The sequence below is a fragment of the Sus scrofa genome, chromosome 3 (genome assembly GCF_054392235.1).
Source record: "Sus scrofa isolate SSC_HxYL_T2T_F1_AM1 chromosome 3, Sscrofa_HxYL_maternal_Yorkshire_Landrace_v2.0, whole genome shotgun sequence".
Taxonomy (NCBI): domain Eukaryota; kingdom Metazoa; phylum Chordata; class Mammalia; order Artiodactyla; family Suidae; genus Sus; species Sus scrofa.
In genome coordinates this window covers 57,607,426-57,751,604 of record NC_139385.1, presented here as the reverse complement: position 1 = coordinate 57,751,604, position 144,179 = coordinate 57,607,426, and the positions used below count along the sequence as shown (strand labels likewise).

General features: G+C 46.6%; 1 protein-coding gene and 1 pseudogene across 7 annotated transcripts; one reads left to right on the top strand and one right to left on the bottom strand.

Moving 5' to 3' along the window:
* Positions 1-71,813: 71,813 nt before the first annotated feature.
* ADRA2B (adrenoceptor alpha 2B) lies at positions 71,814-143,680 on the bottom strand. 7 transcript variants are annotated; one of them, XR_014839584.1, is made up of 7 exons: positions 143,612-143,680; positions 122,551-122,771; positions 122,171-122,234; positions 90,527-90,585; positions 89,546-89,638; positions 84,851-88,379; positions 82,785-83,258 (listed from the first exon to the last, which is right to left on the bottom strand). XR_014839584.1 is itself a non-coding variant. In XM_085015963.1 (5 exons), exon 5 carries the CDS (start codon positions 75,027-75,029, stop codon positions 73,689-73,691), a length of 1,341 nt encoding a protein of 446 aa, XP_084872089.1. In that variant the 5' UTR covers positions 75,030-77,918; positions 81,846-81,940; positions 122,171-122,234; positions 122,551-122,771; positions 143,612-143,680; the 3' UTR covers positions 71,814-73,688. The 7 variants fall into 7 exon arrangements, 3 of the variants coding, with proteins under 3 accessions (XP_084872089.1, XP_084872090.1, NP_001032225.1); XM_085015963.1 differs by lacking the exons at positions 82,785-83,258; positions 84,851-88,379; positions 89,546-89,638; positions 90,527-90,585 and adding exons at positions 71,814-77,918; positions 81,846-81,940; XM_085015964.1 differs by lacking the exons at positions 82,785-83,258; positions 84,851-88,379; positions 89,546-89,638; positions 90,527-90,585 and adding exons at positions 71,814-76,425; positions 81,846-81,940.
* On the top strand, positions 98,117-104,226 carry LOC146404645 (spermatogenesis-associated protein 31A6-like; annotated as a pseudogene).
* Positions 143,681-144,179: the final 499 nt, after the last annotated feature.

Here is a 144,179-nt window from a genome sequence, read left to right as displayed (position 1 = left end):
CCTGCTGAGCTGTGGCTGTAAGACAGCTGAGAGTCAAGTTCTCTCCCAATCAGGGATCCTCCCTGGACAAAAGGCTATCTTGACTGCGTTTATGCATCTTAGAGTCCAGAGCTGGGGGCTCTGTCCTGGTGGGCAGGAAGGCTCTAGAGAAGAGGGGTTGTGGCCGCTTTAGGGGGGGATAGCAGCTTCTTGGGTTGAGGGGGGAAGCGTCCCAAAAGAACATGTGAAGACTACGAAGGAAATTTTAAAAGCCTGTGCCCAGAGAACATTCTGCCTCTAAAGAATCAGGTGAGCTCAGACCAGGGAGCCAACTATGGACAGAGCGGGAAGAAGGCTCCATATTTGGAAAATGAATAGAAATGGTTGCTCAGGCTTTGGACACAGAGCATCAGAAACTCCAGGAGGAATGAAATCAGCTAAAAAAAAAAAAATTTGGTTTGATCTTATAGACCAAACATAAGCAGTGGGGAACAAGCCAAAAACAGACTGCAGAACAGTCAGCTGCTTCCATGGCTGCTCCTCCTTTTGGGAGGGGGCGCACCCACAGCATATGCAAGTCCCCAGGCTAGGGGTCAAACTGGGGCTACAGCCTACACCACAGTCATAGCAACACAGGATCCAAGTCACATCTGCCACCTACTTCACAGCTTACGACGGCACTGGATCCTTAACCCACTGAGTAGGGCCAGGGATCAAACCCACATCCTCATGGATACTGGTCTACTTCATTGCCGCCGAGCCCAATAGGAACTCTAACTCTGTACCTCTTCTATGGGGAAAGTGGGACCAGCTCAGGAACCACTGAAGGTGAGGACAGAGAGGTGGTAGGGTAAGGGGTGGCCAGGAGAGGAAGCAAGCCTGGGGTTGCTATAGGAGAGGGGGGGCAGAGGGAAAGCCTGTGTTGCTGATAGGTCACAAGGGACATGTATGGCTTGAGGCCTTCAAAGACTAAGGGAAGCCTGTCTGGTCCCAGCAGCTCAGGGAGAAGCACTTACAGGTCCAGCCTGCTCTCCCCAGGCGTGGCTGAGGGACAGCATCCCTCAGCCTCTCCCCCAACACTGCAGACCAAAGAGTGCTAGAGAAGGCAGAGAGGGAGGGAGCTGGCCTGGTACCCCCCTCAACCCCCCCAGGAGGGTCAGCCCAGGCCTCCAGCATTCCATGGACCTTACCCATCCCCAGGTGGGCTCAGCCTTTAAACTCCTTGTTCAGCACTGTAAAAATTCCAACCATTAGTATTGGCCAAGCAAATGCCTCTGGCTTTGACCTTTGCACATGGCAACATTCCTCTCCTTTCGAGGAGGCATGGGATCCAGGAGCCAAGACCCCCAGACAGCTTATCTATCATCTTACTTACCACCAATTATCATTAAAGATGAGTATCATTCTTACTTTATGGATGAGGAAACAGAGGCTCAGGGAAGTGTCACTCTGTGTAATAGCCAGGATAGGCTTTGTGCTGCTGCTGTGACAAACAGCTCTGAAATCTCTTACCTTAACACACAATACTCCTCCTTCCCGCTGCAGGTCTCCTGGAGTCTGGCAGGGGAATCTGTTCCATGCAGGCCAGGGATTCAGGCTGATTAAGTCTCCACTCCCTGGAGCAGTGTCCTTCTCAAACTCCCCAGCAAGGGAAGACACAGCCAGAAGGTCCACACACTGGCTCTTCTATGCTTTGGTTGACCTTGCCTGATTCAAAAGGAGCTGAGGAGCCTGGGAGAGCAGCTGAGATGCCTGATGAGCCACACCCAGTCAAGATGTGGGAGCAAGATGAACTCAGGAGTGTCACATGGCAGTCTTGACTCTCACCCCCGAAGGAGGCAGCTCCACATGAGCTGATGTGAGCTGTATGGTGATGTGCAAAGTCAAGGTGTGTCAACACAATGAGCCTCAGAGAGTCTCACCAACTCCCTCCTTAGCCCGTTCCCAGGCAGAAGCAGCTCTGCAAACCACAGCCCTTTCGGGCCAGGGGATAGTCGCATGACACTACCCCTGCCCTTCTGGGCCTGCTCTCCCACCTTCCAGCCCGCACACTACATCCCTGCAGCATCCCATGGCCCTCTGCTTCCTGAGCCTAAAGATGGCTGTGGAATCTGGAACCCCAGCCCCCGCCCCCCACGCCCAGGCACCTGCCCCGCTCCTTTCTGGCAGCAGCCCTGCTAACAGCCTTGCTAATCCGTTAATTATCTACTGCTGGCAGAGATGCCTGTTAATTGAAAACTCAGCCCCCTCCTTTAATTGCTTGCCTGCCTTCTGGCTGTCTCTGTTTCTGTCTGCGTTTACTCAGGGGTTCTCTCCAGGCCCCCTGGGCCGTGGGTTCTCAGGCTTCGGGCTCCTGATTTCTTCCTGGTCCATACTGGTGTTTGTTACCAGTGTCTGCAGAGCTGGTGGCTGGGGCTGCTCAGGCCCCAGTGTGAGAGGCAGAAGTTACATGTGCAGCCAGCAGGAGCTGCCTCACTCTTGCCGGATCTACCGTGGGAGGCTGGGAGGCAGTTAAAGCAATTTGCCCCAGGAATTAATGGAGAGGCACCAGGCTAGTGGGAGGACTCCAGCGGGGGAGTGGGTTTCAACTTAAACAAAAGGCCAAACTCCTCCTGTGCAGAGCTGGTCAGAGGAGCTGCTGCTTGGAGGACTGTGGGGAGACTGGAAAGGGGCTGAGCCAGGTGCCAGGAAAGTTCTGCCCTGACTCTCACCCCTTTTCCTCTCCCCACCCCCAGGGTTTTCTGATCTGCTTCCTTTGAGTCTGTCCCCTGACCTCATTCACCACTTCTCTTCCTGGGATATCACCAGGTGGGCCAGGTACCAAGAGAACTTGGAAGTATCAAGAGGCTGATGAATGCTGGAGTTCCCGTTGTGGCTCAGTGGTTAACAAATCTGACTAGTGAACCATGAGGTTGTGGGTTAAATCCCTGACCTTGCTCAGTAGGTTAAGGATCTGACATTGCTGTGAGCTGTGGTGTAGGTCACAGATGCAGCTTGGGTCTGACATGGTTGTGGTGTAAGCCGGAGGCTACAGCTCAGATTAGACCCCTAGCCTGGGAACCTCCATATGCTGCAGGTGCAGCCCTAGAAAATACAAAAAAAAAAAAAAAAGAGTCTGATGAATGAAAAAAGCAAATTTCAGAAAAAAATAGGCATATTATCCCATTTTTCTAGTAAAATGTGGTACACATCTATGTTTGTAAATATACATATGTATTTTTAAGGTTTGGTAAAATGACCACCAAACTGATGAGCAGTTAATTTTTTTTTTTTTTTTTTAACATCTACACCTGTGGCATTTGGAAGTTCCCAGGCCAGGGGTCGAATCAGAGCTGCAGCTGAGGCCACCACCATAGCAACACCAGATCTGAGCTGTGTCTGCCACCTATGACACAGCTTGAGGCAACACTGGATCCTTAACCCATTGATCAAGACCAGGGAAAGAACCGACATCCTCACAGACACTATGTCGGGTTCTTAACCCACTGAGCCACACTGAGAACTCCTAATTTTGGAGAATGGGATTAGGAGGGTGAGATAGGAAGACTAGCATTGTATCTTTATTGCTTGAATTATTTTCCCAAGAAAGGAAGCAAATGTGTCCTCAATGGCTCTATGACTTTGGCCAAGTCACTTCCCCCCTCGAACCCTCAGCACCTCATCTGGAAAATGGAGGCTTGTCCCGAATCCCCTTTCACTCTGCGTTAGGACTCTTGATTGAGATCCAACTAAATCAACCCAGGCTTGTATAATATAGGGAGAAAAGGTTCATAAAAGGACCCAGGGGATTTTTATGCATCTGGATCTGAGGCAGGAAATGGAATGCTGGGGATGTAGCTATCGCCTCCTCGCTGAGTGCCTGCTTTCTTTTCTCTCTTTAAAAAATTATGTTCTGGCTTACACATTCCTATGGTGGAAAACACAGCAGCAAGGTTTACATACGATGGGTCCAGCTCACTAGAAAGGCCCAGATCCTAACCGAAAAGTCCTGGGCAAGGTTCTCATTGGCCAGCTTGGTGACTGTATCAGCCCAAGAGGCTAGGTTAAGCTGTAGTAAAAAACAGTCCCCATATCTCAATGGCTCCAACAGTAGATCAATTTCTTGCATGCAACATGTCCATTGTAGGTGAGCAGGGAGGTGCTCTATGTCAGCCACTCAGTGACCCAGTGTGACGGAGGCTTCATCTCAACAGGTGTGTCTGGGATCTCAGAGACAAGGTGGACCACTTAATGCTTCTGCCTGGAAGTCACACCCACATTGCTTTTTATTGGTCACAATTTTACTCATTGGTCAAAGCAAGTGAGATGGTCAGACCTGAATTGAAGTGGATGGGGAGTCATCTCCTACAATGCCCTGGAATAAAAGAGATTTGAATGTTTGTGAACAGTGCCAGTGACTATCACAAGGACCTTTCACCAAGACCCCCTACCCGATCTCCTCTTACCTGGCCTGTTACCACCAATATATATATTCCCATTATATAAAGCAAATGCCTCCAGGAAAGAAGCTAGAGATTCCTGGAGAGGGTTTCGTTTCTAGCCATCATTAGCTGGTTCCTTTTCCATGGTGGGAAAAAAAATCACCATGGCAGAGAACTAGGAGTCCAACAGATTCCTAGAGTCCCCCTGAATCCAGAGAGTTGTCAAGCCTTCCCCTGGGACTTGGGGTCCAGTAGGACAACCTTCTTCCCAATCCAATCTTTCTCCTCCTCCAGCAGGAAAGACACACTTCTGAAGGTAGATGCTGGGGGCAGGGGTGGGGGGATCTTTGGCAAATCCTGCCTGAGGATTCAGAAGATAAACCACAGCTGCACTTTGCTTCCATGGTCCCCTCCTGGCTTCATCTTCAGAACCATCATCTCCATGTGGTGTTTTAGGAGGAGATTCCAGGTAGATGGGAACTTTAGAATCCACCCAGCCCTGGCTCTTCCACTAACAGGCTCTGTGACCTGAGCAAGTCAGTTAACCACTCAGCGCCTCAGTTTCCTCATCTGTCAACTGGGTTAATTACTATGTCTGTCCACCTAATGGTCCCTCCGGATTCTTGTGAGGACTGGCTGTGATGGTGGGTGCCATGGCTTTTTATAAGGGGTGACATCTGGGCAAACATAAAAGGTTATCTAGGAGAGTTCCCACTGTGGCACAGCGGGTTAAGAATTCGCCTACTGGAATTACTGTTGTGGTTCGGTGGTAACACGAGTGGTAACCCGAGTAGTATCCATGAGGACGTGGATTTGATTCCCTGGCTCCACTCAGTGGGTTAAGGATCCAGCATTGTAATGACCTGCGGTGTAGGTCGCAGATGTGGCTCAGATCCTGCGTTGCTGTGGCTGTGGTGCAGGCTGGCAGCTGCAGCTCTGATATGACCCCTAGCCTAGGAACTTCCACATGCTGCGGGGGAAAAAGAATTTGCCTGCAGAGGCTCAGGTTGCTGAGGAGATGTGGGTTTGATCCCTGGCCCAGGGCAGTGGTTAAAAGCTCCTGTGTCAGTCATAGCTATGGCTGAGATTCAATCCCTGGCCCAGGAATGTCCATGTGCTGCAGCTGTGGCCATTAGAAAAAAAAGAAAAGTTCTCTTGGTGGCTGTGGCCTCCAAGGGTCATTCCCACCTCGCTCCTGCCCCTGAAACCCATCCTATCTCATACCTCCCCAGCCAGACATACAGCAGTCATTCTGCCAGCTCTGGAGATGAGCTCGTCTCTGAGATTTTAGACAGAATAATTTCTTCTCTCTCTCACGTATGCCTGTCCGGGAAAATCACACAGCCCACACAGCCCCCCAATTGCTCCCACATGCTCCAGCAGCCACTGTTCCCCTCATCAGCTGGCAAAAAGCTCCCCATCTCCTCGAAGCAGAGTGACGCTTGGGAAAAGGAGGGTGAAGATGAAGAAATGGGGCTGATGGCCCTAACCCCAGAGGGGACTCGTGCCAGGCCAAGGCCAAGGGCTGCCATTGGGAGGCAGGGATCAGCTTCCTTCCAGATTCCCACCCCATTTGGGTGCCAGCCACATGGCAAGCTGTGTGGAGGTCAGCCACCTGAAAAGCTCACCCCACCGGGGCCTTGATAGAAGCTACCACAGGAGCCACAAGGCAGGAGTGAGAGTCAGCGCCTGGTGTGACAGCTGAGGACAGAGAGGGCAGGGGCCTGGATCATGCAGCCAGGTAGTGGCAGAGACGGGGCGAGAACTCTCAAGTCCTGTGTTCTTTCTGCACTGTCTCCCAGAACCTGCCACCAGAAGCTTGGAGGCCAGAAGGACCAAGGGAAGAAGGTACAGAGACAGCTGGCTCCTGGCCTGGAGGGAAGGGCCCAGGGACTTGGCCCGACTCCTCCCTCCCAGCCTTGGCCATGCCCAAGCCGCCACTGTCAACCACGATGTGCTGAGCGAGGGGCTGAGCTCTTAGGAAGAGCAGACCCCTCCTCCCACCACGCTACACGTTCTAATGCATGAGGCCATCAGTGGAGTGAAACCTCAGCGGTCCCCTTAAATGCCAAGCAAGCCAACTCCCCAAACTGTGAGTGAGTCTCCCCAGGACAGGGAAGGCATGCCTGGGAGGGGGGCATCCTGGGCATCCTGAGGTTCTGGGGCAGGGCCCAGAGGGGCTGGTGTGGGGATCCCTTCCCTTCCACCATCTAGGCCCCCGGATCTGGGCACTGATGATAGTTTACTGGGGGTGGTGGTGGCGGGAGCTCAGGGAGCTGAGGAAGTGAGGGCTGGAGGCAGGTGACTGGGAAGAAGGCAGACAGAGCACGTTCAGGGGGAGATGGAATCCCAAACCCATTTTTTACAATAATGCAGACTTTTTTTTTTTTGTTTGTTTGTTTTGCTTTTTAGGGCTTCACCCATAGCATAAAGAGATTCCCAGGCTAGGGGTCAAATCAGACCTACAGCTGCCAGCCTACACCACAGCCACAGCCATGCAGGATCCAAGACGTGTCTACAAACTACATCACAGTTTGCAGCAATGTCAGATCCTAAAGCCACTGAGAGAGGCCAGGGATTGAACTCGCATCCTCATGGGTCTAGTCAGGTTTGTAATCTGCTGAGCCGTGACAGGAACTCCACAGAAGTTTGCTCAAAACCAGTTTACACACCTCCTGTTTCTCCCTGGCCTGGTCCTCTGCCTTGGGGAGGGAGGTCAGGAAGAGCAGATGCACCAGAGCCCCCTCTCTGCTCTCTGTGGGCCCCAGGGAGATGATGGTCCCCTCTTAGACTCAGAGGTGGGGGCTCTGGGACAGGAGAGAAATGATCCAAGAGAAGGAAGGGGCCCGGGAGAGGACTTCCTGTGCCCCCAAACAGGGCTCCTGGCCCCAGAAACTGGGGGCCATGCCTCATCTCCACTGTCCCCACAGCCAACTCCTTCTAACCCCTCCAACAGCCCCTACCCCAGCTCCCCTGCACTGCACCTGGCCCCCAGTCCCCAGGAGCCAGAGGGAGCACCTCTATGCACTGGGGTAGCTTCAGGCACCAATGGGAAGGGACTTTCATGGGCATCACTCAGAGAAAAACCTTGGGGACAGTAGGGTCGGGCTGGGGTCTGAGAATGAGCCAGTCCCACCATATCCAGGGCCATAAATATGCTGTGCTATTTGACCCAGTAATCCCACTGTTTGGAATTCCTCCCAAAGACATAATTGCAAAGGGAAAAATAGCTATATGTGCACAGCTGTTTATAGCAACATTATTTATAACAGTACAAAACCCCAGTTCCTGTCATGGCTCAGTGGTAACTAACCCAACTAGTATCCATGAGGATGCAGATTCAATCTCTGGTCTTGCTCAGTGGGTTAAGGATCCGGCATTGTGGTGAGCTGTGGTGTAGACCACAGATGTGGCTCGGATCTGGTGTTGCTGTGGCTGTGGTGTAGGCCCTCAACTGCAGCCCTATTTGACCCCTAGCCTAGGAACTTCCATGTGCTGCAGGTGCGGCCCTAAAAAGCAAAAACAAACAAACAACCCTCCCCCCCCCCAAAAAAAAAGAATTAGCCAAATGCTTTGCAAGTTGTGGAGGAGAGGAGAATACGAGTCAATGAGGCAGAATATTTATCAAGCAGCCAAAAAAAAAAGGCAAACTTGGAAAAGTCTTTGCAAAATAATGTTAAGGGGTGGGAGAACACAGATGTTACATATTTACTGTCAGTGAAAGGTGACTGAGCAGCCTGTCTGGAGAGACCACTGTGTATGGACCAGGCCCCTGAATTCCTAGAAGAAGAGTCCAGCACTGAGCCGCATGGCAGACAGCGAATCACAGCCTCAGGAGGTGACTGCCTCCCGAAGACAGAAGATGGACAGGCTGAGAAGGCTCTTCACCCCGGCTGCCTTCTGCTGCCCATTGTAGGGTCCCTCCCATCTGGCTGGTGGGTCACCAATGAGGGGCCCAGCAGTGAGCCATGGACGCCTAAGGGAGATGCCTCTCCTCAGACAAAGCTGAGCCCAGGAGCAAGAAAGCCAAGGCCACAGTTGAAGGCCCCAGGCCAAGGGCAGGCGGTACAGCCAGACCAAAGGGTCTTCTCCCCATGAGAGGGGGATCTAGCAGGCTGCTTTGGGGAGGCCCATGAACCCTTCAGTTCTGTGCACAGGCCAGGGGAGGAGCAGCCCCTGAGAGTGGGAGCTGGGTTTTCTACTAACCTGGTATGTGGGGGCTCAGGAGCGATCGAGCCTGAGGGGCTGGGGGTTCTTCCTACTCCCAGTAAGAGATGTGTCCCATGGTGGCCTGGGGGCAGTAATAGGGTTGGAGGGAGGATGGAATCTGAACATGGGCTGGCCCCAGGCCTGCTGGCCCACCAGGCCCACTCTGTGCATTAGGACTCAGAACCTGCTCACACTCAGTCCCATGAGGGGACTAGAGATTCGGGGAGCACTGGGAGCTCAGAGGGCTGGGCATCCAGGTCTCCTTGAGCAGGAGGTGCCTGCCACTCTCCCAGAGGGGAAGAGCTGAGGCCCAGAATGGGGGGGGGGTCCCCCCGCACCCAGGTCCAGGGTCCTGGGTAGACCGGGGCTGAGAAGCTGGGAGGCCGTCTCTTCCACAGCTGTCCCACCGCAAACAGAAGCTAAAAGACTCCCAGCTCTGGGCCCGTGGGAGGCACCAGGCAAACAGTGGAGTCAGCAAGCTAAACATGCTATTAGCAGCGATGGAGAAGTGCCGATTATCAGCAAAGCTGTCAGCAGCATCTCTCTGCCCCCTCGAGCCTGCACGTGGGGAAGGGCCACTGCTCATCTGCCTTCCCAGATGCTGACCTGGGAGAGAAAGGCGAGGCCAGCTGCCACTCTTTGTGCTGAGCCCAGTCCCTTCCCCGGGGACCTGGCCTTTCATCTGGACACAGGGCATCTGGAGGCAGGACCCACCCCTGTGCTTGTGCCCCCTGTAGCTGGGCCTTTGTTTTTTAAACTGTAAGTGTGTGTCTCCAGGATGGGTGGTGTGTGAAAGTAACACCAGCTGACAGGGTCCCTGGGAGGCCCATGTGGTATTTTGTAGTAAAGGGCCTCAAGGCCACTGGTGTTATGAATCTTCCGTCAGAAATCTCCTCTTGGAGTTCCCATTGTGGCTCAGCAGGTTACGAACCTGACTAGTACCCATGAGGTCGTGAGTTCGATCCCTGGCCTCACTCTGTGGGTTAAGGATCTGGCGTTGCCTTGATCTGTGGTGTAGGTTACAGACATGGCTCAGATCCGGCCTTGCCATGGCTGTGGTGTACACCAGCAGCTACAGCTCCAATTAGACCCCTAGCCTGGGAACCTCCATATGCCATGAGTGCAGCTCTAAAAAGAAATTTTTAAGGAGTTTCCATCATGGCTCAGTGGTTAACGAATCCGACTAAGAACCATGAGGTTGCGGGTTCAATCCCTGGCCTCGCTCAGTGGGTTAAGGATCCGGCATTGCCATGAGCTGTGGTATAGGTTGTAGACATGGCTCGGATCTGGCGTGGCTGTGGCTGTGGTGTAGGCTGGTGGCTACAGCTCCGATTCAACCCCTAGCCTGGGAACCTCCACATGCCATGGGTGCGGCCATAGAAAAGAGAGAAAGACCCCCCCCCCCCAAAAAAAAGAAATTAAAAAAAACTCATCTTTGAGGACTCTCACTATCTGTGTCCTCTGTACAGAATGACGCTGAAGATGAGGAAGGTCAAGTGATTTGACCAAAGTCACAGCTGCAAACAGAAATGGGTCTTGGGCTCTGATGTTGAGCCAGGAGGAAACTCAAAGAACATTCCCTGGCTCCCCCCATTGCTGTAAGGGACCCAAGGTCCAGAAAGGTGGCCACAGAGCAGGATGGGGGGCAGACCACAGGAAGACCAGCTCTGCTTGCTTAGCCAGGCATGCCTCCCAGGCCTCCGTCCAGCTGGACCTTGACTTCAGTGGGGAGCAGGTGGCTGGAGCACCTGAGGGGTGAAGTCATGATTGAAAACTGAGGCAGCCCTGCCAGGGTTCCTCCATATTGGGGGGTGCAGGGCAGGGGTGCTCTCTTGGAGATCTGGGGCATGGCCTGAAGAAATACACCCCACATGATGGAAATGTGGGCTCTGTACCAGCAAAAGAGAGGGTGGGTCTGCAGTCAAGAAGCCTGCCCAGGCGCCATGGAAGTGGCACCTTCTGAAACCTCATGCCATTGGAGGCCCTTGGGTACCCAGTGCCTTCCCTGAACCCTGGTCCTGCCCCCACCCCTCCAACTCAGTCAGTCTCCCCACCTGACAGGAGACAGCACCCAGAGGCCAAGGAGAAGGCCTGGGAGGTGAGTGGAGGGGCGAGGCAGAGGGAGGGTTCTGCCCACCTGATCACCCCTGCCTCCTGTCAGTCTTTTGAAAGCGCAAGGAGAGCGGGCTGGGGAGGCAGGGATGACGAGTGCAGCGTGTGGGAGGGATGCTGAGGGGGGAGGTGACTCACAGGACAGTGGGGGACAGGAAGCATCTCAGGGAACCAAGTGGAAGGGAAGGGTGCTGCTGACTCAGGGACGATGGGGGCGGGGGAGGGCACTCATCCCTGAAGCCTCTATATCTGCCCCCAGGACCATGCACAGAGTCTTCTGCCCCCATCTGAGGGCAGGTTTTGCCCTGGCTTTTCGGAGCCTCAGGCACAGTGAGCAGAAACCCACCCTCGAAGCTCCCGCTGTGACTGGCTGGGAGGCTGAGGGGTTGCTGAGCCCAACCTGCTAGGCATCCCCTTGAGGCCCCCCTCTCCAGACAGTAAATGCCTCACACCTTCCCCTGGTGCCATCTTCACCCCTGCCCTGGGCTGGGCTCTGGGACCAGTTGCCTGCCTCATCCTCGAAACACCCCATATTCCCAATGCTACAGTGCTTGGCCCTGGTGGGGCACAGGGACAGCCCAGGTTTGACTGTAGGACCTCACACCCCGAGGAGGGGCTCCCACCCAGATGGAGGTCGGAGAGAGGCAGGCTGATGAGGTTGAACCTCGGTCTCAGCCTGTGGTCTCTCTACCCTCATCTCCAGCCACAGGTTCGGCCCCCTCCTCCACACCCTCCTCCAGGCCACCTTCCCTGACACCCAGCCCATCACCAAATAGACCACTGGCTTTCAGGGGATCACTCTCAGCAAGTTGGGTCACTCCTCGGTGGGAACTGGGTGACCCCCTGCCAACTACCCTTCCTTCCCTTCTGGACAATAATGTGAGAACTCGGGTGTGTGTGTGTGTGCGTGTGCGCACATGCTTGTGTGTGCTCCCCAGCATTCAGCTGACACCACCACTACCTGGCCACAGGCTTCTGACTATAGCCGACAATAGCTGCCCTATTGCTCCATGTCAGTGTGCTTACTCATAAGCTTGGCATTCAAGACCCTGGCAGACACCGCTGGTTGTCTAACAGTGGCCATTCCCAGACCCTTTACTTCCACCCTTCTTCTTTACTGGCCTACTTAGCCTTCCATTAGAGAGAGAGAATGCCTGGTGCTTTTTTTCCAGCCCCCCTTTACAGCTAAGGCCTTGTCATGTGTCCCAATCCTAGATAAGGGAACCTGGTGGGAAGTCTGCTGAGACTTCTGGGAAAACTACCCTTGTGCTGTCTTTGGATACATGAGAGTATCTGTTTTGTGCTATGGCAACCATTTCGTGACCATGAGGAGATAAGTCCAAGGTGGAAAAACATGTTCCTGAACCACACCATTGAGTTGTTAAATTTGAGTTGTTAAATGAACCAGCCCTGGCAATGCCCTATCTCTGTTTGTTATGTGACATTACATGTGTTCACATGCTTTAAGTGGGCAATTTGTTTACTTGCAGCCAAAAAGCATTCTAACAGATAAAAAGGCCCAATGCTACCTAGGAGCTGCCTGCCCTTTCGGCCTCATCTTCCACCACTGCCCTTCTGAGGCATCTCTAGGAGAAACATTTTTTTGCTTTCTCTTTGTTTTGCCTGCTGCCTACATGGCCCTTCTGGTCTCTTCTAATTGGTGAACTCCTAGACATCCCTAAAAGCCCAGATCAAATGGCTCCTCTTCTGCAAAGCTTCTGAACAACTCCAGGCAGAACTCAAGCACTATTTAATTACTTCAAACATCTTCACTGTGGAATTTTCACATAGTTCCCTGTCCCCTTGTCAGCTGGTCACCCCATTGCACTGTGTGAGCTCCTCAGCAGTAAAGACCCTTTCTTTTCTTTTCTTTTTTGTCTTTTTGCCATTTCTTGGGCCACTCCCACAGCATATGGGAGTACCCAGGCTAGGGGTCTAATCAGAGCTGTAGATGCCAGCCTACGCCAGAGCCACAGCAATGCAGGATCCAAGCTGCATCTGCAACCTACACCACAGCTCACAGCAATGCCGGATCCTTAACCCACTGAGCAAGGCCAGGGATCGAACCCACAACCTCATGGTTCCTGGTTGGATTCGTTAGCCACGGAGCCACGATGGGAACTCCCAAGACCCTTTCCTGGATATCTGAATCTCCCCTACCATTGCTCCTGGTACACCAGAGGTGCTTCATAAATGCTGAGTATTGATGAATGAAAACACTTCTTCCTCTGCTCCCTCCAGCTCACTGCTCTCCTAATGTTCTTGCCCGCATGGGGCAGCAAGATGGCATATTTCTCTCACTCTCCAAGGAAAAGGATGCCCGAGGTCACCAGACTGGTTGGGGCAGAGTGAGGATGCCAAGCTGGTTTCCTGGCTCCTGTCCAGGGCCCTTTCCAGAACCAAGTAGGGGGGGAATGGGTGTGTTTCAGAGCTGGCAAGACAGCTGTCCAAAGGGCCAGGACAATGCGGGAGTGGGGGGCAGGAGCTGGGGGAGCAGTGGGAACTAACTGTCAGGCGCTGCACAGGCCACCTGCCAGCCACTGAGGAGCAGAGGGGGTGAGGAGGGGAAGGGAGCTTGGTCCTGGGAAGGGGCCTGGGACCTCCTCTCCCAAGTATCCAGCCCCTCCCCCAGCCTATGCTGGGTCAAGACTCACACTGGGAAAAGCTGTGGCCCCTAAGGCTGATGGTCTCAGGGATCACCAGGCCCCCTTGGGGAACCCAGTCACAGGGGCTTGGAGGGCTTTGGGGACTAGAATAGTGCTTTCCTCATGTACCAAGGCAGGGATCAGTATCAAGAGCACCATCCGTCTCTGGGGAACTCTGCTGGGCTCCGGGGTCCAGCCCTGCTCCTCTGAAGCTGACTGTATGATTGGATAAGTGCTGTGACCTTTGAACCCCCTAGAGCCCCATGGATCTGGGATCCTAAGGGCTGAGCTGCCCTGGCCAGAGGTCACACCCTCTCTGGGCCTGGCCCCTGCTGGAGCCCCGCCAGTGAGGCCTCTGCAGGCCTTCTGCCAGCAGCAAAGATTTGCCTTCTCAAGACCTGAGCCTCCCAATCAGGGTGGAAGTGGAGGAGGTGTGTGGGGGAGGGGGAGCTCAGAAGCCACAGCCAGGAGTTTTATTTTTTATTTATTTAATAGGTTTTTAAAATTTTTAAAAAATTGCTCAAGAATATCTCTTCGGAAAAAAAAAAAAAAAAAAGAAAAGAAAAAAGCACTTAAATATTCCAGAAATTCTGATGTGTCTCTCAACTACCTCGCCCTCCCCAAAACATGTCTCTGTTTTCAGAGGTAATGACTTCAGCTGAGTTGTTGTTGTTTTTTTTTTTTTTTTAAACAAAAGTAATACATAAAAAAATATATGCATGTTCATGGTAACAATTCAAGCAAATACCAAATGTCTGAGATGAAATGTCTCCCTCGCCCAAATAATCACTATTAACAATTTTTTGGCTACTCTTCTGAATCTTTTAAAACTCATATACTGGCCTAAGAAGTTTGTTGTTTCCTCATAAAATATACATTCATTATTTTTCTGCACAAATAGGTTCATATTTTGCATACGATCCTGCCTCTGGGTGTTATGAACGCCCTTGGAGGCTTTTCCTGGCACATCCAGCATTGACACCTGCACTTTGTTTAACCCTGTCCCTGAGGGGGACCACTGGGATGTTTCCAGCTTCCCAGGCAGCCTGAGCAGGAGCACGGGGATCCTGGCCCAGGGCTCCTCGATGGGCGTGGAGAGGGGCCCCAACAGCCAGGAGAACCAGCTGCCTTTGTGGGGACGTAGGGCAGACCCAGGTGGGTCCTGTCACCTCCTGGCTGCTTGATTCCAGACCAGCCACGGGTCTCAAGTTCCCACACTAGAACTAGGGATGAGGGTAAGGAGTAGAGTCCACCTGTCCCTTCCAGCCTCCCCAGGGATGGACAAGGTGTCACAGATGCTTCACTGTGCCTTTCCTAGCAGATGGCCACTCCCCCCAGAAACCCACCAGCTAGAACCCTGGTCAGGGCACCACTGTGCCTGCTCCCCTTTCTCTGTCCTTCTCTATTCATTCTAAGGGCGCAAGTGCCATAGGAGGGTCACACACAGACAGGGAGTGTGTGTGCCCTGTGTGCCCTGCGAGGTCCAACAAAGCGGGCTCAGGAGCCACCCACATGCCACCCCCAGCCAGGGTGGACACCTCTAGGCAGCTTCGCAGCTCCCCCCCATTTCTCTTCTACTGCTGCTGCTGCTACCGATTCAACAAAAAAACACCCTCTCCACCCCCCAAAAAAAAATAAAAAATAAAGAGGAACAATAAAAAATTTAATACTCCTAGGATGTAGGTCTTCTCAAACAGGAGGCAGCAGCTGCTAGAGCCGAGTTTGGCAGAGGCAGGGGCGGGCTTTTCTTCTTATTAGTATTTGCAATGTTTCCCCAAGAGGGGCCTCTAGTTAAGATACATTTCTGGAATGTGATCTCCATGTGCTTTGCTGGTAATTAAAGTTGTCCTTTGTGAGTATTGCCTTTTCCTATTTGCCTTGTTTGTAATGGTTGCTGAGGGTTTCTGAGTGATGGGATGTGACAGTGGAGGTCAGGAAAGGGACATGTCCACAAGGTCAGGGACACTGCCCTTGCAGCTGGGAGATAAAAGGGTCAACCAGCCAGGAAGGTCAAATCCGCTCCGGAGCCAGCCGTCTGCTGCAAGAACCTGAATGAATACACTAGCCAAATGTTAAATGGGATGGAGCATGAAGTCATTTTCACAGCTACCTTCCTCTCCTGTGCCTTTTCTCAGGAACCTTTTGGAAGAGATATTCCATCAAAACCAGGAACTATAAAGAGTCAGCCTACTCGTAGTACCCAGACTTGCCACTGTCCAGTTTCCTGAAAGTGGTGACTTTTCTTGCATCCTTTCCCCACCAGCTGTGCCAAGCTGGGCTGGGGGTGGGTGAGGGGGGGCATCAAGAAGAAGCTGGAGTAGCGAACAGGGTACAAACCAGACAGGCCAGCCTGGTGGTCCATAGGGAGAGGAAGAGCATAAACATGAAATCAGGATTCACGTTCCTAAGACCCCTTGACTGTGTCCTGTGTTGGCACATGGCAAGGGTCCTGTGGTACAGGTCGGCCACTGCTCAATCAAAGATGGCAGCCTGCAGAGCCTGGCCTCACATGCATGGAGTCTCCACACCCCAACACACTGCTGTTGTGGAATGAACGCATAGCCCAGGTATTGCCCCAGGCCCTTGACGGCAAGAGCTCAGTGACACTGCCTAAAGCCCCTCCCTGTGCCCCTCTCTTCAGCCTGGGGTGGGGAGACCAGGGTCCTTCCCCAAAGGCAGCTTGAGACAGCCTCCTCCTGGCCAACCCTGCTTCCCAGGCTCAGGGAACATCAGCTGAGTTTCAGTCACACAACTGAAGACCCAGGAAGCCTCAGGGAAGGCCCCCCAGGTGGTGCATGCAGTCCCTCCCTCCCCACCTCCCATCATCCTCTCTCTGACCCTCTGTTCTGCTGTGCCTCCTTGGGAGCTCCAGCCTGGCCTCCCCACCTGCCACCCCCATGCAGGCATCTTCACCCCACGTGTGACCTGTGTTATACCCCTGGGGATGTTAGCACTTCCACCCTGTTCAGCTCTATACAGAGTGGCCAGCTTCCATTCATGGGACCAAAATGGAACAAACCCCATCCTTTCAATGCCTCAGGTCAATGAGGAAAGACAACAGGGAAAGAGAAAAGGCGCATAGCACCCTGACTTCCCCAGAGCATAGGACCAGAGCTCCAGCTCACTCTGACATGGGCTTGCCTGGAGTTTCGGCGACATGAGGACTCAATGTGTCTCCTGGCCTGAGCCAGAGGAAACAGGGCTCAGGACAAAGACAGTAAGCAGCTGTCCAGGTCCCTCGGCCAGGTCACCGCTTCCTCCCCCCGCTCAACAAGCTGAGGAATGGATGCAACCTTGGGGGCGGGGGGTGGGGGGATGTTGCCAGGGGCCTGGGGGTCTGGCTGTGGCTCTTGTGGCCTCCACACTCAGGCCAGAGGGAGTGGTGGGCAGTCTAGAGAGTCATTTTAAGAGCATCCCAAGCTGTCCTGATGTGCATCAGGCACAGATGTGTGCTGGGCACAGGAATGGTTATGAGGGGCCAAGGATTTCCAAAACCTAGTCCAGATAGCCTCTAACATCCTGTCCTGGCCCATGTTCCTTGCTTTTCTGATCAGGCAGCAAGCACTACAGACATGGCCACAAGCCACCTGAGATGACTCTGAGGGGCCAGATAAGGAACGGGTGGCCCCAGGGTTCTGTTCCTGAGCCTTCTTTCCTGGGAACCCCATTTCCTGGAGGGAAATCTTCAGTCCAGGGGAAGGCACCTGAGCAGGCATATATTTCAGGCTATCCCCCACAGTCCCCTCTCCTCCCCTCCTCCCTGTCCCTTATCAAGTGGCACTGTGATTCTGTGACAGTAGGCACTGGCAGCTGTCAGAGCTGTTGTCTGGCTCCCTGAGCGCACCTCTTAATGAGAGCCCATTAAGCCTCCTTTTATTACCGCATAATTATTGCCATTACAGGAGCTTTGTTCTCTTTATTTTGGAAATAAAGCAGCTTTCAACCCCCAAAGCAAGAGAGGAGCACAGCAACTTGAGGGTCTCACTGGGGAAGGGGCAGCGGTGGGCAAAGGCTCCTGGGGTGGGGCTCCAGGTTCCCAGGCTCCTGTTGGACCTTGTCAGTGAGCAAATGCAGCCCAGAGCCCAGAGCTGGTAGAACAGCAATTAGAAGAGCTCATCTCCTGGCTCAGAGTGAGCATGTGAAGCTTCCACAGGGCCCCATCCGCTCTTCCTGACTCCTTCTGGCCCCTGGACCACCTTCATCACCTGAGCTTCCTCGAAGCCACAGGCAGGCAGTGCTGGGGTTGTGGTTCCCTTTACAGTGAGAAAACAGGATGGCAAAGGTCTCGCAGATGGGAATAGGAGCACTAACAATAAGAATCAGAATAGTCATTTCTTGAGGCTTTTCCTTCATAGACTCCATCTTGCTCATCCATCACCACAGCCTGTGAAGGAGGCACTTGTCTCTTATTTTACAATGAGGCTCAGAGGCATCAGACAATGCATCCTGGTTCACTACTTATACGTGACAAGCTGGAATACAACCCTGGATTTCTCTGCCTCTGTAGCTTCTCAGCCTGTCCTCCCCTCAGGCTCCTCAAGAATGTGCCTGCATGTGGCCAGGACCTCAAGGGTGCTCAGGGTCCCTGTGTTGCACCAGTGCATTGAGATGATCAGAACGCCTGTCCTGAACCCTGACTGCATGCCAGCTGTGCACTGGGGACCGGGAGGGACAGTCCCAGTCCTCTCCCCAGGGAGTCCCTGAGAGCAAGGGAGATGCTTGAGTAGGCTCAAAATGACTGTCCCTGTGGTCCTTGTGCAGTGCACCCTGCCATGGGGAGCCACCACAGTGAGAGTGTGGCAAAAGAATGAGAGAAGGGAGGCGGAGGCAGAGGACACCTGGGAGAAGGCACGGAAGAGCCTAGGGTGAGAGGCATTTGGGACAGCAAGGGTGTTGGAGGTGGCTGTGATGTCTGATGTTGGAGAGGTGCTGAGAGGGAAAAGCCCTCTGGCAGGGGTCCCCTACTTCTGTCTGGCGCCTCAAGTGGGGCTGGCTCCCCTCCCCCTCCCCCTGTCCAGGGAGGGTGCTGCTGCCCTGGGCTGGCCAGAGAGGCGGCCAGGGTGCAGGTGTGAAAAGAAGGCTCTTCCAGCTCCTTTCGTGAGGCAGCAAGGAACGCAAGAGTCCACCCCATGGAGTGGCTTTCCTTCTCTGCCCCACAGATCCCCACACCCAAGGCTCTAATCTTCTTTTTTCTTTTTTAAATCTATGTGGCCACACCTGTGGCTTATAGAAGTTTAAGGCTAGGGGTCAAATTGGAGCTGCAGCTGAGGCCCACGCCACAGCTGTGGCAACACCTAATTCTTAACCCACTGGTCGAGGCCAGGGATTGAACCTACATCCTCATGGGTGTAATCCATGTCTTAATCCACTGAGCCACAAGGGGAATGCCTCTGATCTTCTATGGTGGTCATAAAAGCCAAAGATGATAACAAGTCCACCCCTATAAAGTGAATGCAGTGATGAAAGTGAAAGGGCCTGGGACATCAGAGAGGAGAGGCTTCTGGGCTATTCTAGTGTCTAGCCTTCATTTTATGAGAAAGAAACAGGTTCAGGGAAACCATATCATGTGCCCAAGGTGAGTTAGGCTGGAGATGGAACTCTGCCTTCTCGCCTTCCTTTTGCTGCCTCCAGACTGGTAACTCTTCTCATTTTCTTTGCTTGCTCTTGCTTCCAAATATTTCTCCTCAGCCTGCCATGCAGGAAACTATTAGGATGGCTTCTTGGAGATGGTTAATATACATGCCATTTAGGCAGGCTTTCCATGGGTATCAGCCACTCATACCTTAGGATGAATGAGTTTCCATCAGCTGCCTTTCCAAAATGAACACAGCAAGGGCATGGGTGGATTGACGATTTTTTTTTCTTTTTTGTCTTTTTGCCTTTTCTAGGGCCACACCCACAGCATATGGAGGTTCCCAGGCTAGGGGTCTAATCGGAACTGTAGCTGCTGGCCTACACCAGAGCCACAGCAACACAGGATCCAAGCTGTGTCTGTAACCTACACCACAGCTCAAGGCAATGCCGGATCCTTAACCCACTGAGCAAGTCCAGGGATGAAACCCATGACCTCGTGGTTCCTAGTTGGATTCATTAACCACTGAGCCACAACAGGAACGATTGATGATTTTTAAGAAAGAATCTTCAGAGAATGGGATCATTGTGGATCCTCTAGCTTTGTTCAGGGAGGACCAGCTTAAATGGGCCCAAGGCAGCTGTTTCAGTACCAAGAAGAGGCCTGATTTCACATTTAGTTTCTTGACTATATCTACTTGGATCCCCAAGACCCATCTCTGTAAAATGGTAGTAGGGAACTTCTGGATAGAAGTCTCTTCTGGGCCGGCATTCTCATTTTCCCACCACAAGGAGAGGGACCCAGAAAGCGAGTGGACTGGCTTCCAGACACCCCCTCCACCCCTGCCTGAATCCCAGGACAGAAAAGCCAGGCCTCAGGACCCTTCATGTCACAGGCCAAGTCCTGTGGTATCTCTCCATGAAGACAGGAAGACAGGCTCCAGCAGGAATCAGTCAGAGAAGGAAATTCCTGCCTTGTCAGCATGGCAGGAAGCAGACAGAACCTCAGCCCAACCCCATCTTTGGTTTGTAATGGTCCAGGGCCCAGGACCTGACACCATCACTGCCCCCCCATCCCCCCTCATGACAAACATAAACGTCTGTTCTATTTGTGAGTCCTGTGCAGCTTACTGAGCTCCGCCATGTCCATTATTACTCTGTGTTGACTGCAGTACAGTATAATTAGCCTGTAATGAAGGACACAAACTTTACTGTAAAGCTTCATGAATCTTTACAAATATACACACGCCGGTAGCCATCTCTCACATCAAGATCATAAACAAGCCTTGCAACAGCGTAATTTATTTACCTTCTCTGTCCTTTGTGCTCATGTTACCATATATTTCACGTCTATGCTTTTTATGATTTTTGCTTCAAACAGCCAAAAGTCTTTTATTTTAAGTGAAAAAAAATTAATCTCTTCTATTTGTCTACATGTTTAGAACTCCTGGTGCTTTCCATCTCTTTCTGGTTGTCTGGACTTCCATCTGGCATTCTTTCCCTTGGCCTGAAGAACTTCCTCTAATATTTCTTCTAGAGGGGGTCTCCTAGCAATGAATTCTTCAAGCTTTTATTTGCCGTAAAATATCTTAATTTGGCCTTTAAAAAAATGTTTTTAAATACGGCAGCACCATGGTATATGGAATTTCCCAGGCCAGGGACTGAATTCAAGCCACTGCTTGTGACAGCTGTGGCAACACCATATCCTTTAACCTACTCCACTGGGCCAGGAGTCAAACCATCAACTCTGCAGTGACCTGAGCCACTGCAGTCAGATTCTTAACCCACTGGGTCACAGTGGGAACGCCACATGGTCTTTATTTTTGAAGATGATTATTGGCTCTAGGCTTCTAAGTTCACAGGTTTTATTCCTTTAAGCCCTTTCAAATTGTGCTTCAGTGGTCTTCTGGCTTCCTTAGTTTCTAAGGAGAGTCAGTTATAGTTCTTAGTGTTTTTTTTCTCTGAATGTAATAGGACTATATTTTCTTGATTATATTAAGTTTTTCTCTTTATCTGTCTCCTAATTTGATTATAATGTACCTAGGTATAACCTTCTTTGTATTTGTCCTGCTGTTTTACTGAGATTCTTAAATCTGTGGGTTGACGTGTTTCATCAGTTTTGAAAAATGTTTAGTCATTCTTTCCTCAAATGTTTATTCATTCTCTCTCTCACCTTTTCTTCTAGGACTCCAGGTAAACTTATATTGTACTATTTAATACTGTTTCATAGGTTCTTGTTGCTCTATTCCTAGGGTCGGAAAAGTTTTTCTTTAAAACACCAGAGTGTAGATATTTTAGGCTTTGCAGGCCATGTGGTCTCTGTTACTTACAACTACTCAGCTATGCCATTGTGGCACTAAATCAGCCAAGGACAATACTTAAGCAAATATATTTAAGAAAGGGTTTAAGAATTCCCGTGTTTCTTTTTTTAAAAGATTTTTTTTCTGTTATAGTTGATTTACAAGGTTCTGTCAATTTCTGCTGTAAGAAATGCCTGCGTTTCAATAAAACTTTATTTACAATAATAACCAGCAGGCCGGAATTAGCCCATGAGCCCACAGGTTGCTGATTCTTACTCTATTCCACTGGTGGTGGAGATTTCTTTATGTACTACAGTTTGGATATTTTATTTTGACCTGCTTTTAAGTTTTAACTGATCCTTTCTTCTGTTTTATCCAATCTGTTATTAAGCCTATTTTTAAAAATGTCATTTCAGATATTGTATTTTTCAGTTCTAGAATTTCAATCTGCTTGTTTTTAATCGACTTTTTTTTTTTCTTTTTACATCCACACCTGCAGCATATGGAGGTTCCCAAGCTAGGGGATGAATTAGAGCTGCAGCTGCTGGCTTACGCCACAGCCACAGCAACTCAGGATTTGAGAGGCATCTGTGACCTACCCTGCAGCTTGCAGCAATGCCAAATCCTTAACCCACTAAGGAAGGCCAGGTATCTAACCTGCATCCTCAGAGAATATGTTGGGTTCTTAACCCACTGAGCCACAGTGGAAACTCTGACTTTATTTTTACAGCAAAATTGAGCAGAAAGTGCAGAGTTCCCATATCCTCCCTGTCCCCCATTATCAACATCCTTGACTAAAGTGGTAGGGTTTTTTTTTTCTTTTTCTTTTTGAAAGTTTTATTGAAGTATAGTTGATCGACTAGGTTGTGACAGTATCTGCTATACAGCAAAGTGACTCAGTTATACATGTACACACATGCATTCTCTTTCAAATTCTTTTCCCATTTAGATTATAGCAGAATACTGGGTAGTATTCTCTGCACTATACAGCAGGTCCCTGTTAGCCAATCATTTCTTATACCTCTGTGTGCATATGCCAGTCCCAAACCCCCAGTCTATATTTCCCCCAACACACCTGTCCTTTGATAACCATAAGTTTTTCAAAGTCTGTGAGTCTGTTTCTGTTCTATAAGTAAGTTCATTTGTATCCTTTTTTTAGATTCCACATGTAAGTGACATCATAGCATGTTTGTCTTTCATTAATTAATTTCCAAAGTGATACATTTTTAAAAATCAATAAACCCACACAGACACACCACTGTCACCCAAAGTCTATAGTTTACATTAGGCATCACCCTTGATGTTGTACATTCTACGGATTTGGACAAATGTAAAATGACATGTATCCACAACTGTAGCATCATTGTAGTGATAAGAGTATCACTGAGTAATTTCACTACCCTAAAAATCTTCTGTTCTCTGTTAATTATCCACCCCCAAGCCCTGGCAACTGCTGATCTTTCTACTGTCTTCAGAGTTTTGCCTTTTCCAGAATATCATATAGTTGGAATCATACAGTGTGTAGCCGTTGGCTTCTTTCACTTAATGTGTTTGAGATTTTTCCATGTCTTTTGAAAGCTGGATAGCTCATTTCTCTTTAGCACTGAATAATATTCCACTGTCTGGGTGTAGCAGTTTATTTATCCATTCACCTACTGAATGACATCTGGTTTGCTTCCAAGTCTCAGCAATCTTAATAGAGCTGCTATAAACATTCATGTGCAAGTTTTTATGTGCACATAATTTTTCAGCTCATTTGGGTAAAAGCCAAGGGGTACAGTGGCTGGATTTTATGGTAAGAATATGTTTAATTTTGTGAGAAACTGCCAAAGGGTCTTCCAAAGTGGCTGTGCCATTTTGCATTTCCACCAAGAATGAATGATGGTTCCTATTTTCCAACATTCTCACCAGCATTTGGTGTTGTCAGCATTTTGAATTTTGGCCATTCTAATAGGTATGTGGTAGTATCTTGCTGTTGTTTCAATTTACAGTACCTTAATGACATGATGTTGAGAATATTTTCATATGCTTATTTGTCACATGTATATCTCCTTTGATGAGGTATCTGTTTAGGTTTATTTTGCCCATTTTATTAAATTGAGTTGTTCATTTTCTTATTGGATTTCAAGAGTACTTTGCATATTTTGGATAACAATCCTTTATCAGACATGTCTTTGCAAATATTTTCTCCCAATGTGTGGCTTGTCTCATTCTCTTGTCAGTGTCTTTCACCAAGCAGATGTTTTTAATTTTAATTGCCTTGGATTTCCCACTGTGGTGCAGCGGAGGAGAATCTGATTAGGAACCATGAGTTGCGGGTTGGATCCCTGGCTTCACTCAGTGGGTTAGGGATCCAGTGTTGCTGTGAGTTGTGATGTAGTTCGAAGACATGGCTTGGACCCTGCATTGCTGTGGCTCTGGTGTAGTCCAGAAGCTATAGCTCCGATTCAACCCCTAGCCTGGGAACCTCCATGTGCCACAGGTGCAGCCCTAAAAGACAAAAAGACAAAAAAAATTTTTTTTAATTGTCTAGTTTATCAAATAGTTCTTTCATAGAAGCATGTCTTTGTGTTATATCTAAAAAGCCATTGCTACACCCAAGGTTATCTAGAATTTCTACTATATTATCTTCAAGGAATGTTATCATTTTGCATTTTATATTTAGGTCTTTGATCCATTCTAATTTTTATGGAAGATGTAAGATCTGTGTCTTAAACACAGATTCATTCTCTTCCATGCAGCTGTCCAATTGATCCAGCACCATTTGTTGAAAAGACTGTCTTTTCTCCATTATCATTAACTTTGCTCCTTTTGTCACATATCAGTTGGGTATAACTGTGTGGGCTTATTTCTGGGTTTTCTATTTTATTCCATTGATCTATTTTTTCTATTCCTTCACCAACATCATACCATGTTGATTGTGGTGGCTTTATAGTAAGTCTTGAAGTCAGGTCCTTGTCAGTCTTCCAACTGTGTTCTTCTTCTTTGGTGTTGTATTGGCCATTCTAGGTCTTTTGCTTCTCCACATAAACTTTAGAATCAGTTGGTTAATAGCCACAAAATAATTTGCTGGGATTTTAATTGGGATTGCATTGAATCTACAGATCACATTGGGAAGAACTGACATCTTGACAGTATCCTCTTAGTCATGAACATGGAACATCTCTCCATTTATTTACTTTTTGACATCTTTCATTAGCGTTTTGTATTTTTCCTTGTATATATCTTGTACATACTTTTTAGTTTATACCTAAATATTTCCTTTGGTGGGGTATTAATATAAGTGGTATTGTATTTTATTTTTTCTCCTTTTTTGGCCACATGAATAGAAATTCCTGGGCCAGCGAGCCAATCCCAGACTCCTCTGTGACCTATGCCACACCTGTGGCAACGTCGAATCCTTAACTCATTGCACCAGGCTGGGAATTGAACCTGGGCTGCCACACAGACAACACAGGATCCTTAGCCTGCTGCATTACAGTGGGAACTCCAGTATTTTATATTTAATTTAAATTCCCCTTGTTCATTGCTGATATACAGGAAATCAATTGATTTTTGCACATTAACCTTCTATCCTACAACTTTTCTATAATAATTAATTAGTTTTAGGAGTTTTCTGTTTTTGTTAATTCTTTCAGATTTTTTTTACATACAATTATGTCACCTGTGAACAAAGTTTTATTTCTCCCTTTCTACTCAGTATACGTTTTCTTTTTCTTGTCCTATTACATTAGCTAGGACTTCCAGCATGATGTTGAAAAGAAGTGGTGAAGGGGCAGTAATCAAGAGAGTGTGGTACTGGTACCAAAACAGACATACAGACCGATGGAACAGAATAGAGAACCCAGGAATAAACCCAGACACCTATGGTAAATTAATCTTGACCATAGGTGTCTGGGTCAAGATTAATTACACCTATGGTCTGGGTCAATATAAAGATATTGAATATAAAGTGGGATATTTATATATAAAATATATAAAATGGGAAAAAGACAGTCTTTTCAGAAAATGGTGCTGGGAAAACTGGACAGCCACATGTGAGTCAATGAAACACACCATGCACAAAAATAAACTCAAATTGACTTAAAGACTTAAACATAAGTCAAGACACCATAAAACTCTAAGAAGAGAACATAGGAAAAACATTCTCTGACATCAACCTTACAAATGTATTCTCAGATCAGTCTCCCAAAGCAACAGAAATAAAAGTAAAAATAAACCAATGGAACCTAATCAAACTGACAAGCTTTTGCATGCAAAGGGAACAATAAAAAAAGGAAGACAACCTATGGAATGGGAGAAAAGAGTTTCAAATAATTCAACTAATAAGGGCTTAATCTCTAAAATATACAAACAACTTATACAACTCAACAGCAAAAAAACCAACAACCCAATTGAAAAATGGGCAGAAGACCTGAATAGATATTTCTCCAAAGATATACAGATGGCCAACAAGCACATGAAAAAATCCTCCACATCCCTGATTATTAGAGAAATGCAAATCAAAACTACCATGAGACACCACCTCACACCAGTCAGAATGGCCATCATTAATAAGTCCACAAATAACAAATGCTGGAGAGAGTGTGGAGAAAGAGGGACCCTCCTGCACTCTTGGTGGGAATGTAAATTGGTACAACCACTATGGCAAACAGTATGGAGGGACCTTAGAAAACTAAATATAGAACTACCATATGACCCAGTAATCCCACTCTTGGGCATATATCCAGACAAAACTTTCCTTGAAAAAGAAACATGCACCTATATGTTCATTGCAGCACTATTCACAATAGCCAAGACAAGCTTATCAATTTTATTTACAATTTTCAAAGGACCAGCTTTTGATTTTTTTTTATACACAAAATTTTTTATTCCATAAATGTAATCATATTATATTATTCAGATGAGGACAATTGTTTTTCTTAACATTGTAGCAGGTGCTATCAGTTGTCTCTCAGCATCTTCTCTCTTTTATGGTAATATTTATATTACCACATTTATAACTTCATGAATAAAAAAGAATGAAATAATGCCATTTGCAGCAACATGGATGGACCTAGAGTTTATCATACTGAGTGAAGTAAGTCAAAGACAAATATATCATATGATATCACTTACATGTAGAGTCAAATAAAAAAGATATAAAATAGCTTATTTATAACCTCATGAGTTCTCTTTTTTACTTTTTTTATTACTCAGATGAATTTATCACATCTGTAGTTGTATAATGATCATAACAATCTGATTTCACAGGATTTCCATCCCACAGCCCAAGCACATCCCCTCACCCCCCAAACTGTCTCCTCTGGAGACCATAAGTCTTTCAATGTCTGTGCGTCAGCATCTGTTCTGCAAAGAAGTTCAATCTGTCCTTCTTTCAGATTCCACATGTCCGTGAAAGCATTTGATGTTGGCATCTCATTGTACAGCTGACTTCACTCAGCATGACAGTTTCTAGGTCCATTCATGTTGCTAAGAATGCCGGTACTTAGTTCTTTTTAATGGCTGAGTAATATTCCATTGTGTATATGTACCACATCTTCTGGATCCACTCCTCTGTCAATGGACATTTAGGTTGTTTCCATGTCTTGGCTATTGTAAATAGTGCTGCAATGAACATCGGAGTACATGTGTCTTTGCGAGTTGTGGTTTTCTCTGGATAGATGCCCAGGAGTGGGATTGCTGGATCACATGGTAGTTCTATGTTTAGTTTTCTGAGGAATCTTGATACTGCTTCCCACAGTGGTTGCACCAATGTACAATACCACCAGATTTTGATTTTTTAAAATTTATTTATTTCTTCATTACAATTTCATTATTTCTCTTCTAATTTTTATTATTTTTTCCTTCAGCTTACTTTGGATTTAATTTACTCTTTTTTTTCCCCTACTTTCCTACAGTTTGATATAAATGATTGATTTTACATCTTCTTTTCTAATATATACATTCAATGCTATAAATTTCCTCCAAACTCTGCTTTCACTGCATCACACAAATTCTGATATGTTTATTTTAATTTTTATTTAGTTCAAAATATTTTAAAATTTGTCTTGAGATTTTTTTCTTTGACCTACGTATTGTTTAGAAGGCTTTGATTTTATTTTAATCTTTTTTTTTTTTTTTACAAAATTTTTTTTTTTTTTTTTGTCTTTTTGCCTTTTCTAGGGCTGCTCCCGTGGCACATGGAGGTTCCCAGGCTAGGGGTCTAATCGGAGCTGTAGCCACCAGCCTACGCCAGAGCCACAGCAATGCGGGATCCGAGCTGAGTCTATGACCTACACCACAGCTCATGGCAACGCCAGATCCTTAACCCACTGAGCAAGGCCAGGGATCAAACCCGCAAACTCATGGTTCCTAGTCGGATTTGTTAACCACTGAGCCATGACAGGAACTCCTGTTTTATTCTTTTTGGGGCTGCACCTGCAGCACGTGGGGTCAAATCAGAGTTGCAGCTGCTGGCGGAGCTGCAGCTGCTGGCCTACACCACAGCCACAGCAACACCATATCTGAGCCGTGTCTGTGACCTACACCACAGCTCGCAGCAATGCCGGATTCTTAACCCACTGCACGAGGCCAGGGATTGAACCCACGTCCTCATGGATACTGGTCAGATTCGTTTCTATTGAGCCACTACAAGAACTCCTAGAAGTGTGTTGTTTATTCTCCAAGTGTTTGGGGATTTTTCCAGTTGGCTTTTTGTTATTGATTTCCAGTTTAATTCAATTTTGATCTGAGAGCAGATATTTGCAAGATTTCTATTTTTTAAATTTGTTAAGGTAAGTTTATGGCCCAGAATGTGATTTGTCTCTGTGAATATTCCATGTGAGCTCTTTTTTTTTTTTCTTTTTTTGGCTACCTGGCAGCATATGGAGTTCCCAGGCCAGGCATCAGATCCAAGGCACAGTTGTGACCTATGTATGCTGTAGCTGTGGCAACACTGGGTCCTTTAACCCACTATGCCAGGTCAGGGTTGCCACTGATCCCATTGTGCCACAGCGAGAACACCCCCATGTGAGCTTGACAAGAGTTATGTATTCTTCTGTTATTTAAGGAAGCCGTCTATATAGTTTCTGCCTGATGGGTGTGTCCATTTCTGACAGAGGCGTGTTGAAGCCTCTGACTTTAATAGGGTATTCACCTATTCCTTCTTGCAGTTCTATCAGATTTTGCCTCACATAATTCTGATTCTCTGTTGTTAAGACATATATATTCATACATATTAAGGATTGTTCTTTCATTTTTGTTTTGTTTTTGTTTTGCTTTTTTAGGGCCGCATGTGTGGTGTATGGAAATTCCCAGGCTAGGGGTGGAATTGGAGCTGAAGCTGCTGACCCAAGCCACAGCCACAGCAATGAGGGATCCGAACCTTGTCTGTGACCTATACTGCAGCTCACAGCAATGCCAGATCCTCAATTCATTGAGCAGGGCCAGGGATCAAACCCGCATCCTCATGGATACTGGTTGGGTTTCTTACCACTGAGCCCAGTGGTAACTCCAAGGATTACTGTTTCTTGGAGGATTGACTGATTTGTCATTATGCCCCCCTTTATCCTTAATAACTTTCCTTGCTCTGAAATCTGCTATCTTAAAATTGATATGGCTAAACCATTTTCTCTTAGTATAAGCATGGTATATCTTTCTCCATGTATTTACTTTTCATCTATATGTGTCGTTATACTTAAAGTGGATTTAGGAGCTCCCCCTGTGGTGCAACAGGATTGGTGGTGATTGGGAGCCATGGAACACAGGTTTGATCCCTGACCCAGCACAGTGGGTTAAGGATCCAGCATTGCTGCAGTTGTGGCTTAGGTTGCAACTGCTGCTCAGATCTGATCCTGGGCCTGGGAACTGCATATGTCCCTGGTGGCCAAAAAAAAAAAAAAAAAAAAGTGAATTTGTTGTAGACAATATATAGTTAAGTCCTGGTTTTTAATCCACTCTGACAATTGTTGTCTTTTACTTGATATTTAAAGTGATCAATGGTATAGTTGGATCAATATTTACCATATTTGGAGTTCCTGTCATGGCTCAGTGGTTAACAAATCTGACTAGGAACCATGAGGTTGCAGGTTCAATCCCTGGCCTCGCTCAGTGGGTTAAGGATCTGGCGTTGCCATGAGCTGTGGTGTAGGTGGCAGACATGGCTCGGATCCTGCATTGCTGTGGCTCTGGTGTAGGCTAGCAGCTATAGCTCTGACTAGACCCCCTAGCCTGGGAACCTCCATATGCCATGGGTGCAGCCCTAGAAAAAAAAATTTACCATATTTTTTATTGTTTTCTATTTGTTGCCTTGTTCTTGGTAATTCTTTTTTTTCCACACTTTTTTGCCTTTTGTGGTTTTGAGTATTTTTTTGATTCCTCTTCTCTTTCTTAGCATATCAGTTATATATATATATATATATATTTTTTTTTTACCTTTTTTAGTGGTTGTTTTAGAGTTTGCAATATACATTTACACCTAATCCAAGTCCACTTTCAAATACTACTATACCACTTCATGGGCAGTGTGAGTACTTCATAATAATAAAAATAATCCTAATTCCTCCCTCCCTTCCGTGTATCATTGCTGCCATTCATTTCACTTATACATAAATATATATACACACATATAATGTGTATGTTACATATGTACATAATTGAATGCTTTGTTTTTGTTATTATTTTGAACAAACTTATCTGTTAGATCATTTAAGAAAAAGAGAAATATTTTATTTTACCTTCATTAGTCCTTCTTTTCTTTATGTAGATCCAAGTTTCCAACCTATATTGTTTTTCTTCTCTCTAAAGGATTTTCTTTTAACATTTCTTACAAGACAATCTCCTGGCAACAAATTCCTTCAATTTTTGTTTGTCTGAGAAAGTCTCTCTTTCTCCTTCACATTTGAAGGATAATTTCACAGAGCACAGAATTCCAGGTTGATGGGTTTTTTTCCTCTCAACACTTTAAAAATACTTCACTCTGCTTTCTTTGCTTGTCTGATTTCTGAGGAGACTTCAGACATAATTTTTATCTTTTTTTTTTTTTTTTTTTTTTTTGGTGTTTTTTTTGCCTTTTCTAGGGCTGCTCCCGTGGCCATGTGGAGAATCCCAGGCTAGGGGTCTAATCGGAGCTGTGGCTGCTGACCTACTCCAGAGCTACAGCAACATGGGATCCGAGCCACGTCTGCGACCTCCACCACAGCTCACGGCAAAGCCAGATCCTTAACCCACTGAGCGAGGCCAGGGATCGAACCCACAACCTCATGGTTCCTAGTCTGATTCATTAACCACTGAGCCATGACAGGAACTCCCATAGTTTTTATCTTTACTCTTCTATAGGTAAGCTTTTTTCCCCCTCTGGCTTCTTTCCAGAATTTTTTTTATCTTTGATTTTCTACATCTGAATATGATGTGCCCAGGTGTGGTTTTTTGTGGGTTTTTTTGGGACATTTATTCTATTTGTTGTTATCTGGGTGCTATGGTCTGAATGTTTGTATTTCCCCAGAATTCATATGTTGAAATCTAATGCCCAATGTGGTGGGGTCTGTCAGAGGTGATTATCATGAGGGCAGAGCTCTCGTGAATGGGATTAGTGTCCTGATAAAAGGAAAAGAGTTCCCACTGCAGCTAGTGGTTTAAGGACTTGACATTGTCTCTGTGAGGACGCAGGTTTGATCTCTGGCCTAGCTCAGTGGGTTGCCATGAGTTGCGTGCAGTGTAGGTCACAGATGTGGCTTGGGTCTGGTGTTGCCAAGGCTGTGGCATAGACCCCAGCTGCAGCTCTGATTCAAGTCCTGGCCTGGAAAATTCCACATGCCACAGGTGTGGCCATAAAAGAAAAAAAGAAAAACATCCTTACTCTTCTCACTATGTGAGATTACAAGTGAGAATGTAGCCATTTATGAGTTGGAAAGCAGGCTCTCACCAGGCACAGTACCTGATCATGCTAACACCCTGATCTCAGACTTCCAGCCTCCAGAGCTATGAGAAATAAATTTGCATTGCTATAACCCCCAGTCCTGTCTGCGGTATTTTGTTATAGCAGCCTAAATCAAGACGAGTTTCCTGCCTCTGTGGTTTGGTGTCTGATAGTAATTTTGAGAAATTCTCAATCATTTTTGCTTCAAACATTTCTTCTTTTTCCTTTCCTTTCCTTTCTTTTCCTTCTGGTATGCCCATTACATGTATATTACACCTTTTGTCCTTGTCCTGGAGTTCTTAGGTATTCTGTACCATTTTTTAGTCTTTTTGCTCTTTGGTTTTCTATTTTGGAAATTTCTCTTGACATACCCTCAAGCTCAGAGATTCTCAGCTATGTCTATGAATGAGTCCATAAAGGCATTCTTCGTTCCTGTTATGGTGTTTTTTTTGTTTGTTTGTTTGTTTGTTTTTTTATCTCTAGCATTTCTTTTTGACTTTTTCTTAGAATTTATATCTATCTGCTTATATTGCCCATTGTTCTTGTATGCTGTCTACTTTATCCATTAGAGCCCTTGGTATTTTAATTATTGTTGTTTTAAATTTCTGATCCAATAATTCAAACATCCCTCCTGTATCTGAGTCTGGTTCTGATACTTGCTCTGTTTCTTCAAAACTGTTTTTTTCTCCTGGCATATATCCAAAGAAAACTCTAATGCAAAAAGGTACCTGTACCCCAATGTTCATAGCAGCACAGTTTATAATAGCCAAGACACGGAAGCAACCTAAGTGTACACTGACAGAAGAGTGGATAAAGAAGATGTGGTATATTTCTATAACGGAATACTTTTCAGCCATAAAAAAAAGAATGAAATAATGCCATTTGCAGCAACATGGATGGACCTGAGATTACTGTATTAAGTGAAATAAGCCAAAGACAAATATCACATGATATCACTTATATGTCGAATTCTAAAAAAATAATACAAATGAACTTATTTACAAAACAAATAGACTCACAGACATAGAAAACAAATTTCTGAGTACCAAAGGGAAGAGGAGAAGGAGAGGGAGGGATAAATGAGGAGTTTGGGAAAAACACATACACATAACTATATATAAAATAGCTAAACAACAAGGACCTACTTATAGCATCGGGCACTATATTCAATATCTTATAATAACCTATAATGGAAAAGAGTCAGGAAAAGAGCATGTGTACATATGTATGTGTACATATGCGTATATACAAAACTCTTTTTCAGACTCTTAATCACTTTGCTTTACCCTTGAAACTATCACAACATTGAAAATTAACTATACTTCAGTTTTTTATTTTTATTTAAAAATTTTTTCCCACTGTACAGCATGAGGACCAACTTACACATACATGTATACATAATTTTTCCTCCCATTGTCGTGTTGCGATGTAAGTATCTGGACATAGTTCTCAGTGCTACATAGCAGGATCTCATTGTTAATCCATTCCAAAAGCAATAGTTTGCATCCGTTAACCCCAAGCTCCCAATCCATCCCACTCCCTCCCCCTCTCCCTCCCCCAGGGCAACCACAAGTCTATTCTGCAAGTCCGTGATTTTCTTTTCTGTGGAAAGTTTCACTTGTGCTGTATATTAGATTCCAATTATAAGTGATATCATATGATATTTGTCTTTCTACTTCAATTTGTGTGTGTGTGTGTGTCTTTTTGCCTTTTCTAGGGCCGCTCCCACGGCATATGGAGGTTCCCAGGCTAGGGGTCAAATTGGAGCTGTAGCCACCAGCCTACGCCACAGCCACAGCAATGTGGGATCCGAGCCGAGTCTGTGACCTACACCACAGCTCATGGCAACGCCGGATCCTTAACCCACTGAGCAAGGCCAGGGATCGAACCCGCAACCTCAAGATACCTAGTCGGATTCATTAACCACTGAGCCACGACAGGAACTCCTCTACTTCAATTTTTTAAAACTGTGTTTTTTGCCTTTTGGTAGGCCTTATAATTTTTTTTTTCTTGAGAGCCAGACATGATGTATTGAGGGAAAGGCCCTATATTAAATAAAACTTTAGTTATGTGGTGGTGAGGTGTCCAAGGAGGAAGAGTATCCTGTCGTCCTATGATTAGATCCCAGGGCTTTGGATCTAAGTGCTCTCTTCCTCTCTCTCTCCTTCCTTCTCTCTCTTTCTGCTTCCCAGCCCTGCCCTCAATTGATGCTTCTTTAGCCAAACCCCCATGGGGGAACAGTGGCAGGCCAGCTAGGTGGGGGTAGCTCTCTACTGTGGGCTCCTTCAGATGCTAATCTACTACACAAGTTCAGCTGGTTGTTGGTACTTTCGCCATTTTCTCCTTTCCCAGGGGAGTCCCTCTACCTGTGTCAGGCCCGCCCCTCCTCTAGCCTCTTTGGGCAGCCACCCCTACTAGGCGGCACCAAAGCAGCTGCCAGTCTCCTCTCTCCTGGGAGGGTTTGATCCTCTCTGTAACTGAACTCATTTCTTTAAAACCATAGGACAGCTATGGATACACACCCAGAATCTAAATGAATTCAGACTTTGGGTGTGTATCCATAGCTTTCATATAGTTTTAAAGAAAACACTTAAAATTTTTATCCGCCATGCTTTTCAGTTTGGATAATTTATTTCAATCTGCCTTTGCGTTCACCAATCCTTGTTGCTATGGAAAGGGAACAATGATCTTTTATAGCCTTCTACATCCAACCAGAGCTGTATCTATTATCTCTCTTCACCCTCCCACTAGCACTGTGAATGGGGCTGGTCAGGGATTGGCTTCCTCATCCCCATCTCACAGCTGAGGTCCCAAAGGACCAGAAGGGTCTGTGAATGCTCAGAAGGCACAATGAAGCCTGGACTAGAACCCCAGTGCCCAGGCCCAGTGTGCATGCCCAAACCACTCTGCCTCTGGGCTCCTGCTCATGGGACCAGGCGCCTGTCCTTCCAGCTCTGGGGGGCTATCAGGCATCACACAGAACTGGGCTCTAGGGTTTGGGTCCCCCTGGCCTTGCTCAGTCCATGTGCCCATGGCTATCTCTCAGATTGGAAGACGGGCTCAAGCATCCTCAGTGAGGCTCATGTGCCCCAAAATTGAAGGAGCCTACAGGACCTTCCTGGAAGCCAGAGGGACAGGCTATACTCTTTGTGCCAAACCCTGCTCATCCTTCAAGACACATGCACCACATGTCCTCCGTTTCCATCAAGGCTCCAAATAGGCCTGCTCTTTCATCCCCAGTCTCTTAAGTTAAACCCTCTAAACCCATTTCTCAGGGCCAATAGCTTCACTAACAGCTAATTCCACAAAGGCATCATAGCCGGACCACAGGACCTTCTCTGGTGACTGGATCCTCATGTGCTGCACCTTTCCTTCCAAGAAATATAATAAATGAATGTGATAAATAAATAATAAACATCTCGGTCTTGTCTTACACAATTGTGTTTTATTAAGCGCCTGTTATATGCCAGGCTTTGACCACTAAAGCCACAGTTCTCCACCTGAATAGGCAATCTGGCCAAACTCTTCAAACATCTGTCCCCAAATGCGTATAAACCTTCTTCCTTCCTGTCCCAGGCCCTTGGCCATGCTACCTACAAAGGCCATTTGTCCTCCTGGGTACCTGGGGGCCTGTCCTTCTGGATGTGCAAGGTCACTTTCCCAAAATCAATGCTCATCATGGTTCAATCCTACCTTCCCAAGCTCCACCTCTCCTCAGAAATTTGGAAGTGAAGAGGCCTCAGTCAGCCCTGTTTGCAGGGTGGTGGTGACTGACAAGCTTGAGCAAGCTTATCTTCCAGAACCGGGTCATCCCCTCCGCCCCTTCCCCAAAGCATCTCAGGTAAGCCCATCATATTCACAATGAGGCTGATTACAGGGCCAGTTGTCAGACAGCTGGGCTTGCCATGACCCTAAAGAACTCACATCAAGGGTAGAACACCTGGCCAAAATGAGTTCAATGGGTGCTTTGGAGTAGAGAGAATGGGTTTGGATCCCATTTGCCCCACTTATTGACTGGCAAGCTTAGGCATTTGTTTCCACTTTCCTGCCCCCCTGCCCGCCTCCCCCCTGCCCCCCGCTGTGAGGGCACAGGCAATAGATGCATCAGCAACAAAGAGAAAGCTCACTTCCAAGCCTCACATCCCCTGCTGACCTCGGTCAGGTCGGGGCCCACCCAGGCACTGCTCCTCATGGTGCAAAAGCTTTCTTGCTGCTCCTCTGGGACAGGGCCTCCTCTCCAGAAACACAGGTTTGAAGTTCACAACTGGTACGCAAAGCCACCAAAGGACTCTTAAGCATATATAGGAAATAAATGCTGGAGAGGGTATGGAGAAAAGGGAACACTTGTACGCTAAAAACAGAGTTGCCCTATGATCCAGCAGTCCCATTCCTGGGCATGTATCCAGACAAAACTCTAATTCAAAAAAATACATGCACCCCAATATTCATAGCAGCACTATTCACAGTAGCCGAGACAAGAAAATAACCTAAACATCCATCGATAGATGAAAGGATAAGCATGTGTTATATACTCACAATGGACTAGTGCTCAGCCATAAAAAATAAAAGTAATGCCATCTGCAGCCACATGGATTGACCTAGAGATTATCATACTAAGTGAAGTAGTTTAGAAAGAAAACAACAAATACCATATGAATCACTTATATGTGGAATCTAAAATACGGCCCCAATGAACCTATCTACAGAACAGAAACAGACTCTCAAACATAGAGAACAGACTTGTAGTTGCCAAAGGGGTTGGGGGTGGGGGAGGCATGGAGTGGGAGTTTGGGGTTAGCAGATACAAATTACATACAGCATGCACAAACAACAAGGTCCTACTATAAAGCACAGAGAAATATATTCAATATCCTGTGATAAACCATAATGGAAAAGAATAGAAAAAATAATAACGGAAAAGAATAGGAAAAAAAGACAATAGATATTTTAACTGAATCACTTTGCTGTACAGCAGAAATTAACACAACATTGTACATCAACTACACCCCAATTTATTTATTTACTTATTTTTGTCTTTTGTCTTTTTAGGGCCGCACCTGCAGCATATGGATGTTCCCAGGCTAGGGGTCTAATCAGAGCTACAGCTGCTGGTCTACGCCAGAGCCACAGCAATGCAGGATCTGAGCCGCATCTGAGACCTACACCATAGCTCACGGCAATGCCAGATCCTTAACCCACTGAACAAGGCCAGGGATCAAACCCACAACCTCATGGTTCCCAGTCGGATTCATTTTCGCTATGTCACGATGGGAACTCCTAATTCAATTTAAAAATAAAAGAGTATGTAGGAAAACGCTGGGGTCATACAGTCCTTCAAATCCCAGGCCTGCCACTTATTAGCCCTATGACCTTAGACAATTACTTGACCTCTGTGGAGCTCAGTTTCCTTACTGAAGAGGAAGATGTTAATGACCACTTGAGATGAGATGGTTGATGTATAAGACAGACAGGGAGTGCAAACACGTTCAATAGCGTCCATGGTTAGCCTCCCTCTTCTCTGTCCCTCCACCAGGCCTTAGGAGCTACAGAAACCTGCAGACATGATCAAGCACTCACTGCCAGTGACCTCTGAAAAGTCAGGGAGATGTGAAAGGTGCCAGCAGATAAGTGATGGGAAAATTTGTACCTGTTTTCAAAGATGGGACTCTGGAACCTGAATACAAGATAAGCTTAAATTTTATCTCTAGCAAGATCCTTAAATTATTCAACAGCTTTATTTATAAGAGCTGAAAACAGCATCTGCAGGCTCTTCTAGAAGGAAGCAGTGGTCCCCTTTCCCACTTTAATATCTGACCGGCATCGGAAGAAGGATGTTAGAAGCACAGCATGTCTCAATTAGACAAACTCTCTAGATTTCCTGGAGGTGATAAACACAGGTTATAGCACCTGTGTTATAGCATAGTAGAATGTCAGGCCTGATAAGTGGCAGGCCTGGGATTTGAAAGACTGTATGAATGGTGTGTTTTCATAGATGACTGAACAATGAATTATTCACAGAGTGCATCTCTGATACTCAGCCATGGGGGTCCATCCTGCCCAAAAATCTAGGCAGTGAGTTGGATGGGCCATAGTATGCATATTAACCAACATCAAAGATCACACTGGTTGGAAAGGATGGTGAGCTCACTGAATCATGGGATCCAGATTCAAAATTAACTCAAGAGTGTGGAATAGTGGGTCCACTCAAACATTGCCACCTTGGGAAAAGATTTCTTAGTTTCTCATCAAATCAAATTAAATGTATACCTCCCTATGAGCCAGCAATTCTAATATTAAATATTTACTCAAAAGAAATGAAGATGTATGTCCACAGAAAGCCTCATTACACAAAGATTCCTAGCAGGTTCGTGTAGAATAGCCAACACCTGGAAACAGCCCAGGTAGCCATCAAGAGGACAAAAGCTAAACACACTGTGTTCTAATCATACAACCGAACACTATTCAAGGACAAAAAGAAACAAATGAGAGATATAGGCACCAATGTGGGTGAATCTCAAAAATGTGATGCTGATTTTTTTTTAAAGTCTGACTCTGTAAGATTCAATTGATTTGAACAGTGTTTGCCTCTAGAGGACTGAGATGGACATTGTCTGGGAAAGTGCGTGGTGGAGCTTTCCGGGGTAATGAAGTTGTTCTCTGTCTCGAAAGCAGGTTGGGTTACACAGGTGTTTGTATTTCTGAAAATGTGTGGCTTGTGCATCTCATTGTATGCATCTTAAAAAAATAAATAAATATTGAACCCTAGTCAATGTATGCAGGCTGAAATGGGAGGGTGGGAGGTGAGGGGGACATGGGAGATGCTTACTGATGCCTACAACTTCCTTTGAAAGTCCTCAAAAGATGGATTGACAGCTAGGTAGAATGATGCATGGAGAGATAAGTGATACAGCAAGCATAGTAAAATGTCAATTGTAGAATCCAGGTGGTGAGTATATAGGTGTTTACTGTACAATTCATTCAACTTTGTGGCATGTTTGAAAGTTTCATAATAGAATGTTCAAAAAATTAACCCAGCAGGAGAGGGAGATGGCTGAGAGTTAGTACGGTGAAAGCGAATGCCAAGTGAAGGGCAAGGGATCCCTGCAGGTGCAGGTGCTCCTTTGCTTACACAGGGAATGAGAAAGTCCCGGTTCCCTAGCTGTTCATGTTCACGAGGAATGGGTTTCATTCAAGGCCATTAGGAGCACACCTGCGGCTGCTGCAAGTGAGGTGAAATTAACAGATGTTTCCATCATCCCTCCTCAGGGAGGGCATCCCATCCTGCTCCACACTGCTCATGCCCCCTTGAGCCTGGAGATCCCACTTTCTAGAAGACATTAGCAAATGAGTGGCTATCAGTCAGGATAGGCAGCCTTTGATTGCAGTAGCAAAAGATCCCCAAATCTCCAGAGCTCCGCATCCACTGTGGGTGAGCTGTGGTTCTGACTCATGTCATCTTTGCCCTGGGACTCTATCTGACCAAGTAGCCTTCATGTAGAACATTCTCCGTCTCTGGTAGCAGCGGGAAAAGATACATCCAAACCATAGTCTGGCCCTTAAAGCTTCTGCTGAAAGGAATATATGTTTCTGTTCACGTATCGTTGGCCAAAGCAAGTAACATGGCTATACCTTGATTCAGCCAGATTCAGAGGCCCCATCCAGGGGCAGGTACAGCCAACTGTGACCAACAGTGATTCACTCTTCCCCGAGGACTCTACCAGGGGTGGGGAGATATGTTTCTACAATCTGTTCTTAGCTTCATTGCTTCTATTTTCTATGCTGAAAACTCCATCGTGTCCTGCTTTGCTTTACCCCATATTCCTGCTTGAAAAACAGTTGCAGTGCTGGTAAATGACTTAAGCTTAAGAACAAAGACCTAAAGGCATAAGTTATTCATGTGGTCAGCTGAATGAGGACATAATGCATTGGTCTAGGCATGCCCGACCTGTGCAGATTGGCACGCCGTTTGCACAGCATGATATGTCCTATTAAAATAAGAGAAAGAGGAACCTCATGGCCCCAGGGGGTTTATGAGAGGTTGTTAGCAGAATATGCATCAGCAAGGAGAACGAGGTGCAAACCTAGGCTGGGTTACAAAAGAAAGGCACATCGTTTGTAGAAGCACAAGGATGATTCTCTGGAAGCTATGCCTAGACAGCTAATGCCAAGCTTCCTCAAGTGCTAATGATTGTTAAATGCCTAAAGGTCAGAATAAAAGCTTAACCATCTACCAGCTATGTGACTTTTAAAATAATAAAAGAACTATAACTATATCCTGCACCTACAACCCCCTCCTCACTTGATGTTATCCTAAAGAGCACAATAAAAGCAGTGTGGTTTCTTGAGGCAGCGCTCTTGGTTCCTGAGATCTTGAGTCCCCCAGTTCTCACCTTTAATTAAGATAAATGTCTCTGTGTCTTGTTTTATGTTAACTTTTTCTTTTCTTTTCTTTTCTTTTTTTGTCTTTTCTATGGCCGCACCCACAGCATATGGAGATTCCCAGGCTAGGGGTCTAGTCACAGCTATAACTGCTGGCCTACACCAGAGCCACAGCAACGTGGGATCCAAGCCACATCTGAGACCTACACCATAGCTCATGGTAACTCTGGAACCTTAACCCACTGAGCAAGGCCAGGAATCAAACCTGCAGCCTCATGGTTCCTAGTTGGATTCATTAATCTCTGAGCCATGACGGGAACTCCAGTGCTAACTTTTTCTTAAGTTTCACAGCACCCGTTCTTCAGCCCTCACCTGCTGAGCTGGTCTCAGCAACCAGGATGGTGGGAGGTCTGGGAGAGATGAGGGGACTGGGAAGAGGAGGCTGAAGGACAACGTGATGGTTTTCTTGATACTTTTTTTCCACTCCAACGGCATGCAGAAATTCCCAGGCCAGGGAATCGAACCCATGCCACATCAGCAACAATACTGAATCCTTAACCGCTAGGCCACCAGGGAACTCCCTCTTTAGATACTTTCAAAGACACAGGACAAGACTTGCTCTGCACAGCTCCAGGGGGCAGCCTGAAGACATTTCCAAAGCCTGGGAGTCTCTGGCTTTGAGTCACAACCATGCACTTTCTAATGAGAAGGACTGTCCACAATGGGGGGCAAGGAGGGCAACATGACCTGGGCCCCTCCATGGCCCAGCACTTGCCCAGCACTGAAGATCCAATTGCATCTTCTCCAGATCCACCTGGAAATACTGGGATCAGCTGCTCCATAAACAGTGAGTTCCCTGTCCCCGGAAGGATCGTAAGCAGACCCTGGATGGCCATGTGACATTCTGTGGATGGGACTCCTGCATGGAGAGGGTGAGGTCAGACCAGAGTGGGGCCCCCCTGGAGAGCACCCCTGCGAAGGACGTCATGCTCCCTCCCTCCATTGCCTGCCCCTCACAGAGCTGCCAGCTGGGCTGCTGCACAACCAGGGCACCAAACAAGCATGCTATCTGGGAGGGGCCGCAAAGCAGAAACCCCCCAGTGTTGGGCAGCCTCCCAGGGCTCCGAGACCTTGACTGCTGGCCAGGAATGTTATCGACCATCACTATGACCTTGACCAAGGGGCCTCGCTGCAGGGGAGGCAGCGCTGAAGTAGGGCCCTTGTGAGGAATTCAAGTGGCCACGCCTCTCTGAGCCTCTGTCTCACAGCCAAGCAGTGAGAGCACTGGCCGGTTGGCCACTGCAGATCCCACAACCCACTCAGGGCCTCACCACTGAGCAGGCGTTTCTGGGGCGCTCATGCTCCTCCCTCGGGCCTGCGATACACTCTCTCCTTCCTTCCTCATTGATTTGCTTCCCAAAGTCATCAGACCCGTCTGGTCTTCGCAATAACCCTTCTTAAAATGCAAACTGAAAGAGCCTCCGCGGGCTCCAAACCTGCGTCCTGGCCAGGGCAAGGATCCTGGGTGGACTCACACTCAGCCCAGCCTGGGTGCTGGGCTTGGAAGGGGATACAAATGATAAGGGCCCAGCCTGCAGCCCCGATGCCAGCCTCCCCCGCAGGACCACCCTGCTTGTCCAACCAAGGTCATCATTGGCTGGAAGGCCAGCTCCCCATGCCACCTCCCACTCAGGCAGCACTTAGCAGTTTACAAAGGAAGTTTACCTACCTCACAACTTCCTGAGAGAGGAGGGAAGCAGCTTGTCCAAGGCCACAGGGCTGGTAAAGGAAGGCGGAGTCAAGGACTCACATCTCCCATCTCCTTGAGCCCAGTAAACCACAGCTCCCTCCCTCCCTCCTACCCCCTGGGCTGGCTCTCAGGCTGCGCATGTGTGGGTCGCATGTGTGGGTGGGAAGCCCACCTGCCTCTTCCCCCAGCCCTCGTGCATCTGCACATGCCCCGCACAGTTGCTTTAATTAAGAGGCAGATGAGATCAAGCTGCTGAGTTTTCCCAGTGCTTCTCCCTCCCTTCTGCCTTGGGGGTCCCTCTGGCTCCAGCCCCACCAGAAGCCTTTGGCCTCTAGGGTGGTAGATTTGGAAGGTGGGGAAGGGCAGGCCTGGCTCCATGCTGGCCAGCCAGAGGCCGGGGCCGCAGAGCTGCTCACGTCCGCACATTTCCGGGCTTCCACATGCTTGGCCTGCTTCCAGGGGCCAAGGCTCCCACCCCTCCAGCGGTGACAGCTGCTTTCTGCGCTCAGCCAGAGGTGGCTCGAGAATTCTGGCTGGCTTGCCCTGTGCCCCAACCTCAGCAGAGAGGAACACGGAAGGCCATGTCTCCAAGCCCTCCCACCCCTGCCCCCTCCTGGGTGCAGAGTCAGAGGCTGCTGGGGTCCCATCCCCTGCAGGTCCTCGTGCAGCTGTTTCATACCCCCAGCCACTGCTCACCTTCTCTCTGCAGCCACAGTGCCCTACCTCTGGCATATGGAGGTTCCCAGGCTAGGGGTCGAATTGGAACTGCAGCTGCCAGGCTACACCACAGCCACTGCAATGCGGTATCCTAGCCTCGTCTGTGACCTATACCACAGCTCATGGCAACACCAGATCCTTAACCACTGAGTGAGGCTAGGGACCGAACCCACATTCTCATGGAGTCTAGTCAGGTTCATTATCTCTGAGCCCCAATGAAGAAAGGAAGAGCTCCCACCTCTTCCTTTCTTTTTTTTTTTTTTTTTGTCTTGTCTTTTTACGGCCACACCCGCGGCATATGGAGGTTCCTAGGCTAGGGGTCTAAACAGAGCTGTTGCTACTGGCCTACACCACAGCCAGTGCAACACCAGATCCGAGCCATGTCTGCGAGCTGCACCACAGCTCACGGCAACTCCAGATCCTTAACTTGCTAAGCGAGGCCAGGGATTGAACCCACAACCTCATGGTTCCTAGTTGGATTCATTTCTGTTGCACCGACACCTCTTCCTTTCTGACCCGCCCTCTCCTGCAGGCTTTGGGAGGCACTACTCATAGGATTTATTCCAGCTTTCCCCTCCATCCCCCTTCCACCTCTGATCCTCCCACAGATGTCCTTAGATACCCACATATCCTTAGAAAGATCTAGTATCATTGCCGTGTGCTTGTATATTCAGTTCACGGAGTGATCTCATGGTATAACCTCCCTCCATCACAGTTTTTTACTCAGCACTATTTTTAGGATCTCTCAGTAACGGCATGTCACCTTGTTTCTAATGGCTGTGTGGCCCACACCTGTCTGTTCTCCTAATATTGGACCACTAATTAAAAAAAAAAAAAGGAATTGAAGAATAGTTGATTTATAATGTTGTGTGCATTTCTTGTGTACAGCAAACTGATCCATATATATATATATTTATATACACTATATATGTGTGTATACACACACACACACACACACACACAAACACACATATATTCTTTTTCAGGTTCTTTCCTATTATAGTTTATTACATGATATGAAATATAGTTGCCTGTGCTGTATAGTAGGACCTTGTTGTTAACCTATTTGGACCACCAATTTAATCCCATTCTTCACTGGGAGCCTCCTGATGGCTCATGGACTTACAGCCCAGGGGCTGTCAGGTGCTCCCAGGGTGACCACACAGGCTACACTCCACCAGCTGGCGTGATGAGAAGAAGGAAGGATGTACCTGTTTGACAAAGTCTTTGCAACCTGCCAAGGCAGGAGCCAGTGTTTCAAAGAAGGCAGGCTTAGGTGGCAGGAGATAAGAGAGGTGGTGTCCTCACAGACAAGGTGGGAAAATGAGGGAGAAGGAGGGAAGAGTGGGAGGGTGGGGTGGGAGGGATGTGAGCTGAGCTGCTTTGGAGGGGGTAATTGAGGAGCCCCCAAGGGCACATCTGGTGTTGTCCAAAGCATCATTTTATTTACTTATTTATTTATTTATTTATTTATTTATTTATTTATATGTTTTCTTTTTCGGCCACGCCCACAGCCCATGGAAGTTGGTAATCCAAGGACAGAATCCAAGCCAGAGCTGTGAACGATGCCAGACTCTTAATCTGCTACACCCAGCAGGAGATTTAAAGGGCACCTCCACAGAGAAGAGCCAGATGGTTAAACCATTGCACCACAGCAGGAATTCCCAAAACATCATTTTAAAGTTATTTGCTCTGAAGGACCTGGATGACCAGCTGTTCAGAAGCATCCACTGCTCCCATGATGCTTCATGTGAGGGGGGCTTCTTAAGGACCTGTGATATGGACCAAATACCAGCCTAATTGGGAAGTGTGGTGGACAGACCATGGATTGGGGTTCACGGCCCTCTTATCCTGATCCTCAGGGCCGGGGGTGCTCCTGACACCTGGCTGATGCTACATGGCAGGTGTAAGCATTGTTGAGGATGTCCCTTCCCACAGCACAGAGTGCCCTGCTGAAGACCCTTGCCTACAGCAGCCCTCTGCCCCATGATCGCCTGCCCTGTGTCTGAGCCTCACTCTGTTTTGAACTAATGAAATGGAAATCATATCACTAGTCAGGTTTTCATGGCCACCCTCAGGGCCATCACTCACAAGTGTGCAGGACATCACAGGGGGCCTCTGGGGATCCGCCACTCCCTGGGTTCTTAGGTTGTCTTTTCCCCTTATAATATCCTTTGAAGCACAGGGTGTTTTTTTTTTTTAATTTATTAAAAAATAAATTTATTTTATCAATACTTTCTTTGGTTGCTTTTACTCTTGGGGTCATATCTAAGAAACAACTGCCTACTCCAATGTCATGAGGTTTATGTCTATGTTTTCTCTATGGGTTTTGTTGTTTTGACTTACATTTAAATCTTTGATCTATTTTGAATCAATATTTACATATGATATGAGGTAGGGATCCAAATTCATTCTTTACATAGGAATATCCAGTCCCAATACCAATTGTCGAAAAGACTCTTCTTTCCCCCATTGAACTGGCTCAATATCTTTGTCAAAAATTAATTCCTATAAACGGGAGAGATTATTTCTAAATTCTATTCTATTGATTGGAATGTAAGCTTATGCTGGTGCCACCCAATCTTAGTTTATGTAACTTTGTAGTAAGTTTTGCAATCAGAAACCCTCCAATTTTTTCAATACTTTGTTCGCTATTCTGGGTCCTTTGCATTTCCATATAAACATCAGGATCAGCTCTTCAATTTTTCGGAAAAGCCAACTGGAATTTTGATAGAGATTGCATTGAATTTGTAGTCCAATTTGGGGAATATTGCCACATTAACAATATTAAACATTCTGATCTATGAATAAGGATGTCTTTTCATTTATTTAGATCTTCTTTCATTTCTTTCAACCATGCTTTCTAGTTTTCAGTATTTCGTTACATTTATTCTTGTGTTTTATTCTTTGAGGCAATTGTAATAAATGGAAGGGTTTTTCTTAATTCCATTGCCAGATTATTCATTCCAAGTATATAAATAGCCAAGGAGTTTCTGACATCCTCCTCCTCTCCCATTTTTTGGTTTCCCTTCTCTCTGGGTTGTGACCCTGAGTGACCCTGGATTCCAGAAGTATTACCCTATGTCACCAGGGTTTGGTTACAGGCCATGTCCCCAGCAGACTATGGTTTTCCAAGGGCCTCATTCCAGCACAGGGCTCAGTGCACAGGGCTTGCTCATCTAGGAAAGAAAGGAAGAAAGAAAGGAAGAAAGAAAGAAAGAAAGAAAGAAAGAAAGAAAGAAAGAAAGAAAGAAAGAAAGAAAGAAAGAAAGAAAGAAAGAAAGAAATGAGACTGATAAATAAACCTGTGCTGGGTGCTAGATTCAGCTTGTTGTAGGGCAGCAGCTCTCAGAGCTCCGACCTTGGATCCTCCAGCTGAATTCCAGCCTTCCCCGGAAGTACTTCATTTCATGCCCTCACCCACACTCTAGGGACATGGAGCCATGAGAGGCAGGTTCCTGGCACTGCCCTGCAGGCTGTGAGGCAAAGGCTCTTTGGAACCAGAGCTGGTGGGTCAGCACCCCGGGAGAAGCCCTGCCAGTGGCTTGAGGCCTCCCCCAAGGGCCAGGCAGGCTCCAGGCTGCCAAAAAGTTGAAACAACCCAAATGTTTATCAACTGATGGGTAGATAAACAAAGCATTATATATTTATATAAGGAAGTATTACTGGGCCATAAATGAGAGTGAAGTAGTGACAACTACAACTTGGAGGAATCTTGAAATCATTATGCTAAGTGAAAGAAGGCAATCACAAAAGGTCACATATTGTATGATACCATTTCTACAAAATGTCCAGAATAGGCAAATCCATAGAGACACAAAGTAAATTAGTGGTTGCCAGGGGCTGGGAGTAGGAAGTGGAGTAGGAGGTTGGGGGTATGACAGATAAAGGGTTTTTTTCAGGGTGATGGAAACCATTTAATATTGATTGTGGTGATGATTGTATAACTCTGTGAACATACTAAAAGCCATTAAAGTGTGCCCTTTAAGTGGGTGAATTATATAGTATAGTATGGATTATATCTCAGTAAAGAGATATGACAATATGTGAACTATATCTTAATAAAGATTAAAAAAAGCACACACACAAAACTCCTTGAAGGAGCATTTGCAGCAGCTTGGTCCTCTTTTCCAGACCACAAATCTTCAAGGAGAGGAAGTAGCAGCAGATTCTGGGCCCAGCAGCCCTCAAATCTGCCAGTCACCTTGACCAGGCCACCTCCCCTCTCTGGAGCTCATCTTGTCTCAAGGATGGAAGGACCAGGTCATTTATGAGGGCCGCCCCACTCGAGGTGTTCTGACTCAAAACACTGCAGCCCTTTGAGCCCACAGCTCCCGTTCTGGAAATCTCGCCCAGAGAGCCATGTTCATGCAGCAGAAAGCATTCTGCTCAAAAATGTTCCATGCAGCACTTTCTGTAGTGCTGGAAAACCAGAAGCCACCTAAGTTTCCCCAAATAATAGAACAGTTACATAAATGGTAGTTGTTTAAAACAGAGCCTGAAAACAATCACAAACATGGAGAAGTGCTGCAGCTGTGACAATTGGTGGAATGCAGGACCCAGAACGGAGTGAAGTGGCTGTGGGCCATGCCAACATCACCAGAGAGGCGCAGGCCAGATGCTGAGGGACAGAGCTCTCTTGGGGACAGGAGCCACAGGCCGTCGCTGGCTCAGGTGGCTGATTCCTGCCCACACACCCTGCAGAGCATCATCGCCCAGCTGGATCGGTCCCCCAGGGGAAACTGGGGCTCCATCTGGAGTAAACTGCCACCCCACAGCAAACTGGAACCACCTTGTGGACAAAGACCTTGGGGCTCACTGTCCTCTCCTCTCAGGCTCTACCTGGCAGCTGAAGCATCCACGAAGGAGACGGAGGGGATGCTGGAGGGAATCGTAGCTTCGAGGCCCAGCCCACACCCCACGGCCCCAGGAAGGGTCTCTCCCCGCTCCCCGGACCCCCCCCCCCCGCCACTTCCTCAAAACACTGGAGGCGGTGGTAGCAGGTGGAGGGGGTGGGGGGCACTGACTCGCCTCCTGTTGTTTCACAGGCTTAGGTCACAACTGAACCTGAAAGCACAGGCCTTCCTGAGTGCAGCATTCTCAGTGCCCTTCCCACCCTGCCCTATTCTTCCAGGGACCAAGGAGGCGGCCACACCCCCTCACCTGTTCGGAGAGAAGTAGGAGGAGATACAGGAAATGAGGGAGGGCCAAGTGGGGCTGCAGCCAGTAGGCGCCCCCAGCTGGCTTGAATCTAAGGTTACAGGCCTCACCTGGGTTCTGCTTGGGGCTAGTGGCCTTGGCAGCTGCCATCCTGAATCCACAGAGACAAAGAGAGCCGAGGTTGGCAGAGAGCTTCAGTGGACAAGCCTGGGAGTCAGGGTGCAAGGGCGGGAGATGGGGGTCCTCTGGATCAGGGAACTGACCCGAGAGTCTTGGAGATGGTTGTCCATTTTTTCAAAAGTTGTTCCCCACGTAGGCCACAACCACCTTCACGACTCAAGCCTAGCCTGAGAGACAGTCCAGGCAAGCCTCGTTTTACAAACCAAAGAGCCACTTGTGGGTCCTGCTTGGTGTCAGGCTCCACGCAGGCTGCTGGCAATGCCCAGTCTAGGAAAGAAAGACTGGCAAACAACTGAAAATGGTGCAGTGAAGAGAGTGCCTGCAGAATGTGTCTGAGGGCTTCAGAGCCCAGGCAGGGCAGCCCTTAATCTGAGCTTCTTTCTGAGCCATGAGGCCTGGAGTGGAGAAGGTGAGGGAGAAAGGCCAAGCAGAAGGAACTGCACCTGCCCAGGCTGAGCTCGGATGTCCAATAGCTTCAAATAGAGCTTACAATGTGCCACGCGCCTGACGCTACCTCATTCTGTAATTCTGTGAGGGTGGTATTGTTGTCCTATTTCACAGATGAGAAAATTGAGTTTTACGGTACAAGACTTGCCCACAGTTTCTCCTAAGATTTTTATAAGTCAAGGTGGGCTCCCTGCTATAACAAGAACCCCCAAATCTCTGTGGCTTAGCTCAAATAGCTCACATCACAGGCTTGTGTGAGTCAGGTAGCTCTCTCCCGTGGGGTAACTCAGGGATCCAGGCTCTATTCAGTCCTGACCTTTAGTTCGAGGTTGCTGAAGAAGGGAAACTGAGTAGAGGGTTGCAGGGGGGACTTTTGTGGGCCAAATAGAAGTGGCATGTGTCTCTCCTGTCCCCTTTCCACTGGCCTGACTCCTCCCTAGTCAAGGGGGCTGGGAAATGTGGCCTAATGGGTGCTCCAGAGGACGAGGAGCCCAAGGATGTCAGGAGCATGGATGGCTCACCCCTGAGCAATTGACCTTGAACCCAGTCCTTAACCAGAGGCTTCCGCCTCCCACTCACCTGGCAGAAGTGGGCATCTTGGGGGCATGGCAATAGCTGGGAAGGCTCAGACCCAGGGGTGAGGGAGAACTAACCCTGGAGGGCTGCAGGCTGAAGGTGAGGCCCCAGCACCAGCCAAGATCTGGACTTTGTCCTGGGCAGTGAGAAGCCACTGACAAGCTCTAAGCAGTGAAGTGCCATGGGCAAGTCTGGGCTCCAAAGAGATAAGGCCACCAAGAAGGAGGTGGGGGAAGAGGGGGAAGGAAGCTCAGCCAGGAGGTCAAGAGAGCAGCCCAGGGTCCTTGGTGACCCAGAGCTGAGTCTCTGGCCCCTGCTTTGCTGCTCATCCTCCTTTACCCCAGCCCATCACAAAAGCCTCAGCCACACAGTCCCCATGGGGACCCTGGACAGGACGCCCATCCCATCCCGAGGGCAGCTGAAGGCCGCCTTGGCTCCGGGAGGGCGGCTATGAGGCTGTAATTCTATTGTGAGCATCTGGGAGCTGCAGGGGCAAAGGGACCAATAGCCACATTTGCTTCATTGCAGGCACCCAGGACATCACTCGGGGCCAGCAAGTAGCCATTAACCCAGGCTGAGTGTGCCCTGCAGGAAACCACCACCCAGCAGCCTCATTAGGCCAGGGCCTTGCAGTGGAGATGGGGTGGGTGTGGTGAGGCCGCTGGAGAGGTTGGGGGCTCCCCAGGGAAGAGTGGGTGGGGCAGGTGGGGAGTCGGCTTTTCAGAGACTGGGGAGAACGACACATGTTTCCTGATGCAGAGGGGCCACCTGATGCCCAGGTGCCAGGTCCCGTAAAGCTCCTTGCACCCCTTCCTGCCCCTATGCTACCTGGTGACAACCTCTCCTTCCTCTGTCCCCTAGACTCACTCCTCCCCGCGGCCCCCTCCAGACTCCTCAAGAGGATGTGGGAGGGCCCCCGTGGAGTTTTGCCAGCCCCCAACCCTGACCACAGTGGCTGGCCCTTCCCTCTCTTGTCCCCACTCCACACCCGGGCCTCCCAGCTGACCGCAGGGCCACCGTCACTGCCATCCCCAGTGCTGACTTCTGGCAGGCCTGCTCTCTAGCTTGATTTGTATTATCTCACCTCATCTTCATGAATGACCTTGAGAACACTGACCATTTGTTTTTCCCTAATTCCCCAGGAGGGACAGTTGCTCAGAGAGGGGAGAGAGTTGGCCTGAGGTCACACAGCTGGGGGGGGCAGTGAATTGGGGGTTGAGGGGGGCAGAGCCAGAATTGCTTCCTCTTCCCCTCCTGCCTCTTCTCAACCCTCTGTCCTTCCCTCCCATGGCTCTCCGGCTCCAGCCACCGTTCATCCCTCTCTGGGAGGGACGCTCTGGCTCCTTGGTAGGGGCAGCAATGTCCAGAGACAGAGCCTGTTGCTCAGGTCTGGGAGGGGGATACCTGGCTGATAGGTGGGCTCAGGGCTTCATCTCGCTGGAGGGGAGGAAATGGGAGGCAGGAGTAACCTCGAGGAAATCAGCCTCTGTCTAAGGGACCTGCACACAGTGGGCTGGTCCTGGGGCACAGAGGATGTATAATCTCAGCATGCATGTGTGTGTGTGTGCGCGCGCACACACACACACACACACACATACACACTCTGGAACACTGGGAAACCAGATGGCTCCCTTCTTTTGGCAGAAGCAGCCCTGGGATCTCCAAGGGGAGCAGGGAAGGCTGACAGCTGAGAGGTTTACCTGCAAATGGGCTCTTCCCTGCCCCCACCCCACCCCCAGCTCACCCGGTGGAAGGGGGGAGGGGAAGACTAGGAGGGGCTGAGGAAGAGAACAGGAAAGAGGTGTGAAAAGGCCAAAGGGAGGCCCAGGGCTGTCTCAGGATCTCTACTCACTCCAACCACTAAGACTGATGAGGTGTTATCTTCAAGCCTGTGCCTTACATGAAAATTGCTGATGTTCTTATTCCTTCACAAACAGCTTCTACAGGTGCCTGAAGTGTGGCGTCGCCACCTCCTCCATATATGAGCCTCATCTCTGCCTTCAGCTGGAACAGAGGTCCAAGGCAGTTCCTTGAAGAAGCGACTCCTGTGGCACTAGTCTTGCTGGCGCAGGCTGCCTCTTGGACTGGGAGACCTGGGTGTGCCTTCCAGCTCTCCAGTTTAGGAGCTGTGTGCCCCGGGGAAGGTCGCTTGAACTCTCTGAACTTCAGTTTCCTGTTGTGAATGGGGTAACAGAGCCTAGCGTCCCAGGTTGGGAGGATCCCATGTCCACCGCATAGACCAGATCTGGACTGGCAGTTTGGGGGGTGGGGAGGTGTGGGGTGGGGCAGACTGGCTCTGCCACCTCCTGCCCCAATTGCCAGGGACACTGGCGGCCTCGGGGGCCCCTCCTCATTCACTTTGCCTCCAAGTTGGGTAGTAGAAAACAGAACTCATTGTTGATCTCCACACCTGGCCCCCCACTTAGCTTTCACATTTCTAACCTGAGAACAGTCATTATCCCTGATGCTGAGGCTAAACACTGTGACATCCTCTAGGACTGCCTCTCAGCTCCTATCCTTCTACCTGTTGGGGACACGGCTTGGATGTTCAGTGTCGAAAAAGGAGGCACATGAACGTGGGGAGATCTTGACAAGGCTCTTTACTTCTGCAGAAGGGTGTGGGTTCTCAAATAGCCCATGTGCTGAACAAAGGACCCTCCCCTATTTATCCCCAAGGCAGGTGATGCACTTGTCCCCTTCCCGTTGGTCAGGTCAGGGCACACATTCTTCCCAGTTGGCCAATTGAAACAAATTGTTGCTGGGAAAAGATGTAAAGAGGAGGGGGTCGCAGGAAGGCATTTCAGCTGATACCTGAGCAAAACGGAGCAACCAAGATTTCCTTTGATAGAAAAGACATTATGTTACTTTCCACATACCCAAGGTTGTCTCTCACCCAAATCTGTCTTCACTCCAGTCCTCTGTACTCAGACCAGAGTCAGGCCCAGAGCAAGGGCCCACTCTGCGTGAGCTATGAGGTACAGGTGGGTGCAGAGGTGGGGCCTGCCCTCAAGGAGCTTCCAGTCTAGTGGCAGGAGGCCCACCTGTCAGTCTTCCCCATAACAGAGGAGAGGAGCCTACAGTTCAGCTGGCACAGACTGGGAGGGCTCCAGGGAGGAGATGGCATTTGGCTGGCATCTTAAAAGATGAGGGGTATTTAAATCAGTGGAGGGGTGAGGAAAGGCTTTCCAGGCTAGGCAACAGGGGCTGTTCATTCAATGATATTTTAAGGACCTGTTATGTGCAGGCACCATGTGCCCAGTAACTAGAACAGAAGACTCTGCTCTCATAGAGGTTACAAATTCAAGTGAAAGTAAGTACTATAAGGAGAATAAAACAACGTAGGTGATAGAAAGTGATAAGGGGAGGCTTCTCTAAGGAGATATTTGCAGAAAGTCTTCATGATAAAAAGGAGTCATGTGACACTGATGGGAAGAGCATTCCAGGCAAAGGGAACAGCCAATGCAAGGAAGATAAGCCTGACTTCTTCAGGGGAAAAAAATGCACTAACAATCAAGATAAGCTAATAGGATAGAACTGAGAGTCCAGAAATAAATCCATATGTGCATGTGTGTATGTATATATATGGTTGGGTTTTTTTTGTTTTTATTTTGTCTTTTTAGGGCCACCCTCAACACATGGAATTTCCCAGGCTAGGGGTCAAATCAGAGCTATAGCTGCCGGCCTAGAACAAAGCCACAGCAACTCCAGATCCAAGCCATGTCAGTGACCTACACCACAGCTCAGGGCAACGCCAGATCATTAATCCACTGAGTGAGGTCAGGGATCAAACCCACATCTTCATGGATACTAGTCGGGTTCGTTACCACTGAGCCACAATGGGAACTCCCATATGTCTATAGTTAATTATATTTTCAACAAGGGAGCCTAGAATATTCAATGAGGAAAGAATGGGTCTCTTCGACATATGATACTGGGACAACTGAATATCCACTTGCCAAAGAACAATGGTGGTCCCTTACCTCACAGCATGTGCAAAGATTAATTAAAAATGGATCAATTATCCAAATGTAAGCACTAAAACTATACTACTCTTGGAAGAAAACACAGGAGTAAATCTTCATGACCTGGGATTTGGCAATAGATTCTAAGATATGACATCAAAAGCACAAGCAGGGAGTTCCCATTGTGGCTCAGTGGAAACGAACCCAACTAGTATTCATGAGGATGCAGATTAGATCCCTGGCCTTGCTGAGTGGGTTAAGGATCCAGCATTGCCATGAGCTGTGGTGTAGGTCGAAGAGGTGGCTTGGAGCTGGCTTTGTTGTGACTATGGCTGCAGCATAGGCAGGCAGCTGCAGCTCTGATTAGACCCCTAGCCTGGGAACTTCCATATGCCAAGAGTGCAGCCCTGAAAAAAAAAAAAAAATAGAGAAATAGACTTCAAAATTTTAAAAATTTTAGCATCAAAGGACACCACCAAGAAAGTAAAAATAATAAAACCTACAAAATGGGAAAAAGTATTTGCAAATTAAATACAGATCCAGTAAGAGTCTAGTTTCCATTATACATAAAGAATTCCTACAACTAAATAATTAAAAAACAAATAGTCCAACTAAAAAATGAACAAAGAACTTGAATAGGCAGATGTTCAGAGAAGAAATATAAATGGGCAAAAAAAAAAAAAAAAAAAAAAAAAAACCATGAAAAGATACTCGATATCACTAGACATTAGGGAGACGGAAATCAAAACCACAATAAGATACCACTTCACGTCCACTAGACTGGCCAGAATTTTTAAAATGAGCAATAAAAACTGTTGTTGTGGATATAGAGAAATTGGAACCTTCACACATTGCTGGTAAGATTGTAAAATGGTGCAGCTGCTTTAGAAAACAGTTTGGCAGCTTCTCAAAAATCTAAATATAGATTTTTCCATATAACCTGCTCCTAGGTATTATACCCAAAATAACTGAAAACAGCTATACAAATGTTCATAAGAGTAGGATTCACAATAGTTAAGAGGTAGAAACAACCCAAATGTCTATCTCCTGCTGAACAGATAAACAAAATGTGACATACCCATACAGCGGAATAGCAATTAGCTTAGAAGTAACAAAGTTGGAGTTCCCATCATGGCTCAATGGAAACGAACCTGACTAGCACCCATGGGGGCGCAGGTTCAATCCCTGGGCTTGCTCAGTGGGTTAAGGATCTGGTGTTGCCGTGAGCTGTGGTGTAGGTCACAGATGCGGCTCAGATCCCGAGTTGCTGTGGCTGTGGAGTAGGCCGGCAGCTACAGCTCCGATTCAACCCCTAGCCTGGGAACTTCCATATAAATAAATAAAAAACAAACAAAAAAAACCAAACCCAAAAACAAAACAAAACAAAACAAAACAGAGGGAGATATCATTACGTGCTCACCAGACTGAGAAAAAGACTGATACCATCAAGTGATGGTGAGAATGTGGAGCAACTGGAACTACAGTCAACAGAAATGTAATTGGTAGGATAATTTTGGAAAACTGTTTGGCAGTATCCACTAAAGCAAATATCTGCCTATCTTACGACCCAGTGATTCTTTTTTTTTTTTTTTTTCTTTTTTTGTCTTTTCTAGGGCCGCACCTGAGTCATATGGAGGTTCCCAGGCTAGGGGTTGCATCAGAGCTGTAGCCGCTGGCCTATGCCAGAGCCACAACACAGGATCCGAGCCGCGTCTGTGACCTACACCACAGCTCTTGGCAACACCAGATCCTTAACCCACTGAGCAAGGCCAGGGATCCAACCTGCAACCTCATGGTTACTAGTTGGGTTTGTTAACCACTGAGCCACGACAGGAAATCCTGACCCAGTAATTCTACTCCTAGATATTTATCCAAAAGAAATGAGCTCACGTGGCCACCAAAAGACATATCTGGGAACATTCATATCAGCTTTATTCACGGTTACTAAAAACTGGAAACCATCCACAATTCCATCAAGAGGGAATGGATAAGAGGTATTGAACCAGTACTAAGACTGGATCACTCTCCCTAACATTATATTGAGCAAAAAAAAAAAAAAAAAAAAAAGGCAGACATAAAAGAGCATTTATGTTTTGATTACTTTTATATGAAAGTTTTAGAACAGACAAAACTAATCTATGGTGGCAGGAATCAGGATGATGTTTTCTCCCGGGAACATTGACTGAGAAGGGGGAGAAGAGACTTTCCGAAGTGAAAGAAATACTCTGCACCTTGATCTGGGTTGTGTACATATATAGGAAACAGTCATTGGATTGTAATCCTTTTCTTTTTTCCCCCTTTTCAGTACTGCACCCACAGCATATAGAAGTTCCCAGGCTAGGGGTCGAATAGGAGCTGCAGCCTCTGGCCTATGCCACAGCCACAGTAATGTGGGATCCAAGCCACATCTGTGACCTACACAGCAGCTTTTGGCAACACCAGATCCTTAACCCACTGAGGGAGGCAAGGGATCAAACCTGTGTCACAGACACTGTGTCAAGTTCTTAACCTGCTGAGACAAAACGGGAACTCTTTTCTTTTTTTTAGACCTGAGTGATCTTTAAAAAGGCCCCTCTGAGTGCAGAATGGAAAGGGGTTGTGCCAGAAGTGGAGCGTGTGTTAAAACTGGTGCATTCATCCAGCAACTGTCTCCCTGACCTGGCTGGTCAGGCATGAACACTGGCATGGACTCAGCCTGGGCATCTGGCAAGAAGGGTCTTAGAGAACATTTTTTTCCCATACTGTCTGGGCCTCAACGAGAAGTCCCAGGCCCCAGGGGCGAGCGGGGCAGGGGGACAGGTCCCACACACACACAGCAGCAGAGCAGGTTGGAAGTCAGGTCCTGGCCTCCCAGCCCGAGTCTCACCTCAGCTACATGCTGCTCCCCCTAGAAACCCTGGTGACGCAGGATGGTGTGTCCTTCAAAAGTCACACAGGAGGGCAGGAAAGGGTCATTCCAAGACCTGAACAATTTGGCATCCACATGTGGGTAGGTAAGACAGCTCCACCCTCACAGAGACGATGGAAGGCAGGCCAGGTGCTCAGCAGGCACCTGGCTCATTGCAGGACCCAATATACAGCAACCGGGGGTGGGACGGGGGGAAGAGCTCTGAGGTGTCTGAAGTCTGGGGTCATGCTTCAACATTCTGTACGTTCCAGCTGGAGCTGAGAAGAGCCTGGGTCTGGAGAAGGAGCCATTTCCCTCAGAGGCACAGAAAAGGCTGGACAGAACAGGCCAGGCCAGGCCTGGGCGCCTTGAAGTCTGGAGGTGGCAGGGGCCCTGATCGGCTCCCAGCCCTGTAGCTTCCGGGCTGGTGGGGGAAGGACTTCTGTGGCTCCCACCCCTGCTGGCCCTCCTTGGGGTTGACAGCCAGGTGGCAGCCACCCTCTGCTCAGTGAGGGGAAAAGTCCTCGGGCTCTCAGGCCTAGGAGGGAGGGGGAAGGAGCAGGAGGGCGGGAGCAGGGGAGGACCTTGAGTCCTGGTCCCCACCCTCTCGGGATGTCTCTTTCCCTGGCCTGGAAAAGACTCTGTCCATGAGTCTCCACTGTTAAAAATAACCCGCCTCTCCATCATCCCGTCAGCCGCACTTGGGACAGTGTGTTCCAAGCCGAATCTGCTCTCTGGGGACCAGAGCAACAGGGCAAGAAGGGCCGTGGATGTTCCTGGCTGACTTGGGCCAAGAGAGCGCGTCGAGAGGCCGGCTCAGGCCTGTGACAGTTCAGGCCCCCAGCTGCAGGCAGGCCCTCCTACCGCCTGCAATCCTGGGGGTTTGGGGCCAGTGACAGGAGCCCTGGGGGTGCTCGCACTGTGCTGTGGTTTGCCTGGGAGCTGTGGGATTGGGGGCCTCTCCTAGTGACCTGGAGCTTTCCCCTCACTTGCACAGAACCCTGCAAAGGAGCAGACAATGTGCCTGCCTAGCATGATGTGGCTTCTTCCTCTGATTCCCCCCAAAAATGTCCCTTGCAGGGCCTGGAGGGGACTTTACAGGGGATCAGGGAGGAGGAGAAGACACTTGGATGATGTCCTTGTCCCTGAGATTCAGTCCCCACTCTGCTGCAGCCCCCTCCCCACAGGAGAGGAAGAAGGGGACAACAGCTCTCAGAGTTAAGAGCCCAGGGCCTGGAGGCAGAAAGGCCTGGGTTCAAATCCTGCCTGACATGCCTGAAGACAACATGACCTTGAGAGAGGTACTTGACCTCTCTGTGTCCTGAGTCCCTCGTTGGTAAAATAGATGCTCATGGTCAACCTGTAGGGTTGCTGTGAAAGCTACAAGAGTTCCAATTGTGATGAAATGCACAGTGCCCAGCGAATAGTAAGCACTCAGTATCATTGTTAGAGCACCATGGTTAAGAGCATCAGCTGTGGACTGGAACTTCAAATCCTGCCTTGTCTATTGACCAGCTGTGCAGCCTCAAGCAGGTTGCTTAACCTCTCTGATCTTTCATTTCCTGGCCTGTAAAATGAAGTAATGCCACTTACCTCCTGGAGCCATTGCAAAGCTTCTTCTGTGGATGCCCTGAGCCTCGTGCTGAGCGAGTGCTAAGCACTCTATAAGCGTGTGAGGAGCCCCAGATCCAGAGAGGATGAAGGCAGGGGCTGGGGGTAGAGGAGGAAAGGCAGCTCCTTTGGCCTACACTTCTTCAGGAGCAGTTGGAGGCCTTCGAGACCACACACCATACAGGCTGGAGGCTCCCAGGGCCTGCCTACCCTGGGCTCACCTTGCACCAGACCAGGGATTCCCATGGGCTTCTTGAGGCCTGGGCACCTCAGACCTGCCCAGCCAGCAGGCCCTCCCCCAACCACATTCACCCTATCCTGCTGCACCCAAGGGTGGGGGGAAAGGAGGGCGAGAGAGACAGACGCAGAGGGAAGCCAAGAAAGAGGCTCAGGATCCAGGGAAAAGCAAAGAGAAGGAGAAAAGAGAGAGGAGAGAGGATGAGGGAAGGGAGAAGGAGGACTGAGACACAAAATGAGCAGAGAAGACCAAAGAAACAGACAAATTCTGCAAATGTAGAAAACAGGAGTGACTTCCCTAAAAGGCCTGAATGGAAGGAGGGAGGGGGACCAGCTGGGCAACCCCTGGCAGGGCAGGGCAGGGGTGGGGATTGCTGGAGACAGCCTGACTCCCATGCAAACGGCTTTTACCTAAGGATGGGTAATATGTTGTCATGACAACAGATGTAGCATTTAGGGCAATTACTGGTGAACAACAGAGGGAAGAGGGAGCAGTTCTGGCTGGTGCTGCAGCCCAGGGAAGGGATCTTGGGCCTCCATCTGCCCCTGCACAATCCCAGACCCTCAGCTCGGCCTCAGCCCAGCAGAGACCTTTCCAGTCCTAGAGTCTCCACAGGGCAGAACTTCTGAGCCACAGCCCTGTCCCCAGCCCCTACCTCCTCCCCATCCTGCCTAGACTGACAGCAACACAGGCACTGTCTCTGCGACAGCATCTCAGCATCTCAACTCTCCCCTATCCTCTGAGTGAAGCACAGCAGGAGCCTCATTTTTCAGATGGCAATACATGTGTTAGGGAAGCTGATTAACTTTGCTGGGGTCACACAGCAAATAAGCAAGGATCTGAAGGCTGCTCTGCTGCTCAGCATAGGCTCTCCCCAGATGATTTCCCAGGACCTGGGCAGGCCTAGAGGTGGGCTCTCCCTGAACACCTCACCCTCCAGCACCTGCTGGAAAGGATCAGAGATAGAATTTGCAGGTGAGAAGAAAGGGGGGGAAAACGTTTTTTTCAAGGCCCTGGCTCGCTACAGACACCATCCCATTTTGTCTTGAGATAATTCTTTGATTTTTTTTTTTTATTTGACTTTTTTTTTTAAGGGCTGCACCCACAGCATGTGGAGGTTCCCAGGCTAGGGGTCTATTTGGAGCTACAGCTGCTGGCCTACGCCACAGCCACAGCAATGTGGGATCCAAGCCTCGTGTGTAACCTACACCACAGCTCACAGCAATGTTGGATCCTTAACCCACTGAGCAAGGCCAGGATTTGAACCAGGATCTTCATGGATACTAGTCAGATTTGTTTCTGTTGAGCCATGACGGGAACTTCTAATTCTTCTGTTTTAGACATGAGAAAACAGGCTGAGAGATGTGACTTCCCCCAGGACCCAACTCGGTCAAGGGCACATACCGACCCCAGCGCCCTGTTGATGGGCTGCACCAGGCCTCGTTGAATCAGGGCAGGTGGAAAAGCAACTTGCTGGACACCCCAGAATTTGAGGAATTGGGGAGCTTCTGCAGGGTGACTGCAGGACCTGGGCTCTGTTTGATGGGGGTCCTGAGTCTGGGAGCTTGAGGACCTCAGAGACCAAGTTTCCCCTCCGGCCCCCTGCACTCAAGGGCAGCCCCCATGATGAAGCCTGTGTGGCCACAGCTGTACTTTCTGCCTCCCTCTGTGGGGCCCCTGGCTTCACATGCACAGAGCCTCCACATGGACATCCACCTCAAGGCCACCAGGCCTGATGGTGGTGGAACGGCCCAGCTCAGGGAGCGGTGGAGGCTGGGGGTGGTGCCTGGTGGGCGATGCAAAAGGGCAGCCAGGAAGTGCGTGCTTGGCCTCAGCAGGAGGGCATGTTTGTTAGTAACCCGGCCTCTGGGAGGATCAGGCTCTGGCCTTTCACAGGCCTTCAGAGCTCTGCCTGGCTGGCGTCAGGGTGACAGCAGGGACTTCTTAACACCCCCCAGATCCATCCTTAGGGAGCTTCCTCAAAGACGAGACCCAGGCTCCAACATCTCCCTGAAACAACCCCTAGAACCCAGAAAGATTGTGGGGAGAGGGGGGAACAGCCAGGAGAGGAGAGCCAAGGGGCTGAGGGCTCCCAAAGCTGCTTGTCCCTGGGGAGTGGAGCTGTGAGGGGGACTGACCATGAGTATGTGTGTGTGTGTGTGTGTGTGTGTGTGTGTGTGTGTGTGTGTGTGTGTTTGTGTGCGCACGCACGCGTGTGTGTTTAAGAGAGAGAGAGATCACTAATGGAACAGAGCTGTAGTGGGTGAGGCGGGGCTAAGGATTTTTTAGCCCTTTTAGAGAATTTATCAACAGACTTGATTAAACAAAGGAAGAGGAGAGGGAGGAAGAGGAATCAAGATGATAGAATAGGGAGTTCTCCTTGTGGCTCAGTGGGTTAAGAATCCGACTAGCATCCATGAGGATGCAAGTTCAATCCCTGGCCTTGCTCAGTGAGTTAAGGATCCAGTGTTGCTGCATGTTGCTGTGTAGGTCACAGATGCAGCTTGGATCCCGCATTGCTATGGTTGTGGTGTAGGCCGGCAGCTACTGCTCCAACTCAACCCCTAGCCTGGGAACTTCCAGATGCCACCAGTGTGGGCCTAAAAGACCAAAAAAAAGGGGACTGCCATCCCTGTAGGGAGGTTCCCTCCTGCAAGATTCTGGTCAGCCTAGAACTCCCTTCCCTTCTCCCCTCCCCCATGCAAGCCAGGGACTCCCTCCCCTGTCCCCCTCCCCCCATGCCACCAGCCCCTGCAACTTTGGGTGGCACAGGGCCTGGGCCTGACACTCAAGATTGTGACTGGGGGCAGGGCGCCAAGGTGAAGGCTACAGGCACCCAGGGGTGTGAGATGGCCCTGTACAGAGCCACCAGGGCACCAACCAGACCATGGCCTCGGCATGGTCAGAAGCCAACAGAGGCTCTTCTGAGGAGGCTGAGGGAGGAGGATGGGGCTGGAGGGTAGGGGGTGCACTGGATTCGGGTCTAGGGGAGCTGGTACACCAAGGGGGGCAGGGAAGCCTGGGCAGAGTGAGAGGGGGCTGCATCTTCTGAGCCCCGCCCCAGGCAGGGCTGCCCAGAGTCAGGACATGAGGGGCTGCGTCCTTATCACCCTGATGAGCTGTTCTCCAGATGAGAGGTGGGGTCTGCACTGGCCTTGCCCCTGAGCCAAGGGACAGAGGGCTTCAGTCTCACCAGGTTACCCCACAAAGCCACTACTAACCCCCACAATGCAGGCAGAGGGGGATAGAGGTCACTGACAAGCCAAGTCCTTGAGTGGCCTGGAAGGCTGGCAGGGGGGCTGAGGTGGGTGTCACGTGAACCCTAATTTGTGGGGCAGTTGTTGCCAACCTGCTCTCACACCTCCACCTGCACCCACCTGGTACCAGGACTGCAGACCAGCCCTTCCCCATTGCGTGCCCTTCCCCCTTCTTCCAAGGGCACATAGCTAGTGGTGGTGCCATAGCTGAGCTGCCCCACCACCCACAGGGAGCATGACCTGAGTTTGGGAGACCTGGGCTCTGATTGTGGCTCCAGGCATCCCAGCTAAGTGACAGGTCCTCACACCTCCTGGGCCAGTTTCTGCACCTGCAAGACAGAGGGAAGAGATGTGATCTGACGGCCCAGGCTCAGGCTCTCCCTCCTTTCTAATTGGGTCCCTTTCTTTCTTTCTTTTCTTTCTTTCTTTCTCTCTTTCCCTCTCTCTCTCTTTCTTTCTTTCTTTCTTTCTTCTTTTTTTCCTTCCTTCCTTCTTTTTTCCTTCCTTCCTTCCTTCCTTCCTTCCTTTTCTTTCTTTTTAAATTGTTATTTACCCTGGAGTACCTGCTGTGGCTCAGTGGTTAACGAATCCAACTAGGAACCACGAGGTTGTGGGTTCGATCCCTGGCCTTGCTGAGTGGGTTAAGGATCCGGTGTTGCCATGAGCTGTGGTGTAGGTCACAGATGCAGCTTGGATCTGGCATTGCTGTGGCTGTGGTGAAGGCCCGTGGCTACAGTTCTGATTGGACCCCTAGCCTGGGAACCTCCATATGTCATGGGTGTGGCCCTAGAAAAAGACAAAAAAAAATTATTTACCCAACACAATTTTTAAAAATTTTTTAAATTAATTCATTAATTTTTTTTTTTTTTGTCTTTTTGCCATTTCTTGGGCTGCTCCTGCGGCACGTGGAGGTTTCCAGGCTAGGGGTCTAATTGGAGCCGTAGCCGCCAGCCTACGCCAGAGCCACAGCAACGTGGGATCTGAGCCACGTCTGTGATCTACACCACAGCTCACAGCAATGCTGGATCGTTAACCCACTGAGCAAGGGCAGGGATCGAACCCGCAACCTCATGGTTCCTAGTCGGATTCGTTAACCACTGCGCCACGACGGGAACCCCCCAATACAATTTTTTTTCTACTGCACAGCATGGTGACCCAGTTACACATACATGTACGCATTCTTTTTCCTCACATTATCATGCTCCATCATAAGTGACTAGACATAGTTCCCAGTGCTACACAGCAGAATCTCATTGCTTACCCATTCCAAAGGCAATAATCTGCATCTATTAACCCCAAGCTCCCAATCCATCCCGCTCCCTCCTCCTCAGCAACCACAAGTCCTTTCTCCTTCACCTGCACAGTTCCCATCTCCTGCTCTCCACTGATGGGGAATCAAAGGAGCTTATAGGAAAAGGGGTGCTGGGCATGTAACCACAAGTGCGGGGACCCCCACAAGTCCACAGAGACCAGTGCCCCTCCCCAGACCCGAGGAGCAGCAGCCTGAGAGGCTTCTGCACAGAGAGCAGAAAATAAACAAACCAGCTCAAGGGCGGCCTCCAGCTGTGAGTGTGTCTCCGCCCCTTTGTCTCCTCCCTCCACCCCTGCCCCACCCCCACATCATCACTCTTCCCCACTTCCTGCAGCCTGGAGACCCTGACATCTCTACTTATTTTTAGTCCGCTGCATCTGGAACAGGGCTGCTGGCCCTGGGCTTCACCCCTCCCTGTCCCCTGCCCCTAGGGGGGAAGCCTGGGGCCAGAAGACACCTCAGAACGTGAGGGAGTGCACACCCAAGCCACAGCCTGGAGAGAAGGGTCCTCCTGCTCCCTCCCTTTGCCCCCCTTCCTGCCTGAGACACTAGCCTCCAGCCATCTTCGGGAGGGTGGCCTCCAGCAGGCCTCCTCTGGGCTTCCTGCCCCCACCCAGGCCCAGCCCTGCTGCATGATATCCCTCAGTGCTCTGTAAGCTTGGGCTGGAGGTCTTTCCCTGCCCACTAGACCCTCCTGGCTCCCTGAGAGCAGGATGGTGTCGGTTCTCTCTATGGCTCTCCAAGCCCAGCACAGAGATCAGGGCACTACATGAGCAGGGTAGGAGGGGACCCAGGTGTTCACCCAGGCTCAGCACAGGGCCCTCCAGATTTCCTATCCTGGACTAGCTGTCCATCTCAAGACTGCAGCCATGATGGGAGTGGGGGGCAGTGTGTGTCACCAGGGGCAGCCTCTGCCCACCTCCACAGTCCCAGCAATTCCCTTCAGCCCCAAACTTGCACACTCCACTCTGCCAAACCAAAACTGTGCTGAGGGGGACCTGCCAGCCCAGCTCCCAAAAGGCAGCTCAGCCAACAGCCCACAGCTGCTCGTTATTCCTCCCTCCCCGAGAGGAGTTCAAATAACTGTGGCTTTCTTCATGTCACTCTGTCTCCTGGGACATTTTAGCACCCTGGAGACTGATGCTGGGAAGCTGGCCGGCCAGCCCTTCCATTTTCACTATTTGCCAGGCACTGGCAGTCCTGGGATATGCAGTGAAAAAGACAGATAAATATCCCAGCTCTCGAGGAGGAACCTTCAGTCCAGTAGGGAACAAAGACAAGGAGCAGCTGGATAGGTGAAATGTCCAGTGTGCTAGCTGCAGATAAGTGCCCAGGAGAAAACTTACTGCAGGGAAGGGAGATAAGTGCTGTTGGGGAGGGACTGGGGAAGGTGTAGCCTGCAATGAGGCACACTGATGGGTGGGGGCTGCCTGATTGCCCCCTTGCTATGGAGCACCATACATGTAAAGGGAAGTGGGGCTCCAATTCCACTCCTGGAACACAGGAAGCCTGGTCTGCTCAAACCAGTTCATCAGACTCACAAGCAGCAGAATAGGCCATCCTGCTGTGGGGACTGGGTGACTCTTGAACCATCTTTGCCTTGCGTGACACACTCTGGAGACAGTAAGACCTCCAAGAGCATCTCTTTCTCACTCCTCCTGCCCATCTCTGACCCAGGTCAAAGCACGCTGGCCCAGGAAGCCCACACTCTCACCCAATCTCCACCACGCTGTCTAACTTCACCCCCAGCAGCCTGCCCCCAGACCTTCCTTCTGCTGGAAGCTATGCTTCCACATGCAGTTTTCTCAGAATCTCTGGGGTCCTCCAGGGATCTGCCTTTTGATCTCTGGGTGCCCCCTACTACAGCAGCAGTGCAGAAATCCTAGAAGTCTCCAGAGAGGATGCCTTTTATCATCTCCAGTGGCTCCCCTCACATCAGGCTGGGTAGCCCTATTCCACTTGCTCATGGAGAACAAGGCCAAGGTTCTCCCTAGACATGAGGGGCAAAGAGGTTTCCTCTTGTGCACTAGCTACAATCATTTGACAATGGCTTCCTGGCACTCCCTGCAGCCTTGTTGCAGCTTGTGGAGAGAGTTCTGGGCTCGGCTGCTGATGTCTGTCACAGGAACTGTATGAAGGGTGTAGGCATCTGCCTGAAAATATTCCCCTCCCTGGAGAAAGCATCTCAGTGGGAAAAGCTTTGGAGCCCATGGAAGCACAGGGCGAGGGAAGGCTGGTAGAGAAGATTCCACATGCAGGATAAGGCCATCTTCCAGGACAGAGCTCACCTCCCTTCCATCAGGCCACTGAGCAGTGAGGCAGGGTCACCTGGGGGACAGGTGTTTCTGCCAGCTCACCTTGGAGAGGACTTGGGCTTCCAGAGGAGTAATCATAACAGCTCTGTCATCCGTGGTACACACTCTGCCCTCCTACACTCCGCTAGGACAGTTGATGGATCATCGTCTCCCTCTCAATACACATCTCCGATCTTAAGGTTGTTAACATTTATTCTATTTTAAACGTGCAAAGGAGTTCCTGCTGTGGCACAGTGGGTTAAGAATCCGACTGCAGTGGCCCAGGTCGCTGCGGAAGTGTAGGTTCAATCCCCAGCCTGGTACTGTGGATTCAATCCCTGGCCCAGGAACTTCCATATGCCACAGGTGTGGCTATAATAATAATAACAGTAATAATAATAATAAATAAACAAACATGAGAAAATGGAGGCACAAGGACATTTGCACTTTGAGGCCACACAGCCAGTCGGTGATGGAGCAAGGTTTGATTGCAAATCCAGTACTGTTTTTTTTTTTTTGGTTTTTTTTTTGTCTTTTTGTCTTTTGTTGTTGTTGTTGTTGTTGTTGTTGTTGTTGTTGCTATTTCTTGGGCCGCTTCCGTGGCATATGGAGGTTCCCAGGCTAGGGGTTGAATAGGAGCTGTAGCCACTGGCCTATGCCAGAGCCACAGCAACGCGGGATCCGAGCCGCGTCTGTAACCTACACCACCGCTCACGGCAACGCCGGATCGTTAACCCGCTGAGCAAGGGCAGGGACCGAACCCGCAACCTCATGGTTCCTAGTCGGATTCGTTAACCACTGCGCCACGACGGGAACTCCCCAGTACTGTTTTCATGTTGCCACTAAGATGACCCAACCAGACCCTCCCCCTGCCAGCCACCCTCTCTGTCCAGCCCTGTTTCCTCTTCCCCAGCCCGGGACAGGTCCCTGCTGCTGCCTCCTAGGATGACCTGGTGCTTTCCCAGCTCCACGGGACAGTTCTCCTGCCTGTAGCCCAGCCAAGGCCAGGATAGAATCTTCCAACAGAATTTCTCTAGGAAACTATGGGAAACAAAACAAAACAAAACAGCAGAGTTAAACACCAAATCAGAGATGCACTCCCAGAGTGCAGGGTTCCCAGCCTTGGGCAGCTAAGCCCCAAGGCTGTCCCAGATCACTGGGAAAACACACTTGCTCAACAAATGTCTCTGTGCCCTGCTCTACACCATGCTGTGCTGTTAGGCAAGAAACAGGCATCAAGCAGAAGAGTCCTTGCCCTTGATGGAGAGGCTGATGGGCACAGGGGGCTGCAGCAGGAGTTACTTTCAGGAACTCTATTGTCTCCTTGTGTCATTCTCGGACATGAACCCATGGAAGCATGTGTTCCCCAGGAGCCCCCATCCCCTGCCTGCCCCTCCTGGAAGACCTCACCCATCCCCTACTCAGCTCAAGTCCCCTTCCAGTCTTACTTTGTTTATTTACTTATTTTTATTTTTGCTTTTTAGGGCCACACCTGTGGCCCATGGAAGTTCCCAGGCTAGGGGTCAAGTCAGAGCTGCACCTACTGGCCTACACCACAGACATAGCAACACCTGATCCTTAACCTACTGAGTGAGGTCAGGGGTCAAACCTGCATCCTGACGGAGACTAGCCAGGTTCTTAACCCTCTGAGCCATGATAGGAACTCCCTTACTTTAGACACAAACCTACTTTATTTATTTATTTGCTTTTCAGGGCTGCACCTGAGGCATATGGAGGTTCCCAGACTAGGGGCTAAATCAGAGCTTCAGCTTCCAGGCTACACAACAGCCATGGCAATGCCAGATCCAAGCCATGTCTGTGACCTACACCCTAGCTCATGGCAATGCCGGATCCTTAACCCACTGAGTGAGGCCAGGGATCAAACCCACAACCTCATGGTTCCTAGTCAGATTCGTTTCTACTGTTCCACGATAGGAACTCCCAACACAGCCTTACTTTAGACACAGTGTCCAGCACAGGCTCACTGCTGCCATCCCCAGGCACTCGCCCACTCCCTTCGCCCACAAGCCCCCAGCGTGCCTTGGGTGAATATCTTTCAAAATGGCCCTTCTGGAGTTCCTACTGTGATTCAGCTGAAACAAACCTGACTAGTATCCATGATGATGTGGGTTCAATCCCTGGCCTCACTCAATAGGTTAAGGGTCCAGTGTTGCTAAGAGCTGTGGTGTAGGTCACAGACCCAGCTGGGATCTGGCATTGCTGTGGCTGTGGTGTAGGCTGGCGACTGAAGCTCTGATTTGACCCCTAGGCTGGGAACCTCCAAATGCTGCAGATGCGGCCCTTAAAAAAAATAAATAATAAAAAAAAAGAAGCTGGCCCTTCTGACGTTCATGGCACCACCTAGATTTCCCTGGGTCACAGGTGTCATGGCCAGGCCAGGGAGAGGGGCATGCCTTGAGCCTCGGGTGGGAAGGGGTGGAGGCCATAAGTGCCGGCAGAGGATGAAGCCTGGTGGACAGGGTGGGGGAGCTGCTTTCTGAACAGACAAGCAGAAAAAGACAGGGGTGAGGTGGGCGCAGGAGACCACTGACTCAGTCCCTGCCCAGACCTGGGGAACAGCCGGGACATTGTTTAAACCATGCTGTGGTCAGACTCCACCTGATCAAGAGGAATCTGGAGCTCAGAGAGGTGAAGGGATTTGCCCAACATCACACAGCAACTAAGCAGCCTTGCCAGGACCATGACCCAAGCCTCTGGACCCTGGCCAGTGCTTCTGAAACAGCTGAGGAAATGCATCAAACAACTACCAGCCCTGTGCCCACCAAACTCTGGTAGGTAGTGGGGAGGCCACAGCATGCCTGGATTTGCTGCTGGGACAGCTGCGTCCAAGTGGCACCTGACAAAGGTTACCCTGGGGCCTAGCAGGGCCTGCACTGATGGATGGGAGGCCCGGGTTTAAGCCTCACCTACCCCAGTGTCCAGGAGCTCCAAGCAGCAAGCTCAGGCAGCCTCTCATGCTCCCTCCCTCACAGCTGCAGCTGGGCTGGGGTGGGACACCCAGGCTCCCAGGTCCCCATCCAGATGGAGGTAGTGTCATTCCATCTGAGCCCTGGCTGCTCTGAGATGGGAGAGGCATGCCCCCGCCCTCCCGCAGTCCATAAGGGGCACCCGCTCTCCAGGGAAATCAGAGGTCAGGACCTTGGCACCCTGGGAGGGGGCCCAGTAACCCCCCGCTGTGTGCCAGGGATCCAGGGACCCAAAGGGCACAGCGGGGGCCAGAAATAGCCTGGACTTGCCAGGGAGGGAGGCTCTTTTTTGGTCCCCAGTGTGTTCCCATCCCCTTGTAATCACAATAGTCCACGGAGCCTGCAGGCCCATGAAGAGCCAGGACTGTCCCTAAAGGAGAGGCAGAGGTTGGAGGGTCAGCAGGAGGCAGAGGGGAGGTGGAGACCCGGAAAGGGGAGGAGGGAAGGAAGAGAGGAAGGATCTGGGTAGAACCCCAGGGGTAGAGAGTGGTATGGGGGGGGGGGCGACGCTCCCTTTGAAATCACTGCTATCAATAGATGGTCACAAGGCCAAGTCAAGGGCAGGGGCCTTTGGCCAAGGGCCAGGCGAGGGTGTGAGAAGCTCAGAGCCAGAGAGCCCTAGGGAGGGCGCGAGCTGACATCCAGGCTCCTTTCAGACCTGGCCTTCTGACAACAGCCTTCCCCACCGCTCGCTGCCGCTGCCGGACGGAAGAAAGGACGGATGCGGGAGCTCGAAGGATCCCAGAATCTAATTTTAGCTGAGTGCTCCCACCTCCCTGGATGCGTAGGACTTCCCACCCCTGCCCAGGCTCCTCTAATGGAGACTCCAGCCGGAAGGGAGTCTGCCCCCAAAGCCGGTGTGTGTGTGGGGGGGTCTCTGCAGGTGCGATCATCCAGCTCTCACAGGGCAGGGGCTTTGGTGGGCTGGGGGCCCCAGGACCTTCTCCTCTGTCATGAGGAGGCAGGTGCTGAGGCTGTTAGTGCCACAGTTGAGATTAGATGGGGTGGGTTTGTGTCTTGGCTCTGCATGACCTCAAACAAACCCATCAACCTCTCTCAGCCTCAGTTTCCTCATCTGTCAAATGGGACAACAATCGCCAATCTCAGAAGACGCATGTCAGACCCAGCCCTGGTGACTCAGAGCGTTCGTTATTCCTCTCAACACTGCCAGGCCGGAAGGGCCCTAAACTGATGGGTCGCTCCAGACATGGTCTGTCTCCGCACTGAGGTGAAACTTTGTGGCCCGGCAGGGACACTCAGGCCCCAAGAGGGACCAGTCCCACCCAGGGGCAGCTAGATAGATGGCAGAAGCGGCTTGTGAGCTGGCCTCCCCACCACCTCCTCGCTGGCATGGGAGTCCCACCCCAGTCCTGCCACCCACAGCCAACAGGCCCTCTGAGCAGAACTCCAGGGTTCCTGCTGTGGTGCAATGGCATCAGAGGCATCTTGGGAGCTCTGGGATGCAAGTTTGATCCCTGGTCTAACATAGCAGGATCCAGCGTTGTGGCAGCTGCAGCTTAGGTCTCCAACTAGGGCTCAGATCTGATCCCTGGCCCCATATGCCACAGGGCAGCCAAAAAAAAAAAAAAAAAAAAAGAACTTCCGGCCTGCATTGGGATACAAAAGGTTGCCCAGTGTCAACCCCAGCTGCGCAGGTGCCACATTCCTAGCCAGCACTAACCTCATTTGCAGGTGGTAGCTGGTGAGGTCTCACACCCCTTCCCAGCCTCCCCTCACCAAAATACACATGGTGGAGAACTTGCGGTGGAGGGGAGAGCAAAGGCCTGACACACCCTCAAGCCCCCTCCACCTTTAGTCTAGCTGGCAGGTCATCCACCTTCTGGGCAAGTGGGTCAGGCGTGCCCCTTGCAACAATCAGGAATTCACAGAGCCCCAAATTTCTCAGCAGCTGGCCTGAGGCAGGGGCTGAGTCTAAACTCTGTTTCAAGGGTATCCTCTGCATTCTAAGGACTCCGACTCCCACAGAGTGGGTATGGTTGCAGGAAGGGGTCTTCTTAGGCCCCCCACCTCCCACCCAATTTCTTCTCTGCCTTCTCTACTGGTGCCTCCCTTCGGGCAGGGACAGTTTAAGATAGGGACCTCCACAAGGTAGAAGTGCCCAACTGAGACAGCTCACCTGCTTGCCTCTGATCCCCCGCCGCCATCTCTGGGATATTTGCCAGGATTACTCCTGGGAGGAGGAGGGCTCCGCCTCCACCCCCGTATCTCTGCTGCTCTGAGCCCTGCTCATGGACCCACTAACCCTCAGATGGGCTCAGGATGAAATCAAAAGTAGGTGCTACTCACATAGAACAGCAGGATTAGGGTATGAGAGGAAGAGAAGGCCAGGGGTCCTGGGACCCAGCGCCAGCTGTACCACCTATTACCTTGGGACTCCATACCTCTGTTGCTTCTTCTAAGAACTGTATAAGGTGGCAAAATGGGGAGGAGCCTAGCACAGGCTGCAGTGGGCTGTCAGCAGATGTGTCCTGATGGGAACCTGTTATTCCTTGAGCCTGGAGGCAAGCCCTTCACTATGAAGCTGTGAGATGGTGGGCACCAGGTAGGACAACCTGGGTTCTAGACCTGGCTCTCCCACTATGTGGCTATGGGGAGCCATCTCTGTCTGGGCCTCAGTCTCCTCTTTAAGAAAATTCAGGGATTGGGCTGGACCATCAGGAATGGAAAGACCTGTGACACACACACCATGACTTACTCATGCCCTAGCAGTGACAGACCTGAGCAGTCGATCACAGCACTGCTGCCAACTGAATCCAGCCAGTTTCAGAATCCCTTAACCCCCCTGTGTCAGCTAGGTGACTTTGAGCCTCAGTTTCTTCTTCTATGAAATGGCCACATTCAGCAAACTTATGAAGATTAAACAACATAATATATTCAAAATGGACTGCCAACAGTCCAACTCTAGCAGGGGGTAATTTCCTGCTCTCATTTCCAGAGACTGGGCAGAGGAGCCACCAGGGACAGGGTGGGCCAGTAGAAGGAGCTTGGGCCAGGATGAACTCAAGCAAGCTGTTTTACCTTTTTTTTTTTTTTTTGTCTTTTTAGGGCCGCACCCGCAGCTTATGGAAGTTCCTAGACTAGGGGTCAAATTGGAGCTGTAGCTACCAGCCTACCCCACAGCTATGCCAATGCCAGATCCAAGCCAAGTCTGTGACCTATACCACAGCTCACGGCAAGGCCAGATCCTTAACCCACTGAGCAGGGCCAGGCATTGAATCCATAACCTCAAGGATACTAGTCGGATTTGTTTCTGCTGAGCCATGATGGGAACTCCTGTTTCACTTTTCTAAGCCTCAGTTTCCCTGGAATAAAATGGGCTGACACTCACCTTATAGGATGAGCATAAGCATTAAGCTAGGTGATCAGACAAAGCACCAGAAGAGCACCGGCCTCAGTAAATTGGGGCCTTAGTGGTGGGTGCACTGGCTGGCGGCTGGCGCTGGAGCTCCTCAATGCAGAGCATGGCTTCCTTGTTAAATCCTCAGTGAAGCCCCACGTCCCCAAGTCCACCAGTGATGGTGGATGTATTGGCGTCTCTGGGTCGTTGTCCCCGGCAGAAGCGGTGGCCCCACTTAAGTGCGAATGCTTGGTCACAGTGGGGACCAGATCTGGGCCCTCCCCTCCCAGGCCTCATCCCTGCCCAGGGCCTGGCACTGGCATCGGCCCTGCCCCCACCCCCTGCCACCAGCCTGGCCTCCTAGCCAACCTGGTTCGGGCCCAAGAGATGAACTCCTCTGACATGGCAGGAAGCCTGGTGGACTCGGCTGCTACCCAACTCACAGGGCACCTCTGGGGGCTCAGATGCTTCACCTGGGAAATGAGGAGATGGACAGAAATCATCCTCAGGCCTTCCAGCTCTGAATATCAGTGCAGGCAGGCCTGACGCAAAGTAGCTCCCTTCTGCTCTCCTGCCTCTCCCTCCCTGAAGGCAGAGGCTTAAAACCTCCTTCAGGAGTTCCCGTCGTGGCGCAGTGGTTAACGAATCCGACTAGGAACCATGAGGTTGCGGGTTCGGTCTCTGCCCTTGCTCAGTGGGTTAACGATCCGGCGTTGCCGTTAGCTGTGGTGTAGGTTGCAGACGCGGCTCGGATCCCGCGTTGCTGTGGCTCTGGCGTAGGCCGGTGGCTACAGCTCCGATTCAACCCCTAGCCTGGGAACCTCCATATGCCGCGGGAGCGGCCCAAGATATAGCAACAACAACAAAAGACAAAAAGACAAAAAAAAAACAACCCTCCTTCAGAGTAACCATCCCTCCCTCCCTCATTTGTTCCCCCATTCCCTGGGGGTGGTGCAGACCCCCTCTGCTTGCCCCCCCAGCTGCTGCACCTGACTGCCCAGCAGGGTGAGCTTCAGGCTGGCTCTTAAACCATCATGCGCTCACTACACACACCATCCTTCACCTGCGCTATTCTTTGGCCCCAAACACCTTCCTATTGTCCATGTTGGTGAACTCCTGCTCTTCCCCCAAGACCCTGCCCAAAGGCCACCTCCTCTGGGAAGTCCTCCCTTCCTTCCCTTCCGAGGCAGTCAGTTTCAGGCTCTCCCCCAGATGACTCTCACCCCCACAGACTTTTTTTTTTTTTTCTTTTTACCACCACACTGGAGGCATATATCCAGTTCTCAGGCAAGTTCCCAGGCTAGAGGTTGAATCGGAGCTGCAGCTGCAGGCCTATGCCACAGCCACACCAGATCCCAGCTGTGTCTGCAACCTACACAGCTCATGGCAATGCCAGATCCTTAACCCACTGAGTGAGGCCAGGAATCAAACCCGCATCCTCATGGATGCCAGTCAGGAAAGGACAGCTGGCTCTGGGAAGGCACCCAAGCCCAGAGCCTGCTATACAAGTCGCTGAAGAATAACTACTCCTGGCAAACCTGGGGCAACAAGGACACAGCTTGCTTATTACAAAATATCCTTTATTGATAAAATAGCTCAGACTTTTTAAAAAATAAAACACCTGCATATCACAACAAGGGAGCCACAGGCAACAGGAGCAGGGGTCTCTTGGGGTACACACAAGACCAGTCAGCAGATGTCACAAGTCAGCCCCTCCCCCAGCCCAGCCTCTCCAGTGCTGCCCCAAGGCAATGAATGCCCTGGCCCCACACAGGGACCAAGGAATGAACTGGACAGCCTCTCATCCCAAGAGGTCCCCTCCATTCTCTCCATCACTGGAAAACTCCTCCAGCCCCCACTCCAAATCTAGCCAGGCCCATCAGAGTGCCACCAGTGCCTTGCTGCTCAGTCCCGCCCCCCAAAGAAGATGCTCACTGGCTTAATGCTAAAGCCAGGCACTGCCGTGGGGAAGATGGGGAAACATCCTCCACGTGCTCCCAGTTGTTCTGGCTACCAGTTCTGGGTGAGGGGAGAGGACCTGGAGGGAGAGGCTCCTGGAGCCCCATCAGTGGGTTGGAGCAGGGAGGCGGGGTCTGAGGTGGTCAGATAGCATCCAGCGGGGGTGGGATAGGTGATGCATCATAGGGACCCATTTAGGGCTTGGAGCCCTGCCCTGGGCACTCCAACGGGAGGCTCCCCCAGGAATCCATGGGCCCCCTGCTCACCTGCTCCAGCCCCAGCACCCTGCCTAGACTCACATCTCAGACCGCACCTAGGGGCTGGGTATTTTTACCTATTTGGGGGAAACAATTTGCCTGCTTGATGACAAAAGACTTCTCCCCCATCAAGGGGGCCCAAGCCAAGAACCCTCTTGGTGTCGCAGGTGAAATGTTGAGAAGTTGTCACGTAGCATGATAACTCAAACCTCTGAGGCATAAAAACACGTTCTCCAAAAATCCTTTAACTGAAATCCTGGTTCTGTCTGCCACTCCCCACTTCCAGTATGGGGTAGGAATTCACACCCCAGGCACAGAACAAAAGTCGACAGGAAGACAGACGGTGGTAAACACAGAAAAAAGGGATCTTTATATCATCGAATCATCACATTTTTTGGTTCTCTAGAGCGTTCCCCCCACAGAGCTCAAAGCTTTCTGCCAAGGCTTTCATCTCCCTGCAGCAAGTAGGCGGCAAGCTATTGTCGGCTCGGTTTTTGCAGGGGGGGGGAATATGCTAGTGATCAAGGCTCTCCCGTCGAGGCAGAGCCCGGGGCCTCCAGACTGGCACACAGAGGTGTCCACACACCCACCCACCTCCCAGAGGGGCACTGGGTGAGGAGAATGATATGTGGTTCTGACTTTTAAAGGAGTTATAAATCCAAAAGCAGGGGAAAGGCGAAGAAGGGCTCAGAGGCAGTGCCAGCCCACGAACCCCTAGCCGGTGCTTGATGGGGACCAGAGGACCCAACATGGATGCCAGCCGTCATTGTCTGCCTTTTCCTCAGCAGCAGGCCCTTCTGGGAAAAGTGGAAGGCTGGCTTTTTGCTCCTTTCCAGGGAAAGATGAGAAAGGAACAAAACACCACAAGCATGACTGACCAGAAAAACAGAGGGCTTTGGCTTGCAGGAGTCTGGGATGCTGGGAGGGAGCCTGACCTCGGCCACATTCAGGAAAGTCCAAACCTTATTCATGTGCCTGTGCTCAGGCAGGGGGTGGAGAATTTAGCCTCCCACAGCCAAGCCAGCAAGAGGGGGGGCTTCAAATAGATGCCTGTGAGCAGACCCCTATCCCTGCCCCTCCCAGGGGGCTCCAGGATGAAGTCTGTAGGACCAGGGAAGGGACCAGAAAGCCCCAGGGAGGTGGCCACGTAAAACAGGGCGAGAAGCTGGGCAGCCTTGGCACCACCTGACACCAACACCACATGGACAGTGGGCAGGCGGGCTCACCAGGCTGTCTGGGTCCACTGGCGGCACAGGATCCTTCGGAAGGCACGACGAAAGTCCTGGTTGAAGATGGTGTAGATGACAGGGTTCAGCGAGCTGTTGCAGTAGCCGATCCAGAAGAAGAACTGGAATAGGCCATGGGGCACCTTGCAGTGCTGAGGGCAGATGGCACCCAGGCTATAGCTGAAGAAGAAGGGGAACCAGCAGAGCACAAACACGCCAATGACCACAGCCAGCACGAACGTGAACCGCTTCTCCCGGGTCAGCTGCGCCCGCCGACGCCACCACTGCCCACTCGAAGTGCCCATGCCCCTGCCCAGGAGCACCTGGCCCCGTAGGGTTGCCAGCACCCGGGAACCCTGTGGCTGCTGCAGGGGTGGACTGCAAGCCGAGGCAGGAGAGGCTGGCAAAGTCTGAGGCTCACACTCCTCCTCCTCCTCCTCTTCAGCCTCCTCCTCTGGTGATGTTCCACAAACACCTTCCTTCTGACCCTGGCCCGAGCTGGGAAGGGCAGGCCAGCTGGGTGGCAAAGCGGGGGTCCCAGTGTCTTCAGAGGTCTCCCCTTCATCCTTCTCCCCAGTGTGCTGAGAGCACCCATTGGTCTCTCCAGCAGTGGCCAGTTGAGAGACCAAGGTTGGCAACTTGGCTGAGGCTGAAACTTCCCCAGGGACTGGGCGGGGCTGCTTAGACTCCCCCTTCCCAGGGCCCCCCTTAGCCCTAGGGCCTCTGCGGTGGCTGCGCTTAGCGATCAAGTAGATGCGCAGGTAAACAAGGATCATGATAAGGCAGGGTGCAAAGAAAGAGCCAATGCTGGAGGCCAGGATGTACCAGGCCTCTTGATTGAGCTTGCATTGAGGGCGCCCCCGGGGCTGGGGACCCGGGTCGCCCTTGTAGATAAGAGGCGGCAGCGAGATGACAGCTGCGATGAGCCACACGGTGAGGATGATGCACTTGATGCGCCGCGGGGTGCGCTTGGAGTTGTACTCCAACGCGCGGCTCACTGCCCAGTAGCGGTCCAGGCTGATGGCACACAGGTGCACGATGGAGGAGGTGCAGAAAAGCACGTCCAGCGCCAGGTACACTTCACACCAGGTGCGTCGAAAGTACCAGTAGCCCAGCAGCTCATTGGCCAGCGAAAAAGGGATGATGAGTGTGGCCACCAGGATGTCGGCTGCGGCCAGCGACACTAGGAACAGGTTTTGCGGCGCGCGCAGCGAGCGGCTTGTCAGCACAGCCAAGATGACCAGGGAGTTGCCGAAGATAGTGAACAGGATGAGGAAGGTGATGACCGCAGCGATGGCCGCAGTGGCCTGCACGGAGTAGGGCTCCTGGTGGTCCATGGCCGGGCCGGACGGGCCAGAGGGGGCGCTGCTCGCCCAGCGCGTGCACAGCCAGCGACGGCACTGTTCCACTCAGGTCGGCTAGACGAGGGGGTTGTCGCCCTGGCTGCCCTGAAGGTGCTGGAGCCCCATGGCCCAGCCGAAAGGGGCTGGGAGGTCGGGGGACGCCCAGGGCCGGCCACCGCCCTCCTACCTCCTCTTGTACCTGCGCCCGGCGTCCCTGCCGTCTGCCCCGAAGTTTACCAAGTTGTCCCGCTGCCGTGCCCGCCCCGCCTATAACCGGGGAAAGTTGCGCCCTGCCGCTGGGATGCTGTTGGACGCACGCTGGGGCGCGGGGCCCAGCCGCCTGGGCAGGGGCACGCCGCCGGTTCTCGGAGGAAGCGGCCCGCTCTGCTCGGCTGGCTGTAGCCCGGAGCCGCGCCGGCAGGCAGCCCGCCGTGGCAGGAGAGTGGGGAGGAGAGCGAGCGCGGCTGGAAGAGGGAGGAGACTGGAGGCGGGAGCAGGAGGAGGGAAGGGAGGCGGGGCGGGTGGTCGGACCCAGGGTGGTTGGAAGGTGTGCCTCGCTGGGGGAAGGGGGAGGACCGGCGGGCCGCAGCCTCTCCGGGTACCCAGCCTCCGCTCTGGCACCCCTGCCCCCCCTTCCTCCAGCCCTCCGCGTTGCAGCAGGTCGGAGGGGCCCAGCGTCCGGATCTATGGGACCCGGGGAAGGATGCTGGCAGAAGTGGAAGGGTCGGTGCACGCAGGGAGCTGGGACGCAGCGGCACAGAGGCGGGATGTCTCTCTTGTGGGTTGCGGGGCTAGGCCCACGACCAGGGTCTAGGGAGGTGGGCGCTAGCAGAATTCGCCTCCGATGGTCCAAGAGCCCGGAGAAGAGAGCGGGTGGGTGTGTCCGGGCGCCAGAGCATCCTAAACCACACCCTCTTACTGGCGCCCAAGAGGAAAGAAGCTGAGCGGAGGGCGTGGGGTGAGCGGCGAGACTGCTCAGAACCCCTTCCCCAAATGCTTGCCCACCGGGACTGGACACCGTCGGGCCTCCAGAGCCGGAGGAAGCGCGCGTAGCCAGCTGGCGAGCGCCCCCTGCCGCCGCCCGCGTGCCGAGCTCGTCCACGACCAGCCTCCCACCCGGAGACACGCATCCTCGCTGCGTTCTGGGGGCACGGAGAAGGCTCCCCAGCCCAGTGGGGCAAGCGAGTGCTCAGAGCCTGGGACTGACGATTCAGCCTTCCTGTTTCTCCTGCAGCTGCCTCAGTTTCCTCCATTAAGGGCAAAGAGGTAAGGAAAAAAACTGCCGTGGACTCAGGTCTCAGCGACAACTGAAGTGGGAAGAGGAGCGCTTGCCAGCTCCGTCCTGGTGCCCAATAGGAGGAGGATGTCCCCGGGGGCAGAGCAAGGAGACCTAGTCAAGGGCGAGGTCTTTTTGACATAGCTCAAGAAAAATGTTAGGTCTCAGGGGCAGCTTCGCAGGGAGGAGCTTCCCTTTGCCTGTGTGATGACCACCCCACAAACCCCACTCCTCACCCCCCGCTCCAGTCCTGCAGACTAGCCCCACCCCCATAGACGCTGCACATCCCTGGGTAGCCACGGAAGGAGCAGTTGGGGTAAGAAGAAATTTCCAGCTAAACACACACCCCACCCTAATGTAGAAGTGTAAGAGTGGTAAGTGGAAAAATCATATTTTCACCTGGAATGAATTCACTTCTTTGGGCTCTGATACCTTGTTCTATCAAGGTTGTTACAATAAACTTCTCTCGAATATCAAGTCATAAGTCTCTTTTCATTATGATTACTCATTCTGTCGAAATCAGCCTTAACCAGGACTAGTCTATACACAAGTACTCCAGCTACTTCTGAACATACAGTTTCTATTAACTGAGATCCTTTAATATCATGTTTTAAGGTCTTTCTTAAGATCTATTTCTAAATATGTTATATGCCTGTCTCAAAAAAGTTTCTATCACTTGTTTGACTACTCTTACCTAGGCTATTTTCACCTTATATGTTAAATGCCAGCTCTATGCTAAAACCTAAGTTGTCACTGAACACACTGCTCTAAAATACCACAGTGGTGTCATTTTAAAAAACCTTTCCCCAACTTCAGACACATTAGATTATTCCAGCTACCATTCTACAAATCCACATCATACTGTAGTCTTAGCCCGGCCAGATGTTGTTAAGGAACCACCTGTCAGTGGTTCTTTAACAACAATATTTTTCATTTTCAACAATTCTCTTGAATCCAGATCCTTTCTCTGAGTAACCCTACATACCAACTTAAGGACTAGTCAGTCATCAAGATATTTTTTGATGCAATGCTATTCTCTAAACCTGGCCAAGAAAAAATACTTTCTTAGGGTTTCTTGCCAGTAATTTACACTCGCAGTGACTACTGCCTACACCACTATTTTTCACAATGAATACCTGGAAGGAACACAGGTACAATGAGGCACACACAATTTTAAGCAAGTTACTACCACTTAAATCATGATGCATCTTAAAACTGATGGCATGTCCAAAGTTTTGTACTCATCCCTAAAATGATGGTTTTGCCTTTCAAGTGTAAACATTTTAGAGTATATATATATTTCATGAAGATTTCTGCTCCTTATTCTAAAACAGAATTCTAATACTGTGAATATTTTTGCACCCCTTTGTGATATAAAATTAATGAGCAGTTCTTAAAAATTTAGTATGCTTCACTGTTACCCAGACCAATCTTGGTTACAATGGCTCAGATTCAATGACAATGTTCCTGATGATTCAGAACGCAAGGAAATTTTTTTTGTTTTTGATCTCTGTCTTCTTCTTTCTTCTTTTTTTCTTTTTAGGGCCTCACCCACAGCATATGGAGGTTCCCAGGCTAGGGGTCCAATCGGAGCTGTAGCCGCCGGCCTACGCCAGAGCCAAAGCAAGGAAGGGTCAGAGTCATGTCTGCAACCTACACCACAGCTCATGGCAATGCTGGATCCCCAACCCACTGAGCAAGGCCAGGTATCGAACCCGCAACCTCATGGTTCCTACTCGGATTTGTTAACCACTGAGCCACAGCGGTAACTCCTCTTTGTCTTTTTAGGGTTACACCCATGCCATATGGAGGTTCCCAGACTAGGGGTCAAATTGAAGCTGTAGCCGCTGGCCTACTTCAGAGCCACAGCAATGCAGAATCTGAGCCACATCTGTGACCTACACCACAGCTCATGGCAACGCCGGGTCCTTAACGCACTGGACAAGGCCAGGGATCAAACCCGTGTCCTCATGGATGCTAGCCAGGCTTGCTAACTGCTGAGCCATGATGGGAACTCCAGACCCCAAATAAATTTGACTGGTGCCTCAACAAATAAGGAAATACCTCTCTCCTACCTGACTACTGTCAATCCAATGTAACTATACAATATTAATTATATATGACATATGACATGAGGCAGGAATAAAATATGAAATACCATTTTGGGGTGATTATTCATATGAACTTTTTCTACCTGTAAATTTTTGCTGCTTGATTTCATATGCATCATTTTCACGGGCCATGGTTGCCCTACAACTGTATAATAAATGTTCCATTCTGTTGCTACATTGGAATTTAATTTTAAGTTCACTTTTAAATAAGTATCCAGGTTCTTTCCAAAATTTGGGGTTTTTTAAAATGTTGTATGAAGAGAGTCTTATTTTTGTCTCCCAGTAAAAATGTATAAAAAACGCTAGAGGGTAAACCTGGGAGTGAAACTGCTGAGTTATGGGAAATAGGCGTATTCAATAACTTTAAAGAAAACGTTATGCTGCTTTCCCAAACAGCTGTACTAATTAATACCACTGCCTCATAACTCTTGGTATCAAAAGACTTCTTCATGTTTGAAAATTGGGGGCCTATAACATCATACTACACTGTGATGGGACCCAATATGTACTTCCTATATAAAGAATTTTTTTCATATATGCCATCAATTCCCTTTGTGGAGAAATGCCTGTTTATGGCTTGTAGCTTTTTAATTCACAATTTTAATAGTTTGATACTTAACTTACATTTGAGCCTCAGGTATTGAATCAGTTAATATTTTAAATACCTGCTCTCGGAGACCTTATATTCCAGTGGAAATGGACAAAAAAGAAAATACCTGACAATACGCCAATAGTATATTAGGTGATAATTGCTTGGGAGAAAAATAAAACAGAAGAAAGATATAGACTGTTTGAGACATGGGTGACATTTTAAATAGGAAAGTCATGGGAAGCCATACTAAGAAGATACTTAGATCTGAATTCTTTATCTGTTGCAGAAACCCAAATCCTTTCTGAGGCATATTTGCAATAAATATTATCTCCCAGTATTTGATTTGTTTCTTCATGGTTATAAAAGTATTAAACTTAACATATATATATGCATACAACTCTTTCGCCCATGATAACAAATACCAGAGTAACAACATATGCAACTATCATCTGTCTCAAGAAACAGTCTGGATCAAAGAAACATCAGGTCTTTCTTTTTTTTTTACTTTCTTTTTTTTCCCCCGGTCTTCTTAGGGCCGCACCCATGGCATATGGAAGTTCCCAGGCTAAGGGTCAAATCAGAGCTGCAGCTGCCGGCCTACACTACAGCCACAGTAACTCCAAATCTGAGTGTTGTCTGTGACCTACAATGCAGCTCACAGTAATACCAGATCCTTAACCCACTGAGCAAGGCCAGGGATCAAACCTGAGTCCTCACAGATCCTAGGCAGATTCGTTTCCACTGAGCCATGATGGAACTCCCAGGTCTTCCTTAAACACAAGTTTCTGCATCATTACAGGTCATATCACTCAAAATTTATAATAATTATTTGCTCTTATTTCTGTACTGTTTTACAAATCTCTTTTAGAGGCCTTTGGCATTTGGTCATCAAGAAAAAATATATCCATGTGTGGAGGAAGAAGATCTAACAATAGCAATGAACTGTAATCCTAATGTTTTTCCCATCTTGAAAAGGAAGGAACTCAAATACATAATTTAGTGCTGACAAATGAAGTACCAGACATATTTGATATTCAAAAGCTAAAAGCCAAGAGAAATTATGAAAGAAACTAAAGTTGAATGTTAAAATATGGGAAGAAAGAGAAAGTGAGCATTTTAATTTCGTAACTGATTACACATTGGGTGATTAGCAGATACTTTCCAAATAAGTACATGATTAAGTAATTGCATTAGGTCACTGCTTAAGCCAAAATAAACCCTAACTATATTTCTAGGAGAAAAACATACTTACTGTAAAAAGCAAGGAAAACAGACCTATTATTGAAAAGTTTCTGTAACATTTTACACACACATACAAACACAGAGCAATACAGAAGTAACTGCCCATTGATCTGAATGGGTTGATGTCAACTTATTGAAATAAAATGCTATTAAGACTGTATCAAGGACATACCTAAAATTAATTTTGAAAATTAGAAATACAAAATTGTAGGAGTTCTTGTTGTGGCTCAGCGGAAACAAATCTGAGTAGTATCTATGAGGACACAGGTTCGATCCCTGGCCTTGCTCAGTAGGTTAAGGATCCGGAGTTGCCATAAGCTGTGGTATAGGTGGCTGATGCGGCTCGGATCCCACATTGCTGTGACTGTGGCTGTGGTATGGGCCAGTTGCTACAGCTCCGATTCAACCCCTAGCCTGGGAACCTCCATAATGTCACAGGTGTGGCCCTAAGAAAAAAAAAAAGAAATGCAAAATTGTAAATTAAATAAACATTCAAAAATCTCTCAGGATTCACTGATCTTAGTCTAGGTAGATTCAATTTTTCTAAGTTAAATTCAAGGTTTAGCATAATATCAAACAAAATATCATGTAATTTTTGGAAACTTGATCAACTCATCATTAAAACATGTTATTTTTTTATTTTTATTTTTCTGTCTTTTTGCTATATCTTTGGGCCACTCCTGCAGCATATGGAGTTCCCAGGCTAGGGGGCAAATCGGAGCTGTAGCCACTGGCCTACGCCAGAGCCACAGCAACTTGGGATCCGAGCCGCGTCTGCAACCTACACCACAGCTCATGGCAACGCTGGATCGTCAACCCCACTGAGCAAGGGCAGGGACCAAACCCGCAACCTCATGGTTCCTAGTCGGATTCGTTAACCACTGCGCCACGATGGGAACTCCAGGACTACACTTTCTAAACTTCAAGATATAAGTCCTTGGAGTTCCCATTTTGGAGCAGTGGAAATGAATCCGACTAGGAACCGTGAGGTTGTGGGTTCAATCCCTGGCCTCGTTCAGTAGGTTAATGATCCAGCATTGCTGTGGTGTAGGTCACAGACATGGCTCGGATCTGGCGTTGCTGTGGCTATGATGTAGGCTGTCGGCTATAGCTCCAATTAGACCCCTAGCCTGGGAACCTCCATATGCCACTGGTGCGGCCCTAAAAGGACAAAAAAAAAAAAAAAAAAAAAAAAAAAAAAAAAAAAGATATGTCTTCAAAAAGGAGAGTGTTAGGAGTTCCCATCGTGGCGCAGTGGTTAACGAGTCTGACTAGGAACCATGAGGTTGTAGGTTCGATCTCTGGCCTTGCTCAGTGGGTTAAAGATCTGGCATTGCCGTGACCTGTGGTGTAGGTTGCAGACGCGGCTCAGATCCTGCGTTGCTGTGGCATTGGCCAGTGGCTACAGCTCCAATTAGACCCCTAGCCTGAGAACCTCCATATGCCCTGGGAGTGGTCCAAGAAAAAGGCAAAAAGACAAAGAAAAAAAAAAAAAAGGAGAGTGTTAAAACTATTTCATGGCATCTACCTCTAACTGACCACTTTAGATCTAATTTCTCCTACAGACCTGTCTACAGTAATAAACTCACCTGCATGGCTCTTGCTTAAAACTCTTCCTCAAAAAACAATGGATCTTTTCCTTGCTCCAACTTGACGATTACCTCTGGTTTTGAAAAACAATATCCTGTAAATAGGAAATAATTTAGGACTTGGATCAGCTAATTGGCTTTAATGCATATGAATTTGAAGGAATAGTTATAGGAGTAGCATAGTGATGCTGCTCATTGACCTTTCCTTTGGAGGACAAACTATAAAAACATTTTTTCCAAATATCGCAAAAAACTGATCTCCTTAAACTCCAGAATCATAAGGATACATAACATGGATTCTCCAAGTACAGAAGACAATGCATAGGAACTTCCAATCATAGCCATGACAGTGTAAGAGGAATAATGTAATATCTAAAACAACTGGAAATACTACACAATCAATGAAATAATGACCTTTAGGCATTACACACTAAACATTGGCACTGGAACACAAAGATCTCTGAAAGAAGGGAAAGAAATAGAATTTCTAAGTTATGGTTCAGGAAGAAGACACCCAATCACAACCTGCTGGTCTCAATAACTATGAAGGCAATGTCTGGAGTTCCAAGAAGCCCAAACAATTAGAATTTCAGAGCCAAGTGGAGTTCCTGCCATGGCACAACAGCTGAAGAACCCAGCGTTGTGTCTGTGGCAGCACTGGTTCAATTCCTGGCTTGGCGTAGGGGGTTAAGGATCTGGCATTGCTGCAACTGTGGCATAGGTCCCACTTTCAACTCAGATTCAATCCTGAGCCAGGGAAATTCCATATGCCCTGAGTCTAGCCAAAAAACAAACAAACAAAAATTCACAGTGAAGTCTTGTGAAAAGACCTTCTAATACAAGAAGTATTAGATACTTTGTTATCAAAAAGAGTATTATTGTTCTACTAGTGTGACCAAGTTATTCCTAAACTAAAGAATGCTAGAGACCTTAAGCAAGTAAACATTGAATCTAGTTTATTTACTTAAATTACAAGTAAGCACTGAAAGTACTGAAATTATCCCAAGACATTTCCTACACTCCCCCAAATGCCCCAAGAGTATGTAAACAAAAATTAGAAAATCGAACAGCCAACAATATAAATTTCACAGTATTGTAGCACACTATCAAAAATGACCAAGTATAAAAAGAAGAAAAACATGAAAGATGACCAGATTAGTCAATCAATGGGACAGAGAAAGAACTGTAACCTGGCATTAAATTAGCCTCCAAAGGGTGTTCCCGTCGTGGCGCAGTGGTTAACGAATCCAACTAGGAACCATGAGGTTGCGGGTTCGGTCCCTGCCCTTGCTCAGTGGGTTAACGATCCGGCGTTGCCATGAGCTGTGGTGTGGGTTGCAGACGCGGTTCGGATCCTGCGTTGCTGTGGCTCTGGCGTAGGCCAGTGGCTACAGCTCCAATTCGACCCCTGGCCTGGGAACCTCCATATGCCGCGAGAGCGGCCCAAGAAATAGCAACAACAACAACAACAACAAAAGACAAAAAGACCAAAAAAAAAAAAAAAAATTAGCCTCCATGTTAAAACTGCTATTATGATACATTACACATGTTAAAGAAGATAGAGGAAACACAAACATGGTAAGAACACAAAGTACCAAAAAAAGAGTCCAAATCTGGAAGTCAAGGCAGCACAAAATACTACCTGGGGCAGGGTGGGACACTAAAAGACACTCATCGATTTTGCTGTAAGGATTACCAATAGTTACATTAGAAATAAAAACCAACACAGATCTTTTTAATAAGTTAGTTAGGTTATCATGTCCTTCCATATTCTATTCATTCCATTATGTTCCAGTCATGTAGTCATTTGGAAAATAAACTGTCTCTTTGCGAAGGCTGTTATTATGACAAGGTTTGACGTCAAAAGCACTCTGAAATGGTCACTGGACTACCAGGTCAAAGCACCATGTACTCTTAACAGACCTGCCATATTCAGTGCCTTCAGGAATTCCTCAGAAATTTCAATGGGCACCCATCCAGCTTAGCACTTTATTAATCCAGTGGTTTCTTAAGTTGTCGTTCTAGGTAGACCCCCATTCTAAGATGGTTCAAAAGTCTAACCATTTCCAAGATGCTTCACAACTCTTTTATATTGGAATAGCAGATATGGCTATTCCCCTTTGATTTATTCAAAAGAGCAGCTTTAAAGAAAAAAAAAGTTTCTATGCCCAAACATAATCTGTTCATGCTTAACCTATAAATTCTGTATATCATTCACCTTAACAGCTTTATCACCTAAATAGAGATCCCAAAATTAAGTATTAAGTGTCAACTGCCCCAATATTAATTAAGGCTCCTCTTCTTTGCACAAACCAGTTATTTAGAATCCTGAGTGAACTCCAACAGAAGTGAGTGCTAGTATTAATCCAAAAATACAATGACTTTGTAAGACAAATAAGAAGTAAAATTCATTGGCCAGATTACCTGATATAAAAGTTGGAGTTTCCGTTGTGGCTCAGTGGTTAATGAACCCGACTAGTATCCAAGAGGATACAGGTTTGATCCCTGGCCTCAGTCAGTGAGTTAAGGATCCGACATTGCCATAAGCTATGGTGTAGGTTGCAGATTCGACTTGGATCTTGCATTGCTATGGCTGTGGCATAGGCTGGCAGCTATACCTCCGATTCGACACTTAGCCTGGGAACTTCCATATGCCATGGGTGCAGTGAAAGAAGGAAGGAAGGAAGGAAGGAAGGAAGGAAGGAAGGAAGGAAGGAAGGAAGGAAAGAAAAGAAAAGAAAAGAAAAGAAAAGAAAAGAAAAGAAAAGAAAAGAAAAGAAAAGAAAAGAAAAGAAAAGAAAAAAGAAAAGTTAGAAAGTTCCCATTGTGGCTCAGTGATAAAGAATCCATGAAGACTCAGGTTAGATGTCTGGCCTCGATCAGTGGGTTAAGTATCCAGTGTTGCCATGAGCTGTGGTATGGGTTGCAAAGGCAGCTTGGATCCTACATTGCTGTGTCTGCAGTGTAGGCCAACAGCTGCAGCTCCATTTCAACCCCTTTCTAGCCTGGGAACTATCATATGCTGCATGTATGGCCTTAAAAAGAAAAAAAAAAGTAAGTTTAAAAAAGTCATTTACATTTTTTTTAAAAAGTGCAAATGTGAATCTACACAAAGAAATAAAGAGAACAGTAAATGGACAATATGTAAATAAAGCACACTTTCCTCATTTAAAAAAGCTACTAGAGTAGAAATACTATTACATGATAACAATGTAATTATAGAGAATTACAAGATATGTAGAAGTAAAATGAATGACAATAACACAAAAGATGAAAGTCAGAAAATTGAAATATTCTGTTCTAACATCCTCATTACATAGCTAAAGTTACAAGGTATTATTCAAAGGCATCCCTGCCCTGGGAACTTAAGAGGGCAAAGCAGAGAAAGAGCCACACAGACCAAGGATACCATTGCTCTAGACACCACAGCCTGAGACAATCAGCAGGAAGCTGAATGCTGAGGCCCAGGCTTCAGAGATCAGTTCCAGGGAAAGAACTAGGGTTGGTTGTGTGAAGACAGCCTAAGTAGGTGTGGAGCTGTGGTTCACAACTGAGGTGTGGGTTCCATCTGTGGCTAAAGAACTTCCATATGCTGCAGGTGTGGACTAAGAAAAAAAAAAATAAATAAACTGCTTTATTGCTAATAAATGGTAACCATCATCTAAGCCTTCCATGCCTGATAATCTTGCTGGTGGAGTCTCTTGCCTCAGTGTTGATGGCTGCTGACTAACAACAGTGATGGTTACTGAAGGATGGGGTGATTGTGGCAATTTCTTAAAAGAAGATAAGTTCATCACATCGATGGACTCTTCCTTTCCTGATTTCTCCGTAAAATGCAAAGCTAGTTGACAGCATTTTAACAACTGTCAACCTCTTTCCACACTAGAGTCTGTCCTCTCACACCCTGCCACCATTTTATTAACTAAATGTGTGTTATATTCTAAATCCTTTGTTGCAATGTGAAGGATCTTAATGGTGGCTTCACCAGGAAGAATTCCATCTCAAAAAACTTTCCTTGCTCCTTCAAGAAGCAACTCCTCATCCATTAAAGTTTTATCATGGGATTGAAGCAACTGAGTCACATCTTCAGATTTTACTTGTAGTTCTGTTTCTTCTACTACATCTGCTGTTACTTACTACACTGAAGTTTAGAACCCCTCAAAGACATCCATAAGGATGAAAATTGATGTCTTCCAAGCTCATAATACTAATACTGTGACCTCTCCCCAGGAATCACAAAAGTTCTTATGGCATCTAGAATGGTCAAACCTTCCCAGAAGGCTCTCAATTGACTTTGCCCATATCCACAGAGGAATCACGTTCTATGGTAGCCATAGCCTTACAATATGTATTTCTTAATTAATAAGACTTGAAAGTTAAAACAACTCCTTGACATAAGGGCTGCAGAATGGATGTTGTATTAGCAAGCACAAGAACAATACGAAACCCACTGTACATTGCCAGCAGAGCTCTTGAGATACCAAGGGCATTGTTAATGAACATATTTTCAAAGGAAACTTTTGTCTGAGCAGTAGGTCAGTAGGCTAAAAATACTCAGTAAACCATGTTGTCAGCAAATGTGCTGTCACCCAGGCTTTGTTGTTCCATTTCTAGAGCACAGGCAAAATAGACTCAGCATAATTCCTAAGGGCACTAGTATTTCTGCAATGGTAAATGAGCAGCGGCTTCAATTTAGTCACCAACAGCATTAGCCCCTCACAAGACAGTCAGTCTGTCCTTTGAAGCTTTAAAGCCAGGAACTGACTTCTCTCTTCCTATGAAAGTCCTAGATGGCATCTTCCTCTAACAGAAGAGTATTTAATCTATACTGAAATTTGCCATGTAGTTACAGCCACCTTCATGAATCTTCTCAGCTAGATCTTCTGAATAACCTGCTGCAGCTTTTCTATCAGCACTTGCTGCTCCCCCTTGCACATTCATCTTAGAGATAAAATCTTCCTCTCACCATCATGAACCAACCTATAGTAGACTCAAGCACTTCTACTCTAGGTCCCTCATCTCTCTCAGCCTTCACAGAATTGAAGAGTTATGGCCTTGCCCTGGATTAGGCTTTAGCCTAAGGGACAGTTGTGGCTGGTTTGACCTATCCAGGACATTAGTTGCTTCACTTTCTAATCATTCATGTGTTCACTGGAGTTAGCCCTTTGACTCGCCTCCAAGAACTCTTTCTTCACTTTCACAACTTGGCTGTTTGATGTAAGCGGCCTAGCTTTTGGTCAGTCTTGGCTTTCAACATGCCTTCTTCATGGATAATTTATAGCTTTTAATTTAAATTAAGTGACATGCAATTCTTCCTTGACTTGAACATTTACAGGCCATTGTGGTGTTAATTGACCTAAGGTCAATGTTACTGTGTCTCAGGGAATACTGAAGGCTGAATAGAGACAGAGATGGGGGAATGGCCAGTCAGTGGAGCAGTCTGAACACTGACAACATTTATCAATTAAGTTTGCCATCCTCTATGGGCACAATGCATGGTGCCCCCAAACAATTACAATGCAACATTAAAGATCACAGATTACCACAACAAATACAATAATGAAAGAGTATGAAATGTAGTGAGAATTACCAAGACATGACACAGAGCCATAAAGCAAGCAAATGCTGTTGGAAAACTGACAGCAATAGACGTGGTTGACACAAGGGGCTTCCAATGACCCTTCCATTTAAAGTAAATAAATAAATAAACAGCTGGGAAGCAGAAAAAAAATAAAGCACAATAAAATGAGATATTCCTATGAATACTTGCCAACAGTCCTAGGAAACCACCTCTAAGGTCTTTATACAAAAGAATGAAAATACAGATATACGAAGACTTGGACTGAAATATTCATGACACCTTTACTTATGAAAGCACCAAATGGAAAAGGAATATAATGTCTTATCAGCAATTGGAAGGACATGACATAAAATGAACATTACTCACTGATAAAAGGAATAAATAATAATACACAAAATAATATTCATGAATCCTAAAAGAATTACACTAAAGGAAAGAAGCCATAGGAAAAAAGAGCACATGAAGTCTGATTCTATTTATACGAAATTTCAAAGAAGAAGAGAAAGTATTGACCTGGGGAGAAGACTGGTGATTATCAAAAACAGGAATTAAAAAAAAAAAAGAAAAAAGAATAGAAAAAGAAAATGGCTGGGAAGAGAGGACTAATTAAGAAGGCATAAGGAAAATTTTCCTCTGAGAGAAATCATTTGTGTCATGATTTTGGTGATAGAGCCGGACACATTTTTAAAAATTCATTGAATGATACACAAAAATTTGCTGAATTTTACTTTCCATTAATTTTCCCTCAAAATAGGTGGTTTTAAAAGAAGCAGAAACAGAAAACCGATCACACTCTAGGCAGGGTTGCATGATAAAGGAGGCTCATGCAATGGCACAAGGTGGCTGTAGTTCTCCAGCATCACATCTCTGTACAGGATCCTCTGAGCAGGGCTCATCTGCTGCCCCTCCTCCTGGGTAAACTCCACAGTCACATCCTTGAAGGACACTGATGCCTGTGAAAGCACATTCCTCTTATTAATCCAAAGAATTCAAACTCAGGTGACATGGAAAATACCTTTGCAATTCATTCCTATCAACTTTATGTTAAGAAAGTAGGACAAAAACTGAAAGGTTTTTTCATATTATGAAAAATCAAAAATGTCTAGAGTTCTCTGCTAGTACAGCCGGTTAAGGATCCAAGATTGCCACTGCAGTGACTTGGGTCACTGCTGTGGTATGGGTTCAATAACTGGCTGTTTTTATATGCTACAGATGCACCCGAAAACCCACAAAATTTAAAGTGTCTGAGAGTACACTCTTCATTTGCAATGTTCTATGGAAGCAGATCTCTTCATACTTTTGGATCTGCCTTCACAATCCATCCAAAATTTGATACTTTCCAAATACAACTGCTAACATCATCATTTCTTGAAAGGAGTACTGAGAGCCTGAAACAGCATCTGTTGCCATCACTGCCCCCTAGAGTCCACTCTCAGAGTTGTACGTGTCCTTCCTAGGGTCCAAGTTCTCTAAATAACCTGGTAAACAGAGAGAAACACTGAATTCATAGATTAGGAGACTCGATAGGGTGGAGATGTCAGTGCTCCACATAGAGATCTCTGGATTCAATGCAATCACAATTGAAAGCTATCCAGGCTTTTTGAGAATCACAAGTGGATTCTAATATTTATGTAGAAAAGCAAACAACCTGCAATCTGAAACCAATTTTGAAAAGAACAAAGGTGGAGGACTGATCGTTCTTGTTTTCAAGACAAACCATACCACCACTCACCAAAACAGTGCGTGCTACTCACAAAAATGAAACACCAAAAATGATGGACCAAAAAATATCTCCAAACACACATTTCTTTAATTTATATATCCAGGTAATTCAATGCAGAAAGTATGTTCTGAGAAAAATCATGCCAGACTAAAAAACACCATTAGAAAATAATCATTATACTCTTGATTCATACTTTGCACCACAAACAACAATTCAAACTACTAACAGATCTCAATGAGTCTTTCTGTTTAGATTTTATTTCTCTTCTTTTCCTTTCCTTTTTTTTATTTTTTATTTTTTTGCCACCCCATGACATGTGGAGTTCCCAGGCCAGGGATCAGATCCAAGCCTCAGGTCAGATCCTTGAAGCCACTGTGCCCATCTGGGAAAACCAACCTGTGTCCTCGTGCTGCAGAGAAGCTGATCCCATTGTACCACAGTGGGAACTCTTGTGTTTAGATCTGAGAGTCAGAGGAACATATCACTTATCTAAAAAAGAAACGGACACTTTTGTACTGAAGTGGGAACCAGCAAAAGGGCTGTGTCTATGCTCCCTCAATTCAGTATACAGAATACATGACTGAGTACAAATTTCCAAGCCCATCCTCAGACCATGAATATCTAGATTTCTGACAGGGCCAACCAGCAACACATTTGGCTGGCTTCTGGTCACCATTCCCTTTATTAAGTACATTACTTAACTATCTGAAGAGAGAATTTATCAACACAACAGATAAAAGAAAATACTATCTATAAGGTTCCAAAAACACATTTTATAACAGATAAAAATGTACATTTTTCTCTGAAAATATAGTAATAATAAAAAGAAGACTAGACCAGGGTTGTTTAAATAAAGTGACTCAATAATCTACATCTACACATAAAAACACGTACTCCCAAAGTCCCATTTTAGAGCTAAGTTTCATGAAATCTGTAATAGGTGATTTTGTCATGTGAATGAGAGAGGGGAGTGGAGGGAAAAGCAAGGGAGAGGGGGGAAGGGATAAGAGAAAAGAGCAGGAAAATGCCTCAATAAGATATCACAGTTGGGCAGGAACACAAGAAAAGAGAGGTATAGGATAATCCACTTAGTCCATACAATTTGAAGAACAATTCAAATATGATATGAGCAAAAAGATGGCAGTTACAAACTGAAAAACAAAAATAAGCTATACCTTTACTCCAATAGATACAATAAAGTATTCAAAATGATTATTATTTCCGAGGACATTCATGATTCAAGTAAAATCTTAGCAAACTCATTGTAAAGGGGTAATAACTTTCATTCATAAAGGATGTGTAACACAAGTGAGAGCAACTGGAAATCGAGCGTGAAATCCATCACAGTACGAAGTGGGAGATAAATAAAGAGCTCACCTCAAATAGATTCATTTTCTGAAGCACTTGGGACATTAGAGAGGACTGTGAAGATTCAGCTGAGGGGACAGAGAGACAACAGCATCAGAACACCTGGGCTGCCTGACAGTTCCTGCCTTCCCTCCTAATCACCTCAGCAGCCCAGCCGAGGGGCAACCTCCCTACCTCCTCTCTAACCCTGAATGAGCAAGGGAAGGACCCACTGGAAGTGCTGTCTGTTTTCCAGTTTGAAATGATCATGGCTCACTGAGTAAAAATCAGCTTCTCCATTAATTGAAACAATACAAAAAACTAACAACAGATGCTTAAAACACCAGACATGAATGCAGAAAACAGACAGAGGCAAAGTGTTTACTCCTTGAGTAAGAGAAACCACAGAAGTCCAGAAAAAAAAATATGGGGTGCTTTGAGACAATTTTCAAATTGTTTTTTTTTTTTTTTCTTTTAAGAGAGTTACAGTTTCTCAAAAGGGACTCATGATAAGATTCTTCTGATGACTGGACAGTCTGAATGCCCTGTTCCACTCCTGGCTCTGTCCCAACCTGGGTGAGCGTGGAGAAGTCACCCGCCCTCTCAAACTCAGGACCACCTCACCATCCTGAGACTCAGAGGTTTCTGTTCTGCGTGTTTAATGTAGGTGCCCATACTCATTATCAGGAGAGCATCCTGAGGCCTATGAAAACCACCCCATGAAAAGAAGAACGTGTCATCTACATTCAGCAGCAGTTAACACTTTTTGGGGGTTAGCACCTGGCACTTTGCTGACTCCTTGTGTGACACCATATCTGGAGCTCCCTGCTGGGTTAGTGATTAGGGCTTTTTTGCACTTTCACCACCGCCATCCAATCCCTGGCCTGGGAACTGAGATGCCACATTGATCCACTGCAAGCTGAAGCCGAAAAGAAAAAAAAAAAAAAAAAAAAAGACAGCCTATCGAATATTCAGGTAAACACCATAAGGCAGACATCATTCGCAGCCTCCTTTTCAGACCACTGACCTGACTCTCCCGCAGGTTACTTCTTCAGCCCAAGGTCACAGATTACACAGCAGGAAAGGATCACAGCAATGCCAGAGCCCATCCTGCCCTCTCCTCCAGCCCACCGCTAGCGCTATCATGGAACTTTTCCTCCCACTGCGGCCCTGTTACCCCACAAGGCAGCAGGCAGGGCTGGACACGCGGTCCCCATACCAGCCATACACTAGCTCCTAATGGGTCTCAGATACACCTGCCCCCAGACCATGGGGCAGCAACACGGATTCCCCCACCCACCTTTGCTGGGCGAGGTCCAGGCCAGACCCAGGCATTGCGGGGTCCCGCCAGGTCGGAGAGCATCCCGAGCTTCTGCCTCCACCACAAGAACATGGCTCTCAGCAAACCTCCAGGCCATGCGAGGTCCAGGGCGGAGCCCACTGCTAGTTCCCTGGCCAAGACCTAGAGGCGCCAGGATTTGGAGAGGCTTTCGAAGGCGGCAGGGAAGAGGTGGGGCCCAGGTTGCACATGCGCAGAGGGAGGTCTTAGACACCTGGGGTCCGTTAGAGCTGGAGAGTGCATTGTCTTGGTGCCTTGCCAGCCCCACCCCCCAACCCCTGTGATTTCTGAATCAAGTAAACTGTTTAGTGCAGCTGTATGGAAATGCTAGAGAAATGCTCGTCCCAGCGCCTTGGGTGCTCTGAGATGCAGGGTCAAGCGTGTCCCCACACTGTGAATCTTAGACAGGTTCCATCCCTGTCTTATATGGGGGTCCCAGGCCAAAGCTGGGAAACCTCACAACTGAAATCAGATTCTCCAAATTACTGAAGCCTTTTAGTCTTAAGAAAATGACCTCCTGGAGTTCCCGTCCTGGTGCAGCGGAAACAAATCCGACTAGGAACCATGAGGTTGCAGGTTCGATCTCTGGCCTCTCTCAGTGGGTCAAGGATCTGGTGTTGCCTTGAGCTGTGGTGTAGGTCGAAGAGGCGGCTCAGATCAGGGGTTGCTGTGGCTGTGGTGTAGGCTGGCCGCTGTAGCTCCGATTAGACCCCTTGCCTGGAAACCTCCCTATGCCGTGAGAGTGCGGCCCTGAAAAGCCAAAAAAAAAAAAAAAAAAAAAAAAGAAAATAGCCTAATTGAATAGAATTTTCTGTCTAATTAACCTACTTGGCCACATGCGGGCTTCTTTAGTGAAGGGCAAATAGTGTTTTGGTTTTTTTTTTTTTTCCCCTCAAAAATGAGCTCACAGGTTTAGTTACAGTCAAACAAACTTTTTTCCTTTTTCTTCTTTTGTCTTTTTAAGGCTGCACCCATGGCATATGGAGGGTCCCAGGCTAGGGGTCAAATCAGAGCTACAGCTGCCAGCCTGCATCACAGTCACAGCGATGCCAGATCCCTGTGTCTTCATGGACACTAGTCAGGCTCCTCTCTGCTGAGCCACGCCGGGAACTCCCAGACTTCTTTTTTTATTGAGCGCAGTTTTGAAACCAATCAGAGCCCTGCAGGGCCCTGCTAGAAACAAGTCTTACCTCGTCCCCTCCTGTTTGAATCTGCCCTTTGGAACTTAGGATTGGGAAGGGGAGGAACTCCAAAACAAAGAAGGAGCAGTCAAGAAACAACAGTGCCGCTATAAAGCAAAAGACCTTATTCCTCCAGAGGGGATATATATATAATAAAATATCTTTGTGTTCTTCCTCAGAAAGGCTCCCACTCACGCAGAGAATGGTAACTTTATTTTTTGTCTTTTCTGGGGCCGCACCTGTGGCATATGGAGGTTCCCAGGCTAGGGGTCTAATCAGAGCTGTAGCTGCTGGCATAGGCCACAGCCACAGCAACGCTGGATCCGAGCTGTGTCTGCAGCCTACACCACAGCTCATGGCAATGCCGGACCCTTAACCCACTGAACAACCCAGGGATCCAACCCGCAACCTCATGGTTGGATTCGTTAACCACTGAGCCATGTCAGGAACTCCAAGAATGGTAACTTCAGATGGAGCCAACATTCCTGACATTCACAGGGTCCCCACCAAAGTAATGTTCCCTGCAGTTTGTGAACTGATACTTGGCACTTGCCATCAGGCTCCACATGGATTAAATTCTGAGCCACTACAGCTGCAGACCCACAGCACCCCCTGAGCAGAGCTCAGGGTGAGAAATCAGGCGTGAGACACTCTGTGCTCTGGGAAAACTGGAAGAACAGTTTTCCAAATGGCCAGATATTATTAGGGGAAGATTTTATGGGCCCAATTCTTGCATCTCCTCATATAGAGAAAAACACTAAAATCCTTCATGGTGATGTCTGTTCCTTGTGACCATCAGGAGACAACAAAATACTGTGAAATGTGTGTGTGCATGCACCTCCCCCTAAATTTTATCATATCCCGATATTCCCCCCTTCCTCTTTGGGGTACTATTTCAGAGTTATTTGAAATACTGCCACCCAGGCTGTCATGAAGAATAAAACAAAGAATGTCCTGGTCATCTGTGAATGCAGTCACCTCCAAGGGTGAGAGCCGGTGAGTCCTGCAGGTTGTGAACTCCAGATACTGGCCCTGAGCAGCCAGACCCCACCTTCAGGAACAATACCAGAGGGTCCATGATATCAACATGACTTACAATTGAGGATGTTGTAATGATCACTACATCTAGGTGGCATCTGCCAGGTTTCTCCACTATCAAGTTACTTTTTCTCAAATCTCTATTAGAAGTGAATCACTAAATCCCGTATATGCTCAAAGTGAGAGAAATTAAACTCAACTTCTTGGAGAAAGGAGTATCTATATTTATATACCTTCATAGATTTTAAAATTATTTTTCTTTAATCTATTTTTATGGTCAATAGTTTATTTATATTAGTATGGATTCACAGATATTTATTTTATTCTTTGGCTTATAAGCCAGTATTTGGTTGTTTTTGTTTTGTTGCTCAATTTGCTAAAATGGTCTACTTTAGTCTTTGGGCTTATAATTCATTCAGTCTGTGTCTGTCCTACATAAGCAAATACCAAGTTCCTGTTTCTCCCCACGGGGGCCTGTCACTCTCGAGAGTTCCTGTTGTTTGTCCTGGAACCTCAGTTCTCTAATGGGTTGGAAAAAAGTCATTCATTTCCGACAACCCTCTTTCCAGCTCTCTCCAGCTCTACAGTCAATTGTAAAAGTTTCATATCTGCCAGGAACACCTTTCCATTTATTCACAAGAATGTCTCAGAAAAATGCCAGGTAAAACAACATCCAAGAACTCACATGAAACTAATGGATGTATCATTATAATATAATTTTTCATTCATTGCTTTTATGTTTTTTAAAGTCTGTTGATCCAGGATGGTGATGTCAAAGAAGATAAATATGGAGAGATTATTTCTTAGTTTCATTTCTATTCTCTCTCTTTGCACCATTTCCAGTTGCCCCTCGCCTGACAATATCTATTACACACATGAGGACCACGACTCTTGGCTTGTTTTACACCCATGTTATCAATCACGCTTTTTTTTTTTTTTTTTTTTTTTTTTGTTACAGCAATACGCTCTCTCCACGGTGGAGAGCACTATAAATTATCTAAAACAGAAAGTGCACATTACTCCCATAAAGCATAGAAAACAAGCAGGGGGAATGTTCATGTAACACCCCCATCAATCAGCCCTCACACAAAGGTATAGCCATAAATATCGGTGGTGATATAAGATGAAGGCTTGGAGCTCCTGTTGTGGTGCAGTGGAAAGAATCCGACTAGGAACCATGAGGTTGTGGGTTCCATCCCTGGCCTCACTCAGTGGGTTAAGGATCCTGTGTTGCCATGGCTGTGGTGTAGGCGGGCAGATTCGACCCCTAGCCTGTGAACCTCCATATGCTGTGGGTGTGGCCCTAAAATGCAAAAATAAATAAAAATAAAAATTAAAAATTAAAAAAATGAAGGCTTTTCAAATGGCCACACCTCCTAGGATCTTAGAAAGAAATGCAACATGCATTTTAGACTCAAAGAAGACCAAAAGTCAAAATAGGTCAGAGACAGTAGACCTAATACCACTGTTATAGATTTGAGCTGAGGAAAAATCCATTACCCAATGCACCTGATGAGGAACTGAGGAAGTAGGATGGAAAGGACCATCTTGTATGATAAAACACTTTTTATAGTGTAAAGTTTTAAAGTTTTATAGTGTAAACTTTTTAAATTGTAAAGTTCTCTTCCTAGAACACTAATTAGAAAGAGATCCACAGGTATGGAGTATATTATCTGAATGAATCAGATAATCTGTTGACCACTCGAATTAATAAAATTAACAAAACCTTACAGTTGTTTACGACTCAAATGACTTGTCAAAAAACAAGAAACTGAGGTTTCCCAATGGAATGTCATCACAACATTAAATGATACACCAAACTCACCAGAACTGGAAAGGGAGATAAAATGTGTGGTATATTAATGGCCTTCTGATTACTTCTCTAGGTTCTACTGAAATAAGTAATGATTCAGTAGGAGAGAAGGGGAGTTTTTCTGAAATTCACCTTAATATTGAGTATCAGGTAGTTTCTATATATTTTGTCTGTTATTATTACAGAGATAGAAATCCTCATATATGTCAGGTAAATAACCCAATGTAATGTGGCTACCTTTTTAGGGGGTCTTTAATACCAGGGTTCCTCTTTACAATACACACAATTCTAGTTGGATTAGGTTTTGTGGAAGAGTTTTCTGCCCCCCCCCCTTTTCTTCTTAGGGCCACACCTGCAGCATATGGAGATTCCCAAGCTAGGGGTCTAATTGGAGCTGCAGCTGCCAGCCTACACCACAGCCACAGCAATTTGGGACCCAAGGCACATCTGTGACTTATACCACAGCTCACAGCATCTCCAGATCCTTAACCCATTAAGCAAGGCCAGGGACTGAACCTGCACCCTCCTGGATACTAGTCTGATTTGGAACCTGCTGAGCCACAACAGGAACTCCTGTAAGACTTTTCTTATTGATTTATATCTTAAAAGACATGTCCTAAGGGCTTCATAAAAATGGACATGGAAACCTAGAAAAAATGCTGAACAGGATTAGGTTTTAGAGTTTGTTAAATACAAGAAACCAAATTCAAATGGTCAAGAATAGAATGCAACAGAAAAATAAGACATTTCATATACTGAATTACACCAAATTCTTTTCTGCATATAGTGAGGTGATCACTGGATTTTTCTTCTTTAGTTTATTAACATGATATGTAATAATCATTGATTTTTTTTTTTTGAATGTGAAAACAACCTTGCCCTCATGAAAGAAACTTTCTTTAATGGCTTTTGTGTCCATTCCCATTTCCCCAGGAACTTTCATTTCTTCATTGGTAGCAGTGCTAGAGGTCCCTCATCCTCTTGAATTCCTTCCCCTTTGCTAGAAGTAAATGTGTTGCAATCCAGACATCAACATTGGGTTTCATAGCAGAGGATGCTGAGACCAAAGAAAGGGGCAAACTGGAAGACTGTGGAGGAGGTCATGGCATATCTGGTAACAGAGCCAGGAATCTTTCATTGCAGGAAAAGTCACATTTCCCAAATAAACAGATACCTAACTCAGAAAAATATCATCGGCAAAATACAGCATAGTGAAAATGAGAAGATTTTTGATACTAAAGTAAATACGTATGTTGTCTTCAGATCCAATGACAACCTATATCACTGGAAGAGCAAAGACATAAACATGATTTTGGTGACTACTACGAATTACCTATGCAGCAAGTTATTCTATGATCAAAAATTGGCATAAATTGGAGGTAAATATTCCAGCATGGAGTACTAAGAGCAACACACACAAGACCCCTTTTGGTAAAACCAAGACTATCTTTTTTATCAATTAAAAGTTTATCTTTCCATAATCTATAAGTTTGTGTATACGAAATTATCCAATAACTACAAAGTTGAATATCCAAGCATTCCTATGTACCAAGGAGCTCACAGAATTAATCATTTGTACTCATGAAATGAAGCCCAAGACGCCCTTCTCCGTTAATTTGCTAAAGGTGCACACAGAATTCAAGGAAATACTTCTATTTACCAGCTTATTAAAGGATATGACAAAAGATACAAATGAACAGCTGGATGAAGAGATACACAGTGTGATGTCTGAGAGGGGTTCAAGCTCAGGAGTTTCTATCCTCACGGAGTTGGGGTACGTCACCCTCCCAGGATGTGAATGTATTCAACCACCTGGAAGCTCTCTGAATTCTGTACTTGGGGATTTTTTTTTTTTTGGGATGGGACTTCCTCATTTGGGCATGATCAACCATCATCTCCATTTTCAGTCCTTCTCCCTTCTCAAGAGAATGGAGTGGGGGCTAAAATTTTCAAGCCTCCATCATGGCTTGGTCTTCTGCTGACCAGCCCTCATCCTGAAGCCATGCAGAAGCCCACCCAGACTCACCTAATGAGAACAAAAAGACACACCTATCACCTAGGAAATTACATGGGTTTCAGGAGCTCTGTGCCAGGCACTGATGGCAGAGACCAATATAGAGTCTATTATCTCATAGAAGCATATTGGAAGTGGATTCCTTGTGTGCCTAAGCCTGATCTTTTAGGTCAAGAGGAGCCCCACATCTTCATCACAAGTGCCCTCGCAAATGAAGCAGAAATCAGGAGCCACCATGATCTCCACTGATGCTACTCGTTCCAATGAAGGACTCTCCACACTGCTCAGGTACCCTAGTTGCCCACACTGGGGACTGTAATACCCCACAGACAATGTCATAAAGGGGGAAGACACTGTATCAAAAGCAACAGGAGATGCCAAAGATGTGTTCTTGAACATGAACATTCATGACACTACAGCCAAATGAATAGTTCATATATGAAGAAAAACTCACCAGGTGGTGATTAAAAAGTACAATCCTTAAATGAATACCCAATTCCACCTGCCAAAAGTGATGTCCAATGATATCACAAGGGAATTTCCTATAAGAATCAAAGTACCCTTTCTATACAGTACCAGCAAGATGTGAGGCTCCAGGAGTGTGGAGGGGTAGAGGCGGGAAGGCACTGTGTACTCTGAAGAAGAGACTATGCATAGAACATACTGGTGATGGCAGAAAAGGCTACTTAAGATGACTCAAACCCAGGCCCCAGGCCTCCAGCCTCAGTGTCCACTCTAAATAATAGAATTTGAGTTCAATTAAACTATCCCTAGCTTCTGGGTGTGCCACACAGGTTTCTAGACTTTGGAGAATGGAGACTGTCCATTCTGGTCAGAGTAAGAAGAAATGTGGTCAAGACCATACACACACAAAAATTTAAAGAACACGAGGACACGCTTAACTTCGGGATTTGAAATGACTGCACTGGCCTGTCAAAATGTGTAGGTGTGTGTGTTTGTATGAGTCCAGCATGTCCCATAAGCCTTGGTGAAGCTTTCCTAACTTCAGAAGTATAAATGCTACTAACACAAACCATATCGTTTAGATGTTTAATTACTTATCTTTCTATTATATGGAGTTTTGTAAATTTTAAGTAATACATCATTTGTTTGAATTTTTGTGTCAGTTGTTCTGAGTGAAGATGGCAAAGGTGGATGGAAACAATCACAAATTAAATATTCAACATTAAGTCAGGATACAATAAGATTTCTGGGTTGAGGAACGTCAAAAACTTACCACATGGGAAAAAAAGAGTTAAGATTTGCAACCATGTGGAGGAATCTAAAGGACATCCTGCTAAGGCAAATAGGCCAGACAAAGACAAAAACAGCCCCTTATCACTTCCATGTGAAATCTACCAGGAAAAGTCAGACTCACAGAAACAGAGAGGTGGTTGCCAGGGGCAGGGTTGAGGGAAATAAGAGGCCAGTAACAGGGTACAGATGATACCCAACCCAAGTCTGCTGTGTGTGCCGCTCGACAGGCCAATAAATTCGGAGACGAGTTTTTGGGACAAGGAATAGCAACTTTAATCGGAAAGCTGGCAGACCGACAAGATGGCAGACCCGTGTCTCAAAAACCCATCTTGCCTCAGTCCCAGTTCAGGCTCCACTTATCCAGAGGGAAGGGGAGGGGGAGGGGCCCATGGTCACTCCCTGTCGCTTGCTTGGGGGAAGGGCCCACCGCAATGCCCACCAGTGGCTGAGCAGGGCCATAAGGACACTCCCTAACGGTTGCTCCCTTACACAGGCTTCATTATGAAATGAAGGTTTTGGGATCTAATGTACAACATGAGCTGATAACACTGTGTGGTATCATTGAAGTCTGCTGAGGAAGTACAACTTCTATGTAAACAGGTGAGGTGAGAAAAGGATGAAATTGTGGACAGAGGAGATGCTGACAGTTTATATATATGTCTCTGGGCAACAGCCAAATGCCTCAGAGAATATCAGACTTTCAAAGGCTAAGAAATAGGTGGGTTCAAGCCAAGATCTCCAAGAGACCTGTGGAACCAGGAAATACCTGGCTTTCAGGTGAAATGATCCGAAAATTGATTGAGGTCTAGAAGGCCCAAGAGGCTGGAAGGAGAGAGCTGAGGGGCTGGGTGGCAGGGAAGGGGCGCTGGCCCAGCCTCCTCCTCTCCTGTCCCCTCCCCCCCCCAAGAGCCCTTTGTAATGTGGCTGCAGTTCTATGGTATGAGCCTGGGGCTTTAACTGCCAGGTCATTCACAGTGTTCAGCTGCCTGAGGGTAACAGTGCTATCTCCTGTGAAAGCCTTGTGAAGAGATGAAGAATCTTCACTCTTTTGTGAACAGTATGGGTGCTCCTTGGTGGCGCCCCAGACCCGCTTCCTGGGTGGATGAAACCATCCTCGCCTTGGTGTGTGGACTGGGGCTCTTCTTCCTCTTATGCCCCTACCTCAGGAGTGATCCGTCCTCACTACCATCTGGGACACACGGGAGCATCAGGAAGGTAAGGAACCCAGGGCCCAGACACAAGAGCACATGAGTCTCTCTTTCCTATTATTACTTTCACTTTTCTGAAGCAACTAGAGAGTCTCCTGTGATGGGAAAGAAGAGGACATCTAGGATCATGAAACAACACACACCATCCCTCTAGGGACAAGCCAGGCCTGACACGGAATAGAGTGGGCGCTGGGATTTCTGGCCAAAGATCTCAGACCAGGTGTCCCAGGAGGGGAGAGGGCTCCAGGGCTAGTCCCAAATGCAGTGACCAGCGGCCAAGGACTGGATACTAAGAGTTCAATCTCAGCCACAGGTCAAGCCCCTGAGCACTGGTTCACCAGCCACGAACAAGGGTCTTGAACAAGGGTTCATCTGAGGGCAGTGCTGAGGCCCTGGGAGCCACTGAGCAGGTGGGGCCCCACCTCGGAGAGCAGAGACCTGAGAAGGTGTGTTTCTTGAGCAAAGGAACAGTGACGCAAGAAATCCAGAGTAGATCTCTTAGAAAATCCTTCCTTGTGTTCTTCAATGAAGGAACACAGAATATTTGTATCCACTTTAAAAATGAGTGAAAGAAAAGAAAACCCACAGAGCTCCATTAGTTCAATGTAGAAAGTCCTATTATGCCTGGTTGTGGAGTGTCTTGAGTGTTTGATGCTTTAGAGAAGGCAGAGTGAGAAGTGGGAACCAGTCCCTCTTTTTTTTTTTTTTTTTTTTCTTTCCTCTTTCTCAGCAACAAATGGAGCTGGTGGGGAGGAGGAGTAGGATGAGAAATAGAGCCTTGAAAGGTAAGCTTCCACGTTCAGCCCTGTGCGCCCTGAGAATCTGCTTCCATCTCTCCCAGCCCTGAGGGACCAGCTCCTTGGTCTATAAGGATGCCAGCAGCAGGAAACAGAACCCTCAGCAAAGGAAAGCAGGAACGATACTTTTGCAGAATGAAGCTGTGAGGAGCCTGGGAAAGGGCATGACCCAGCAGGGGCGTGTGGGCTGTCTTGGACCAGGAGTGCCTGGATTGGGAGGTGGATCCTCCAGGTTGGACTGAGAACAAGTGGTTTCACATGGCCGGGATTCCTCTGTGAGGTCTCCCTGCTCCCTCTCCCCCACCCCCGCACCCCCAGGGGGCTTGTGAGGGCAGCCAGGGGTAATAGATATGGAAGCACTTTGCCAATGAGAAAACTGTCTATGAGCTTCTCCATCACTGTCAGGATTCGTGTGGCCTTGGACACTGGTGCTTGGGCTCCAGTCTCCCAAAAGTGTCCCCTAAAGGGACCAGCCTCCTGTAAAACCCTCATGCCCCTGCCTTCACCACCATGACCCAGTGTCCTGATTTCCAGCCTGCAGAGATGGCCTGCGACAGCTGGGACAGGTTTGGGGCCTGATGGCACATCTGCAAAGGTAAAGAATCTCTCCTGGGTTCTTCTTCCTTCCAGGGCTCAGGGTGTGACCCTAGGGTTGCAGGCAGCCTGGGGCTGACCTGGGAGGGGGAGCCATGGCAGCGGGGTTCAGCTCAAGCCCCAAGGGGAGGGACAGAGGTGCACTGTGAAGTCAGCGTGGGGGCTGTGGGGGGCCGTGGCTGCAGGTGCCTACCCCTGCCTTGGCCCTGTCGGCTCCTGCCTAGAGCTTGTGCCTCTTGTCTCCTGCAGCCACCTGCGCAGAGTCCCTGACAGGGGCCGCTTTCACTGCCATTCATGTCCAGACCCCCCTGGCGAGGTGTGCCAGGTAGTGCCCGCTGGAGCCCAGCAGCCATGCAGGGAAGCCTGCACTAGAGGCTGTTCCTACCATGTCCTCATAAACTTCCCCAGCTCCTCTGACCCAGAGCCCTCCCCCTCTGGCCTCCATCCTGGCAGCAGACCCTCAAGACCAATGCAACATCAAGAGCATCCCACAGGGTCCTGCCGCAAAGTGCTCACCTCCAGGTAACTCCTTTTGGGCATCTGCCATCCCAGCCATCTGGAGTCTTGGCCTCGCCAGCTGTCCCATGGCATTCCTCTCCTGCTGGTGGGAGACCACCAAGGCCTTGTTCTTCCCTACCTCATCCAAGCAGGAGGCCCAACAAGAGCCCTCCTCACCAGGGGCCTCCAACTGGGAAAGCCCCACAGACAGCTGGGGAGAGATGAGCAGACCCTCACTTGTCAGCCCACATATCCAGAGGCTGCTGGAGATCCTCATCAGCAAGAGGGTAGAACTAAAGATTCAGAAAGAGAGAGGAAAAGATGGGTCATTTTCAAAACAAAGGAGCTCAGACTACCCCCTGAGCTCTTTGGGGATGATGTGGACATCACTGAGTGGGCAGCAGGATGCTACAACCCCTCCATCCTTCGGGAACATAAAGACAAAGCAGAGCTGCTGCCCAGTCCTCAGCAGTTCTTATACCTCGAGGTCTTGAGGGACCACTTTGAGTGCACACACAGCCAGCTCTTCTGGGGTCTCCCCTCTCTGCACAGCGAGGCATTGGTGGCTACTGCTTTTGTCCCTCAGAGCTCTTCTCAACTATAGGGTCCCCCCGTTTTATTCAATGGAATCTCTACTGGCTTTCCAGAACCCATTCCACCAATAATATCTGTAGTAGGTTTTTCCCAGGACTTATTCTTGCCCTGCCCTGAGGCCCAACCCCAGCCTTCCACTCAAAACTTGCCTCAGTCCCAGGCCTTCTCCCTAGCTCAGACCCAGGCCCAGCCCTTCCTCCCATTGTTTCTCTTGTTCAGACCACCTTCTGCTCCACCCCAGGTGGGGACCCATGGGCTATATTGCCCAACATTCCAAAATAATGCACCCTATTTCACCCCAGCTGAAATGTAACATCTGGAATGCCCCTGGCTGCAGATTCAACTGAAAAGTGGGAAGACTTTACCCTCTGTGATTAAAATATCTCAGAAAGCCTTTAGCCAGCTCATTCCCAACCTGCCCCAGGACAGTAGGGGCTCCCATATCCAAAAGTCAGTTTCCTTTCTTCAAGAGGACTTCATCGGTCCTCATCTCCAGAGCAACATCTTCAAAAGAGGCTCACCAAAAATCAAAAAAAGAGGGGCCTGCCCCTCGGGATCCAACTGTCTCTGGAACTGAATTCGCATCTGGCACAGGGCTGACAAGGACCCAGGAAGCCCTCTCCTCTCACAGCAGTAGTGGCCTGGGCCCATACAAGACAAGGTCCAGGAGCCCTACAAGATCCCAGATTAGATGCCAAATGACCATCCAACAAGCCAAGGAGTTCATCAAGGCTCTAGAGCCATGTCTGAGTAGGGTCTCAAAAGATCTCTCCAGGGCCAGCCTCCCAGAGAAGTTTCTAGAAATGAACTCTGAGATGGTGTCAGAAAGATACTTGCAGAGGGACTCTGCAAAGTGTTTACCCAGGGCCAACTCTCAAACCTCAGAGGCAGATCTGAGAAGATCCGGGTTTCCAGCCACTAGCACAAGCCTATCCCCACGGACAAAGCCAATGGCCCAAGACCCAAAGGAGCCTTGCCTTAAAACACAGGTGGCTAGTAAGTTTGAACGGAGAGGTCTGGTAGAGGCAAAGAATCAGCCTCAAGGCCATGCCACCGATGAGGACCTTAAAGATACTCACACAGATGTCCTCCTCTGAGACTCTGCCACTGGCATGCTCCTCCAGGATGCTGTCACCACTGTGCTCCTTCAAGACTCTCACACTGATGTGCACCTTGCTTCAGACATCTTGGCTTCTCAGAGCTCCCTGTCCAATTTCCAGAGAGAATATGCTAGTGAGGACGGGCCAGCTTCCCAGGTACCATACAACCTCAAAGGGAGTGAACAGAGCAGCCAAGGGCAGCAGAAATCCACAAAACCAAAACTTAGGCACCCATACAATAGCCAGGGTGTGATGCTTGCCCCAACTGATGAATGGAGGGGATTTATGAGGCTCTAACCAGAAGAGCACAAGAACTCAAAGAGCAGCCAGGGACAACAGCAACCCCCAAACCCAAAAGTGAGGGACCCATGTAAGGGCCAGATGGTCTCAGATGATGAGGAGGAGGTCTGTGAGTGGCTCCTACCAGAAGATGACAATGAAACAAATGGCCAGAGAGAGATGTTTGCCCCAGCTAAGGAGTGGCAGGGCTTCAAGAGGCCCAAGCCAAAAGCACATAAACAAAGAAAGAGCTGGAGAGAAAGGTTTGCTCCAAATGATGAGCAGAGGGGATTTACAAGGCTCCAAGCAGAAGAGTATGAAGAAAAGTTTTCAGGTCTAAGGGCTTCCCAAGCCAATGGTGTGAGCCATCCTCCCAAGGTCAAGAAAAGAGGAGAGTCCCTTGGGAGCAAAGACCTCCCGTTCTCTCCAGGGAAGCAACAGATTTTACTGGAAAGCTACTTCAGAAGAAGGATAAAGCACTTTCTGCAGTGTGTAAGTCCCCATAAAAAAAGTAAAGAAACGAAAACAGTCCTTCAAAACAGCAAGCCTGTATCACTCACTTCTCCATGCCAGGAACCAGTGCAAGGGGGATCCGGGGCTCCGGAAGCTGAGGTGACTGGAACTGTTATTGGACAGATCCTGGGAGAGCAACTGGGGCTTCGTCAAGACCTCCAGCCCTCAGAGTTAAACCAGCACACATAGCGGCTCCAGCCCCCAGCAGGGGGGCAGTCTTACTACCAGAAGGTTCACGCCTTCTTAGAACAGAAAAGACTGTTGAGAAATCGAGTTCACGGTCACCAAACCACCCCCAAGGACCACAGCTCTCTCAACAGTGGGGGCACCAAAGACAAGGGTGGCAAGTGGTCCTCCCCACCCAAGGACCTAGGGACCCCAGGCAGACCCTGCCAGCAGGGACCAATAGTGGCAGGTACCTCAGGCCACCTGCACCATCACCTGACATGCTCTCCTCAAAAATGTGCATCTGCTGGTCAACCAGGGTGTGCTCCTCAAGCTTTGCCTGATATGAAAATTCACTCCATACTAAGGAAACCTGTTTCTCCCTCATGCTAGCACATCCTCTATGTGCCAATGGCTTATTCCTACCATAACGTTCATTGTTTCCCCAAATATATGTTTCTTTCCCACCAGAGGTGGCGGTTTCTGTCTGTGCCTGCAGGGGGAGGGGATGGGGTCAGGGTCCACTTTTCCCAGGTGTCTGCTTTGGCTTCCAGAAGGGACAGGGCCACAGAGGGAGGCTGGCCCCAAGGTGGAATGCTCGCCCCCAGTTCCCTCGTTGCACCTGAAGCTCCCCTAATACCAGAATTACCGAAGCAAGCGACAGCATTCAGGACATGACAGGGGAACGCAACCTGGAAGACTTCCCCCCACGCCACCATCTGGCTCAGCCATCCTCTCCCGCTTTCTGTCTACCTTGAACTTGTGTGGCTGTAGGGGACGGGGGTGGGTGGCAGAGGCTGAAATGCCCCTCAGGCTCCAACAAGTGTCAGAGACCAGTTCCCATGTCAGAATAAGGAGGGCATTTGGGGGCAGCGCTGGGGTGCGGGCAGCCTTGCCCCCCAGGCCTTGGTGGGCAGAGATGACCTCCACCTGGGAAGCTTCTCCTCTGGCTGAGGGAGCTGGGGGGGAGAGGGCCCAGGAGGTCACCCTCTCTCTGCCTTTCTCACGCTCTGGAGCAGCGGCGAGGACGAGGACCAGGCAGTCCCAGCTGTGAGGGTGTGGGGGGAGGGTGGGGGCCATTGAGGCCACTGAGGGCCTGTCCACTCCTCCTGCTCACAGTGCCCACATTCCTTGGGGGACAAGCAGGGCCATGACCATGTGTGCTGTCACCTCACCACCTGTCAGAGGACACTGTGCCCCAGGCTGGGATGCCAGGAAGGAGGCAAGTGGAAGAGGTGCCCAGGCTGGGATGCAGGCAAGGTACAGTGACCAAGGAGCCTCTGATGTCCCACCACATCTCTGGCCCAGAGAGAAGTTGGCTCTTGGTGGCCCTACCCCAGAACCTCCCTGCTCCTCCAGCTCCCAGAGCCCAGAGGAAAGATGCCTGTAGCTCCTTCATGGAGGTGGGGGGGAGGCTCATGGAGGCAGCAGAGCCTCAACAGGGCGGGTCACTTCCCCACCATGATCTCATCAGCTTTCATGGCAGGGGCAGCTCAGGACAGACTCGCAATCTGTGACCTTTACCTACATACATGGCCCTAGGAGGCTCCCAGGCACTTAAGAGGCCAGGGACTGTCCTAGGGTTCTAGCAAGTGTCACCTGGCAGCAGCCTTGCTCACTCCAGAGCCCTGAGAGGGAAGGGCCAGCAGACAGGACTTGTCACACAGTAGGGAGGAAGTGACCTGCAGGGCAGGAGGGCGCATTGGGTCCCCTCCCCCACCGTGCACACGGGAAGCTGGGGGACCAGGGCAGTTCTTTAGAGCCATTGGTGCTTTGTGTCATGGTCACTCCCACGGTGGAGGGGCCTTCTCCAGGAGGGGACCCAATCCAGGTGACAGCAAGAAGGGCCCTGCTGCATGCCTGTCAGGATGCAACATGTGGGCCCAGGACCAAGGGGGGAGGGGAGAGCAGGCACAGGCTTCTTCCTGGAACCAGGTCCTGCCTCAGAGCCCCATCCTCCAGGGTGGACACAGCAGTGATAGCGCAGTCAGGACCAGGGAAGGGACCAGGACCCAGAGCAGGGCACACCCTCGGAAGCTCAGGAGAGGGTGGCCCAGAGCGGGACCTGAGACTGGCCGCTGCTGTGTCCTCTCAGGGGCAGTGAGAGGTGGGGCTGGGGGTGGGGGGAGCTGGCTCCTGTCAGAAGTGACACAGATGGTGACACTGAGAGAACAGCAAGAAAAAAGAAGGGGCAAGTCTCTCTGCCCTTCTCCTGCCATAAGATCAGAAAGCCAGCAATGGGAAGCCCGCCACCAAGAGTCCCACACAGAGACCCCTAAGAGACCCACACAGAGACCTCTCAGAGATCATATAGAGAGACCTCCACAGAGACCCCTGACAGACCCCCACAGAGAGCTCATGGAGAAGATACACAGACTTCACCCAGAGACCTCTGACAGGGATCTCTGAGATGATACACAGACATCACACAGAGACCTCTGAGAGACCCCCACTGAGACCTGTCAGAGATGATACAGAGTTCACACAGAGAAAACTCCCACAGGAACCTCATACAGAGCCCACTCTCAGGGAAAAGAAATCTCTGAGACCCGCACACAGATCCATGAGGTCCACACAGAGGCACCCAGTGCTCCACCAAGAGCACAGAGGGACCTCAAACCGAAGCCTGAGCCAGCCACCCAGAGACAGACCCTGAGCAGATCCCAAGCCACACAGCAAACTGACAGTGAAGGAGGCTGACACCAGTGGCCCCCACACACCAAGAAAATTCTTGTGTATTTGTTAATTACTTAAAAAAAAAAAAAAGAATTAGATTCCCCATGAAAACCTGCAAAATCCTTTCCTTCCCAGGATTTCACTAGCTTGAGCTCTGACTCACAGTTGAGAGAATGACAAATTTGGAAAAGGAGCCAAACTCTGTTGGCATCGAAAGAGGGAAACTATTTGTCCAGTTTCAGTTACCATTCAGTCCAATGGCCTCAGGGGTCTCATGCTTCATTTTTGGGGGGGCAAGTTCCTATGCTCAAATTGACTTCTTTCCTTTAGAAACGTGAGGTAGGGAGGCCTATAGCAAGTGGGATCCAGGACGAAATGAAGCAGCAGAGATGCATCTGATGCCTCTTTGCTAGCTTGCAGGCAGCCAAGTGATTCTGTACAGAAGAGCTTGTGTTAGGTTTGTGAGGTTGGCTTTATTTTGCAATGAAAGCAGCCATATTATCAAACACATGAAGCTTATCATGAATGAGACAATTTTTGGTAACACTTCGATTACATCCTCTAGTGTATTTATACTTACTGCTTAGTATTAAATGATATTGCTCATTTGGCTCCTTTTAAAATACAGTAGAACATTTGGTCTCTAGAAAATGAAAAAACCCTTATGTTCAGCTGTGATAGTTTAAACTTCTGAACCATGCAAGATTCACATTTTCTATCATTCTAAAAAATGCACATTTTTCCAAGTCTCAGGAAATTTATATTTATTTTCTATTTATTGTAGGGCTACAAAAAGGATATATTGCTTAAAAGAATTTTGATCTCTTAGAAAATATGGCACTCAATATATATTTACCTCAAATTTCTTGAGAATTGGCATTTTAGCATCTGTTAAAGAAAGTATACACTCAATCAGCATTTCTATTATAATACTAATGAAGTCTCACTGTCTGCCTCATACTTTCCAAACCATGCGCTCAGTTGAGACTCCATATTTCTCATTGGTTATAAAAAGTCTGTTGCTCTCAACACAGGAAAATCTCGATAATGAACATATGTCAAGTGTATGTCTGGTGAAGTCTCTCAAGTCACTCTTTGGGGTGACAGTATCATGGCCCTTTCTCTCAAAGCTGATGGGAGAGCTCTGTGAAGGGTATTTTTTCAATAAAGAAAAAAACATATTCAGGTGGTAAAATAGTTTACAAAATCATAGCTTTTATTCTTTTTGAAAAGTACTTCCTTTGTGATATTTTCTGATGTTACTGAATCACAGACCTATGGAAAGTGGCCACCATGTCCAAGAATGTCCAATGGATAATATTTACAAACTAGAACAGCATAGTTACTGTACACCTACAATATCTCATGGTCAAAAACATGACACTCTCTTTTTGGAAGTTTAAGCTGGAAAACCTTCTTTTTCTTTCATGGCCTATGGAAGTTTCCAGGATAGGGGTCGAATTGGAGCTGTAGCTGAAACCTATGGCATAGCCACAGCAATGCTGGATCCAAGCCACACCTGCAATCTACACTGCAGCTTACTGCAATGCCAGTCCCTTCACCCAGTGGGCGAGGCCAGGGACCGAACTCGCATCCTCACAGAGACTAGAGTGGGTCCTTAACCCACTGAGCCACGATGAACTCCTAAACTGGTATTTCTAAATCACGTCTTTGAGATAAAACTAAATTTGAGTAAGAGGTACTATAAAATAAGGTAAAGCTCAACAACAGTTGAGGATAGAGGAAATACTAGCATCTTTCATAGGAAAACACAATTTCCTCTTCTCATCTTGACTACAAGAAATGTGGATGATTCAGCTTTTTGGTGTAAGCATGTGTGTATGTGTGTGTGTACTTTAGCTAGTCCTGTGCATTGGATGATTAAAATTCTTTTTTTTTTTAAATTTGGGGATCAGAATATTTTTATATAAGTGATGCAAAGGATATGTGATTTATTAGGTTCTATGACCATTCTCCTTTTGGAATAGATCACAAGGGCAAATAATTACTAACACATATTTTCTGGAAAAGCAATTACATGTCCTTGAAATTTCCTCGTAGGGAAAAAGGAGGAGACTTTGGGAAGGTAGATGAGATATCCTTGCCCCACAAATAAGGTTTAGGCTATTCAAACTAGAAGGGGACAAAACACTGTAAATCAGCTATACTTCAATAAAAATTTTTGTAGGAGTTCCCACTGTGGTGCAGTGGAAATGAATCTAACTAGGAACCATGAGGTTTCGGGTTTGATCCCTGGACTCGCTCAGTGGGTTAAGGATCTGGCATTGCTGTGGCTGTGGTGTAGGCCAGCACCTACAGCTCCAGTTTGACCCCTAGTCTGGCAACCTCCACATGCCATGGGGGCGGCTCTATAAAGCAAAAAAAAAAAAAAAAATTAAAAGAACATAGTAAATTAACTATACCTTAAAAAATTTTAAGAATCAAACAAAGAAAAAAACCCCAAAAACCCCCAAAACTGGAAGGGCTCACCCAAGGCTGTTTGATAAAAGAAACTGCAGAGAGCAGATCAAGAAGGGCGGACAGGCAGGTCTAGGGTCTGACGCCCTGGCCAGGACACCATCTAAAATATTTGTCCATAATTTAAGTAGGAACCACAACTTGCCCAAAGTGATGAGTGCTGCTCCTTCTCGCCATTTAGGCAAAGAGGACACTGCCCTCATCACCCCTACACCCCAGAGCCCTCCTTCACTGCCTAGGGAGTTACCAGGGACTTCGGGTGAAGTAGACGAGGAGACGAGGGAGAAGCAGGAGTGCCGGGGGAACACGAGGAGGAGGAGGAAGAAGAGCCATTACCAAAAATAGGACTGGAGCGTCTTCTTTTTTTTTTTTTCTTTTTTTTTTTTATTTTATTTTCCCACTGTACAGCAAGGGGGTCAGGTTATCCTTACATGTATACATTACAATTACAGTTTTTCCCCCACCCTTTCTTCTGTTGCAACATGAGTATCTAGACATAGTTCTCAATGCTATTCAGCGGGATCTCCTTGTAAATCTATTCTAGGTTGTGTCTGATAAGCCCAAGCTCCCGATCCCTCCCACTCCCTCCCCCTCCCATCAGGCAACCACAAGTCTCTTCTCCAAGTCCATGATTTTCTTTTCTGAGGAGATGTTCATTTGTGCTGGATATTAGATTCCAGTTATAAGTGATATCATATGGTATTTGTCTTTGTCTTTCTGGCTCATTTCACTCAGGATGAGATTCTCTAGTTCCATCCATGTTGCTGCAAATGGCATGATGTCATCCTTTTTTATGGCTGAGTAGTATTCCATTGTGTATATATACCACCTCTTCCGAATCCAATCCTCTGTCGATGGACATTTGGGTTGTTTCCATGTCCTGGCTATTGTGAATAGTGCTGCAATGAACATGCGGGTGCATGTGTCTCTTTTAAGTAGAGCTTTGTCCGGATAGATGCCCAAGAGTGGGATTGCAGGGTCATATGGAAGTTCTATGTATAGATTTCTAAGGTATCTCCAAACTGTTCTCCATAGTGGCTGTACCAGTTTACATTCCCACCAGCAGTGCAGGAGGGTTCCCTTTTCTCCACAGCCCCTCCAGCACTTGTTATTTGTGGATTTATTAATGATGGCCATTCTGACTGGTGTGAGGTGATATCTCATGGTAGTTTTGATTTGCATTTCTCTTATAATCAGCGATGTTGAGCATTTTTTCATGTGTTTGCTGGCCATCTGTGTATCTTCTTTGGAGAAATGTCTATTCATGTCTTTTGCCCATTTTTCCATTGATTGATTGGTTTTTTTGCTGTTGAGTTGTATAAGTTGCTTATATATTCTAGAGATTAAGCCCTTGTCCGTTGCATCATTTGAAACAATTTTCTCCCATTCTGAAAGTTGTCTTTTTGTTTTCTTTTTGGTTTCCTTTGCTGTGCAAAAGCTTTTCAATTTGATGAGATCCCATGGGTTTATTTTTGCTCTTATTTCTATTGCTTTGGGAGACTGACCTGAGAAAATATTCATGATGTTGATGTCAGAGAGTGTTTTGCCTATGTTTTCTTCTAGGAGTTTGATGGTGTCCTGTCATATATTTAAGTCTTTCAGCCATTTGGAGTTTATTTTTGTGCATGGTGTGAGGGTGTGTTCTAGTTTCATTGCTTTGCATGCAGCTGTCCAGGTTTCCCAGCAATGCTTGCTGAATAGACTTTCCTTTTCCCATTTTATGTTCTTGCCTCCCTTGTCAAAGATTAATTGACCATAGGTGTCAGGGTTAATTTCCGGATTCTCTATTCTGTTCCATTGGTCTGTCTGTCTGTTTTGATACCAGTACCACACTGTTTTGATGACTGTGGCTTTGTAGTATTTCTTGAAGTCTGGGAGAGTTATGCCTCCTGCTTGGTTTTTGTTTCTCAGGATTGCTTTGGCGATTCTGGGTCTTTTGTTGTTCCATATAAATGTTTGGATTGTTTGTTCTAGTTCTGTGAAAAATGTCATGGGTAATTTGATAGGGATTGCATTGAATCTGTAGATTGCTTTGGGTAGGATGGCCATTTTCACAATATTGATTTTTCCAATCCAGGAGCATGGAATATCTTTCCATTTCTTTACATCTTCTTTGATTTCTTTGATTAAAGTTTTATAGTTCTCAGCATATAGGTCCTTTACCTCTTTGGTCAGGTGTATTCCGAGGTATTTGATTTTTTGAGGTACAATTTTAAAAGGTATCGTATTTTTGTATTCCTTTTCTAATGTTTCCTTGCTGGTATACAGAAATGCAACTGACTTCTGAATGTTAATCTTATATCCTGCCACTTTGCTGAATTTATTAATCAGTTCAAGGAGTTTTGGGGTTGTGTCCTTAGGGTTTTCTAGGTATAGAATCATGTCATCTGCATACAGTGACAGTTTGATCTCTTCTCTTCCTATATGGATGCCTTTTATTTCTTTTGTTTGTCTAATTGCTGTGGCTAAGACTTCCAAAACGATGTTGAAGAGCAGTGGTGAGAGTGGGCATCCCTGTCTTGTTCCAGATTTGAGTGAGAAGGCTTTCAGTTTTTCCCCATTGAGGATTATATCTGCTGTGGGTTTATCATAAATGGCTTTGATTATATTCAGGAATGTTCCCTCTATACCCACTTTGGCGAGGGTCTTGATCATGAATGGATGTTGGACTTTGTCAAATGCTTTTTCTGCGTCTATTGAGATGATCATATGATTTTTGACTTTTTTTTTGTTAATGTGGTGTATGATGCTGATTGATTTGCGTATGTTGAACCATCCTTGTGAACCTGGGATGAACCCAACCTGGTCATGGTGTATAATTTTTTTGATATGTTGTTGGATTCGGTTGGCTAAGATTTTGTTGAGAATTTTTGCATCTATATTCATCAAAGATATTGGGCGATAGTTTTCTTTTTTGGTGGTATCTCTGCCTGGTTTTGGAATGAGGGTGATGGTGGCCTCATAGAATGTCTTTGGGAGTATTCCTTCTTCTTCAACCTTTTGAAAGAGTTTAAGGAGGATGGGCACCAATTCCTCTTTATATGTTTGATAGAATTCACCTGTGAAGCCATCTGGTCCTGGGCTTTTATTTGTAGGGAGTGATTTTATGACCTCTTCAATTTCATTTCTAGTGATTGGTCTGTTCAGTTGGTCTGTTTCTGCTTGATTCAGTTTTGGCAGGCTGTAAGATTCTAGAAAATTGTCCATTTCTTCCAGATTGGCAAACTTATTGCCATATAGTTGTTCATAGTATTCTCTTATGGTTTTCTGTATTTCTGCTGTATCCGTTGTGATTTCTCCCTTTTCATTTATAATTTTGGTGATTTGGGTTCTTTCTCTCCTCTTTTTAGTGAGTCTGGCCAGGGGTTTATCAATTTTGTTCACCTTTTCAAAGAACCAGCTCTTGGTTTTATTAATTTTCTCTATTGTTTTTTGAGTCTCTATTTTATTGATTTCTTCTTTGATCTTTATAATTTCCTTCCTTCTGCTGACTTTAGGACTTTTTTGTTCTTCTTTTTCTAATTCATTTAGGTGGAGGGTTAAGTTGTCAATTTGGGATCTTTCTTCTTTTTTGAGAAAGGCCTGTATTGCTATAAATTTCCCTCTGAGCACTGTTTTCGCAGCATCCCATAGATTTTGAGAGGTTGTGTCTTCATTATCATTTGTTTCAAGGTAGTTTTTAATTTCCTTCTTGATTTCCTCATTGACCCATTGGTTTTTTAGTAGCATGTTGTTTAGTCTCCATGGAGTAGGTTTTTTCTGTTTGCTTTTCCCGTGGTTGATTTCTAATTTCATGGCATTGTGGTCAGAGAAGATACTTGAGATAATTTCTATGCTCCTAAATTTATTGAGATTCGCTTTATGTCCCAATATGTGGTCGATTCTTGAGAATGTTCCATGAGCATTTGAGAAGAATGTGTATTCTGCTTTTTTTGGATGTAGTGTCCTGAAGATATCAATTAAGTCTAACTTTTCTATTGTTTCCTTTAGGATCTCTGTTGCTTTATTGGTTTTCTGTCTAGAGGATCTGTCCATTGATGTGAGGGGGGTATTTAGGTCTCCTACTATGATTGTATTCTCATCAATATCTCCCTTTATGTCTGTTAATATTTGTTGTATGTATCTGGGTGCTCCTATGTTTGGGGCATATATGTTGATGATAGTAACATCCTCTCCTTGGATGGATCCCTTAATCATTAAGTAGTGTCCTTCTTTGTCTTTCTTTATGTCTTTTGTTTTAAAGTCTATTTTGTCTGATATGAGCGTTGCGACTCCTGCTTTTCTGTCATGTCTATTGGCATGAAATACTTTTCCCCAGCCTTTCACTTTCAATCTATATGTATCTTTTGTCCTAAGGTGAGTTTCTTGTAGGCAGCATATTGAAGGTTTTTGCCTTTTTATCCACTCAGCCATTCTGTGTCTTTTGATTGGGGCATTCAGTCCATTGACATTTAAGGTGATAATTGATAGATGATTATTTATTGCCATTTGAACCTTGTTTTCCAGTTGATTCTATGGTTCTCCATTCTTCTTTTTTTTTTTTTTTTTTTTGGTTGGATGGTCTCCTGTTATTATCTGCTTGAGTGTATTTTTTTTTTCATTTTTTGCAAATGCAATATTTGGTTTTGGCTTGTGGTTGCCCTGTTTTTTAAGTATGCTAACCCCTTCCCATAATTGTGTGTTTTAGCCTGATGGTCCTGTAAGTTCAAACACTTCATTGTTATATTAAAAATTAAGAAGAGAGACATACATACAAACAAAAAGGATTATTTACCTCCTAACATCCCTTGCCCACATTTTATGGTTTTGATGACTCTTTTATTTTTTTCTTTTTAATTTTATTTTGTTTGAAGCATGTTCATGATTAAATCTGTATGCTGGCTTATTTGAGTGACTGCTCTCTGATTGCGGTTTCCTCAGTCCTAGTTCTTCCTCTTCTTCCCTTTCCTTCCTTTCTTTTTGGTTTAGAGAAGCCCTTTCAATATTTCCTTTAACCTGGGTTTTGTGTTGCTGTATTCTTTAAGTTTCTGTTTGTTGGGAAAAATTTTTATTTCCCCTTCTATTTTAAATGATATTCTTGCTGGATAAAGTATTCTAGGTTGCATATTTTTTCCTTTGAGCACTTTAAATATCTCTTGCCATTCCCTCCTGGCCTGTAGTGTTTCTGTAGAGAAATCAGCTGATATTCTTATGGGGGTTCCCTTGTAGGTAACATTCTGTTTTTCTCTTGCTGCCTTTAGGATCCTCTCTTTATCACTAACTTTTGCCATTTTTATTATGATGTGTCTTGGTGTGGGTCTGTTTGGGTTCAGTTTGTTTGGGGCCCTCTGTGCTTCTTGTATCTTGAATCCAGTATCCTTTAGATTTGGGAAGTTTCCAGCGATAATTTCTTCAAATATATTTTCCATTCCCTTATCTTTTTCTACTCCTTCTGGAATTCCTATTATGCGTAGATTGGCCCGTTTTATGTTATCCCATAGGTCTCTTATATTGCTTTCCAGTTTTTTGATTCGGTTTTCTGTCTGTTGACCGGATTGAGTGATTTCCATTATTCTATCTTCCATATCACTGATTCGTTCTTCTGCATTATTCATTCTGGTTTTTACTGCCCCTAGTTCAGTTTGCATCTCTGCAAATGAATGTTCTAGTTTTTCTTGGCTCCTCCTTATATTTTCTAGCTCCTTTCTGAGGGTATCTGCATTACTGTTCATATCTTCTCTTAATTCCTTCAGTATTTTCAGTATTTCTCTTTTGAATTCCAGGTCTGTCTGACTGCAGAGATCTGTTTCATTGTTGACTGTTTTAGGTGAGTTCTCCTGTTGGTTTGACTGGGGGTGGTTTCTCAGCTTCTTCATCTTGCTTGTTGTCTTCTTTCTCCTGAGGGAGTTGTACTCTCCGTTATCGGGTAGTGTTTGCCTTGTCACTGCCGTGGAATATTTCCTGAGGGCTGGCGTTGTTGGTCAATCTTTTTTGAGGCAGTGTGGCTTTTCTGGAGTGTTGATGGGACTAACAGTGTTTCTTTGAAGCAAAGGAGGACTTCCTGAGGGCAGACAGGACTGGGAGGTCCACCCCACGATGGTAGCAGATTTCACTTGGTTCTCAGCACCCCCTGGGGTCTTGGGCGGGTAGCAGGGCCTTTGGAGACTCAAGAGGCTCCTCCCCAGGGCAGCCCGACTCAGAAAGACCGTCTGAGATCTTTTCCCGATTCGGCCAGGCTTGTTGCAGCTTTTCTGGGCTGCAGGGGGTCCTGCCTGGAGCTGGCAGTCCTATGCAGCTGGTCCACTAGGTCTCAGCATTCCCTGCGGGCTTGGGTGGGTAGCAGGGCCCTTGGAGACTCAAGAGGCTCCTCCCCAGGGCAGCCCGACTCAGAAAGACTGTCTGAGATCTTTTCCCAACTCGGCCAGGCTTGTTGCAGCTTTTCTGGGCTGCAGGGGGTCCTGCCTGGAGCTGGCAGTCCTATGCAGCTGGTCCACTAGGTCTCAGCACCCCTTGGGGTCTTGGGTGGGTAGCAGGGCCCTTGGAGACTCAAGAGGCTCCTCCCCAGGGCAGCCCGACTCAGAAAGACCGTCTGAGATCTTTTCCCGATTCGGCCAGGCTTGTTGCAGCTTTTCTGGGCTGCAGGGGGTCCTGCCTGGAGCTGGCAGTCCTATGCAGCTGGTCCACTAGGTCTCAGCACCCCTTGGGCTCCTCCCCGAGGACCCAAGAGGCTCCTCCCCGGAGGAGCCCGTCTCAGAAAAACCGTCGGAGAATTAGGCCGATCTATTCACGGCCTGGCTAGGCTTGTTCTAGCTTTTCTGGGCTGCAGGCCTTTTCTCGGGGGCTGGTGGTGTTTGGTGCTGTTCTGCGGAAGTGTAGCCCCTCCAAAGGGCAAGCAGGCCTGTGCAGGGACAGCCCCCGCAGTGGTAGGCTTCAGGCAATTGTTGAGGCCAGCCCTCCTGGATGGCAGGCAGCCCCAGGTTTGGCGAGAGCGTAGGGGGTGGTGGAGGTGGGGGGAGGGAATGCACTGGGAAGCACAGTTTTCTGCTAGCTAGCGGGCCTGTAAGCTTGCTGTGGCGTGGGGGGTATTCTATGGGAACCCACCCCTTCTTCTCTCCCCTCCCCAGCACGGGCGCAGACCAGGCTCTTCTCCCAGGTTCCACTTCCCCGCCCCTAGAGTATTGCTCCCTTCCTCTGCGACAGCTTTGTTTTCTAGTCTCCCAGGCAGTCTCTGCCCCGTCAAATGGTTTAGAGACCTCCCAAGCAGTTTCCGCTCTTCCCCGCCCCCCTAGCCCGGGGACTAATCTCTGGAGCCGAGGTCTCGGTGCCCAGCCCCCACCCAGGCGTCCCCCGGCCCTTTCCCGGGGACTAACCTCTGGAGCCGAGGATTCGGTGCCCAGCCCCCACCCAGGCGTCTCAATTTTTGGTGACTGTGCCCGTAGTTCAGATGGTCCGTTGGGTTCTTGATCGGCTTTTCCGTACTCCAACTTACTGCTACACTCTTCTCTGCATCTGGAGATTCCTCCGGTTCGTTTGATCTTTCCCCCGGTAGGTGACTTTCCAGGGTGCGGGATCCCTTTCTCCTCCGCAGTTCCCTTTTGGGAGCGCCCGTCCCGCTGGGATTCACCTTCTCTCACTCTCCTCTTTTCTCCCGTTCTGCCCAATAATGTCACGAACTTCTTGCCGTTATTGGAGTTTAGGTTCCTCTGCCAGCGATTGGTTGCTGTTCTGTGCGAGTCATTTCTTCTGTAGATGTGCTTTTTTTGTTGTGTTTGTGGGAGAGGGCGAGCGTGTCCTCCTACTCCTCCGCCATCTTGTCCTCTCCCATTGGAGCGTCTTCTATAGTTTGGTCACCTAATTAACAAATGGAGACCCTGAGGCTAAAAACAGTTCACCAAACTACACATGTGCTTGCTTTCCACAACGGACTCAGACCAAATGCTGCTGCTGCCACAACATATACAAGCTGCGTGAAAGAATCCTTTTCCTGGGTCATCCAGATGATCGCCCTAGAGCAAATCATTTCCACCGCCACCAGGTTATGGCACATATTACTCTCTGCCCCCTCCCCCCAAAACATCATTTTGCCGCCTGGATAAAACATGTCAGAGCATAGCACCATTCTCAGCAGTTTGTTATTTTTATTCATGGCATGTTTAAAAGGAAAAGAATAACAAGAGAAGGAAATTCAATTTACTTTCATGAAAAACAGCACAATATAGCGTGATCCATTTCGTTCTGGGTAGAACTCCATTATGAAAAACACACCTTTCCCTGAATCTGGAATTCACCTACAAGTCCAAGGTCATCCAGGCAGATTTTGAGGGCTGAAGACAAAAATATCTTCAACCATCTCTGTAGATATCATCCCTCCTTTGTCCCCACCCCCACCCCCCCACACCTTCACCTGAGATGCACCGAGGTTCTCTCAGAGTGAGACCTCTCAGGCCCACCAATTGGAGTGGAAGACAGTACACCCAGATACAGGAAGAAAATATCAGAACTTCCATTTGGATTCTTTTTCATCTCATTCTTTTAAAATTCCTATGCTTATATAAGTTTTGTCATGCATACAAATTATAGAACTGTAGAATATGCATTTAATTCACATGTCAGAGAACTTTTTACTGAGCAAGAGGATTGAAATATTGGAAAACAATGATATGAACCAGATTCCTGGTCTTTTCTAAGGAATCAAACCAGAATCCAAAACAGCCCTGGGGGCTGGGCACTGCCAGGCAAAGCACACATGTGGCCTGTCCAGGGAGAAGAAGGGCCATGAATAAACTCTAGAAAATCTGTTTCATCAAACTCTGAAATTCAGAGGGGCCTCATCAGCCCTGAGTTTCAGCTTGTAGGCAGAAGGGAGATAATGTGGAGGTGAGTGAATTTTTTCCCCATTCACCTGCAAACACCAGTGCAGTGAGAATACAATTCAGGAACCTACACCCCCTCCAGGGCCATCAGAGCTGCACAGTGTGTGTGTCCACGTGTGCTGAAGCAATGGGGACTTCTGGCAGCATCTAGCAGAGACTGGTGCACCGAAGCACCCACAGCACCCAGAAGAATGGCTTTTTGTTAAGAATGCAACAATTTGTGTTTACATTACATTTTTCGAAGGATCCTGTTGCTTTAGAGGCAAAATTCTATAGGCAGCAGTTTACTTGCTGATTTTTTAATACATATGAAAAATCTACTGGAAGGTGTTTTGGATTAGGTAAGAAAAAAGAAAAATGGACTCGTTCAGTCAAGTTTATGGATATAGTGACTTGCCTAGGAACCAGGAGAGTAAAAATCCTGGCCAAAATGAAGCATCTGATCAAGACACCTAGGGTGCACAACCACTGATTATGCTCGCCAAATGGCATATGGGGAAAGGGTCCCAGCTCTTAGGCCAAGCAACTGCTGGGATCCAGCTGAGGCCTAGGCACATTGCAAACACTTTCTCCCAAGGCAGGGCTCATAAGCTAAGAGGAGGGGAGTTTAGCCAAGAGCCAAGTTGTGGTGAAGGCAGCATCTGTCATTGTGAGTACTTGCCATTGGAAGATCATGTGTGAATAGCAAGTTAAGAAAGAGAAAGATTTCCGTTTTGATGCCAGAATCAATCACTGGGACACATCACTGGATGTAGAAAATGGACTGAATTCAGCATCTATACCAATCTATCCACTGTACACTGTCTAACGTACCCAGTCATCTTCAGTAGACTTGTCATTACTCCACACAGTCAGTGATCTCTAATGCACTGGAGTGGTCAGACATGCTTGTCAAGGTGAAGCTGGATGGCAGGGGAAGAGTCAGCGAAAGTGTGAAAATCTTGCCACCTGGTCTCAGACAGATGACCATCAATGGAAACTTTTTTTTTCTTTCTCTTTTTTGGGCTGTACCCGCAGCATATGGAAGTTCCCAGGCTAGGGGTTGAATGGGAGCTGTAGCCACCGACCTGCACCACAGCCACAGTAACACCAGATCTGAACCACATCTATGACCTACACCACAACTCACAGCAATGCTGGATCATTAACCCACTGAGCAAGGCCAGGGATTGAACCTGCGTCCTCATGGATGCTAGTCAGATTCGTTTCCACTGAGCCACAACAGGAACTCCAAAGGAAACATTTCATGATATGAGATATGCCATGACATTACTGATGTATCAACACACAATGAAATGGTTAAAAAAAAATCTAAAAACCACAAACTTACAAAAAAGGTTGACTGATAATCTCCGGACAAGTACTGTATTTTTAACTTCATCCCACTGGCCTCGTGGGCAATCATGTCTATGTTTATTAGGGTAACAATTTTAGTCTTACTCAACATATGGATAATTTAGCAGTGGTTAAATTTTTTTTTTTTTTTGCTTTTAAGGGCCACACCTGCAGCATATGGAGGTTTCCAGGTTAGGGGTCCAATCAGAGCTACAACTGCCGGCCTACACCACAGCCACATCAGATTCGAGCCAAGTCTGTGACCTATACCACGGCTCATGGCAACAGCAGATCCTTAACCCACTGATGGAGGCCAGGGATTGAACCCGCAACCACATACTTTTTAGTTGGATTCATTTCCACTGCGCCACCAAGGGAACTCCAGCAGTGGTCAAATTCTTGCTTATTAAAACACTTTGTATTCAAATTAGGAGCAGACTTTATGGACAGTTTTTGTAATGGATGATTTCTTGGTTTTCTCTCATTCCACTCTGATATCACTGCCCCAGTTTTCTAATCAATCGAGCTGGGAGGGGTAGTGATAGGGGTTTAAATTCTAAGCCAAGAGAATCCACAGCTCCAGGCTGAGACAATCCTTACGGGAGGATGGATGAACTGAAATCTGACTGGTGTTTTTAACATTTATGAATAGTACATCAAAATACAACAAATATAAAACTTGAGAGTAGAGGCATTTAAACAAATCTTAGAAAATACATGCAAGCCAGCAATGAGCTGAATGTGCTTCTTCTGTTCACGTTTCTTCTTCATACATGGAGTGGGTGTGCCAAGAAGACCTGTACTTTTTCACTGATTGCTAACATTCTAGAAGGATGTCTTCCAATTCAAGCTAAAAGCCTCCCTCATGCTTCATGTTCCTTGTGAGGGGAAAACAAAAACAAAAACAATGGCCTTGCTGCTATCCACAAGTGAGCCTGGACATAAATACCAAGAAGTATCAGAGAATACCTACACCAAGTAAGATTACTTGGAGAGCATGATAAAGTGAGACAAAATGATGGCAATTCATAATTGTTTTCTAAGTACAGGAAAAAAAAAAAAAAAAAAAGGTCACTGTGCCACCCCCCAAACACTCCATTCTTTTGGTTAAAATGAATGACGGCTACTTTGTTTCCAGGAACGGCTCTTTCCTACCCATCATCTTCCCTCCTGTCAGTAAGATTCATTGAGAGATGAATCACAGAATTGCCCTGGCTTTCAGCATCTGATCTAAATGACCCACCACTTTCAGGCTCTCCCTCAAATCACCCGACCTAAGCCCAAATCCTGCAGTAGCTTTCTTCTAACATCCTCCTCCTGAGACACTCACGGCAATGAGGAAGAAACCCAACTTGTTCTAGATTCCACTTGTTCTCAGGTGTGTTCCTGCTGGATTTTGGCTGGAGAACATGGACGTGGGAATGATCTCATCTTAATCAGCTGACTCTGGCACCCCAAGGAGAATACCCCCATGCTTGAGCCTTTTTCCTAAACACTTCTTACTCCCTACTTCCCCACGGAGGGCTGGTCCCCTGTGCTATGGTTGTCTGGAACCCCTTGCACTTCTCCCCTCTGACAGCCTCCACATATCTTGAGGTGTTTCTCCAATGGCAATGAAAAGTCTTGCAGGCAAGACTGAGGGGTGAAGTCAGACCACATTCCCAATATTCTATTCCCTGATGAAAAGTGTTTTATAAAAGTTTGCTAATTACACTGAGGAATATGGAATGATTGGCCAACGGGGACCTGTTGTATAGCACAGGGAACTCTACCCAATATTCTGGGATCATCTCTGTGGGAAAAGAATCTGTAACTGAATCACTTTGCTGTAGAGCAGAAATTATCACCAACTTCTAAGTCAATTATACTTTAAAAAAACTTGAAAAAAAAGGGGAAAAAGTTGGCTAATTCATGGACATAGGAGTTAAAGCTTTCTAACCTACCTTCTGTATAGATCACCACTTGGTCATGACATCTCTCAAGCCACCAACATATTTTGAGAAGAATCTGCAAGAATAAAATAGCATTAAAAATTGAAGTTTAACAGTGCCAAGAAAATTCCTAATTATTGAATCTAAGTCACTTATTTTACATTTCAAATAGGAATATCCTTGCAGCTTTTTAAATTCTTCACTGCAAAATTTAGGTATTCACAGACGAAGGATTAAAAAGCAAATTTATTTCAAAGTATTATTTCTGTTTTGACACAAATTCATAAAACAAAATCTATTACCAAAAAAGACATGCAATATAATTTAAATATGTAATCTGCAACAGCTACATATAGTGCAAAGCTACTGTTCTAAAAATAAGGAGCAATTACCTCTTGTTTGCTTTAGCACTCAGTATGCTGAAAAGTCTGGAGAACCATTGGTTTATTAACAAATATATTTAGGGAGTTCCTGTCGTGGCTCAGTGGAAATGAATCTGACTCGTATGCATGAGGACGCAAGTTCGATCCCTGGCCTAGCTCAGTGGGTTAAGGATTCCGTGTTGCTGTGAGCTGTGGTGTAGGTCTCAGACTCGACTCAGATCTGGGCTGCCCTAAAAAGACAAAAAAAGAAAAAATAGATGTAAAATGAAGTAGTGCAAAAGAACCCCATGTGCGCTTTTGCCTGTTTGAAAATTACTTTTAGAATTATCGAAAAAAACTGAAAATGTTTCAAAACATTATTTGAAAGATATGTAAGGGAGAGGGTAGGAAGATATGCCTGCATACTAATTGTCTAATAATTTAAATTACAAATATGGGGAGTATAGACTTTCAGTTATAAGACAGATAAGTTCTAGAAATTTCATGTACAGCATGGGGATTACAATTCAAAATAATGTGCCATATACTTAATTTGCTAGAAGAATGGATCTGAAATATTCTGACCCCCGACACACACACACACACACACACACACACACACACGTAACTGTGTGAATTGACGGATATGTTAATTGGCTTGATGATGGGATGGTTTCCTGATTTCATTTCATGAAATGATTGTGGAATCATTTCACATTGTGTATGTATATCAAAACATTATGTTGTACAACCTAAATATGTACGACTTTTATCAACCACACCTCAATAAAGCTGGAAAAAGTACAGAGACACAGCACTCCCCTCTTACCTCACCCTTACCATTCTCTGCCTTATCCAGTGTGCTGCTATGATCTACTTTGAACATGCCATGGTCTAGTCTCAGTTCCTTTTTATCTGCTGTTTACTCTGTCGTCAGACTCTTCTCTCTCTCTCTTTTTTTTTTTTTTTTCTTTGTCTTTTTACCATTTCTTGGGCCGCTCTCGTGGCATATGGAGGTTCCCAGGCTAGGGGCCGAATTGGAGCTGTAGCCAGAGCCACAGCAACGCAGGATCCGAGCCGCGTCTGCGACCTACACCACAGCTCATGGCAATGCCAGATAGTTAACCCACTGAGAAGGGCAGGGATTGAACCCGCAACCTTCTGGTTCCTAGTCGGGTTCGTTAACCACTGCGCCACGACGGTAACTCCGCAGACTCTTAAGATAGTTGTATGGCCCTGCCCTGACTCCTGCTCTGCTAAAAATGCACCATGACAGGAAGAACGTCCCTGATTACCTTAAAAACAAACAAACAAACAAACAAACAAAACCCTGGTCCTCACCTTCTCCCTTTGCATTCTTAATCCTCATTCCTGCTTCATTTTAGTTTTTAAATGTTAGTTTTATTTTTAAATAAAATAAATTATTTCAAAATTTAGATGTACAGAAAAAAATCCAGAGACAGCAGAGACAGCTTCCGTATGTCTGTTACACAACTTTCCTTAAGGTTAACCTCTTATATAACTATAATACATTGAACAAAAGTAAACAATTAACATTGGTATAATACCATACACTACACAATAGTTTTTAATTTTACCACTTTTCCACTCATTTGTCTTTTCTGGCCCAGAAGCCAGTACAGGGAGCTATAATGCATTTAGTCATCAAGATCCTTTCCTTTTCCCAAATCTGTGATGGATCCTCAGACTAGCCTTGTTTTTCATGACCGTGACCCTTGTGAAAAATACCAATGAGGTATTTTGTACAGTGCCTCTAGCTTGGGTTTGTCTGACTAGACTGGGGTTCGTGGGATCCTCATCCCTGCAATGTCCCCCAGCAGTTCTATCGGCCACTTGATGGGGCAAGAGAAATGGGTCTTTTTGAGAGTGTCCTACACAGCTGGGGAAACCAGGCACTCACTTACACACCCTCACTTTACCCCTTGGAAGAAATCACAGGCTGAGAAGATATGGCCTGACATGAAGCTGTGCCACCTGGAGGACAGATGACATGTGTTAAGTCAAATTACTCTTCTTCCCCCATCAGTGTGTCAAACTTGCATGTGTGTGTATATATATATATATAAATTTATATATATTTTACATATGACATGTTTCTACATATACACATATATGTATATATGCATATGTATCTGTGCGTGTATGTATACATAACATATACACACACACATATATTTTGTGTTATATACATAACACACACATATATATTTTGCTCCCGTGCTGTGCCGGAATTTCCCTGGAAACCTAGCCTTCCTCAAAGTCTCTCTTACCCATGAGTGATTGTCAGAATCAGTGTTCTTTAGGGACTTCTGGACCCCAGCTGAGCAGAGCTGAGGCAGGTTCATGGGCTACTACAGTGTCCACAGGCAGGACCAATTCCCGCCACATGGATGGGCAAGACTCCTCCAAGGACCCTTAGTACCTGATGCTGAAATCTCTCATCTCCCAGAAAGTCACCATGTCTGTGGATGAATGCCAAGTTGTTGTTGGGGGAGGTGGGTAGCAGGATCTGCATTTTGAAATCCTTTTTGTTAGGTGCATATGCATTTAAAATTGCTGTGTCTTTTTGGAGAATTGTTATCTTTATCATTATGAGAATCCTCATCAAAATAGGTGAGGCAGAAGCTGATCAATCTGAAAGGGGAAATACACAAACTCACAGTTATAACAGGAGATAAGAACACTTCCCTCAATAATTGATGGAATAGGTAGGCAGAAAACCATGTGAATCATCATGACTTCAAAAAGTCAGGTGGACACTTACCATTTCAAAAACTAGAGATTACAAATTAAGATACCACTATGGTGTAATTTTTGACTATTTTTTATTACCATCTGAAGGGCAGGTGCAGTTTAGCCAGATTTAGAGCTACATGGCATATAGAAGGGTTTCTTTAGCATGTAACATCAGAATGAAAAGAGGGCTAATATGGGAACAGTGGTATAGTACATTTGGGTTAAGTTAATTGCATATTTTCTTGTGATAAGACTTCTAATAAGACTCATTATTTATGCACATACATAAAATTGAGACACAATTCCTTTTGTTCAACTCTAATAGTGTATTGAGCATTCTCATTAACAAGTTTTCTCACCAGTGTAGAAGCTGTCCTTTGGTTTTGACTTTTGCTTCTAAACTAGAGATAAAGCTTGCAATCCAATTTTGCATTCACAAAAGAATAAGAAATTGCTCACTGTGTCCAGTTCAATACTACAGTCATGTTTGCTTGTTGAGATAAGAACAGCCAAGTGGAGGGAAAAGAGGACGGCAGAGAACAGAAAGCAAGTAGTCTCCTTCCTTTGTTTTTAAAGCTAAGTGTGCTGGTATGTTAAGCAAATTCAAATGTGAATTACATTAAATATCCCTACAGAATTCATTCTGCAGAAAAGGCTAAAGAAATGACAATCATGGCAGCAACAGCATTGTGATAAAACGTTAATCTTTTTACTGAGAGCTCAATGGAAATGATGGGGCCACAGAGCCCCTGCCATCTGCAACTGAACACGAGTGGAGAGTCAACATCAAACAGCAGTTACTTGCATCTATAATAACTAAAATAATATTTATATGATATACATCATAGGAGAGAAAAGTGCACTTGGGTTTATTGAGAAATTGAAATTCAAGGATCATTCCAGAATGAAAACCAGTTCCTTAGGATCGATCTTGGCAAGACAGCTGTGCTTTACATACTTCACCGTGTGGTACATTATTAGAAATTAAGTGAACATATCAGAGGGATGGATCCCTATTTTTACCCTAAGAAGTTATTGATTATAAAAGACATCATTACATTTTAAGAAGACTAAAGGAGGAAAAAGAAATATGAGATTAAATATGCACTTTAGTTTTAAAATTCATGCTATAGATAGTAAATATGAAAAAACATGTCTAACCATTGAAGGAACACAGCAACAATCTCAACATACCGATCAATCATTAGATTACTTTAGTAGCCTCAATGGGGATGGACACCACATCACAGAAAGAACATTAACGGACAAAAATAACTCGAGAGGAAAAATACAGGAGATAAGGAGTCTGAAAAATTATCCTTAGAACTCAATGGCCATATCTAAGATTTGCTGAAATAAAAAAAATTAACATCCCACCAAACTCTAGGGAAAGGGGAAAATCTGGTTTCTCTAGTTTCCATGTTCATCAAATCCAAGAGTCAAATTTTCAATAAAGGCAATCAAGGCACACAAAAAAACAGCAATGTTTAGCTGATTCAAAGAAGCAAAATAGGAGTTCCCATGGTGGCTCAGTGGAAACAAACCCAACTAGTATCCATGAGGATGCGGATTTGATCTCTGGCCTCGCTAATCAGGTTAAGAGTCTGGTGTTGCTATGAGCCATGGTGTGGGTTACAGACATATCTTGTATCTGGTATTGCTGTGGCTGTGGTGTAGGCCAGCAGTTATACCCTGATTTGACCCCTAGCCCGGGAATTTCAATATGCTGCATCTGCAGCCCTTAAAAAGAAGCAGCAAAATAAATCAACCAACAGAACATGTACCTGAGGAAGCCCAGATGTCAAAATTGCTAGACAAAGACTTAAAAACAATTATTTTAAAGATGCTCAAAGAGCTAAAGGAAGACATGGACAAAAATAGAAAAATAATATGTAGAAAATAATATCGATAGAGGTTAAATTATTTTCAAAAAGAACCAAAAAGAAATTTTTAAGCTGAAAAGTCCAATCACTGAAATGAAAAGTATCTCAAAAGGGTTCAAAACCAGATCTGTGCAAGCAGAACAATCAGTGCACATAAAGAACAAATAAAATGATCAAGTCTAAGGAAGAGAAAAAGAAATGAAGAAAAATGAACAGAGCCTGAGAGACTTGTGAAACATCATCAAGTGGACCAACACAGGCATTGTGGGAATGTCAGCAGGAGTAGAGAGATAGAAAGGAGCAAAATGAATAATTCCTGAAAATTTCCCAAATTTAAAGAACTGAAATGGCTGTAAGTGAATCTATAAATCCAAGAAGCTCAAAAACTCCAAGTAGAAGAAACTCAAAAATACTCACACTGAGATGCATTATCATCAAACTATTGAAAGGCAAAGATGAAGAGAGAATCTTAAAAGGAGCAAGAGAGAAGTGGCTGACTCACCACACACAAGGGATTCCCAAAGAGATGACCTGTCAATTTCTCATCAGAAACCCTGAAGGCCAGAAGTCAGTGGGTTGATACAACCAATACGCTTAAAGGGGTGGGGGGAGAATATCAATGGACAACTTTATATTCAATAAAACTATCCTTCAACAATGAGGGAGAAATGACGTTCCAAGCTTTTAAAAAGCCGAGGGTGTTTATTACCACTAGACCTTCCCTTCAGGAAATGTTAAAGGGGGTCCTTCAGGCTGAAATAAAAGGAAAACAGTAACCTGAAGCCACATAAAGAAATTAGGGTAAAGGTAAATGCATAGGCAATTGTGAAAGCAACTATTACTGTAATTTTGCTTGTAGCCTGATTTTCTATATTCTAAAGATTTAAATTACAAATGCATTAGAGGAGTTCCCGTCGTGGCTCAGTAGTTAATGAATCCAACTAGGAACTATGAGGTTTCGGGTTTAATTCCTGGCCTCGCTCAGTGAGTTAAGGATCCGGCATTGCTGTGAGCTGTGGTGTAGGTCACAGATGCAGCTCAGATCTGGCGTTGGTGTGGCTGTGGCGTAGGCTGGCGGCTACATCTCAGATTCAACTCCTACCCTGCTAACCTCTATATGCTGTGGGTGTGGCCCTAGAAAAAGAACAAACAAACAAACAAAAAACAACAACAACAACAAAAACAAATGCATTAGAAATTATTAATCTATTATTATTGAGCACATAATGTATAATGATGTAATCTACGGTATGAATAAAAGAAAGTAAGGAAGGAGCTGTATATTAGTAGAGTTTTGTATGTTACTGAAGTTAAATTGTCATCAATTCAAATTCAATTTTTTTAGCTTTGGGATATTAAATGAAACTCCCATGGTAACCACCAAGAAAATATCTACAGACTAAATATATATAAAGAATTGAGGAGAGAGTCAAACCAATTCACTACGGAATGTCAACTAAAAATAAGGTAGTAATGGAGAAAAATGAGGGACAAAAAAACTACAGGCATACAGAAAACATACTTGTTTTCTGAAAAATGACAGAAGTAAATCCTCCCTTATCAGTAATTACTTTAAGTGTAAATGGATTAAGCTCTTTAATAAAAAATACACAGATTGGCAGAATAAAAGTTCATGATCCAACCATGTACTGTCTATCAGAGACTCACAATACTTCTAAAGACAAATTTGAACATAAAAGGATAGAAAAAATAGTTCACATAAATGGTGATTCAAATAGGGCTGGAGTGGCCATACTAATATTAAACAAAATAGATTTTAAAATCTTGTGAAGAGGAGCTTCTTGGTGGCCTAGTGGTTAAGAATCTGGCATTGTTGCAGCTGTGGCTCCACTCATTTTCAACCTTGTGGGTGGACCTACAGAGTATTATGCTCAGTAAGACAAGTCAGAGAAAGAAAAATCCTCTATGTTATCACTTATATGTGGAATCTTAAAAAAAAAGTATACAACAAAACAGATTCACAGATACAGAAAATAAACCAGTGGTTACTGGTGGGGAGAGGAAAGAGAAGAAGGGCAAGATAGGGGGAAGGGATTAAGAGATGTGAACTACGATGTGTATAAAATAGAGAAACAACAGGGATATACTGTACAACACAGGGACTATAGCCATTATTTTGTAATAATGGTTCTTTCAAAAGATAAACAAAATTGATAAACTACACTGACAAAATAAAAAAAGAGAAGACACAACTAACTAAAGTCAGAATAATGGTGGGAATATTACTATAAACCTCATAGGGGTGAAAAGGAATTATCAAAGGATACTATGGACAATTATAAGCTAAAAAATTAGATGACCACTAGAAAAATGGACAAACTTCTTGAAACACAAATGCTCTAAACCAACTCACAAAGAAATAGAAAACCTCAACAGATGTATAACAAGTACAAAGATTGAATTAGTAGTCCAAAACCTTCCAACAAAGAAAAGTCCAGGAACAGGTGGCTTTACCGGAGACTTCTACTAAACATCTAAAGAAAAATTAATATCAATTCTTCTCGGAGTTCCCACTGTGGCTCAGCAGGCTAAGAACCCTACATAGTGTCCATGAGGATGTAGGTTCGATCCCTGGCCTCATTCAGTTAAGGATCTAGCACTGCCACAAGCTGTGGCATATGTCGCAGATGTGGCTTCAATCCAGCGTTGCTGTTGGCTGTGGTGTAGGCTGGCAGCTGCAGCTCCAACTGGACCCCAGCCCGAGAATTTCCATACGTGCAGTTGTAACAAAACAAAGACAAACAAAATCAATCCTTCTCAAACTCTTCCAAAACACTGGAGAGAATACTTCCTAACTAATTTTATGAGTCCAATATTAATTTATATCAAAATGAGAAAAAGATACCACAAAAAAATAAAATCACAGACACAGAGCCCTCATAAAGATAGATGTAAAAATCCTCAACAAAATATCAGTAAATTGTATCCAATAGCATTTTTAAATAGCTATTTACCATGACCAAATAGTAATGCAAGAGTGGTTCAACATAAGAATATCAATCAATGTAATATGTCACTTAATAGAACGAGGGGAAAAAAACACATGATTATCTCAGTTGATGTGGAAAAGGCACGACAAAATCCAACACCCTTTCTTGATCTAAAGAAAAAAAATCCCAGAAATTTGGGAATATAGGGAAAATTCCTCAACATCCTAAACATATTTACAAAAACTTCACAGCTAACATTATCATCAATGATGGGGGACTGAAATCTGTCTCCCCAGAATAAAGAACAAAGGCAAGAATGCCCACTTCCTCTAATGTTACTTAACATTCTACTGGAAGTTCTAACCAGAACTATTGCTCTGCATCCAAAATAGAAAGAGCCCAAACTATCTCTTTTGCAAATGAAATCATCCAATACAGAGAGTATCCCAAAGAATACACAAGAAAGCTATTAGAACTAATAAATCCAGTCAAGTTGCAGAACACAGAGTTTGTCTGTTTGTTGTTATGGCCACATCCACTGCATATGGAAGTTTCTGGACCAGAGACTGAACAACAAATCCTTCAATGTACTGTGCTCACTAGGGATCAAACCCATGCCTCTGCAGCAACCAGAAACACTGCAGATGGATTCTTAACACATTGCACCACAGCAGGAACTCCAAACTGGCATATGCACACTGAGGTATATGAAATGACAGGCCAACGGGGACCTGCCGTATAGCACAGAGGAATCTATCCAATATTCTGTGATAGACTACATGGAAAAAGAATCTGAAAAAGATGGGATGTGTGTACATATATAACTGAATTACTCTGTTGTACAGCAGAAATGATCACAACAGGGAATCAACTATCATTCAGTAATGTTTAAAAATGAACAAAAGGTGCAAAGTATACACAAAAATCAGATGTGTTTCTATACACATCTGCTAGATTTATGCTGTTATTCCAGTAACTATGAAAGGATGTTCAATTGGATCTTGGGTCATTTTCTGTAAATATTGAAATAACTGTAATTATTGTGGCTCTTTTTATCTATAACCAGTGGCTTACACCAATAATTTCTAAATGTTTAACCCTTTTGTTTCTAGGACAATCCTTGTTTTTTTTTTCTTTCTCTTTCATTAGGTATTGAGTCTTAAAAATATGCGGCACACCAGGCCTTTCTCAGCATCTATTTCCAGAGAACCCCACTTGTGACAATGTTGGATTACTGAATTGTATGATGTTTTCAAGCCACCTGCTTATGACATTCTTCAACATCCCTAATCCTACTGGCTTCCTTGCATTCCCTCCAATTTACAGCTGGTCGAGAGCTATCAAGCTACATCACAAAAAAGAATTTATTCAAGGGACCATATTAACAAAGGGTGAATGTCAAATCTACTGAAAAGCAAATATGTGTCAATTTTTTTTTTTAAAAAGCAAGCTTTGGTCATAAATTTAAGGTAACACAGACCTTAATTATATCTGGTTTTATTGATTTAGAAAATACCATCAAAATATTCATGTGGGTTAAAACTTTATTGTACAAGGAGGGGTTTTTATTCTACTCTAAGAGTGCATGTACACCTTTGATGGAGCCCAATAGCTTCAAGCTTGTTTGGGTGTAATGACCTTTTGGGATATTTATTTATTTGCTTTTTTGAGCTAGGGGTCTAATCAGAGCTATAGCTGCCAGCCTACACCATAGCCACAGCCACACCATATCAGAAAAGTATCTGCAACCTACACCACAGCTCACGGCAACACTTAACCCACTGAGTGAGGCCAGGGATCGAACCCAGAACCTCATGGTTCCCAGTCAGATTCATTTCCACAGTGCCACAACAGGAACTCCAACCTCTTGGGATATATAGACATGGCCCTTTGAGCCAATTAATGCCATAGTTCTTGGTCTGGCTGACTCTGTCTTCAAGAACAGAGAACCCACCTTTACTAAGAGAAGGTAACTTTTTTTAAATTCCATGTTTGCTTGTCTATATTCTTTTTATCTATATTGTTTTAATATAGTTGGTTCACAGTGTTCTGTCAATTTTCTTTTGTTCTTTCTTTTTTGTCTTTTAGGGTCACACCTGTGGGATATGGAGGTTCCCAGGCTAGGGGTCCAGTTGGAGCTGCAGCTGCCAGCCTACACCACAGCCACAGCAATGTGGGATCTGAGCCACGTCTGCAACCTACACCACAGCTCACAGCAACACCAGATCTTTAACCCACTGAGTGAGACCAGGGATCGAACCCACATCCTCATGGATGCTAGTCAGGTTCATTAACCTCTGAGCTTCCCCGGGAACTCGACAGTGTTCTGTCAATTTTATATTGCATGGCTAGCAATCCCACTCTTGGGTATATATCCTGACAAAATGTTCCTTGAAAAAGATACATGCACCTGTATGTTCTATATTGGTTTTAAATGTATCATTTGCTTTCCTTGAAAAAGATACATGCACCTGTACATTCTATATTGGTTTTAAATGTATCATTTGTAGAGATGTTTTGGCTGTTACTCTGGGTAAGTCATCTTATATAACTTATTGTAGTTCTGTGGTGTGGGCATTGTAACACAGCAAGTGGAGGTAGCTTACCCTTCCCACTTTATAATTTGCTTTAAATGTTACAACTACATTCGTTGAAAACCTTATCAGACAAGGTAGTAATTTTTGCTTCAACCTGCAAATACAAGTTAGAAACTCAAGACCAGAAGGATATTTGTATTGTATTTACTCACATTTTTACTCTGTTTTCCTTTCTTTTTCAGAATATGAGTTTCCTTTCCCTATCATTTCATTACTGATTTCAGGACTGTCTTAACCACTCTTAACTAGGTTCCTGGTCTTCTTTTGAAGCTCAGGCTCCTGAATCAGTCACAATGTGGCTCTGGGATGTACAGGGGGCACAGACTGTGGGCGGTCCTAGAACTCAAACAGAGGGGTCTGAACTTGGCCCAAGAGTCATACCCCAAGGCGTGAGAGCTCCTGAAACAGGAGAGGGTTTTATGCAAGCTGTGTTTCATAGTGATCATCTTTATCTATGTAAATTCATATTGTGGATAACTGTTCCTCTGGGAGACCAACTGGAAAGATTTTAATAATTTCAGTAAATATTGAAACCCTAAGCCAAGATGGAGCTCAGGAAAAAAACAGCAACATGTTGAGATAATCTAAAGGGAAGAAACCAAAATGTTATAGGAGTTTGATTTTGAAAAAGAATCAGGAGGCATTTCTGGCCCTTACTGTCATCTCTAGGAAAAGTTGTGTTAGATCCAATCCATGCTAATTACTTGTTCACTCCTAATTGTGAAAAGTGTATGGAAAGAATGGCACACAAAGTCCTTTTCAGAAACTGAAGGCATCGTGTTTAGCCAAATCCCCTTTGATTAAAAGAAGTACATGTTATTTGTCCTCAATGTGGGATGAACACCGAACATTTACAAACTACCAGAAAGGAGGTCTTTATTGCTTTACTGGCCAATCAAGTCCTGAAAAAGCCTGAGAGGGTGGTCAGGGTTTTGAACTAAGTGCTGGAAAAATGGCCTTGGCCTTTTCTTCCTGGAAATGTCCCACTTGACCTTGACTGGGAGGTTGTATGACATGAGAAAGCACAGACACTGTGAAGACAGAGGTCATGCCCTTGGAGCATAAAGTCCATGACTGTGACCTTTCACTTGTATGTCTGGAAACTGTGCCTCTGTGAGTACAGAGCCAGCTGCTGCTCACAGCACTCAGTGCAGTCCATGTGCCTTGCTGCAGGTCAGCCACCGTATGTGAAAGGATGCTGGGTGAGGACCCTGGGGGAGGGGGGAGTCTCTGACATCACTTAAAGGACCCTATGCCACACACCAAGGTCCACACAGCATCTTGTGAGCAGAAATGGGGAAAGAGGAGAGACTTCAAGGGGCTGCAAAGGTCAACACAAACATGCAAAGCAGAAGCATATTTATTTGATTTTTTTCTAATCATCAGATCTCTCTGAAGTGTAAAGGTAACATTAAAATTCTTAAAAGGTTCTGGTCATAATAAACAGTGATATTTTTAAACTGAGATTTGCATTACCATGTATTTGCAGTTATAGTGTTGTTTTAAAATTGTATCATAATGGGAGTTCCTCTCGTGGCTCAGTGGTTAATGAATCCGACTAGGAACCATGAGGTTGTGGGTTTGATCCCTGGCCTTGCTCAGTGGGTTGAGGATCTGGCATTGCCATGAGCTGTGGTGTAGGCTCAGATCCTGCATTGCTCTGGCTCTAGTGTAGGCCGGCGGCTACAGCTCCAATTCAACCCCTAGCCTGGGAACCTCCATATGTCGCAGGAGCAGCCCAAGAAATGGCAAAAAGACAAAAAAATAAAATAAAATAAAATTGTATGATAATATATTTAGATGGAACACAGGCTCTATGGGAAAATATACTGGGAGAACTTGTTATTAATTTCCTTGAAATAAAGTTTAAAAGTATATTATGTAGGAGAAATTTAGAAAGATAGTAGAGGAGGAAGCACCAGAATTGGTGTTCCCACCTAGGAAACATTTACACTGGCAGAACCTGTCTAATGCAACTAACTAGGAACTCTGGAGTCTATTGAAGGCTTGCAACATCCAGGGGAAGACTCCAGCAATACATTATGGTTAATTTGGGTCAATCTCAGCTCCTAACACAGTAGCAAGTACCAATCTCCTATTCCCCTGCTCAGGGCAGACAGCAGTTTACATGCTTCCTGAGCAGTTTGAACGCAGCCTGCAGGAGCCATGGTGGGCAAAAAGGACCCTGTTCTCCAAATATTGGAACTCTCTGCTCTGATCACTGATTGCTGCTTCTTATCTCAGAGTGCAGACAAAGAGACAGGCAGTGACCGTGCTTGTTGCCCCTCACCTCATGGTGGAAAGCCCCTCTCTCTCTGGCTGAAGTGACATCCATGAGATTTAGAGAGATGGTGCCTTTTCCTCCTCTTTGTTTTACTCTTCCCCTTTGGGGAGACAGACATTGAAAACTAGGATAGTAAAGCACAATTACATATATGGAGAAAATAAGAAAGTCACTACACAACCCCAAGATAAGATGTGGACTCAGAAAAGACTTGATGAGACCTTATATTTACTCTCAAGGTGGTTCCCAGCACAGAGACAGACTAAAATGTTCTACACACACACACACACACACACACACACACACACACACACACACACACAGGAAAACTCTGGGGAAGGGGGAGGATCTGACTCCCAGAGTTATCATATTATTTGATTTAAATGTCCACTTTTCAACCAAAAAAAAAAAAAAATCACCAGGCATGCAAACCAAACCAAACCAGATATATATGACTCATGCAAAGGAAAATAATAAACCCACAAACACTGTCCCTGGAAAAGATGTAATGACAGATCTTCTGGACAAATACCTGAAGAAAAATTACCTTAAAGATGTTCAAAGAACTAAAAGAAGATACAGAGAAAGTTGAGAAAATAATGTATGCATAAAATGTACATGTAGGAGTTCCCGTCGTGGCGCAGTGGTTAACGAATCTGACTAGGAACCATGAGGTTGCAGGTCTGGTCCCTGCCCTTGCTCAGTGGATTAATGATCTGGCGTTGCCGTGAGCTGTGGTGTAGGTTGCAGACTCGGCTCAGATCCTGCGTTGCTGTGGCTCTGGCGTAGGCTGGTAGCTACAGCTCCGATTAGACCCCTAGCCTGGGAACCTCCACATGCCCTGGAAGCGGCCCAAGAAATAGAAAAAGACGAAAAGACAAAAAGAAAAAAAATGTACATGTAAATAAGATAGAAAACTTGAAAAAGAAATTAGGAACTCAAAGGTACAATCATTAAAATTTAAAATTTACTGGAAGGATTCAAAGGTGATTTTGAGCAGGCAGATGAAAGCATCGGTGAATTCAAAGATAAGGGAATGGAAATTATCTGGTCTGAGGAAGAGACAGAAAAAAAGAGAGATTATAGAAAAACAAAGAAAGCCTATGGGAGCTGTGAGATACCATAAAGCTGCCCAATATATTCCTCCTGGTGGGAGTCCCAGAAGAAGAAATAAAGGGACAAAGACTAGTTGAAGACAGAATAGCTGAAAACTTGCAAAATTTGATGAAAGACGTCATTGTAACCATCCAAGAAACAAGTAATTCCATGTAGAATGAACTCAAAGAGATCCCCACTGGAACACATCACGCTCAACCTGTCAAAAGGCCAACACAGAAAGAGTATTTTGAAAGCATCGAGAGAGAAGGGACTGAGTACATCCAAGGAGTCCTTAATAGATTATCAGCAGACTTCTCATCAGAAACTTCAGAGGCCAGAAAGCAGTGAGCTAGTATAATCAAAGCACAAAAAAAGAAGAGAAAAGAAAAAGCAAAAACTGTCAACCAAGAATCCTTCTTTCAGGCAAAACTGTTCTTCAAAAATGAGGGAGAGATTAAGACATTCTGAAGTAAACAAAAACTCAGGGAACTCAATACTAAACTGCAAGAAATGCTAAGGGAGTCATGCAGTTTGACACGAAAGAATACTAGCCAGCAACCAAAAGCCATATGAGGAAATAAAGATCTTAGGAAAGGAAAATAAATGAACAATTATAAACGCTAGTATCCTTGTAACGATGGTGTGTAATGATGATGTGTAACTTCACTTTTTTGTTTTTTGACAGGATTTGAGACTAGGATGCTTTAAACAAATTATTAGTCTAAAAGACAGTATGATTGTAACTTTGGTTGGTAACCTCACATTCTAATGCAGTAAAAATCATACCATTTTATATGTTTAGCATATTATCTATAAAGATACAATTTCATAACTTCAACAACTAAAAGGGGTGGAGATGGAGTCATTAAAGGAGCAAAGTTTTTGTTTGTTCCTGAAGTTAAACTGGAATAAATTCATTCTTAGAATGTAATAACTTTAAAATGGTAAATATAATTTCTGCAAAAAATCACAAACAAAATATCTAAAGAATACATAGGAAAGGAAATGAGAAAAAAAAGTGTTTCCTCACCAAAAAAAGCCCAACTAGGAGTCCCGTCGTGGCACAGCGGAAACGAATCCAACTAGGAACCATGAGGTTGAGGGTTCAATCCCTGGCCTCACTCAGTGGATTAAGGATCTGGCATTGCCGTGAGCTGTGGTGTAGGTTGCAGATGCAGCTTGGATCTCTCGTTGCTGTAGCTGTGGGGTAGGCCAACAGCTACATCTCAGATTCGACCCCTAGCCTGGGAACCTCCATATGCCATGAGTGAAGCCCTCAAAAGACAAAAACAAAACAAAACAAAAACAAAAACCCAACTAAACACAACATAAAACAGTAATGCAGGCATGTAAAAAACCAATAGCAAAATGACAGAAGTAAATCCCTCCTAATAGTAATTACCTTAAATTAAGAGGTTTACACTTTCTAATCAAAAGTCAGAATTGGCAGAAGGATTTTTTTTTAAGTATATGATCCAACTACCAACTGTCTACAAGAAACTCACTTTAGATCTACAAATAGGTTAAAAGTGAAAAGATGGGAAAAGCTACTTCATGCAAATAGTAACCAAAAGAGAAGAGGGATGGCAATACTAAAGGAGTCTGTGAGTTTTCCTGGAGTCATTTGAATTCCAAAGATTTTTTTCCCTCTTTAACCATGTTCTTTTAAGGCATTTTGTACTCTGCAATTTTCATGAGACATTGTTAACAATGCATGTGTCATTTCTTGCACATTATCTGCTCTGCATTCTCACGATAAGTCTCTTCTATCAAATGATTCAAGTATAAAGAGACTTTCAAGAAGGGTACATTAAGCTTTGAAGTTAATCAATTCCATATCATTTTGTTCATGGGTTATAGCAGTGGGAGAAAATGGATGTACCCATATATTTCCTATTGACAGGGGCGGGGGGGTGTAAGTCACTGTGGTACACTTACCATCAGTCAGAGTTAAAAAGTAATACCAGGAATCTCCCTCCAGTAGAGGGAAGGGAAGGGATGGGCTGAGTGACCATATCTATAAAACGGCCTTTCTGAAGAGCAGACTACAAAATAGAGTCTGAGGGCCTTTTCTTTTTATTGAAAGTGCTGCCTCTTATCACATCACTCACTGAAGAGTCAAACAAGGACAGAACCATGCTGCATTTCCCTGAGAACACACAACAGGGGATCCTCACAGTTTGGAGGAATATTGGCAGACCCTTGGAGTAAGGCTCTAGAGATCATTAATATAACCCTTATATGTTATTATTTTATTGGTGAAGAACTAAATCCTAAAGTACTTCAAGAGGCCTACATGATGGAAAAAATTATGTTTGCTGTTCACACAGCTTAAATCATGAATTAGGTTGTAGAGAGGTTCATTACAACAATGGCTACAGTTTGGAAAAGATCTGTGTAATGTTACTGAGTCAGACACCTCCGAATTTGTTTATTCGGACTCACTGGAACCTGTTTTCTTAGCTCATTAAGAGGGTAGTTATTAGTTGACCCTTGCCTGCCCTCTAAAGCTCAGTCAAATAAATGTACAATTTTGTAAATTAAGCTAAGTTAACAGTATGATTTGATTGGGTTTAGCAGGATGAATATATAGACTTTACTCTTGACTATTCTAAAAATTCGTTTTGTTTCATTTTGTGAAATGATATCTGCTTTGTAATTTTGCAACATTTACTTACACTTTAAAAAAATTGTTTCTTGAGTCCCCCAGAGTCTTTTTACAGACCATCTCTAACTTGAAAGAAAAGGAAAGTGTCTTTTAATGGACAAGAAAACTAGACTTTGATTTTTTGCATAAGGTAAGAGAAAACAAAACAAAAATCAGGAGCACACTTGCCATGCTCATTCCCATGTGCCCGAGAGGAAAATGAAAATAAAGACCATGTCAAGAAAATGGATGCTACTATGGGAGCTGTCATTCATGATTTGGAATTGTATCTTCAGCAAAGTGAGGGCAAAATCCTCTCTCTCTCAGCAGCCTATAAACAATTCACATTTTTGTCCAAAGACTCTCCTTTAAGAAATGCAGAAAATTGATTCCGATGGGAAAAGGAAATACAACTCATGATGAAATGGAGGAGAAAATACATATCGATGATTTATCTTGTCACATTTTATGTCTAGATATCGAGTGTATCAAGGAGGTGCATGCTCGATGATGAATAAAGACAGGCTGATGAAAACACAGACAGCTATTTGTGGAAGCACAAAACTGTGGCTCTGAGAATTGGAGCCCCATCTCAGATTGTCTTCCACTACTTACTCTCTTGAACGAGACACGCACATGGATTAGAGTCTATGCTTTATCTAGATGAACGCTCTTGAATATACATGAGTAAACTGAGTCCTATAAAAATGAACTCACCCACATTTAGAGTACCCAACTTTATCACATGAATGGATGAAGATTCCCAAAGATTATTGAACCATCTTATGTTAAACTAGTTGGAAAGCCATCAACTAAGTTCAGCAAGATATCCAATGCCTCTCCCATATTTGACATGAAAAATATCAGTGGGAACAGAGTTAAATCAAGGGACTTAATATACATAATGCAGCCAGGTGTGCCACCTGAGCATTTTCCTAGGAAGTCTTCTTTTTTAATAGACTATTTTCAGCATCTTACCAAAGCCTTGCCAACCTCTGCCATAGGTCTCAGAGAGACGAGCTCCTCCTGTGTTTCTACATCAGTCAAAGTCAAGAATATTGTGGTGTTTGGGCTCCTCTTTTACTGAGTGGAGGGAGGATGAGGGCCCCATTCAGATGTCTCACACACCCTGTCCCAGATGTTGGAGGGAAAAAGGCTCAGCCAAGAGGCAGCACTCATCATGGTTCCCACAAAGGCCACTGTCTTCAACCACAGTAACAGGAAGAAAAACAGAGGAAAGTGAGTAACCTGGAGTTTTGTCATCAGCCCTAGAATCATAAGATTGGCAAATAGCTTTTTTTAAAAGGCAATTTTCTTTTCTTTCTTTTTTTTTTTTTTTCAGGGCTGCACCTGAGGCATATGGAGATTCCCAGACTAGGGATCTAATCAGAGCTGTAGCTTCTGGCCACAGGCACAGCCACAGTTATGGGGGATCTCAGATGAGTCTGTGACGTACACCACAGCTCACAGCAATGCTGGATCTTTAACCCACTGGGTGAGGCCAGGGATCAAACCTGGGTCCTTGTGGGTACTAGTTGGGTTTGTTAGCCACTGAACCACGATGGGAACTCCTAAAAGCAATTTCTAATCTTCTAGTTTCTTCAATAGAAAGATTCTATAAATTATCTATTGTTTTCATCTTCAATTTCCCAATTTTCAACCTAAAAGAAAGTTTATGTCTAGACATGGAGAACAGACTTGTGGTTGCCAAGGGGGAGGGGGAAGGAAGTGGAATGGATGGGGAGTTTGGGGTTAGTAGATGCAAATGACTGCATTTCCAGTGGATCAACAATGAGGTCCTACTGTATAGCACAGGGAACTATATCCAACCTCTTGGGATAGAATATGATGGAAGATAACAGGAGAAAAAGAATGTATATATAAGGGTAGATGACAAGAGAGATAAATAGATGACTAGGTCGCTATGCTGTACAACAGAAATTGACACAACACTGTAAATCAACTATACTCTAATAAAAAATTAAAAATAAATAAATAAAATTCTGTCATCACACCGTAAAGTTTTTCTCAGTGTTAATGATGAAATGCTGGCTAAACCCCCCGGGGGGCGGGAGGGGGGAGACTAATTGACAGTGGCAATACCCTGAGAAACCGGGTTTTGCTATATCACTTCCACTTCTCATAAAAAGTCCTGACTATTTCAGAAATGCTCAGACTGTACATTGCATTAAGGAGTAGTTTGTAAGGAAATAATTTTCCTGATGCTTTTAAGCTATTTACAGACCTCTATCATAAATCTACCCATGGAAATTTGTTTCCTTGGAAGACTGTATTTATGTCTGGGCCCCCCAAAAAGAGGTGATACGATGACTCCCACCTCCCTAATGCCTGCTGGGGAGATTTTCTTCTCAGCTTGCCCTCAGGATTTGGCAAAGGAAAAGAAATATTAAATATTAATATGCTGTCTGACGACTGCCCCTACTAAAGAAAACTGTTATTCCAAACCACCCATGAAACGCAGGAACAGTTCTATTAAAGAAGGATCGTTGCTTTATTTTGGTTTAGAAGAGAATTAGTCTAAGAATTCCATGGTTATGGATTCTGATCAAAAGATACAGGGAAAATTTTTGTTTCAGATGATGGAGAAGATTTTCTTTAAGTGCTCCACAAAGACAGCACATACACAGTAATCATGATTTAATTTTGGATTAGTACCACTGGAGTGTTTTGAAGACAATGTATAACATCTCCTGCTTGAGAATTACACAACTACCACAATCCACATCTAAACAAAGGGGCGAAGAGGTAACTCTTCCACCTGGATTATTGTGATGTTGTCTATAAAAAGGAGATAGATGAATGGGAATGTTGGCATGGCTCTAATGCTGCAATACCCAGGAAACGACTCCAGGGGGCCTCTTCCATCTGTCTGGAAGACAAAAGCCCAAGAGATGGCCTCTGTGCTGTGGGCTGCTTAGATGCTCATAGAGAGCTGCCAAAGGGAGTTCCTGTTGGGGTTCAGTGGAAATGAATCTGACTACCATCCATGAGGACATGGGTTCGATCCCATTGGCTGTGGCTGTGGGAGGCTGGCAGCTCTGATTCAACCTCTAACCTGGGAACCTCCACATTCTGCAGGTGTGGCCCTAAAAGAAAAAAAGCTGCAAAGAACCAATTTGTTGAAAGTGTTCCACACACTTCCAAAGTGGAAGAGAAGAGAATGAATCTTTCAATACTTTTAATTAGGATCTTAAAAGAGTCTTGGTTTTTAACTGCTACTCAACGATCTATATCAAACATCATTTGTCATTAATATACATGAAACTAGATTTGATCTGAATAAAAGGGGAAAAAGAGGTTTTAGGGTTTTGGGGTTTTTTTTTTTTTTTTGGTTCTCTTATGTATTTTTTTTTTGTTTTGGCAGCACCCACGACATGTGCAAATTCCTGGGCCAGGGATAAAACTCCTTCCACAGCAGTGACATAAGGCACTGCAGTGACAGTGCCAGATTTTTAACCCACTGCACCATAAGGGAATTCCAAAGAACTATTTTGTATTAAGATAAATTTATTTCATTACCAGAGTAATGGCTCATTCAAAATGCAAATTTGGTATATGTTCATCATCAAAGGAAGAAGGAAAGAATGCTCAGTATTTATTTTATTTTTATTTATTTATTTTTTGGTCTTTTTGCTATTTCTTAGGTCACACACTCCCGCGGCATATGGAGGTTCCCAGGCTAGGGGTCTAATCGGAGCTGTAGCCACAGGTCTACGCCAGAGCCACAGCAACTTGGAATCCGAACCGCGTCTGCAACCTACATACACCACAGCTCACGGCAAAGCCGGATCGTTAACCCACTGAGCAAGGGCAGGGACCAAACCCGCAACCTCATGGCTCCCAGTCGGATTCGTTAACCACTGCACCACGACGGGAACTCCGAATGCTCAGTATTTAAATGTGAAGGAAGGCCTATGACAAGCATACTGTAAGCCACTGGCTAATGAGCGTCATTTTTGCATTATCTTTATATTTTCTCCAGGTAACTATTCCTTCTTTCTTTTGAAATAATGTAAAAGGATATAAAACGTAGAGTAAATCTCAAGAAATATCACTGGGAAAACTTGTAGAGTTGAACCTTACATGCTATAGAAATGGAAGATTCTTCTCAAAGTCATGGTGTCTGGAATTCAGAATTAAATCCTGTAATTTTTTAAGTAAGGAACTGGGATTCTAGTACTGCTTCAGGTAACTGAATATCTGCAGTACATTCGTTCAATCTCCCCAAATGGTGTGTTACTACCCAAATATGCATGTTATAACCAATTTTTAAATTTTGCAATAATTATACCTCTTGCTTGCTTCAAATCATGTTACAAATAAAATTCTTCTTTGAGAGAGAGGAGTATGATTTTACAAGCCAGCAGCTCCTCATTAAAAAAAAAATTAAGAGGCCCCAGGACCTGGCGGGGCGGGGGGGAACCAGTAGCCGCGGGCAGAGCCCCAGCGCCAATCCATGGCGCCCAAGTCGCCACCCCAACCCTAAAACCCCTCTTTTTGTCTGAACTCAGTGATCTGCCACCAAGCTGACTGTGGCTTGGGGAGGCTGGAGTATAGCAGAGGCCACCAAGCGATCCTGGAGCTCGGGCTCCCAAGCCGCAGGGACTCCCGGGCTCAGGCCACCCGCGCCCCCTGCCCCACCCAAACCCAGACCCTTCCTTTCCCATCCCTGGTTCTCTGCACCCGAACTTCTTGGAGCCCGCGCTGCCAAACTTTCCTACGACTTGCAGCGAACTCCCGCCCCTGACGCGCACAGGGCCTGGGGGAGGAGAGGGAGGTAGGCGGGGAAGGGGAGGAGGCCGGCCTGGGGTGGGGGGTGGGGGGTCGGCGGAAGGCCGTGGCCGGACACCTACCGGCTCTCCAGTTCTCCAAGCCGCCAGCACCGCTACTGCTGCTGCCACCGCCGCCGCCGCCACGAGGCCGAGGGGGAGGGGCGGGGCGGAGAGATGCGCACCTCTCTGGGCACTGCCTCCGCGGTGTGCTCCCCTCCAGCCGCGCTCTAGCCGCGGCGCCGGCGCGCGCCGTGCCGGAGGCAACGCAGCCGAAGTCACGTCGCCCCAGCTGGCCAGAGGCGGGGAGGTGGGGGTGGAGCCTGCAGCACCTGCTCCTCCTCCCCCTCCCCTGGCCCACATTAAAAAACAACAAAAAGCAACTAATCACCCCCAGCCAAGCGAAGAGCGACTGGCTGGCGGAGGGCGCAGCGTAAGCCGCCTGGACTCCGCAGGCGGCACGCATGGCTGGGCACGGGCTGAGCAGGGCTGGCACTCGGGGCCTCGCTTCGGGGAACAAGGTCCTGCTGCTCTTCTCCCTCGGCTCCGGCCCTGTTCTCGCCGCCGCCGCCGCCTCCTCCTACTCTACATCCCCGCTCAGGCTCAGGCGCCGCCGCCTCTGCTGCTGCCACCGCTGCGCGGCCCGCAGGGG

Coding starts and splice junctions, on each gene's coding strand:
- ADRA2B (XM_085015963.1), bottom strand. CDS start 75,029: ATGGACCACCAGGAGCCCTACTCCGTGCAGGCCACTGCGGCCATCGCT.